The sequence below is a fragment of the Muntiacus reevesi genome, chromosome 2 (genome assembly GCF_963930625.1).
Source record: "Muntiacus reevesi chromosome 2, mMunRee1.1, whole genome shotgun sequence".
Taxonomy (NCBI): domain Eukaryota; kingdom Metazoa; phylum Chordata; class Mammalia; order Artiodactyla; family Cervidae; genus Muntiacus; species Muntiacus reevesi.
In genome coordinates, this window is record NC_089250.1 from 43,972,873 (window position 1) to 44,115,924 (window position 143,052).

Sequence of the window (143,052 nt, forward strand, 5' to 3'; positions counted from 1 at the left end):
TTCCCCAACCAGGGATCAAACCTTGCTCTTTCCTATGGAAGTCCAGGGTCCTAACTGGACCACCAGAGGGTCCCCTGAATTTTTTTTCTTACTAATTTGTGATAGGTAGGTAGGTAGATAGATAGACAGACAGATGTAGCTATTTATACAGATATGTGAAAGATGATGTATATCACTATTTTTAACTATCAAAAGGAGAAGGGGGTAGCAGAGAATGAGATAGAAAGATACTGTCACCGGCTCAGTGGACATGAATTTGAGCAAACTGAGGGAGACAGTGAAGGACAGAGGAGCCGAGTGAACTGCAGCCTATGGGGTCACAAAGAGTCAGACCCAACTTAGCAACTGAACAACAACAAATGTCTAGTTATATAAATGTGTTATAATTTATTTAAGAAAACTCCTCTTGGTAGACTTGTATGTTGTTTAGTATTTGTTGTAGTCAAAAAGTGCTGCAGGGAATATCTGTCTTTGTACGTCATTGTGCTCTTGAGAGAATATAGCTATAGGGTAATTTTCACAAACAGAAATTTCTGGTGAAAGAGTTGTCTTCCACCCTCTGTTGCCCCCTTCTCCTGCCCTCAAGCTTTTGCATCAGGGTCCTTTTCCAGTGAGTCAGCTCTTTGTATCAGGTGGCCATAGTACTGGCGTTTCAGCTTTAGTCCTTCCAATGAATATCCAGGGTTGATTTCTTTTAGGATTGAATGGTTTGATCTCCTTGCCGTCAAAGGGACTCTCAAGAGTCTTCTCCATCATGACAGTCTGAAGCAATTCTTTGGCGCTCAGCCTTCTTTATGGTCCAATTCTCACATCCATAGATGACTACTGGAAAAACCATAGCTTTGACTATATAGACTTTTGTGGGCAAAGTGATGTGCATTTAACATTTGTATAAATGATTCCAGAGTACTTTCCAAAAGGTAAAAAATATATATAGTACCACATAGCCCCCAGAACATACAAATACTTGATCCCTTTAAATTCACAGATCTCACTATCCTTGAGTTTTATCAAACTGTTACATTTGATAATGTCCCATTGTTATTTTAATATACCTTTTCTAAACCATTAATCCTGGTCCTTTTTCATAGTTATATCTATATTTGGAAAGTTTTTATAAGTATTATTATTATTAAAGACATTAGCCAAGAGGAATCTCAACAACATCTTGGGTTTTCTAAAACAACTACTTAAGACATCCAGAGTTAAACCAAGCTCAATAAAGAGGTGACATGCATCAGGATGAATGTCAGGGAACGTACCTGGAAGCAGAAATGAAATAAAATCTGCTAAATTAACCTGAATTTCTGAATGGGTCATTTTAAACAGACAAAAAGAACACAGCTGAAGTTAGCGTGTGACCAATGTCAAAATTAAGACCCACAATGATAAAACTATGGAACCTTAGGGTTGAAAGTCAACTGGGAGGAAATCAGGGCCTCTTTCTCTTTACAGATGGGCCCATTTTTACAAACCCAACAAAAGATGAAATGCTTGACACACTCTTTGGATGAAATGTTCAGTGACTGGCAAACAAGTGACATGGAATAAACATTTATTGAGTGAAAAAGTGAAAGACTGCTAGGATTGCCGTCCAGATTTAACTCTGAGGCTTTCCCCTGGTTGCGTGCTATCAGCACTGGACCCTGTTGACATTTTATCCCTTTCAGTCATGCCAACATCAGAGGCACTTTGCATTTCCAGCAGTCTCATTTGACTGCTGTTTATGATGGATTCAGAAATAAAGGATTTGCAAAAGAATGCATTTTGTCAATGACATGCAATCCTGGAAAACAACAAAGTCAGTTAAACCACTGCCTGTTTTTCTTCTGAAGGTAAAATAACTTTGACATCTTGGTATTCATTTGCTAGGACTTCATCACAAAGTACCACAAACTGGGTGGCTTAGCACAACAAAAACTTACTGTTTCATAGTCCTGGAGGGCAGAACTCAGGGCTCAGGGTATTGGCAGATTGGTTCATCCTGAGTTTGTGAGGGCCAATCTGTTCTATTACCTCTTCCCCCGCCTTCTGGTGTTGTCAAAATCCTTGGGCACCTTGGCTTGTAGAAGCATCACTGCCTTCATCTTCTTCATCATCACCCTGATCTTTGCCTTCATCTTCCTCAACACCCGTCTTTGCCATCATCTTCATTATCACCCCAATCTCAGTGTTCATCTTCATCATCATCACTTGCATCTTTGCCTTCATCTTCATCCATCACCCCCATCTTTGCCTTCAGTTTCATGTGATATTCTGTGTCTGTCTGTCTCAGTGTGGCCAACTGTCCCCTCATGATAAGGACACCAGTCATACTGGATTGTCATTTTAACTTGATTACCTCTGCACAGACAGTTTTTCTGAATGAGGTCACATTCTGAGGTTTTTTTTAGGACATCAGCATATCTTTATGGGGAGAATGCAGTTCTACACCTGACACTCCAGTGTTAACTTGATTGTCTTTTTAAGTCCCAGTCATACTTTCCTGAGAATGCTCACTAGTCTAACACAATGTTTCCTTGTAACAAAGGATATTGCATAGACAATTTTTGATCTTTCTTTTCTACATGGCAGTGATTTGTGTTAATGTAAATTGAGATTACATATGAATACTAACGTTGGTGCATCTCAAAGTAATGATTTATAAATTCTTAGTGTGTATGTGCAGGTCGGTTATCAATGAGGTTTATCCTGTGGGAACATTCTACTAAGTGGCAATTACTGGGTTTATGCAGCATTTATTCTTCAGAGATCAAAATACCAGAACCTTCAGTGCCTCGGTTTCCTGCACAATCACTACAGGGTTAACAATGCCCAGCTGTGTCCCCCAAGATCACAGAGAAATTGTGATGACTCAGGGACATTCATCAGTCAGATTCTCATCAGAGGGAAGGTATTTGCACAGAGAGTGTTCATGTCGCAGCGTCTCACAATCACCCTTGCTTGTCCTGGACCCACGGGTGTCCCCTCTGAACAAAGAGGTGCTGTGTTTAACTGCAGAATCCTCTGTGCTGCGGAGAGGTTTCTGTAGGCTTTGCTGGCTATTCTCTAGGATGCTGGAAAAGCATCATGTGTTCAGACCAACTGCACCTGTCTACTTAGAGTTCTTTCTTTAGAACCTAGAAGAAGAGGCCATGGGATTTGAGTCCCTTTGAAGTAGTGGGTGGGCAGGGGATGGGGTTGGGAGGAAAGAGGAAGTTGAGAGAAGGGAGGAAGCCAAAGCTTTGAGAAACTGAGGCCAGACCTGGGTCCTGCCTTCTTCCAAGTGCCCCCGGTTTCCCACCAGCCTGCAGCCACCTACCTGGCCCACCCACTCATGCTCTGCCCTCTTGGGGCCAGTCCCTGAGGTTCCAGAAGGCTACCTGTGCAGTCTCTACAGGCACAAATGCAGGTGGGGAGCTGCCCTGAAGTTTACTGGGACATTTTTTTTGTAGTTTTTTTAAAACCTTTTAATTTTATATTGGATAGCATGACACACCTGGATAGCATGTTAAAAAGTAGAGACATTACTTTACTGACAAGGTCTGTATAGTTAAAGCTATGGTCTTTCCAGTAGTTACGTATAGATATGAGAGTTGGATCATAAAGAAAGCTGAGCGCTGAATAATTGATTCTTTTGAACTGTGGTGATGGAGAAGACTCTTGAGAGTCCCATGGACTGCAAGGAGATCAAACCAGTCAATTCTAAAGTAAATCAGTCCTGAATATTCATTGGAAGGACTGGTGCTGAAGCTGAAGCTTCAATAGTTCGGCCTCCTGATGCAAACAGTCAACTCACTGGAAAAGACTCTGATGCTGAGAAAGATTGAGGGCAAGAGGAGAAGGGAATGACAGACGATAAGATGGTTTGATGGCATCACCAACTCAATGGACATGAATTTGAGCAAGCTCTGGAAGATGGTGAAGGACAGGGAAGCCTGGCATGCTGCAGTCCATGGTGTTGCAAACAGCTGGATACGACTGAGCGACTGAAAAACAACAATTTTATATTGGTGCTGATTAACAATGTTGTGATAGGTTTCAGGTGGACAGCAGAGGAACTCAGTCAAACATATACATGCATCCATTCTGGCTGGGGACATTCTTGTTGGGACCATTCCTAAAAGCGTGACATCATGGAATCCTGACCCTGGAAAGCAGGCAATGCCAGCCTCGGACCCCATCCACGAAGCCACACACCCGGGGGCTAAAGCACCCGACAGGTGAAGCCCTACTCGGTCCACTGCCCTAGAGCTGCTGATGGACGCCTGAGCTGGCAGAGGGCCGGCGTCCAAACGTCTGTCCCAAAGACCGGTGTTACCTGTGGCCTGAGGACCAGGCAAGTTACCTGGCTTAGGGTAAGTCCGCATCTCTCTCTCCCCGCCCAGGCCCCACCCACCGTGCGCAGGTCCCGCCCCCTCCGCCGCCAGCCTATCGGAGAGACCGTCTCTCCGCGCGTTGGCCAATTGGGAGGCGGCCGGCTAGTCCCGCCCCGCGGCGTGCGTTGGGTTGCACGGGGTCACGCCGGCGGCGAGCTAGTCTGGCAGCATGTGGCGCGGCGGCTGGAGGGCGCACAACGCGCTCCGGAGGCTGGGCAGCGGGTGAGGGGGCGGGCCTGGGGGCCGGGAGCGAGGGCAAGGTGATGCGGGGAGGAGGCGGGACGGCGGGGCTCCCCCACCGGGGACCCCTCGCGCGGGGCTCCGGCTCTGAGAGCCCGGCCCCCAGCCGGGGCGCCCTCGCAGGCCGCGGTGCGAGGAAGGCAGAGCGGGCCCCGTGGTGGCCTTCTTCCCGGAGGGAGGGAGCCCCTGTCCGGTTACCGAGGCTGGGAGCTGCGGCCAGCGAAGGCGGGGTGAAACCAGCCAAGACCCAGCGCGAATCGGTGGTCAGGCCTCCGAGGCGGAGACCCTCTGAAGTGGGCTGACACGAGCGACATGAGGGGGCGGCGCGCAGGGCTCTCGCTGGGCGTTTGCTCCTTTCCCTGCGGTTGTGGGCGGGGTCTTGAGCGCTTTTGCGGCCTTGAAAGTGGGGCCTCGGGGTAGAGGGCTGTTCGCTCTGGCGTGTCCGACTCTTCGCGGCCCTTGAACCGCAGCCCGCCGGGCTCCTCTGTCCACGGGATTCTACGGCGAGAACACTGGGGTGGGTTGCCATGCCCTCCTCCAGGGGATCTTCCCGACCCAGGGATCGAACCCGGGTTTTCTGCATTGGCAGGTGGATACTTCTGAGCCTCCAACTTCGTGTTTAATGAGTGGATTTATGGGAAAAGAATGCATTTAGTTTCAAACCGAATCAGCATCATTCCTTTTGACTTTGTAAAATGTAACTTTTTACTTTCTTTTTTTTTTCCATTTACTTTTATTAGTTGGAGGCTAATTACTTTACAATATTGTAGTGGTTTTTGCCATACATTGACATGCATCAGCCATGGATTTACATGTATTCCCCATCCCGATCCCCCTCCCACCTCCCTCTCCACATGATCCCTCTGGGTCTTCCCAGTGCACCAGCCCGGAGCACTTGTCTCATGCATCCAACCTGGGCTGGTGATCTGTTTCACCCTTGATAATATACATGTTTTGATGCTGTTCTCTCAAAACATCCCACCCTCGCCTTCTCCCACAGAGTCCAAAAGTCTGTTCTGTACATCTGTAACTTTTTACTTTCTAAAGAAACATAAATTCTTTAATTTCATGCTGATTCAGAGATTTACTTTATGGTGGAGTTTAGCTCCTGTTTGCCCAGGGTAGGAAACAGGGGTGTCTGTCTTTGGGCTGTCTTTAGTGGGTATTTGGGTTAAACTCTTCTATCCCATAATTCTAGAATTGGCTAAATCCAGGAAGGAAATATTGGTTGTTTATAGAATAGACCCATACTATTGCATGATGTTGAATGAGTCAGTGTTTTCAGCGCATACTTTCTATAAAGAATATTTTTGTGAGATTTAATGTTAATGTAGAAAATACTATAAATTGTGTCCCTGTTACCCAGGTTAAGCTTACCCTTTACCCATCTTAACTCTCCCTCTCTCTTAAATGAAATTGCTCTTCTGGTTTGCAGAAGTAACTTTGCTTTCCTCTGTATTTTTACCATCCCTGTATAGTCTTGCAGTACAGTGTTACCTGGTTGGATGCACCTTTTTTGGTTCAGCATCATGTGCCCACATCTTTGATACATGTAGTTGTCGTCCATTCATTCTTAAGGCTAAGTTTATCAACTGAATAGTTCAATTTATCTGTTCTCTGTTACTGGACATTTGGGCTGCTGGCTTTGGGGCCCTTGGGAATGGTGTACACGTTGTTGTGTGTTTGTGCACCAGGGAGTGAGTGCAGGTCACAGGGCACATATGTTGAGGGGAATGAACTGCTCATCTAATAAGGACAGGGCTGTTCTGAAGTCTTCCTTCAGTGTGCACACCCAGTGGCCATGTGAGCCCCTGACTACACTAGATTGTTAATTCTCACTAATTTGGCAGGTGTGGGATGAAACTTTATTGTAGTCTGAGCTCATTGGGATACCGTGATCTTGACATGAGAACTGTATTTTTTCCCCCAAATCAAGGGAAATTGGTGACATGATTGTATTACAGTTACTTATGGACATGTAGAAATAAAAGGTTTTCATCATTAAGTGTTTGATATTACGAGGCTTAGGTGAGTTGAGATACAATTGAAAGGACTTAAATGGAAACTGATTTTCTGAAATGTGTTTAGAAGATGCAGGTTTTTATTTTTCTTAGAATTCTTTGTCACATGGCAGTGTTTTTGTTATGTTGCTGAATTATGTTAGCCAGTCTTCCAGCAGATCATCTGACTCCATTCCTTAAATGTAACAGTGCCCACCTCAGAGCCTGGAGGTGGGGAAGCACCAAGGCCTGTGAGCGAGCGCTGCAGTACCGCGTTGGAGAGAGGATCCACGGCTTCACCGTCAGCCAGGTGGGCCTGGGGGGGCCTCCTGTGTCAGCTCAGAGCAGAGATGTGGTGGGTGGGCTTGTTCATGTGTGTCCCCAGCCCAGGCTTCCTTCAGTTTCACAGCAGATGCTCAAAGGAGCAGATTTTGCAAGTGAAAGGGTTTCCTGACTCTCAGATGAAAGCAGACCCCCTAGCCCCTTCCCAGAGTGCCTGAGGCCTCACTTCTTTGCACAGCTTAGGGAGCAAATAAACACAGTTTTGTTTCTGCATTGCTGATGACCTGTGTTAAGACTGAAGGCCCCACATCTACTCAGGTCAAGTTCCTACCATCAACCAAGTTTGCTTCAAAGTTGGGCAAAATCTTTCTGGTTTTGAGCCATTTGGGTTTCAAGATTATACAAAAGAGATTGTGTGGGCCTATAGGTACTTAGTTTATGTTAAAATATCTTGTTTTGTTTGGCTTAAACTTTTTTTTTCTTTAATGCTGTAATTGACAGCGATGTACATGATACAATCGACTGGATGTTGGTTTCACACTGTACTTTACACTAATAAAAACAGAGGCAGGCAGCTCACAGTCGGAAGGACTCGGGTGTGCAACAGGAAGATGCAGGAGGGTCTGCTGGCCACAAGCAGGGTGGGGATGGATTTGTGGAGAGGTAAAGGAGAGCCACCATCTGTCTCCAGGAACAGGGGCAGGGCGTATTCAGGGCAGGGTCTCTGAACTACTTAAAGGGATTCATGGTTGTGGGGCCCCTAAAGAAGTCTCAAGAGACTTGGGATTTCTGCATAGTTCTGGTTAATAATACCTTCTTCAGAGGCATGATTCTTTTCCTGTATGTTTCAAGTTTTGTGGAAACTTAGTTTATAATAAACCATGGTCCTTTTTGAGAAACAATTGCTGTGAGAGCCGTTTGTGAGGTAAACTGGTTTTATTTTATTTTATTTTTACTTTTAATTAACTTATTTTTGGCTGCACTGGATTTTTGCTGCTGTGTATGGGCTTTCTTCTGCCAATGCAGGTTGGACTTGAGAGACGCCGGTTCGATCCCTGGGTTGGTAAAATCCCCTGGAGGAGGGCACGGCAACCCACTCCAGTATTCTTGCCTGGAGAATCCCATGGATAGGGAGCCCGGCAGACTGCAGTTCATGGGAGTTGCAAAGAGTCGGACACCACTGAAGCGACTTAGCACACATGCACGGGCATTCGCTAGTTGTGGCGAGCATGGGCTACTCTAGTTGAAATGTACAGGCTTCTTATTTTGGTGGCTTCTCTTGTTGCAGAGGACAGGCTGAGGGTACGAGGGCTTCAGTTGTTGCAGCACTCAGACTCAGTGGCTGTGGCTTCCAGGCTGTAGAGCACAGGCTTCAGTAGTTGTGTCACATGCCCTTAGTTGCCCCGTGGAATCTGAACCACGGATCGAACCCATGTCCACTTTCTTGGCAGGCAGGTTCTAAACCACAGGACCAGTAGGGAAGCCCAGAGGTAGACTGGTTTTAAATATTAGGTTGGTGCAAACATAATTGCAGTTTTGGACCATGAAATTTAAATCATTATAACTAGGCTCAAATACATCTTTATATAGTAAAATAGGAACCATTACAATAAGCACATTTTTGCCAACAAGACATAAGTTTGTTTATTCCTGTCACATAAAAATCCGTGCTTCAGGATTCAGTGAACTCTTGGGAAGCATTTTCTGCATCCTGTTGGTTGTGGAAGCATTTTCCTTGGGAAAGATTTGTCGAGATGCTTGAAGAAGTGGTTATCAGTTGGCGAGAGGTCAGGTGAGTATGGCACAAGAAGCAGAACTTTGTAGCTCAGTGCGTTCGACTTTTGAAGCACTGGTTGTGCACCTTGCGGTCGGGCATTGTGACAGAGAAGGACTGGGCTTTCTGTTGACCACTGCCTGCTGCAGGCGTTTCAGTTTTCAGTGCATATCATTGATTTGCTGAGCTTGCTTCTCAGATGTCATGATTTTGCTGGGATTCAGAAAGCTGTAGTGGGTCAGATGCACAGCAGACCACTAAACAGTGACCATGACCTTTTTTTGGTGCAAGTTTGGCTTTGGGAAATGCTTTGGAGTTTCTTCTCCATCCAACCACTGAGCTGGTTGTCGTATAAAATCCACTTTTCATCACATGTCGCAATCTGATTGAGAAATGATTCGTCATGTAGACGAAGAGAAGATGACACTTCAAGGATTTTTTTTTTTATTTGCAGTCAGCTCATGAGGCACCCACTTATCAAGGTTTTTCACCTTTCTGATTTGCTTCAAGTGCTTAATGACTATAGAATGGTCAACGTTGAGTTCTTTGGCAACTTCTTGTGTAGTTGTAAAAGGATCAGCTTTGATGATTGCTCTCAGTTGGTCATTGTCAACTTCCAGTGACCGGCCACTATGCTCCTCATCTTCAAGGGTCTCATCTCCTTTGCAAAACTTCTTCAGCCTCCACTGCACTGTGTACATTCACTGGCGGTTCCTGGGCCAGATGCATTGTTCATGTTGTGAGTTGTCTTGGCTGCTTTACGCCCGTTTTGAACTAGAATAAGAAAATCGCTCAGATTTGCTTTTTGTCTAAATATAGTCTAAATATAAAATACCCAGTAAGTAATAAGTCATTAGCAAAAAACATGAAGCAAGAAATGCACATTAAAATGATGTGTGACATAACCACATTTAAGACTGTGTTCTAAAAAATGTTCTGATAACAAGTAGTGAAGTTCGACATTGCAAAACCACAATTATTTTTGCACCAACCTAATACACTGATCACATCTGACGGAAGTACAGTTGTAAACTACGAGGTGTAAACAGTTTCATTGCTGTAACTTATGTGGGCATCAGTAGGCCACTTGAAGCACATAGTTTTTGTAGCAGGGCCCCCAGAGCAGGCTGAGGACAGCAGAACTTTTACCTCTACCCTGCTAGGAAGTTGCATCAGTAAAGACAGGTCCCTGTCACACCCAGTGGTGGTCATGGTGACAAGGTGCTGAGGTTACAGCAGGGCCTTGACTCAGTTGCTTCAGTACCAAGGACAGTGCAAGTTACTCAGTGCCCACAGACAAGACCTCCCCCAGGGGGTGAGGAAAAGTTTGCTGTTTTTAAATAATAGAGTAGTTCTTTTCATTTATTTGACTGTCCTGAGTCTGCTCTGCATGGGCTTTCTCTATTTGTGTTGAACAGGGCTCCTCTTCATTGTGGTGCGTTCCAGGTGAGTCCACTCTCTTCCAGGGCAGCCCAGTGCGACACAAGGGGTCTGACTCCAGGCTCTGTGATCTTGGCAAATTGTCCCATTAGCCCCAGGCTCAGTTTTCATCTGTAAGTGGGGTGGGATACCTCCCTCCCGGGGACGCCTGTGGCACACTCGGGAGATGCTAGCAGACAGTGGACGCTCAGGAGGGATGGTGGTGCTATCCTCAGCCCCAGGTCTTGCCTTCCTGGTCTGTGGACTCTGGACTTGGAGGTTCCCGCCAGGTCCTCCAGGTCCCACAGATGCAGCGTCCCCGTGCTACACGCCTTTCCAGCCGAGTCGAGCTCCCCCATTTCCTTGTTTCAGGTGACACCTGTCCCCGAGCTGTCTCTGACAGCCGTGAAGCTCAGCCATGATGGCACAGGAGCACAGTACTTGCACCTGGCCCGCGAGGATGGAAACAACTTGTTCAGGTGTGTGTGCATCCTGGGCTCACAGTCTGGATGCTCTGCAGGGGCATCTGCCACACGTGCAGTGGTTCAGCAGGAATGGAGAGGAGGGGCATCTCCCCCTCGGCTCCCGCGGGTCAGGCGAGGATGCCGCTGGCCTGTACCCCGAGGGGCTCTGACCGTGCGGCTATGTCCCCAGTGTGCAGTTCCGCACCACCCCTACCGACAGCAGCGGCGCCCCCCACATCCTGGAGCACACGGTCCTGTGCGGCTCTCAGAGGTACCCCTGCCGCGACCCCTTCTTCAAGATGCTGAACCGGTCGCTGTCCACATTCATGAATGCCTTCACGGGTGAGACGTGGGCCCAGCCAGGGCTGCCTGGTCTCAGTTGCGGGGGTGGCAGTCCTGAGGTTGGGGTCGAGTTTCCAATCTCTGTTTGGAGGCCATTGATGCGTAATCCCTTAGGAAAACCACACTGGGGTTGATTATAAAACCTGGGGTTTTAGGGAAAATGCATCTGAATTATTTCTGGAAAAGGTGATGGCTGTTTTCTTTGGAGAATAATGCCATAAAGGTTGGTTAGCAGGGCTGGTGTCTGGGTTGTGGCTGCAGGAAGCAGGGGGTATGGGCTGGTGGCAGGCACCCTGTGGGTAGTCCCACCCCCCCACCCTGCAGCGGGTACTACTGTCTCTGTGCCTCTGACAGCGTGGACCTGCTGTGAGGCTGAAACAGACAGTGCTGGCGTGAACCTGGGGAAACCGCTGTGTTTAAAACCCTCCTCTTCTTTGTGTCTAGCTAGCGATTACACCCTGTACCCATTTTCCACACAAAACCCCAAGGACTTCCAGAACCTCCTGTCTGTGTATTTGGACGCAGCCTTTTTTCCGTGCTTGCGGGAACTGGACTTCTGGTATGTAGAGATTGGTTCATTGATCTTTAGTTCAGCGGTAGAGTCACTGTCACCATTTAATCGTCTGTCACTTTTCAGGCAGGAAGGATGGCGACTAGAACATGAGGACCCAAATGACCCCCAGACGCCCTTGGTCTTTAAAGGCGTCGTCTTCAATGAAATGAAGGGAGCATTTGTGAGTGTTTCCCTCTCTCGTGCTGTGTTAAATTATCCTACTGTATAAAATGTTGGAGTAGAAACAGTCTTTGCAGATGGCTGGCATCTTGTTATGTCACTTAATATCCTCACTGTGAGAACCTGCATTAGCGTGGACAGTGCAGTGAGCTGGCACTGCTGGGCGATGAGCTGGACGGCAGTTCTTGGGGGTGTGGGGACCATGGTGACCTCTGGTCTTTGGGGCTTGGCCAGATGAAAATCGTGTTGCTGACAATCCTGGGACCTTGGTTTTCCGCTCTTCCCTGCCCCGGTGTAGGGTGGGTTCACAGATACAGTGTCTCTCAGGTTATGGTAAAGATGACCACACGCAGTGAATGTTGTGGGAAGGCAGGTCACAGGGAGTTTTTGTTTCCCGACACTGTACTCTGGAGTTCAAGTGTGCTGTAGCACCATGTCTAAAAAAACAATGTTCACATCTTAATTAGAATTTCGTGGCTGAAAGCATCTGGGTGGGTACTTGGGGGTGTCAGCAGGGGGACTCCCAGAACGCGGCTACTTTGCTGAATCGTGTGAACAGTGTGTGTGCTGGTTTTCACATACATGTGTATTTTTACTTGAAGACAGATAACGAGAGGATATTCTCACAGCACCTTCAGAACCGCCTGCTTCCTGACCACACATACTCGGTGGTCTCCGGAGGGGACCCCCTGTGCATCCCTGACCTCACGTGGGAGCAGCTCAGACAGTTCCACGCCATGCACTACCACCCCAGCAACGCCAGGTGATGCTGCCTGGGAAGCCTGATGCTGGGTTGCTTTCCCCCAGTGTCCTGCTTCTCTTGAGTTGGGCTTGGGAGGTTTCCTTCACGACCACGGGCAGTGGATGGGAGCCCGCTGTGTGTGGACGTGCCCTCAGACCCACAAGGCAAGGCCCCTGCCTGCTGCCTCTGCAGCTCAGCCTTAGGCTAATGGTATAACAGGAGGCCGTGGTTTAGGGCTGATGCAGTCCTGGAGAGGTGCCCCCAGAGAGATAGCTGTGTCATTCAATCTCTGATCAATTACCGTTTCAGGTATGATTGATAATAAAACGCTGACAGTTTGCAAGGACTTTCCTGGTGGCTCAGTGGTAAAGAATCCGCCTGCAGTGCGGGAGATGTGGGTTTGTTCCCTGGGTCAGGAAGACTCCCTGAATAAGGAAATGGCAACCCACTCCAGTATGCTTTCTTGGGAAATCCCATGGATAGAGGAGCCCACAGTGGATAGGCGGGCTACAGTCCATGGGGTTGCAAAGAGTCAGACATGACTTAGTGACTAAACAACAGTAGTTTACAAATACTTTAAGCAGTCATATAAAGTTATTTGGAAAACTATTTTAAGTGTAAAATTTTAAAAAATTAATTATGAAACCTCCTAATCATTCAGGAGAGTGTAGGGAGTAGATCAGTGAACCCTATGTGCTCAGCCTGTAACTCCGTCCTCTGGGTGTGTACATAGACACGTATAGACACACATAGACACGTAGACATGTGTATAAACAGGCAACTAGACATGTATAGATACACACAGACATGTATATGTGTATAGACATACACGGATACACATAGATATTTACAAGGGTGTTCTCTTACATGAGATAACACCGTTTTCACATTTAACAGAATAAATGATTGAATAAAACCACTTATGCCTTAACCGAGATTGATTTCCAGTTGTCCCTGAGATGTTTGATCAGTCGAGGCCCACAGGCAGCCTTTCCTTGCTGTGTCCCTTAAGCACTCTTTCTGGTGGGACGGTGCCCCCTCATGGACCATAATGACCTCATGGAAATATTTTCATATGTGTATATATTTAAGACCATGGGATCACCAGATGAAGTTTAAAAATGTTTTAGTGCTCAAATTGTCCTCACAGTGGCCTCAGGAAGTTCTTTGACAGTCATCCTTGACATCTTCAGTGACTTCTGATTTCTGCCTTGGCCCCAGAGGCAGGCCTCCTCCTGCTCCAGGCCCGTGGTTCCTCCAGGGGTCCCGGGGCTGAACCAGCTGGGTGTGCGGGGACCAGTGTGCACAGCTAGGTACACCTCACTGCTGGCTTCACACTTTCTCAGCTCTGAGAGGGAGGCTGATGGGATCTCTAGGATACTAGCTCCCAGGCCCTCAATCGTAGCTCAGACTGTGTTCTGCTAAAAAGATATGTTATGCACTATGCTCTTTACCCCAGTGAGTAACGTGTTGTCCTAAAAACATGGGTGATCTGAGATTTGTGACCCAGATTTGACGTTTGTGACATTTAAAATTCTGTTGTTAGTCTTAGATGGATTTTTCTGGTGCTGTAGCTTAGATTTTAAGTATTTTAAGGTGTAGTTTATTTGGTTTTTGTAACACATTTATAGTAGATTCAAAATTAAGAGCAGTTTTTGCCCGATCTTATTTAATTAATCCTTTTTATACAATCTGTGCTTTGTTTGAACCACATCTTGAGAAGAGAGCAGAAGTCTCTCTATTCAGTGTTGTGGTTAAACAAGCGTTCCTGTGTGAAGTTGACATCAGCATGGGGACTGGCGTGTTCTGGCTGTTAGATCCTGCACACCCTCTGGTTCAGTCAAAGCCTGATGTAGACTAAGGTGCTCTCTCAAACTTCAGGTTCTTCACTTACGGTAACTTTCCACTGGAGCAGCATCTGAAGCAAATTCACGAAGAGGCCCTGAGTAAATTTCAGAGAATTGAGCCACGGACGTCAGTGCCAGCCCAGAAGCCCTGGGATGAGCCGGTGAGAGCTGGGTCCGAGTCACGGATCAGCAGGCCTGTGAGCATGTGACATGAAGGTGGGGTGCGTGTTCCTAGGGTTTCCAGCACCGCGGGCCTGCCGTGGGTGTGAGGGTTCTCCGGCTGGAAGAGTAGTGATCCGTGCAGAAGCACAGTTGCACTGATGAGAAGCACAGAGGATGTCCTGTATGTCGGGTGCCCTTGCCCATCTGCGTCCGTTGACGCATGCCTGTGCCCTTGCAGAGGGAGTTCCAGATCACATGCGCCCCGGACTCGCTGGCTGAGGGCCCCTCAGGGCAGACGACCATCAGTGTCAGCTTCCTCCTACCTGAGTGAGTGTGTGAGGATCACGCTGCCCACCCTGTGGGGACGCGCCCCTGGGAGCACGCAGCTGGGGGGATTTGGGCCTCCAGTGGTGTTATTAGATGTGGGGTGTCTTTAACAGTGTCGGGACGGTTTGGGTTTAGTATTGGGGTCACAGTGCCTCTGCACGTGAGAAGAGCCCTGTGAACTCTGACCTTGAGAAGCTTTGTTCACACAAGACTGACCCCAGTGGCCTGGCCTGAGGGGTGTGGGCAGGGAGGGCTCCTGACACGCTGTCACTATCTGCTGATGGTGTGAGACCCCCAAGGTCCCACAGTGTAAGAGCTTTGCAAGTCAAGAAATGCTCTTTTGCCCACCTAACTATTAAAATAGAGGTTGAAATGTAAGAATTTCTAGTAGAATTTCAGCTATTTTGGAAAATAAAAGTGTTGTGGTTTTAGTAGGTTTTTTTTCCCAGTTATTATAGTTTTATTTTTTTTCCCAATTATTTTTATTAGTTAGAGGCTAGTTACTTTATAATATTGTAGTGGTTTTTGCCATAGATTGACATTTTAGTAGTTTTGAAAACATTTCCACGGGCCAACCATTTCCCTCTCTTCCCCCCTCTTTATAAATCAAGCATCACCGACACGTTTGAAGCCTTCACGCTGAGTCTTCTGTCTTCACTCCTGATCAGTGGCCCCAACGCCCCCTTCTACAAAGCCCTCATTGAATCCGGACTTGGCACCGACTTCTCCCCTGATGTTGGGTGCGTGTCACTGTCAGATCAGATCATTACTCAGCAGTGAGGGGCCTTCTGACACCTAATAGTGTCTGGACACATTTTGGGCTGGTTCCTGCAGGGCAGGGGTTACTGGCCGCTCGTGGGGGAGCAGGGGTGGGGGGAGGGGAGGAGGGGTCACTGGTATAGGCGGCTCCACACCCTGTGGTTAGGGGAGGGCCATCTTCCTGCTCCAGCTGTGCTTCCAGCACAAGCTCTAGATGTCCTCTGCAGTGGGCAATTGACAAAAAAAACCCAACACTTCCAAGAGTGGCATGCTGCTGCCTGCTTGAAAAGTCAGGCCCTTAGAAGTCCTTGGAAATCATAGCATTGGGTAAAACTCTCTAGATTTGTTCTGCTCTGGAATTTTAATTGTGGTGGTTTTTGGAAAAACTAAAAGGACATGAGTGTAAGAGTGAGCCATCATATCTGAGCAGCGGGTACCTGAGGAGCTGCCCTCCTGGCTTCTCCTGGCCAAGTCCTGTAGAGGCTCTGATCTCAGTGAAGCGTCTCCTCAACCAGCGATGGAGGGGCGTGCAGATTCTGATGTGTCACTTGATTTCGTACCAGGTACAATGGCTGCACGCGGGAGGCCTACTTCAGCGTGGGCCTGCAGGGCATCGCAGAGAAGGACGTTCAGACGGTCCGGGACATCGTGGACCGGACGCTAGATGATGTCATCGAGTACGTGCAGCATCTGCAGGGCTGGACTGGGTCCTTGCTCCCACACACAGGCTCACATCACACGCACTCCTTCATGGCAGCTGTTTGAATGTCACCTTTGTGGCCTTGTTGTTCATACACATGGATTTTTCAGTGTCTGAGTTCTTGATGTTTCTGTAGGAAAGGATTTGAAGAGGATCGCATTGAAGCGTTACTTCATAAAATTGAAATACAGATGAAGCACCAGTCTGTCAGCTTTGGACTCACTCTGACGTCTGTGCGTATTTTTAAACTCCTCAGTCTCTTTTTTGTTAGTTCGTGTTTTTTTTTAATTTATTTATTTTTGGCTGTGCTGAGTCTTCATTGCCGTGCGGGTTTTTCTCTAGTTGTGGTGTGCAAGCTTCTCATTGTGGTCGCTTCTCTTGTTGCCGAGCATGGGCTCTAGGCGCTTGGGCTTCAGTAGCTGCAGCGTGTGGCTCAGTAATTGTGAGGCTCAGGCTTAGTTGCTTTCACGGCATGTGAGATCCTCTCTGATGGGGGAATCAAACCTGTGTCTCCTGCATTGGCAGGCAGATTCTTATCCGCTGAGTCACCAGGGAAGCCCAGTTAGTGGTTCTTGAAAATCCAGATTGTTACTCACAGCACCTTTCATTAGAACTGGGGAAGCTATGGTGTTTGGATCTGATATAAAATTACTGTTAATTTAGTTTTGTAATACATTGTTCGTGTTTTTATTTGCTTCTTTAGCTTTCTGATGTCTTATTTTTTAATAGATTTAGAGAGTGCTTTAAATGGATAGGGATTTATCATGACTTCATAATTATGTTTTCCATAAAGTAGTTTTTAAATCTGTGCTTTCTAATTTGTTAGGGGGAAAAAAATCATGAGTTTAGTTCTCCTAGCCAAAAAATGATTTAATTTTCTTCATGAGCAGTCATCTGTGGTATTCTTAAGTCTAGAAGCTGAGTCCTGATGAAAAGGCAGACTTGGATGTTTGCTGGGCAGACACAGGGTTTGCAGGTTACTGTGGCTCTTAGTGACTCCCCTACCTGCCCCCCCCCAATAGTACATTGCTTCCTGCTGGAACCACGACGGGGACCCCATAGAGCTCCTGAAGCTCGGAAGTCAGGTGGCTCAGTTCCGAAAGTGCCTGGAGGAAAATCCAAGGTTTTTGCAAGAAAAAGTAAAACAGTATTTTAAGGTAAGAAAGTTGAGAATTTATGTCTGTAATTTTAAAGTTGAATTTTATAATAATGAAGGGAACATTAGGAATATACTCTGCATTGTATAAGTTGATTTTTGACAATAGGGAATTTAATTTTTTAATTGTTGATTAAAAATGTAAATGGTCATATTAGCTTTAAAAATTGTGTTTTCCAGATATTCATGCAGGTGGGTTTTTGTGTATGAATGTGGGGGGGGTTGTTTAACGGAGCATCTGCCTGTATTGCTTTGGTGAGGAGGGCACTTCTTGGCTTGTGGGATATTGGCTCCCTGATAATGGATTGAACCTGGACCCCAGGGGGTCGCCCTGTATATTTGTTCTGTTTTGCTAATAGATTGTATAGATCATGAGAAGAGTGGCCCAAGTGTGTGAATGTTCTGGTTATTTTTACCAAGGACTCTCTGGTGCTCATTTGTCTCCACAGACTTGTGGGCTTTTGTGCTTTGTGTGTGTTCCCTGGTGGACCATCACTGATGGAGGGGAATGTCATCTCCCCTGTTGCCCTGGGCGGATGGGGGTGGGGAGGACTGTCCTTCGGTGATGAGGTCGTGGTCCTGGGCACCTGCGCTGGGAGTGGGGCCCATGCTGGGCCGTTCGTCCTGCATCTCTGATCACAAGCCATTTTGCACACGGTGCTTGATGTGCTGTGGTCCTCCCGCTCTGTGGTGTCGCACTTGAGCTTTCTGTGGGCGTGTGTGTCTAGTGGCTGCAGTAAGTCAAGGGGCCCGGTGTCACCTGAGTCATGTTAGATGTCCTCATGGTTTATAAAATACTGAGTGGAGAGTTTAGTTTTGGTTTGAGAAGTTAGTAGTACAATGAAGACTTGGTAAAAAATTATTTTATTCTGTTATCTTCAACTTAGACTAAAGCCAAAGGTTTACTATGGTATTAAAAGGTACAGGTGGTTTGTTTGTACAACCAAGGTGTAAAGGCACCATTGAATGTCAATGCGTTTGTAGTTAAGACATAGGAACTACAGTGACTGTGTTCCAGATAAGAGCTTGGCATGTAGACCACATGGTCCCTGCAGAGCAGGTGGCCTCAAGGATTGCTTGTGGCTCCCGGGCTCTGCGTGCACAGCCTCGTGGGGCAAGTTCTGTTGTCATCACCGTGAAAAATGGGAAAACAGAACTATGGGGCTAAGCGCACCCTGCTGGAGGCCGGCTCAATGCTGGCTTCCATAAGACCTTGTTTTTAATTGACTTTTCTCTTGCTCTGGTTGTTGCAGGATAATCAGCACAAGCTGACTTTATCCATGAAACCAGATGACAAGTATTCCGAGAAGCAAGCACAGATGGAAACAGAAAAACTGCAGCAAAAGGTCACTTCTCTTTCTCTGGAAGACAAGCAGCAGATCTATAAGAAAGGTCAGATCTGGCAGCTGCCCCACCCTCACCCAGCCCCACTGAGCTTCCCAGCACTAAGGAGGGAGATGGTTTCAGCCAACAGGTCTCTGTTGGCTGCCTACAGAGTTCTGTGTTAACCCCAGCAAGACTGACCTTCTCCTCAGAAACTACACTCTGTGATTCAGCAGGAAAGGCCAGATTTCTGGGAGAGAGGTGGCTTCACAGGGTTTATGCATTTATACACTTCACAGACGCCTTCTTCTTACCGAGGCTGCATAGGCCACTGGGTGCGTGCTGCGTGGCAGTCTGCAGCTGACTGCATACAGGTCCTGGGGACGGAGTGTGCTGTGAGCTCAGGGGTGGCAGGTCTCAGGGGGATGGAAGCCTTGCCTTCTTCACAGAGCCCCCGTGGGTGCCTGTGGTGCAGGCGCTGTGAACACAGAAACGGGTCTGTGGTTACTTAAGTGGTAAACCTGCACTGCCTGTAAAGCCCAGCGGTCCTACTCCTGAGTGTTCACCCAAGGGAAATGAAAGCATCTGTCCACACGGGACTTGACTTGCCCCACATGTGTCCACACAGAGAGGTAACTGAGATGTCCACATGGTGGGATTCTGCTCAGCCATAACGAGGCCAGAACACTGGGACATGCAGGGTCCGTGAGTCCCACAGGCCGTGAGCCCAGAGCGGGTGAGGCTGCCTTCTGGGGCGGTGGCACCTGCCGTCGATGGTGGTGTGCTGCTCACGTTGTGCGTTTGTCAGAGCCACTGGGTTCTGTACGGCAGTCGCAGGTTGTAGCGTATGACGTTTACATATGTACACAGTACACAGGAATACATACACATCCGCCACCCCCCCACCCCTGAGAAGTTGGCTGGGATTACACAAAGAATTTATCAGGCATGTCGGCAGGTGGAGTTGACTCTAGCGTGACTTGATCATGCTGAGTTTGAGGTGATTTGATTTAACCTGTTTAATCTCTGAATTCTTTACATATGCAGAGAGTTACTTTGAGTTCTTCCATAAATTTGTTTTTAATTAAAGTGTAAATGAAGCATAGTTGACTTACAATGTTGTATTAGTTTCTGGTGCACAACAGAGTGGTTCTGTTTCTTTTTCAGATTCTTTTCCATTGTAGTTTATCACAGGCTATTGAATATAGTTCCCTGTGCTATTAAAGTAGGTCCTTGTTGGTTATGTACTTTAGTAGTGTGTATATGTTCATTCCAATCTGTTAACTTATCCCTCCCCACCTCCCTTTGCCCTTTGGTAACCATAAGTTTATTATTTTTTTAAATAATTTTATTTATTTTTGACTCTGCTGGATCTTTGTCAACGCAAGGGCTTTTCTCCAGTTGCGGCGAGTAGGGGCTGCTGTCTAGTTGTGCTCAGACTTCTCATTGTGGTAGCGTCTCTTGTTGCAGAGCACGGGCTCTGGGGTGCATGGACTTAGTCATTGCTGCCCTCAGGCAGTGGAGCACAGGCTCAGTTGCTCTGTGGCATGTGGGATCTTCCCTCATCAGGGATCAAACCCATGTCTTCTGCATTGGCAGGCGGACTCTTTAACACTGAGCCACCAGGAAAGCCGCCTAATTTTTTTTTTTTTTAAACTGAGGAGTAACTGACATAACATCATATTAGTTCCAGATATATAACATAATGATTTGATGTATTTATATGTTGTGAGATGATTACCACAGTTCGTCCAGTTAATCTCTATTGTTGCTCAGTTGTTTCCAGCTCTTACCGAGCCCATAAACTGCGGCACACCAGGCTTCCCTGTCTCTCGCCATCTCCCCGAGTTTGCCCAAGTTCGTGTTCATTGAATTGGTGATGCCATCCAACCATCTCCTCATCTTCTGCCTCCTTCTTCTGCCTTCAGTGTTTCCCAGCATCAGGGTCTTTTTCAATGAGTTGGCTCTTCACATCAGGAGGCCAAACTGTTGGAGCTTCAGCTTCAACATCAGTCCTTCCAATGAATATTCAGTACTGATTTCCTTTAGGATTGACTGGTTGGATCTCCTTGCAGTCCAAGGGACTCTCAAGAGCCTTCTCCAACACCATAGTTCAAAAGCATCAATTCTTCAGTGCTCAGCCTTCTTTATGGTTCAACTCTCACATCCATATGTGACTACTGGAAAAACCATAGATTTGACTATATGGACCTTTGTTGGCATAGTGATGTTTTTGCTTTTTAATACACTGTTTAGGTTTATCATAGCTTTCTTTCCAAGAAGCAATCCTCTTCTGATTTCTTGGCTGCAGTCACCATCCACAGTGATTTTGGAGTCCAGGAAGAGGAAATCTGTCACTGTTTCCACCTTTTCCCCTTCTATTTGCCATGAAGTGATGGGACCAGATGCCATGATCTTAGCTTTTTTTTAATATTGCGTTTTAAGGCAGCTTTTTCACTCTACTCTTGCACCCTCAATCAAGAGGCTCTTTAGCTCCTCTTCCCTTTCTGCCATTAGAGTGGTATCATTTGCATATCTGAGGTTGTTGATATTTCTCCAAGCAGTCTTGATTCCAGCTTGTGCCTCATCCAGTCTGGCGTTAGGCATGATGTATTCTGCATAGAAGTTAAATAAACAGGGTGATGATATATAGCCTTGTCATGCTTGTTTCTCAATTTTGAACCAGTCATTTGTTCCATATAAGGTTCTAACTGTTGCTTCTTGACCTGCGTACAGGTTTCTTAGGAGACAGGTTAGGTGGTCTAGTATTCATATCTCTAAGAGTTTTCCAGTTTTTTATGATACACACAGTCCAAGGCTGTGGATCAGTGGATAGTGGGAGAAATGGATAAAAGGGGTCAAAGCTACCCCTCAATGAAACAGAAGTAGATGTTTTTCTGGAATTCCCTTGGTCTCTCTGTGATCCAGCGAATGCTAGCAATTTGATCTGTGGTTCCTCTGCCTTTTCTAAACTAGCTTGAATGTCTGAAAGTTCTCGGTTCATGTAGTGCTCAAGCCTAGCTTGAAGGATTTTGAGCATAACTTTACTAGGATGGGAAGTGAGTACAATTGTCCAGCAGTTGGAACATTCTTCAGTACTACCCTTCTTGGGAACTGGGTTGAAGATTGACCTTTTCGAGTCCTGTGGCCACTGCTGGGTTTTGCAAATTTGTGAGTGAGTGCAGCACTTTTATAAGCATCATCTTTTAGGATTTGAAACAGCTCAACTGGAATTCTATCACCTCCAATAGCTTTGTTCGTAGTGATACTTCCTCAGGCCCACTTGACTTCGCATTCCAGGATGTCTGGCTCTGGGTAAGTGATCACACCATTGTGGTTATCTGGGTCATGAAGATCTTCTTTTGTACAGTTCTTCTGTGTTTTGTTTCCACCTCTTCTTGATCTCTTCTGCTTCTACTAGTTCTTTACCGTTTCTGTCCTTTATTGTGGGCACAATAATAGACACACAGTAATCTCTATTATCATACCTAGAATTCTTGTGATGAGAACTTTTAAATTCCCTTAGCAATTTTCAAATCTAAATTCAGTATTATTAGCTTCAGTAACCATGCCATATATGACGTGCCTGGAACTTACAGCTGCAGGCTTGTAGCTCTGACCCCTTTCATCCGTTTCTCCCACCACCCACCCCTGACAGCCACAGTCTGTTCTCTGTTTATATGAGCTTGCTTTTTTGTGTTTTTATTGTTTAGATTCCACATCAGTGAGATCATAGTTATTTGTCTGACTTCACTGAGTATAATACTCTCAAGCTTCATCCACATTGTTGCAAATGGAAATTTTTCCTTCTGTCTTATGACTGAGTGTGGTATTCTGAGGTGTGTGGTGTGGAGTGGTGTAGTGGTGTGTGTGTGTGCATTTTGACCCATTCATCATTGGTGGGCATTTAGGTTGTCATTTCCACATCCTAACTATTGTAAATGGTGCTGTGCTGCCATGGACACGGGGGTGTGTGTCTCCTTTGCAGTTAGTGTTTTATTTTCTTCAGATAGGTAACCAGGAGCAGGGTTGCTGGGCCATAACCAGGAGCAGGTTCTGGTTTTACTACTGTGAGGAGCCACCACACTGTTTCCTGTAGTGGCTGCACCAGACCCCATTTCCACACACAGTGCACAAGGGTCCCTTTCCTCTACAGACTCGTCAGCAGTTGCTGCATCTCTTGTCTGCCCTTCTGACAGCTGTGAGGTGACGGCTCGTGCATTTTGATTTGCATTTCCCTGGTGAGTGGTTTTGGGCACTTTTTCCTGTACCTGTTGGCTATTTTGTCTTTGGAAAAATGCCTGTTCAGTCCTCAGCCCATTTTTAATTGGATGATTTTTGCTACTGAGTTCTTTGGATATTTTGGATATCTTACCAGGTAACATTAGATTTGTAAATTCTTTCCTGCTGTGTAGGTAGCCTCTTTATGTTTAGTTTGATGTGGTCCATCCATTTTCCAAGCTGTGGCTCAGAAGGTAATTCCATACCCAAGCACAGAGACGTGTGTTCCCTGAGTTATCAGGAGCTTGGTCTGGCCGTGGGGGTGTCTTGTGTTAAGAAAACTTGTATGTTCCAGCCCATGCCTGCCTGTGGAGGGATGGTGGCCCTGGTTACAGGATCACAGCAGAGTGATCTGGAGACATTGGATACAGCCTATTGCATTTACCATTGCATCAGGCCAGTAGTCTTGAGTGTGGACTCAGTGCAAAGAATCTGTGAATCGGGGTCCAGTCTGCAGATAAGCACCAGTGAGAAGTGGGAATGGAAGGTTAGTTTGTTGGAAAACTCAGTCTTCCAGTTTGGGGCTTGTGTCGTGTGTACCGTGTGCAGGGGCACAGCTGGGCCGCCGGGGCCTGTGGTGGAGCAGGTGACCGCGGCTTCTGCCCTGTGCTCTCCAGGACAGAGGGTGCGAGGGAGCTTTCTCAGGACACGAGGACATGTCTGAGGCATAGCGGTTGGGGTGCTTCACTTGATGGGGGAAACGGCCGGGTAGGGGCCTTGAAGGTGTGGGGGCTCCAAGAAGTACGTGGAGCTGGCTCCCTGGACCTGTGTGGGCCCAGGTAGGGACCCGGTGGGGGTGAGGTGACTCAGGCTGACAGGACTTCACCCTGTGACACCCCCTCCCCATGGGCTGCCTGGACTGAGCAGGGACTCAAGGAGAGGGTGTCCATCCGTCCCCTATCACCCCTCCATCACATCAGTGTAAGATCGGGCCCTGAAAGTGTGTTCACCCATTTCTTTATTTATGAACTTTATGTGATCACACAGCATATTGCCAAGATGAGTGAAAATGAAATACAAGTAAATGAGTACAGAGTTAGTGCACTTCAACCCACAAGCTCAGTCTGTGGTATAAAATGGGGGTGGGAACTACTTGCACAAACTCCCCTCCCCAGGCAAACATATCCTCTGAAATCACTGAGGATGAGCTGGGGAGACGACTGCTGCTGGGTGCTTACTGTGCTGCTGTCTCTGGTTCTGGCAACCTCTGACCCGAGAGTTGCGGGGCTCCCTGCACCCAGGGGAGACTACAGAAACTCATGGACAGGAGAGGGACTGAGCAGGGCCTTCTAAGGGCCGGCCTGGATGCTCACTGCCACTCCCCCTCCCATAGGTTTGGAACTACAGGCTCAGCAGAGTCAACCTCCGGACGTGTCGTGTCTACCAGCGCTCAGGGTGTCGGACATCGAGCCTCACATCCCGGTCACGGAGCTGGAGGTGGTGCAGGCAGGTCAGTGGCGGGTTCTGGTGTTCCTGAGAGGAGAGCCACTGGTGGACATCCTCAGAGGACGTCTGAGTCCCCGTTTCTAGTCCTGGGTCCCGCAGTGCTAAGCACCCTGCTTCTGGGTTCTACCATGTATGTTCACATGGCTCTCAAGGGCACGGTGTCTTTCAGGCCCCTCTGCCCTCTCCACAGCCCAGTCGGGCAGGGGTCCGGAGGCCCACAGCGCTGGGTGTTGCCTTATGGGATGCAGAGGGGTCGTTGCTGCTCCCTGTTGCTCGCTTCCCTTGGATGCAGGGCCCTCGCCCGTGGTGGTGATACTGCTCCCCATGGCCGTGACATGACAGCCCCTCCTGCCAGAGCAGGTCTGACCCCAGCGCTGGCCTTCATGGTGCCCATGTCTAGTCAGAGTTCTGGCTGTGCACTAGCACCCCTGACTCATGATGTGTCTGTTGTTACTCGTGTGTGAGTGTTGGCAAAGCCCCTCCTCTGGCTCAGGCTTCTGGGAAGCTGGGTCAGCGTCCCCCTCAAGTCTGGTTTATCAGTGAAGTTCATTGAGTCAGTGTCTTGATTCATCATCAGTAGTGCCCAGCTCCGCTGCAGGTCAGGCACTGCGCTCGGGATGTGAAAATGAGAACACAGGGTAGTGCCCGAGGGGTCTGGGGGGTGAGTGGCATGTGGGGTGGGCGGGGTGAGGTTATGTGAGCGTGTGTTGTGAGAGGGGCCGCCAGCGTCCTCCTATGCCCAGGATTTGAGTGCAAGCGGCGGTGCTGAACCGCAGGTGGTCAGACACCCCAAGAGTGTCCCTGCTCTGCTTTTGTTCCTCACAAAGCAGCTTAAAGACTTCCAGGTTTTGCCATAACAAAAGTATAGCGGGGAAAGTTGTCTGAATGATGTACAGCCAATGAATAGCATTTTTTTGCTAATATAAAATTTAAAACTCCATCCTTGAAAAGCTTTAGTGTTTTAAAAATATTACATGATGGTTACATGGTTAAAACTTTGCTGGTAAGAATATGAAGAAGTACCCTTGTTCCCACAGCTGGGGACACGCCAGTCCAGTATTGCACACAGCCCACCAACGGCGTGGTCTACTTCAGAGCCTTCTGCAGCCTCAACGCCCTGCCAGTGGAGCTGCGGCCCTACGTGCCGCTCTTCTGCAGTGTCCTCACCAAGTAAGGGGCTGGATGGGGCGAACGTGCGCCTCTAGAGCTCAGCATGTCTTCCCTGGTTACTCGGGGGTGTTCACTGTGTGTCCTGTTTCAGGGAATCAGTGTCACCTGTCAGTGAGTGGTTTTATTTTTCAAATCTCGTAGTGTTGTTACAGAAAGGTGGGTGATGTATTTGTTGAGAATTTTCTTTCTGGACATCATACTTTCTTACTATAATGTAGTACATTAAAATACATTTATAAACCGTGAACATAATACACAGCTATCTCAACTAAATTCTTTTTAAGATGATGAAGAGAATAATGCTTCTCATCAGAAGCTTTAAGCTTTAAACGTGACGTGTAGGGCTGGGGTCACCCGCAGAACCTGTCCACTGCTCCCCGCCCTTCATTAGTACGGCCCGCTCCCGCCGCCTGCCTTCCATGGCAGAGGGTTCCCGGAGAGCCCGGTCGTCACCTTGACTTCAGTTAGTTATTCATTTACTTGGGACAGTTAGTTATTGCACTCAGGGCGGCAATGAGGGTGTTCCCTCCCAAGGTGTCATCCATGTTGAAGTGACTTCTTGAGAGTACAGAGAAGCTTGCTTTTCAGGTCCCCCACCCCCAAGACTGCCTGTACCTGAGGGGCTACAGAGCTTGGGGTTGGAGAGCCCAGCTGCTGGGCAGGCATTGCTGTGGGCGGGGGGCCCAGTCGGGGGACTCCCTGCCCAGAGGACCCTCCGCCTTGTGACTCCATGCTCTTCCTGCACAGGCTGGGCTGCGGCAGCCTTGACTACCGGGAGCTGGCCCAGCAGGTGGAGCTGAAGACAGGTGGCCTGGCTGCCGCCCCCCAGGTGCTCCCCGACGACTCATACCTCAACACCTACGAGCAGGTGACTATTTCCTCAGGTGCAGGCTGGCGGGGGTTGGTTTTCCCTGTGTCTTTTTTTCTTTTTCAGAAGGTCAGAATTCTTTCTTCCCTCCTGGTTTAGGGTGTGCTCTTCTCCTCTTTCTGCCTCGATAGAAACCTAGCAGACATGATGCATCTGTGGAGTGAGATACTGAACAAGTAAGTGTTTGCAAAGACATGACCTCAGACATACCAGAGACCCAGTCCTGTGAGCACTTTGCCCTATTGTGATTGGTTGCAGGCCTGGTCCTGTGGTCCCTGGTGGAGTCTCAACACTTTCCTCCCCTGAGAACTTGCCCTCGGCAGGTTTCCCACTGGGGAAGGGGGCGTGGCTGGGTCCCGGGACTCATCTTGGCTTTCTCCGCTGCAGCCCCCGCCTTGAGGAGGAGGAGCACTTCCGTGTGCTGGTGAGGATGGCCGCGCAGGAGCTGTCCAATGGGGTCCCTGACTCGGGCCACCTCTATGCGTCCATCAGGGCAGGCAGGACGCTGGCACCTGCAGGCGACCTGCAGGAGACCTTCGGGGGGATGGACCAGGTGAGACTGCTCAGGCTGGCTGGCTCTCCAGGGCTCTTAACAGATTGGCCACCATGAACTGGCCAGGTTTCGGAGCTGGGGGGCGGAAAATGTTCTCTCTCACCTTATTTTCTCAAGCCCACAGCTCCCTGCCCTCAAGCTGGGCAAGTGCGAATCCCACGCATGCACAGAACCACACACACAGCCCCATGTCCCTGTGTCAGGACGTCTGGTCAGGCTCTCCCTGTGGGCTCTCTGACTCAGGTGCTGCTGATGAAGAGAATTGTGGAGATGACTGACCTGCAGCCCGTCCTGGGGAAGCTCTTGCGTATCTGGAAACACCTGCTGAACTGTGACAGCCTGAGGTAGGGCCGTGCTGGCCTCCAAACTGCAGTTACCTCCTTGTTGCTGAGTGTGGTGTGGAGAGGCTTTTCAGAGGGAGCGCTTGGGGGCAGCCACAGCGTGCATCCTAGAGCCCAGGTCTTCTCAGTGTTTGTCAGACGCTTTTTTATGATAGTGTCTGATTCAGTGGAGGTTCGAGGAACCACAGAGAAATGTTTTCTGAGAGGGTGGAGAACTACCACCACCTTCTGACTACTTAACAATGCTACTTGAATGAAGGTTTATCCTTCTCTGGACAGTGTGTGTTCTGAGACCATGGCCTTGAAGGCACTATGGGCTGGTCTGTTCTCTGCACCTCCTGTCCTCAGGGACACAGAGCTCTGAGCCGGCGGAGAGCAGGGTCAGGCTTTTCCATACCCGGAAAGCATGTGGCGAAAGAAGACGGCTGTGATGTTTGGCTTTTGGTTTATTCAGCTTTTATTTGTACATTTACATGTATATGTTTTTACAGTTTGGTAATCTTTTCACAGTAATGGTTCTGTGCACACGCTGTTTTAAACAGATGTTCTGTGAACGCAACTGCCCAGCAGATGTCGCAGGCGGCGGGCGCGGTGGAGGCCTTCCTGAGGAGCCTCAGCCGGAGTGAGAAGCAGCAGAGGCCTGTGTGCCCGCACGTGGTGGAGGTGAGGCTGGGGGCCCGCCTTGTGGCCCAAGACAAGGGGACTTCTGCTCCCCAAACTTCACGATGGAAGAATACTCGGGCTGCAGAGCCTATCCTGCCTGGACCCTAAGCGTCCAGGCTGTTTCCGGAATGTACCTATCCTGCTCACGTGCGTTTTAGGGTTTACTCATTTCTCTGGGAAATGTTTCACTTCCAGAAACCTGCACCCAAGGCATCCAGCGGGAGCTGCCCAGTCATAAGGAGGCTGGTGACGGTGAGTCCCTTCCTCTCGCACCCTGCCCCCTTTGCCGCCCCTTCCATGGCCAGCCTGACTGAGACCACCAGGTGCTGTGTGTGTGGATGCCTCGTGTTCAGTCCACCTCTGTTCAAACATCACTGCTGTATCAGGATCACGTCACCTCCCACCCCACACCCCACCCCCCACCCCCCTCACCGTTGACCCCAGGAAAGGCAAAGGCGCTTATCCCAGGAAAGTGACCAGACGGGGCCACATGCTCAGGGCCCTGGAAGGGAGTGGGGTGAGGTGACCCAGGGGGTCTGGGTGGGCTGGGATATATCACCTCCACCCTGCAGAGGTTGTGTGGGGCAAGGTTGGCAGTGCTGTTGTGTGTGGATGGGGTTGCTGCTGCTGCCCAGGGCATCATGGTCTGGGCTCTGGGTCCTCAAGGGTCTTGGCCACACGGTACTGACACAGCCTGGCCTCTGCCCCAGGACCCCACCTTCGAGCCCTGCCAGATGAAGACGCACTTCCTGCTCCCGTTCCCTGTGAACTACGTTGCTGAGTGCATCAGGACCGCCCCATATGCAGCCCCAGACCACGCCAGGTGCGTGGGGCTGGGCCCTCAGGAGCAGGACTGTGTGTGGCTCTGTTGAGTAGCAAGATGTGGGTTTAGAAACACATAGGGACCACTTTCCCTGGGTGTGGGGACTTAACTTCCCGTACATCACAGAAATAGAAGTTCCTGAAAAAAGATTTGTGGATGGGTGGATTCCTTATCCCCCCTCCCCACCCCCTGTCCCTGCCAGGGAGCAGAGCCGTCTGTGGGCCCCCACCTCTCCCAGGAGCTCTGGCAGACTTTCCCCGTTGGAGCATGTTTTCTAAGGGAGGGACGCGCTCATGGTGGAGGCCACTCACCTAAGACGCCTGAGTACTGCGGCAGGGCAGGAGGGAGTAGGCCCGCCCTGTCCCTCCCGTCACCCAGGCCTCACCTTGCTCACATTTTTCTTGCCCTCATGGATCACGTTGTTATGTTCATTCCTGCCCTACCAGCTCTGCTGTTGTTAATGTGCATCTTTTTATCTTTTCAGCCTCAAGATCCTGGCACGGTTGATGACTGCTAAATTCTTACACACGGAAATTCGAGAAAAAGGTGGCGCTTATGGCGGAGGCGCCCGGCTCAGCTATGGCGGGATGTTCACACTATACTCATACAGGTGAATCTGAGCGCGCTACGCACAGGGCCAGCTTCAGAAAGACGTTCCCCTGTTCTCACCACACCAGCAGTGGGGACAGACAATCCTGGGAACCCTGGGCCTGGAACCGCTCTGGGGTTAGAGACCAGGGTACATGGGAGACGACCTGGACACACTCGGGGCCGGGCTGGGTCCCCAGGGCCACAGACTCTCCTGCCTGCTCACGTCTCCCGTCCTGTGGCCCCACTGCCCCAGGGCAGGACTGACACCTCCAAAGCAGGGGCTTCCCTCTGCTCCTCACGGGCTGGACGTGGTCGTAGTCGTGCAGGGACTATGGATCTCCAGAGGGTCAGAAACAAGGTGTTTTTCACAGATGCTCTGGGGACCACATGCCTGTGTGAGTGAGGACCTTGGAGGATTCTGTGTTCAGGGAGGATGCCTGAGATCGGCCTCCACAGGGGCCACTGTTACGTCTGGGGTGTCTGACGTGTGTCTTCTGTTCCCTCTGGCCAGTCCCTGTCCTGGTGGCAGAGGTATAGTGAGCAGGGTGACAGGCTGGGTCTCCAGGGACAGCAGTGGTGCTTGTGCGGCCACTCGTCAGTGTCCAGAGCACTGGGCCGTCTGTACCATGTGAAACCAGCCTCTGATGACCCCAAAGTGTGGACCAGTGCGTCATACTTGGTTGTCCCTTGTTGGTAAACGTCAGTGTCTGACCCCTCGGGTCTCCAGGGATCCACATTCCACGGAAACGCTGCAGTCCTTCATGAAGGCCATTGACTGGGCCAAGGCCGGGAGGTTCACCCAGCAAGACATCGACGAGGCAAAGCTCTCGGTGTTCTCTGCCGTGGATGCTCCGGTGGCACCTTCAGATAAAGGTGCGTAGTGTAGCAGACACACCTGGAGCCACGGTGCTTGAGCTCATCCTCCCAAAATTGTGCTTCCCCCTTTGCCCAACGTTTCAGCCGAGTCAGGAGGAGTGGACATGAGGGGCAGTGCTGAGACCTGTGGTGGAAGCGGGGCGTGAAAGCTGGGAGGGGCTGCGTGTCCCAACAACCACCCCATCCCATCCCCTGTACTCGCTCTCAGGCCTGGACCACTTCCTGTATGGCCTCTCGGACGAGATGAAGCAGATACACCGTGAGCAGCTCTTCGCCGTCTGCCATGAAGACCTGGTCAATGTGAGCCACAGGTGAGTGGGAGCCGGGTGCTTAGTGTCCAGTCCCTGTGACCCCATGACACCCGAGTGACCGCTCCCCCCCTGCCTCCAGGTACCTGGACACCGGGAGAAGCACACACGGCGTGGCTCTGCTCGGGCCAGACAACTCGAGCATTGCTAAGGACCCGTCGTGGGTCATAAGACAGCGGTGACTAGATAACGTGAGCATCGCCAAGCAGCTGTCGTGGTCATAAGACATCAGTGACCCTGCCTCCTGATGCTGAGTGCCTTGCTTTCCTCAGCTTTTAAGTTATTTTTTTTAACAAAACTCTTGATCATGTGTATATATTATTTATATATCAAATATATATGATCGTATATACATGATATCACTTGATATCATTCTTAAAATTTTGCCTAAGGTCTTGTCTGGCAAGTCAAATGAAAACTCTTCTGTCTTGAAGAAGGAAATCGTGATCACAAAGAAGTTAACGGAAATCATCACTCACCAAATGCCAGAGACGGAGAGAGTATATAGTCTGAGGCTTTCTGAAGCTTTAAGTGCCGTTTTACCTTACTGTCCTAGTGCATGCCTTTTAAAATTAAAAGGTGACTCTGACCTACCTGTGCGTTAGCCATTATTTTAAATGACTATTTTCTGAAGTAGTTTTTAGGGACTTTATGGAGAAACCCATGAGGTGTCCCGAGGCTGCCCTCCACTCACTGGCTGCGGGGCAACCGTGTCCAGTCAGGCTCTGCTCCAAAGGGCACTGACTCTCCCCCATCCCCCTCCTCCTCCAGGCACACAGGGTATGGGCAGGGGCTCCTTCTCTGCAGACTCTGGGGCGCATGCCCCCACTCCCCCTTGGCAGCATCACCTTCCCTGGTCCAGGGCCATCTGTGCGCTGGGCATCACCCACGTGTTGCAGGTCAGAGCACTGCCTATTTCCTCCAGTGACTTTGCCTTGCCTGTGGTCAGGTCCGATTCCCTAGAAAACACCTGCCTGTTTCTGCCAACAGAACCCTAAGAGCTGCCCGCACACCCCGAGGTTCAACTCCCACGTAAAATAAAGACACTGGGCACGGTGGTTGGAGTTGTAGCAAACGTTTAATTCTGCGGGATCCGCAGGTTGTGAAGCAACAGACAGGACAGCACAGGCGGCCCGTGCACCAGGGCCTGGGGTCAGGCTTCACGTGGACGATGCTCGCGTAAAGTGCTCATAAATAACTGGACCACGACAGCAAGCGGGCAGCAGCTAGATAGCGGCCGGCTCCTCTGGGCCCCGGGGCTGCACAGGCTCCAGCTGGCTGGCATCCGACACCTCGAAGCTGACCTTGTACTTGGCCAGGATCTTCATGAGGGGCCGCAGCTTCAACCACCACTGCTCCTTGGGGATCCGGTGCCTGCGAGGGGGACCAGGCTGAGCGGGGGTGGGGCCCACCCAGCGGGCCTCCCCCCTGCCCTTGACCTCAGGTGCTTACTCAAAATCTGTCTCTTTCTTCAGCTCTGCCACAGGCTGGAAGAGCAGTTTTCTCTTGCTGATTCCCAGCACACACACAGAGTCGTCACTTAAAAATTTTTTTCCTATGAAAGGTAGAAAGATGATGTAAGAAAACGAGAGATGAGGTCTAGGTAGTGGCACAAATAACCAAGGTCTGGAGAGCAGGGGGCACGGAGAGCTGCAGGCACTGCAGAGAAGAGGGTAAACTGTGTATTTTCATACCCAGATTCAAACAAAAGCAGGTCTGTAAACATGAAAGACATGCAGCCATCAGCTCTCCCTACAGCAGAAGCACAGCCGGGACACAGGCAGAGGTTTACCAAACATCCAAAATCAGAACTCTTAGAAACGCTCTCCTCAGGGAACCCCCAGGCCTAATGGATGCTAGAACAAGCCTGTCCTCTACACAGAGGGGAACAGAGGGGATGCAGCCTACGAGTGTTGGGGGTACACCCCAAGGAGGCAAGGTGAATGTAACATGAGCATCAGTAAAGAAAATTCAAGGGACCATCCATCTCATTCAATGCAAAAGTGTGTCCTAGCTGTCACAACTGAAACAATCCTTAGTGAACATCAGAGCATCCAGTATCCACCAAAGACCATCAGCAAATAAGTTGCAGAAAGACTTCACTTAAATATTAGTGAGATTCTGAGTCATGAAGCACTGAAGTGTTCCCTGTGTTATCCAGGAGACAAGACAGGAGTTCTGTCACTATGTCTCTTGGGGTTTCTCTGGAGGAAACTCATCCACAAAAAGTCAAGAACAAAGATTTACATACAGGTGCTGTGTGTGTAAAAACCAAGAAAAGTCACATCATGCAGATGCTGTGTGTGAGAAAACCAAGAAAAGATGCATCCATGCAGATGCTGTGTGTGAGAAAACCAAGATAAGACACATCCATGCAGATGCTGTGAGAAAACCAAGAAAAGACGCATTTACGCATAATTACTACAGTTTACATCAGTGTATAAAAATAAGTTGTATTTCTGTATACCAGCAGTAAGAAATTATAATACCCTTTACAGTAATATATTTTTAAAATCACTAAGTCAGGAATAAACTTATAAGTCAATAGCTTTATGAAAAATAATGCTTTAGTAACAAAGGGTCTAAATATATGGAGATTAAATTGTTCATGAATTAGAAGATAAATATTTTTAAAAAGTCAGTTCTTCTTCCAAATTATTCGTTAATTATGTCATTTGTTATTTACATGTAATCCCCACCTCCAAAACTCCAACAGAACTGATAGACACAAAGAGTCAGGAAGAGCTGAAGCTGGAAGAAAGCCCAGGTAGGACTACCTGGTGACAGTAATCGCCAAGCTGGAATATTGGCAAGATTGCTAACTGCCAAAAAAGAACCAAACAATCCAGAAACAGTCCCTTAAGTTTCTGGGTTCCTGTTCTTGGATGGAAATTAATTGTACTGCATATTGGGGGGAATGGATTTTTCAGTGGCCCGCACCCAAGTAATTATTCACATGGAAAAAAATTAGACCTTACATGTTATACCAGTTCAAGTGGGCTAAAAACCAAATGTGAAAGGTGAATATTTTAGTAACAAAAAGTTCAAACCTTCAAGGACAAAGTTAAAAAAAACTGACTACATCACTAAATTGAGTTCTTCATTAAAAGATAACCTTAACAGAAAACGACAGGGTTTGCCAAATGGGAGATACATGTTTGCAACCTGTGACTCACAGAATATAAAACATGGCCTTCAACATACAATATCAAAAATTCTTAAAATGTTTTTAAATTCTAGGAAATAACAGCCCAAACAATCAGATGACATGAAGCGGTGACAGAATAAACAAGAGTGCTGGACCAGCAGGAGGGGCCTGGCATCTCCCTGCTGACCTGGAGGACCAGCCTCCGGCAGCCACAGGGGGATTGGACATCCACCATCACAGCAACAGCTCAGAGGTGACATGGATGGGTGACCCCAGGTAGGGCGGGGTCCCACCAGTGAGCATGTGGTAGGCAAGACTATTCTGGAGAACTGGCCTAGCTGGGCCTGGGCAGCGACTCTGACCCCGGGGCCACTCGCTCAGGGCCAGGTGGGTCCCAGGCCATATCAGAGACCAGCTCCCCTCATGTAAACCACAAAACCAGAGCCTTTGAAGGTTTAATCCTGCAAAGCCAGACCCTGAAGGAGCGATTGCAAGGCTGCTGCCCCGGGGAGGGGCTCAGAGGTGGAGGGAGGACCCGCCGGGGAGGAAGCCAGCCAGGAGCCTCTCCATCCCTTGCCGTCTTCCCCAAAAAGAGAGGCCATAAAGGAATAATGGAAGGTGCCAAGCGTCTTAGGTAAAAGCCAACACGCTGTCAGCACAGCAGAGAAACGGAAGGTCACAGCAGGTCTGAGGCCCCAAGAGCAGGCAGTTTCTTCCTACGGATGAGCGGAGCGCCTCCTGCAGTAATTAGCATTCTGTTTCCTTAAGTACATTTATTCCTAGTTATAACCTGAGTCACAGGCAGCAGTTGCAGAAGTCACGTGCAGCCCAAGGCCAGATGGACACAGGGCAGAAATGCACCCGCGCAGAGCACGGCCCTCCCAACCTACGCCGCCTGCCACCACTCGGTACCTTTCCCTGCGGACTCCCTCAGCTTCGAGCTGATCCACTGCATGGCTCTGGCGGAAATTTTGGTTCCAAAGTTTCTGTCAAACGGAGAAGGCGCCCCACCCTGTGGGTTGTCAGAGTTACATGAGAGTTAGACACCAGCACCTTCCTGGCTGTTAGCTTTTAAAATGGAACAGAAGTTACAATGACTAACAAAATTCACATCCTATTTCTAAGAAACTCTATAGTTTGTAAATACGAGTTTGGGGGTCTGTTTCTATCTCCTTGTATGTGGCTGGGACCAAACAAACCATAAGAAACACTCCTGCAGCCAAAACCCCCCGGTCAGGTGTCGCTGCTTCAAGAGGAGGCGGCTTTTAATCAGCTAGACCCCTTATGTCAGCATCTTCATCAGGACCCCTTCAGTTTGCCTTGGGGAGGCTGTGGGGAAGAGTCACAGTTCTCTTAAGAAGCTGGTCCACTCTCTGGGCTCACTTTCTGGGCTCGCTTTCAGAAAGACCTACACATGCCCACCATACACACCATCATGTAACTTCAGGATAGGCAGTGAGTTTATGGACCCTGAACTACAAGCTCCTGAGACAGGGACTGAGACGTGATGGGCAGGCCTGCTGTCAGGGGGACCGGGTCCCGTGACTCCACTCCCACCGCCTGCACTGTCTGGGGTGTGCTGACGTGCATACCCCAAGATTCTGTCCAAATCACTCTGATTTCATGCAGGTCTTGAAGAATTGTCATTTGTCTGACACTCCAGTTTAAATGGGTATGAAGGCCTGATACTGAAACTACTGAAAAAAAGTTATGACCAACCTAGACAGCGTATTAAAAAGCAGAGACATTACTTTGCCAACAAAGGTCCATCTAGTCAAAGCTATGATTCTTCCAGTTGTCATATATGGATGTGACAGTTGAACTCTAAAGAAAGCTGAGTGCCGAAGAATTGATGCTTTTGAACTGTGGTGTTGGAGAAGACTCTTGAGAGTCCCTTGGGCAGCAAGGAGATCCAACCAGTCCATCCTAAAGGAGATCAGTCCTGAATATTCATTGGAAGGTCTGATGCTGAAGCTAAAGCTCCAATACTTTGGCCACCTGATGTGAAGAACTGACTCATTGGAAAAGACCTTGATGCTGGGAAAGATTGAAGGCAGGAGGAGAAGGGGACGACAGAGGATGAGATGGTTGGATGGCATCACCGACTCAATGGACATGTGTTTGAGTAAGCTCCAGCAGTTGGTGATGGACTGGGAGGCCTGGCATACTGCAGTCCAAGGCGTGGCAAAGAGTCAGACATGACTGAGCGACTGAATTGACTGACTGAATCAAGTACTTAATTTGAACACATCTTTTCACTTAGCTGGTGTCACTATGTATATGGAATTGGACGGTTTTCTGACAAAGCCTATCTGCTCAACTGTCAGAACACAAAGTGCTCCTGAGGCTAATGATCGCCGGTATAATGACATAGTTCAGATGCTGATTTTAATCACTGTGGAACTGACTTAGGAATACACTTCCTTTTTACAAAACGGCTAACACAGGCCATCCAAGTGAGAAAAGGGGTGTGGCCATGCCCCGCCCACAGCCCACCTGCTGCATGTGGCCCAGCACGTTCTTCCTGCAGTCGAACACGCCTTTGCCCTCCTCGGAGTAGAGCTGGTAGATGAAGTCGGTGGTGTAGTTCTCGCTGCAGTTCTCATTCCTGCAACACACGAGCCCAGGATCGTCCTGCCCCAGCAACCATGCTACCCTTGCACCTTATCACTGTGACGGAATCATGACAGAAACCACTGAAAGAATCTTAGAAACTGACAACCAAGCAAAACTGGATCTCTAAAAATGGCCCTTGAGTCACTTAAACGCCAGCTAGTCTGAACACGGAGAAGAGCGAGCCTGTGCGGAGGAGGAGTAGCCACATTCAGGGGCCGCGGGCCGTTACCTGAGCACGAGCCCCCTCTGGATGCTGGTCTTCATCTTCTCCGTCAGGTGCTCCACGTTGGACTAGGAAAGTCAGGACACTGTGATTAGTCACCTGCTGTGTGCCAGGCACTGCCCCAAGTGTGGCTGGCGTGGCTGCTCTGAGCTGACCTCATGGCAGAGGGGACAGTGGACAGTGACGTGTCAGTTAGTGACACCCACCGGGGACAGCGGCCCATGGAGACTGCAGCCGCGGCAAGGGGAGGGGGTCATGGCGTCAGTGCACAGCTCGGTGTCCAGAAGTGACAGAGGTGAGCCGTCCCATGGACACGTCACTGTGTGCTCACCTGAGGCTGTTCCCCACGGCCCTGGCCAACACCTGCCCCTGCTATCTCAGAGGAACACGGCTGTCACCCGGCTTTACACAGAGACTCCTGACCCTGCCTAACAGGCACGTTCAGGCACGAGAATTTTCCAAGGAAGAACACAGCTTGAGAGAGGATGTGTGCAAGAAAAAGGGAGCGAGGACACACAAGCATAGGTTCCAAAGGAAGCCCGCTGCAGAAGAGCAGGCAGACTGAGTTTCCTGTCCTGATTTTGGGGGCGACACTTCCCTCGGCTGCATCCTGGCCAGGGCAAGCCTCCCCAGGGGCACTGGGCAGCCCTCCCCATGTCGTCCTCCCCGTGTCCTGGGCCACAGCGGACCAGGGGCTCCTCCGGGCGGGGGTCTGTCCTCCAGTGCTCAGGGGGTCTGTCCTCCTGGCTCAGACCCACAGGGATCCCGAGCTCTGGCTGCCTGCACACCCGAGGCCTGGACGTGGTGGCCATGAGCCGGCAAGGCCCCAGGCGCCTAGTGCGTCCATGTCCCTGCAGGTGTAGGGCCTCCAGGGAGGGCGTTAACTGCTTCCCAGGTGAGCGTGTAAGAGACAGTTACAAGCTTGGGGTACAAGCAGCAGGTACCCCAGAACCTGTTCCAGGGGTCGCCCTGTCCCCACCCATAGAACTCACAGTGCCTCCCTGGTGTCTTCGACGTCGGGGGGTGGGGTTTCCTGAGACCCTGGACCTGTCGGGCAGCGCCCCCCGGGGCCCCGCGTCCACGCACCTGCAGGTCCCGGATGTCGAAGGGCTCCTCGAAGATGTAGGCAGCATCTGCGCCAGCCGCCAGTCCCCCCATGTTGGCCAGGTAGCCGCAGAAGCCGCCCATGGTCTCGATGATGAACACGCGCCGCTTGGTCCCGCTGGCCGACTGCTTGATGCGGTCGCACGTCTGCACAAGGGAACACAGTCAGGAGACGGGGACACAGTCAGGAGACGCGGACACCGCCCCGTGGCCGGCCCTGACCTCGGGCGGTGTGCTGAGCCCTGGCCTCTCAGGGCTCGTCAGCAGGCATCTCCCTGCTCTGTTTTCTCCTGAAATGCTCCGGGACACGTCGGGGGAAGAAGGCTTTGTGCACCCAAGTGTACCACCACCAGCAGGGAGACCTTTGCTCGAAGACTTTGCTTTAAACGTGGACAAGCACTGTGATGACAGACGGGCCCCATTCCATCACCCCTGATGACCCCTCCAGTGTCTGTGATGGATCACCCCCCTCCCCCAAAACAGACTGATCTCATCCAAACCCAGGGTGCACTTCAGCAGCTGGGAAGCTCCACGTTCTCTAGGAGCCCAGACAGGAAAAGAAACCACGTCAACGCGCCCATCTTGTCCTTCTGGTGTTCAGGCCTGAGGGTGCCTGGCTGGGTGGGGAGACCCACAGGGCTGTGGTGTCCACGGGTCCTTCATGCGGCATTTGAGCACTAAGACCTGCCTGCCTGGCCTCTGTCTCAGGAATTCAGGGTGGGGGACACACAGGCCCCCTGGGCTGCAGGTCTCGTGGGCTCCCCTCCTGACCCAGAACAGCAGCTGTCCCCACCAGCCGGCAAAGCCGCTCCTGTGAGGCCCACGCACCCAAGTCTCGGCCCCACCCGGACGTGCCCGTTGGCCTCGACAGCAGAGGTCCCGGTGACAGCCTCCCTGTCTAAGCATCAGCTCAGAACCTGTGCTCAACGGCCGTTTACTGGGGCTCTGTGCCCAGCTGAGACGGGAACCCTCCAGCAGAGGGGGGTCTGCACCTGGTCCCCGCTGGGGGAGGACACAGGTCCCACTGCCCACGGCACAGGCCAGACAGCAGGGTGCTGATGGGCAAGGGTCAGTGCCGATGGATGCCAGGTGGGCAAGGATCGGAGATGCTGGTCTCTCGGGGCCTGGGTGACACCGGCCTGCTGAGGCCCCACTCAGAAGGGGCTGGAAGGGACTGTGGGTGAAGCCCCTCAGGAAGGGCGTCTCCTCCCCACCTCCCTGTGACCCGGGCTCCACTGGACTCTCATACCCCCAGCACTGGGTCCCTCTGCCCACCCCCTTGCTCTGTGTTCTGTCTCCTCCAACACCACGCTGCCGCTGGTCACCTGGGGGCACCTCGGGGCTTTTGTCCTGGTAGGCAGGAGCAGGCTCACTGAGAGCCCCCCAAGGGAACAGCCCACCAAGAGTTGGCACAGGTGGGCTCCCCGAGACAGGCCGGGCAGAAACTGTGTGCTAACCCGAGCTGATGAGAAACAGGGCTCATTCACCCTGGAACATCCAACAGGTCCCCATTCCGGTTCTCCTTGAGTGGGAAAGACAGACCCTATGGGACTCCTGAGGGGCCGTCTCCTTGAACAAACGCGAAGATCTTACCTCCACTATCACGTTCAGGCACGTGTCACAGCCTATGCTCAGGTCTGTGCCTGGGATGTTGTTGCTAATGGTGGCGGGCACCATACAAACGGGGATGCAAAACTCGGGGTGGCTGTCGCGTTTCTTCGACAGCTCCAGCAAGCTCCGGAAAGCCTGAGCGGAGCGGGGGGCAGGTCAGCAGGAAACCCACATCCATGACGGAGGAGGGTGGAAGCTGCAGGGGAGAGACCTTGGGGGGCTCGGGGTGCAGGGGAGACCAGCACTGGGGGACTCGGGGTGCAGGGGAGACCAGCACTGGGGGACTCGGGGTGCAGGGGAGACCAGCACTGGGCCTCAGGGTGCAGGGGAGACCAGCAGGGGGACTCGGGGTACAGGGGAGACCAGCACTGGGCCTCAGGGTGCAGGGGAGACCAGCAGGGGGACTCGGGGTGCAGGGGAGACCAGCAGGGGGACTCAGGGTGCAGGGGAGACCAGCACTGGGCCTCAGGGTGCAGGGGAGACGAGCAGGGGGACTCGGGGTGCAGGGGAGACCAGCACTGGGCCTCAGGGTGCAGGGGAGACCAGCAGGGGGACTCGGGGTGCAGGGGAGACCAGCACTGGGCCTCGGGGTGCAGGGGAGACCAGCAGGGGGACTCAGGGTGCAGAGAAGACCAGCAGGGGGACTCGTGGTGCAGGGGAGACCAGCACTGGGCCTCAGGGTGCAGGGGAGACCAGCAGCGGGACTCGGGGTGCAGGGGAGACCAGCACTGGGGGACTCGGGGTGCAGGGGAGACCAGCACTGGGCCTCAGGGTGCAGGGAAGACCAGCAGGGGGACTCGGGGTGCAGGGGAGACCAGCAGCGGGACTCAGGGTGCAGGGGAGACCAGCACTGGGGGACTCGGGGTGCAGGGGAGACCAGCAGGGGGACTCAGTGTTCAGGGGAGACCAGCAGGGGGACTCGGGGTGCAGGGGAGACCAGCAGGGGGGACTCAGGGTGCAGGGGAGACCAGAACTGGGCCTCGGGGTGCAGGGGAGACCAGCACGGGGACTCGGGGTACAGGGGAGACCAGCAGGGGGACTCGGGGTGCAGGGGAGACCAGCACTGGGGGACTCAGGGTGCAGGGGAGACCAGCAGGGGGGACTCGGGGTGCAAGGGAGACCAGAACTGGGACTCGGGGTGCAGGGGAGACCAGCAGGGGGGACTCGGGGTGCAGGGGAGACCAGCACTGGGGGACTCAGGGTGCAGGGGAGACCAGCAGGGGGGACTCGGGGTGCAAGGGAGACCAGAACTGGGACTCGGGGTGCAGGGGAGACCAGCAGGGGGGACTCGGGGTGCAGGGGAGACCAGCACTGGGGGACTCGGGGTGCAGGGGAGACCAGCAGGGGAACTCGGGGTGCAGGGGAGACCAGCACCGGGGGACTCGGGGTGCAGGGGAGACCAGCAGTGGGGACTCGGGGTGCAGGGGAGACCAGCAGGGGGGACTCAGATGCAGGCCCAGAGCACACAGGCTTGGGCAGGTGGGCAGCAGAGCAGGGCCAAGGTGGTACGGGGTTAGTGGTGGACGAGCAGCCAGGCCTTTCTGGCATCAGGAGGAGATGCAGGGGGCCACTTGGTGGGACCTTAGGGACCAGGCTGCCGGGACTGCTCGGAGAGGTAGTGGGGAGGCGGACGCCCGCAGAGCCCCCTCCGCCCCAGCTGTGTGACCCTCACAGAGAGCCCAGGGCGGGGTTCGGGATCCCGGGGAAACTGTTGGGCTCCGATGTCAGAAAAGCGGGCTGCTCTCAAACATACAACCAGGGCCCAGACCTCCCACCTCCACGTTAGTGCAAGTAGCTTGTTAGTGTCCCGGTCCACCACCCACCCCTGTGGCCACAATGCCCCATGGCCAGACGCTCACAGAACCCGGCCTCTGCCCCATCTTTATTCATCCCACTTGGAGCCACTTCCAACACCTTGTGCGGGGAAATTCCCGGCAGGATGACCCGGGCTTTCCAGAAAGCGTGGCTCTCTGCTGGCCCTGCCCCTTCCATCCGCAGACTCCCAGACAGACTGGGTTCTGGGGGCTATGGCCCTAGGAGGTGTGGACAGTGGGCCCACACTGGGTGAGTCCAGGGAGCGACCATGAGGAAGGTCGGGGGTTGCTCACCAGCCCCGTGTCCCACCACCGTCCTCAATCACCCCCAACGCGGTCCAGCCCAGATCCCCACGGGGAATCTCCCCAGACCCCATGCAGCTCAGGGCCACTGTGGGGCTGCCCGGATGCCCACTGGATGGAGGGGTTGTGAGCCCTGTGGTTAGACGGGCTCCCAGGCTGTCTGCACCCCCCAGGATGCTCTGGGTGGGGGGCACCCAGCATAGGAGGTGGGCAGGGCGCCGACACCTTGAAATCTGACGGCGGTTCTCCACCTATACGTTCTTCCCACCCTCTCTCTGACCCCCATCACTCCCTGCTTTTCCTCTGATCTCTGGAAAATGAGACAGACACTCAGAGCCAGGAGAACCCTGCCTAGGACATAAGCCCAGGGTCCTGGTGGCAATACTGGGTGAGCCAGCCGTCTGGGCAGCATTGAGCATTGAGCTCATGTCAACTGTGGCTCCGAAGGGGACCAGTGTGCGGCCCAGAGGAGGAGACACAGCCCCCGCTTTGGTTTCAGACTCTCTGAACCCGAGCCCTGAGGATCAGCGCTACCCCAGGACCCTGGGACCTCGTGATGGAGTAAGTCCCCTGGGATCTGTTTCCAGGAACGCATCCATAAGCTCAGCACACAGACTGACGAGGAGGGGACGTGAGGACAAGGGTTAAGTGTCCAGAGGATGTGCCACCTGACGACACCAGGTCACCTCAGGGTTCACCCCCTCAGTCCCCTGGGATATTCCAGCTGAGGACCCCAGGCTGCGGGGTTATCCTGACATCACGGGGTCAGCAGCATCCAGGCCAATACTCACCAGACACCATGCCCCACCTCCCCACCCCCTGCCGCCCAGTTCTGATGGCCAGGGTGTCCCCAAATATCGCAGACTTTGGGGACAAAGTCACCGCCAGACCACCCTGGCCTGTGAGTGGAAGAGAGCGGCTGGGACAGGAGGTGCCTGGGGCTGTCCCCGAGGCTGGGAGGTGGCAATGCCACCATCCAGACCCCAGATCCCAGGCCACAGAGGCCTGTCCTGAGAGCACGCCGGACCAGACAGACGAACAGACGCTGAGCTGGCTCTGGAAGCCCAAGAGCCTCCTGCCTCCCGGGGAGGCTCGGGAACGATGACCCTCGGGCCCTCCCCCAGCACGCTTCTGCCTGCTGCTCCTTTCTTGAATGTGCCTGGCCCAGCTGAGGGCCAACCAAACCCAGGCCTCCTGAGAGACTGAACTGCACTGCGGCTCAGCACACACAAGCTGAGGAGCCGGTTGGCCTCCCATCCCCCAGCTCCAGGACCCACTGATCAGGCCCAGCACAGGGTCATCCCAACCACCGCCTGACCACTGGGCACCAACTTAGCAGCAGAGCAGCAACCCCAATTTGTGGGGCAGCCCTGGCCCCTCACCAACAGTGACCCCGGCTCCGAGAAGCTCCAGTAAAGAGAAGCCTGAGTGTTAAGGGCCATGTAATAAATCTCAAAACCCCTTGAAGGGAAGCAGGATGGACCACCATGGGGAAGCAGGATTTCCCCAGACCAGTCCTAGTTTTCAGATTTTCAACAACCCACATGTAGGGACTCTCTATCACTTGGAAAAGTAACTCTTCGTAGCAGAGGAGCCTGGGATGAAGAAGTGGGATCACCCTGTCCTGCTGAGAGTGTGTGGAAGGTCACAGGGGACACACACCGACCCTGGTCAGGACCGACCAACAACCGCCCCCAGAGCTCCTGCCACCCCCGGGGTCTCGTTAGGCAACAATCAGGACACGAACTCCGGCTGCTTCTACTGCAAGCGTGGCGAGAGCACTCAGACCCAGCTACGCGGGAGCAGTAATGACACACGACCTTTCAACTCAGACCTTGAGCAGCGAGCGGTCAGAGGCTGAGTTAGTCCCACGGCAGCGGAAGCACAGACGGCATCCCCGGGGGCACAAGGGGCGGGCACACGGGTGAGGAGGTCCAGCACACGGACACGAGCCAAGGCCACGCCGGAAGGCTTTTTAGTACAGAAACTGCAGAAAGTTGAAGAGGTTCAGGAAAGCAAGGAACCAGCACCAAGCACCGCTTACCGCATACATCCTACTTTAAAAGCTTTTCTTTTATTTACCAGCACTGGAGACAGATTGATGCCCATTGGTTTAAGGGAAAAAAGCTAGAAACACAGCCACAAGGCCTGTGTCTCCCAAGGGAAATAAAACATGAGAATTTACCAGAATATTCTAGACACTTAATTGGAAAAAAAAAAAAAGCTATGCATTCTGATCCTCACTGATCTTCAAATGCCCAAGCCATTTCCCAAGTATGATTTAAATTTATGATAATTAAAATGTATTTCTATGCTTTCTATGGACTTTAGGGGGATAAAAAAACATTCAGGTACCATCAGTATTCTTTTACATATGGTTTATCATCCCCAGTCCACAAACAGGAGAAGGAGGACAATTATTTAAAAGGATCCAGGTCAGTGAATGAACTCACAAAACCTTCAGTCCAGCTCCTACCCTCAAACAACAAAGCACAGGCCCCTGGACCCAGGTTTCATCACAATAACACAATAACGTGTTATAGGCTTGGGGGAAATTTAGCTCAGCCAAAAAACAAATATCCATATCACTGTGACTCAAAACTAGCTGAACTACAGATGATGTCACCCCGACTGCAGCAAAGGGAAACAGAGGTGAAAATCCTTGGGGGCCGAATTGTATATTATCAGGCTTTTTTTTTCTCTTTTTTGGCCGTGTCAGCATGCAGAACCATAGTTCCCCAATCAGGGATGAAACCTGCACCCACTGCCTCAGGAGCGTGGAGTCTTAGCCACTGGGCCACCAGGAACATCCCTTTATTTTAAAAAAGAAAAACTTTTCAGCAGACCCCGGGACCAGCCTGTCTCGAGCACACGGTACATAAAAGCGGGCCAGCGCCCGGGTTAGTTCCACAGCCCCTGCCCTGCTGCCCACACTCACATCGGTGATGGTGTTGAGGGCGGTGTCCGCCCCGATGCTGAAGTCGGAGCCGGGCACGTTGTTGGAGACGGTGGCAGGGACCATGACCATGGGGACACAGAACTCCTCATGCTTCTCCCGGGCGGCCAACAGCTCCAGCAGCCCCAGGTAGGCCTGCGGGTGAGTGTGTGAGGTGGGGGGCGGGTGGGTGGTGGGTGGCCATGCATTGCTATCCGGGCGTCGGCCCAGGGCAAGAGTAAGCTGCTCACGGGCGAGCGTCTGACTGTTGAGGTTCTCATGTTTTCTTTAAAGGAAATGTCCAGGTCCTCATGAGGCTGATTTTAAAAATGAAGGGGGACAATCCAACAGGTAGTTAAAAGATCTGGCCCCATAACTGCCTTCCTCTCTGAGTAACCAATGGGCTGCCAGCTCGAGAGAGAGGGTCATCTCCACAGACCTGGCAGATGTGAGGACTCACTGAGCAGACAGCCCAGCCACGGGGTCGGGTGGGTGAGTGGCCCTGAGTCCTGCATCACCAGTGTTCAGTGGCATCTGGGCCCGCAGCTCCATGGCCCCCGGTCCTGATGAGGAGCCGAGGGCAGGGCGCTCACGGGAGCCGGCGCGGGATCCCCTCTCAAACCCGCAGCGCCGGCCAGCAGGGGAGTAGACGTACCTCGAATCCACCAATGATCAAAAGTGCGTTGATGCTGTGGGTTCGCATCTGCGCTGCGATGTCCTCCAGATACTTCCCAGGGAGGGTGCTGGGGAGGTTCAAGGGGGCGAGCTCAGGCAGGACCCCCTCTGCGCCCCACCCTCTGAGGTCAAGCGGCAAGACACTCAGGGGCAGGGGGCACCCCGGGCCACATGGCTGTGGGACAGCGTGGCTGGGGAGCCACCCACGGTGGGCGCGGCCAGGAGTCAGGTCTCAAAAGAGGGTCTTTTCAAAAGAAAATGGGAAGAAACTTTGCTGCTGCCTCACAGCTGGACCTCAGAAACCCCCACTGCCTGGTTAGGGACATGGTGAACCATGGAAGCTATCAAACGTTCACAGCGGTAATCGTCTGGATGGAAACATCCAGTTTTCGAGTCACGTACAGAGTACACACAATTCATCCAGAGTAATCTCACTCAAAGTCACCTGCATGCACACCTGCTCACCTTGTCCTGTTCCACCCTCTGTCTACACACGGCCGCAAGTGGAGGAGGCAAAGGATACTCGGCCATCATGAGAGCCCGCCCGGCGCCCACCCCGACCTTTCTGCTGTGCCCCCTGGGCATCATGGCTTCACTTGGGGTGGGCTTCGCTCGGGAAAGGTGTACAGAGGTCATAGGGCTGGGTGCTCAGGGCACATGAGTGGATGTAGAGTCGACTAGAGGGTCCCCCAGCATCTAAGCATCGTGAGAACATGCTGCCAGCCACGCCTCCAGCCCCGCCACCCCCAGAGCAGACCCTGGGATGGGGGGCTCATGAAACAGATGAGTTGGGGTATCACAGTCAGTCTGAAGAGGCCCAGGAGGCAGCCAGGGGGCCCCGTGCGTAGAGCTGCGTAGAGCTCCGCCGTCAGAACACCATCTCCAAGGGCGCTGGGGGACAGGACCACAAGAGCTCTGAACACCTAGGTCAGCTCCACAGAGCGCTGGTGGCAAGGTACCCAGCTTCAGAGCAGGGTAGAGGCTGGGATGATTCCCTTGGATGAAAGCCTACCACTTGTGTGGAATCCAACACCCCTTAGAGCCCAGGTACCCACTACCGTCCTTCCACATAACATGGGACATGCAGTGATGGCTGTGCCCAGAGACGAGAGAGCAAACAGCCTCGTGTTAAATCAGCACCTTGGTGGGAACACCTCTGGGCCTCACTGTGCCCACAACAGGAGCAGCCACAGTTCAGAAACCTATGGTTTTGTGTGGAGCCCCTCGGGTCCTCCCTCAGGCAGTGGGGACCTGGTGGCTGGGCTCCCTGGACACTGAACCATATCCAGCTCCTCTGCAGGGCGCGGTCACCACAGCTTATGCGCCCGCGTCTGCACTGCCCCATGCGGGATGAGGGCTTTCTGCCACCACTGGCTTCTACCGACGAGGGAAATAAGGGACCAGCGGGGAAGCCCTCCCAGGTCCTCTGCTTGGTGTCTCTTCAAGGCCGCGTCTCACTGGCTCCCCACACCTGGCCTGGGTCCCAACCAGAGTGTGGCCCAGACGTGAGCTGGTGCCAATCCCTTCCCTCCCGGATCCCAGATGGGACATGAATGACGCACAGTTCCTCTCCCCGGGATGCGGCACCCTGCTCCCTGAAAGCAGGTCAGTATCAAGACGGAAGAAGTACCGTTTTGTCCCAAGGATGGAGCCACCTTGGCCCGTCCAGCCTCCGACATCTCCCCAGCCAATTTCCTTTATCTAAGGCACAAACACATAGAGAAACAACTGAAGTGAACCAAAAAAGGGAAGGAGAAGGCTTTACAAACAGTTCAAAGTTTGCGCCTCTGACAGGTGGTGTGTCTATAAGAATTTGCGGAACATGAAGAACACCTCCCCACTACCTCACGTGCACCTGCTCCCCTTCCCACCTAATGTCCAGGTTCTGGGACCCCAGAGACGCAGTCCCCACTGCCTCTGAGAAATCCAGAACCTGCCTTTCACCGAAGCCCTTCCCCGCGGGCGCCCCCAGGACCCACCTGGCCTTTGGCGAAGCCCTCGAATCCATCATACACGGCGAACATCTTGTGTCCCTCAGAGATGCCCACGCGCACAGCGGCACGCACGGCTGCATTCATGCCGGCGGCGGGTGCACCCACGTTCACAACGCCCACATTGCAGTTGCTCTGCAAGTCGGAGGCCAGGGCCGGGGGGGGGTGGGTCACTGGCTAGGCGCACCCCCCTAACCCCCTGGCACTGCTGCATCCCAAGTGCATGTGCAAGTGATGAGCTGGAGCGGGGACTCCGGGGCTGCAAGGTCTGGCTGGGCGGGGGTGGGAATGATGCTCTGGAGCAGCAAGGGGTGGCCTCTGCAAAGTGGGAACCGAGCCAGGCAGGACGCAGGCCTCGCCCGAGGCAAAGGAGAGGATCAGGGTGGTGGGGGGTGGGTGCAGGGGGCAAGGTCTCCTACGTTTGGGATCTCGGAGTCCGGCAGCTTGATGGCCAGCCGCTTGTAGGTGTTGAGGTTGTTCTCGAAGCTCCTGGAAAAAAAGGCCAGAGTCAGACCACAGGCTAGAGAGCAGGACAGAGTAGATGGGCTCTCCTGGGGAGAAGGGGCCCCAGACGATGCCTGCGTGGGGCAGGGCTGACTGTGGTGCCAGCTTCGTGTCTGGAGAGGAGCCCCACACGGTCCCAGTGACTGGGATGGACGCTGTGTGAAGGGCTGAGGGTGTAGTGTCCAGGACGCAGCTAGTTTCTTTCCTGGAGTGCTAGCAGCCACATGTCAGGCTGTCTCTCATCTCAGCTTCTGAATGACCCCCACCTCACCAAAAAACAAACACATTTCCCTCTAATTAGTCACCCAGACCATCCACCAGCAGAAGCAATGCTCATTTCTGGCTTCTTATGTTGAGACAGAACCAACGCGACCTGGGCACACGCTAAGAAACAGAGGCTTCGGGGAAATAGTTTTCAGAATAGTCACCTTCCTCGGAGTTGCACGGCGTCCTTAAATCTCCTCTCATCCATTGCCTTTTGTACCTCCTGGGTCTGTAAGGAAGAAAGAATGTGTCAGGACTCAGTGTGTCCCCAGATCTGGGCCGGGGACACAGAACCAGCTGGGCCCTTCCATCCCGGGTTTGTTCGGGTCCAAACTTGCAGCCGGCAGCTGGGGTCAGCGAGTCCACACCACCTGGCCACCACCCAGCCTGCTTCATAGAAAAGGGTAAGAGGCACTGCCAGGGTAAGTAGGTCCTGAGATCTCAGAGATCCTGCCCCCTGAGAGCAAGGCCAGGAGGTGAGTCTTCCAGGCCAGGCTCTGAACGACCTCCTTTGACTCTGGTGAGGAAAGAGCAAACAGAAACCACCTCGGTCCTCGGGGAGCAGGGGCAGAGGGACGGGGTTGGGGGCAGGCGGTCTTGGAGCCAGAGCACTTGGGGTCCAGCACCAATTTCCCCCTTTCAGCCCTGGGATCCCAGGCGAGTCACCCCTCTCTCTGAACTTCAGTTTCCTCAGCCATGTGGTGGTGACCACACGCCCGGCCCTTAGGAAGAGACCCAGTGAGCAGCAGCTGGTCAGGGAGGGGCCGGCTATGGCCTTGCAACCATCAGGCTGAGATACCATGATGCATGGTCGTTCGAGGACAAGCCAGTGGTACCAGCCGCCTCTGTCTCCAAACTGACAGAGACTGGACAGAAGAAATGAATGTGCTCATGGTAAACCACTGCATGTTGTTCCATGTTCTGTTCTTCTGAGCCACAGCCTCACACTCCACACATGACACATGCACACACATGCATGACACGTGCACACACTCATACATGCACACATGACATGTGCACACTCACACACATGCATGGCATGTGTATACAGGCATGCACACACATGCATGACATGTGCACACACATAACATGTGCACTCATACACATGCATGAGGTGCACATCCACACATATGCATGACGTGTACACAGACACGTGTGCACACATTCCCACATGCACATGTGCACACGTCATGTGCACACTCATATACACAGGCATAGCGTGTGTACACAGACACATGCAGAACATGTGTACACAAGCATGCACACACATACATGACACATGCATGCACACATGAGCACTCATACACATGCATGGCATGTGCACACTCATACACACATATATGACATGTACACAGACACAAATGTGCACAAACATCCCCACGTGCACACACATGCATGACATGTGCATGCTCATAAGCACATATGACACGTGCACACTCATACACATGCATGGCATGTGCACACACACGCACATACATGCACAGCACGTGCACACACTCAGACACATTGCACGCACACTCACAGGCACACATGAATGATACATACTCAGACACAGATGCACACACGTGCACACACACAGGATTCACTTACTGCCACAGGCTTTTGGAAAGTACGTTTCTAAGGTTTCTTTCAACAAGTCCCTTGACTTAATCACCTCTCGGTACACATTATAAAATACACACACCTCAGAGCCACTGAGAAGACCAAATAAATTGAGTCATGAAGAGACTTTGAAAAATAAATGGTAACAGTTTCTAATGCAACTCCACGGCTGCCTCACCTAGTGGACAGTTCACTGGGAAATGGGCCTGAGGAGGTGCTGTACGTCGGGGTGTCACCTGAGGGAGGCCCCCCTACGTATCACATCACAGATGTGAGGGTCTCAGGGAAGGGAGGGCAGGAGGGGCCGACCCTGGAGAGGCTGGTGTCCCTCCTGCCCTGTGAAGACCCTGGTCCCTGCAGGGCTGTCTCTGGCCTCCCAGGAAGCACACGAGCGCCCAGAAGATGCCCTCCCATAGGACAGGCTAGACTTGCTGTGGAGGTGGCGTAGCGTGCTCATGTCACACGACCAAGACGGGAGACAACACCCCCATTCTGCCGTCCATCCCCCCAGGATGGGGGTTCCTCGGGAAGGTCATTCACTCCTGTGGTGAACCCAGTCCACGCCCGCACTCACCATCTGTACGCACTCCATCAGTGGCAGCCTCACTGCCTGGTTCCCGCTCAGTGACACCACGCAGGCTGGGGTCTCGGGGGTGGCCTCCAGGAGGGCAACAACAGCCTCCACCCCCATGCGGCTGGCCTAGAAATGACATCACGACAGTCAGAGCCAGCCCTCTGCCCGCCTGCAGCCCAGCTTGCTGCCCTGGGCTGAGGCCTGCCTGGTTCAGACAAGACCAGCTGCATCCTCAGCTTCCCTCTCACTTCTCCTGCCCCGAGTCTCTGTTAGTCACTCAGTCCTTCCCCCTTACTTCTAACCCCCCTCCAACAAAGAGCTCGATTCCAGTTAGAACCAGCCAGAGGGGTTGGGGGCTCAGAGGCATGCAAAGCAGGAAACAGAGACTGCACTCTGGGTCTCTGTGGTCCCTGGGTCCATTTCTAGAAACCTGCACAAGAAAACTGCCTTTCCACCTTCTCAGTGTTGTCCCCCATGTTTGGTGGGGTCTCCCAGTAGGTAGCTGGGGGCCAAGGAACCCTCCTGGTGAGGAGGTCTCCCAGGGACTTCAGGGAAAAAGTCACTCAGCACTGTGGGCAGATGCCTTCACTGATGGTTCCACCCAGTCTTCGTAGCAACCTGGTCCCTTTGCGATCCCAGAAGCTTTCCCTGCCTTGGGACATGCCTGGCCAGCTCCAGCCTCACTCACCAGAATCCGGTCAAAGGCTGACGGCGTCCCTCCTCTCTGCACGTGTCCAAGGATGGTCACTCGTGTGTCGTAGCCCAGCTGCGTGACCACAAGCTGAGGGGAAACAGGACATGGCTGGGCATGTCATCTCATCCAGGACAGGGGGCTGGGGACTGAGGAAGGGCTCCACTCTTTATGCACATCTATGTGCAAGAATGTCCTGGTTTCTAAATTTTACTTTCTCAAAGAATGTTCAACAGCTTGTCAAAATCATTTTTTTTTTTTAAAAGAGAATGCTTTAACTGCAGGTAAAACCATTGTCTCTCCTACTTTGCCAGTGAACATTACTAAAACAGGTTTTTAAAGATACTGTTTCTAATACTGTTTCTTGTATTTAAAAGCATGGGTACTTTATAAAAATGTAAGCTTTTCCATGAATCACCTTAAATTTGTAAGGCTGTATTTGAAAAGCACAACACAGTAACTCCAGGCATCACCTCAGGCCAGGGTCACAAAAACCCAGCCGGGTGGCCAGGCCAGGTCTCCTGTCCCCCGTGGCCCTCATTTACTCTATAAAAATGTTGGGGCTGGGGATTGGACTGCTATGGTCCACCCCCCACCCCTCCCCGGCCCTCATACTCCACAGTCCAATCTCAACTTCAGTTAGGTGGGAAAGAAGATCTTTGCTCTGATCGTACTCATAACTTCCGTAAATAACAGCAGACAACTGTCACAGATCTCTTGATATTTTAATCACCAGGTGACTAGCTGGTCAGGGGCACAGAAAAGGCCAAGATGCCAACTTGCAAAGCCATGCTGATAACATGTCTTCCCTGATGGGCAGCTTCTACCAGAGCCTGTGGGTGTCTCCCCAGCGCTACGTCCAGAACCTGCCTGGTTACCTGGGTGACTGGGAGCCCAGGCAATCCCTCCCAGGCCAGACAAGCCAGCACCAGATGAGCAGCCCTGCAGCCACAGGAGCATGGGGCTGGCCCCCCACAGGGTGCAGCGGCAGTCACTAAGGCCAGCAGAGCACTTCCTCCATGAGTAAGGCTCAGCTGATGCTCCAGCAGGAGAGAGGACGGCTGTGCTGACCCCCTGGCTCCTGGAACCTTCTAACCCCGTCCAATATCATGTCCTCTGTGTCTGTTAGGAAAGCCTGGGGACTTCAGGTATATTCCCAACAGTATTCCAGAGGCACGGGCTCCCTAGAAGTTAAGAGCTGTGAGATCCTCATGCCAGTGAAGCCACAGTCATCATGAAGGTGGTATTTTCAACCATCAAGAAGAACAGGAATAATTACCTAACGGCACCCTGCCCCAAACCTCACCCTGCCTGAGTGTTGGAACCGCCCACTGTCAGGCAGGCATGGCGTGGAACACACTCACCTCCTTGATCTGCTCCGAGGTGATAGGCTTGTTCTGGGTGTCGATGGCCCCTTCGGCCACAATGATGATGTTCAACCTTTTCTTCCGGGCACGGTTCTAGGAGATGGAAGAAGAAACCCTCTGATGCCTAAACCACTCTGAATGGGGGCCTCTGCCCAACTGACCGGGCTCTCTCCAGGGACACATGGTCACCCGGTTTCATCAGCAGCGCTTCCTAAGGACACAAGCAGGTCCAGGCGCCCAGGGTGAACAGGCGGGACAGGCGTGCAGACACAGGAGGTCAAAAGCTCCCAGTGTCTCTGACCCGGACCCCCAGATGGCGATGAGCCCCAAGGCTGGGCTCCCGGGTCTTTCCTGCAGACGAGGCCTGCCAGCTACCCCAGAAGACAGAGCTTCCTGTCGTCTCCCTGGGAACCGGGCCCCAGCCTGGTCTTCACGAAGCAGAGAACCGCCCACATCTCCAGGCCAGAAGCAAGGGACAGTGAGCTCACGAGTTACTTCAGTGCTCATGGTCACGCCGGGACCTGTGCAGCTGACTCCAGCCTCAAAGGGCTAATTCCTCCCAGCTGTACATGCATGCGTGCTAAGCTGCTCAGTCGTATCCAACTCTGCAACCCCATGGGCTAGAGCCTGCTAGGCTCCTCTGTCCATGGGATTCTCCAGGCAAGAATTCTGAAGTAGGTAGCTTATCCCTCCTCCAGGGGATCTTCGCAGCCAATACTATAATTCAAGAGCCAATGCAGACTTTAGAGTATTGCAAAAAATATATCTTCGGACTGTAGCCTCCCCTTCTGCAGGGGGTCTTCCCCACCTCGGGATCAACTTCCCAGCCGAGGGATGGCTTTACCAAGTCTCTTACACAGGATTTTGAGCCAAAGTGTATTGGATTAGTTGCTGGAAATGCACTCCTGGAACCCATCACCTTGAAGGCGAAGGCCATGTCTCATGGATCGTGGGTCCTGGTTGCATGCAGTGCTTATGTGCTTGCTGAATACAATGTTCACTGGCCTCTGCCATAGGTTTCCATTTTTTTGCCTACAGAACAGTAGTGAGATGGTCATGAAAATAAGAGGAGGGAAAGTCCACACATTGGCGTAGAGTTTCTATCCTGAAAGCCCCCTTGTTTTCTGCAACGCCTCGCAGAGGAAATCTGCCTGACACCAGGGACGGGATACGCATGTTGACAGTGATCCACGGTGTGAGACGAACACAGTCCACAGATAAAAGAAAGGAAAGGCCTGAGCCAAACCCACAGCAAGGCCAGCGTTGGGAGGGGGGATCCCTTCTGGGGAGCGAGTTGCCGGGGCCCAGCCTGCAGAGAGCTGGGGACTTTAACTCACAGGCCCTCTGCCCTTTTTCTGAGGGGACAGCAGCACCGTGTTCCCCAGACCCTGGCTCTCACGTGGCTTCCTCCAAGGATGGCTGAGCGCCCGCTTTGCATGAGTGGCTCAAAAGTTCAGCTGCTTCTCCTTCACCTGTTTCTGCCACAGCGGGAGGTGGATGGACGGGACACCCCCAGGTCACAGCCACAAGCCCGAAGCCACAGTAAGCAGAGATCCTCCAAGGGCTGAAAGCTCCGTCGACACGAAACATGCCCACGGCCACCACGCCGCAGGCCAGGCGGCGCGACCAGAGGCCGGCAGCCACAGGGGACAGAAAGCGAGTTACCTCTGAGAGCTTGACGCACATGTTTTCCTGCCAGCCTTCCTCCGGTGGGGACTCGGGAAGGAAGACCCAGTCGGCCCCGCAGGCCAGGGCGCTCACCAGGGCCAGGTACCTGCGGGCAGAGAGCGGGGGTTTCACAAGGGGGTGGGGCCGGGCGCCCCTGCCCAGAACAGCCCCACAGACGAGACATGCCCCTCCCAGGATGCTCACGCTGGGGTGTGGGGCTCCCCGGGGACCTCCCCACCCCGACTGCATCCGTGTGACCATACCCGCAGTGTCTCCCCATCACCTCCAGGACGAAGGTCCGCTGGTGGCTGGAGAGAAACAGAGAAGCGTCCACTTAGCACAGCTGGGCAGACAGCAGGGCCCCAGCTGTCCCCCTCAGACGACCCACTCTGCACACAAGCAAACACTATGGCGAGTGTGTTTCAGGCTCTTCTGAGCGAAGGGGCTGCAGCAGTGAGCGACCCTAGTTGTGTTCTCATGCCAGGCGTGCTCACGCCACCAGGACACGCATGTATGCTCTTCCCAGGACGAGGGCTCCACTGGGCAGAGTCAGGCTTCTCTGGCCAGAACCACATCAGTTCGGGAGACGAGAGCAACAGAGTCAGGTCTGCGCCCCGGACCACGGCCTTTCCACGAACGGGAAACTAACTGCCACCAGGAACCTTGGGACCCAAGCGGGGGCCGAGGTTTGTCTCCAGCCACGGTTCCCCGGGCGTGGCCCCGAGACGGTGGCAAGTGGCTGGTCCACGACAGAGGCATGTGTTCCACTGTCTCTCTCACTTGACTTTGGTGAAGGGGCTTTGGAAGCCTGAGGGAGCCAGGGAGGGCGTGATGGGAAAGGTTCAGCCCTGAGCCTACAACCCGGAACGTGGGGTCACTCCTCATCCATTGGCGGGAACCCCAGGTGAGGAAGGCGCAGGGCGGGGGCTCGCCCAGCTCTGACCAGGGCCGTGCAAACCCGGGGCTCTACAGTCCGCCACTCCTGCAGGGGAGCTTTGTGCAGGACTTGACGTAATGATGATATATTTTTTTTGTTTTTCTAAATTCTCTGCAATAAACGAGTTTCTTTTACAATCAGAATGCAGTGACTCTTAAAACTGAAAATAAAGAGTAAACCACGAAAACCACGGATGGCACCAATATAAAATTGTTTCTAATATCAAGCGACAAGGCTTGTGGAACTTTCCAGAGCTGGCACTGAGGTCTACACAGCCCCCATCTGCTGGTCCCCACGTCCCCCACCTCTGGGCGGTCGTCATGATGGCGTCCACCACCTCGATGATGCGGTGTAGGGCTGAGTCCGTGCCGATGGTCATGTCGGTGCCGCAGAAATCGTTGTCGATGGAGCCCACCATCCCCACCACGTTGAGGTGCCCATGCTTCTGCACCTGCTCTGTGCTGATCTTGCCTGTGTGGGGACAAGCCACAGGTCCCGGGATGACGCGGGGGAGTGAGTGCTCCTACATGCATCTCCTACCCACCGCGTCACGTCCACGGGACCTAACCCTGCATGCTGACGGACACAAAAGCCAGACGGAGGTGAAGGGGAGGACACAGAGGGGAGCAGTCACCCGACACCCAGACAGGGGCACCAACCCAGGAACAGAAGATGGAGGAGGGAAGAAGCACACACAGAGACGGGTGGAAAAGATGCAACTTTTGTCTGATGTCTGTCTGAATATGGCAGGTCACCATGCAAGAAGTCCATCCTCAAGGATATGGTACAACTGGTACCCTGACTCCTGACAGGCCTGTGGGGCCCCATTATTTGGTAGATGTACTTGGCGCTCTCAGGAAAGACCACTAGGGTTGGTAGAGCTGCTTAAATGGGACCACAAAGGTCAAGGTCAAGGCAGGGGCAGCGATGCTCCCCCCACCCAAGTCACCTCCATGCCCACCTGCCTCACAGCAGACGTGGTGCAGAAGCATCACGAGGCCCTTGGTGCTGGCGTGAGAGCCACCCTCCATTCCCCAGACAGACTTCACGGAACGTGTGGGTTGTCACTTTAGTTCAAGCTTACACCTTTCACAAGGTTGCTAGTATTACTTCAGTTGGCCTCCTCTGGTCATGTTTTAAATTAAATTAGAATTATATAAAAACACATTTAAAAGATAAAAATCACAGGATATACAGGATTCTCGAAAATCCTTTCCTACACAGCTTTGGAAGTGATAAAGGACCAAGTCTTATACCACCGGCTAGAGGGACCCCAAGGGAGCTGGCGGGGGCAGCCGCAGGCGTGTGATGGCTGGTGTGAGCGGGGCCACACTCATGCCCAGGTGGCTTCACCTTGAGCCCCTGACCCTCCTCTGTAAAGTAGGTATTGGCACAGAAGCTCTGGATGGTTGTCCTGAGCGGGCATAAAACCACCAGGGTCAAAGTGGAGCTATGCCTGGCACGTAGGATATTGGAATAAACGTTATTCTTATGATCACTTTTGTTATTATCTGAGCCACAAATCTGAGTCCTGAGGTGGCAGCTTTAAGGTCTGCAGCACCGCCAGCAACAAACACCTGTGGGACAGTTCATGGGGCAGGATGTCAGTGGTGGGAGCGCTCTGACGAGCAGGTGTGGGCAGCAGAGACGCACCGTCTCGGGCCAGCTCTTCCAGCAGCCCGCTCCACTCCGTCCGGAAGATGTGGGCCCCGGTGAGGCTGCCGTCCCCGCCGATCACACACAGGCTGGTGATGCCCAGCTGAACCAAGTTACACGCGGCCTTCAGGCGGCCTTCCCGAGAACGGAAGTCCTGGCAGCGGGCACTGCCAATGATGGTCCCTCCCTGGAAGAGAAAGAAAGTTGTGTATCTGTCTCCTCCCAACTGCAGAGACCCCTGAACACGTGCGTGCCGGGTATAAACACAGGACTTGGTGTAGATGTCCCGCCTTTCGTCTTTTCAGTTGATCGACCGTGGAAATTTGGAGTCTTTCCATTTTTAGCTCCGAACTGGAATTCAATGGCTAAAGACACAGGCCCACTCCCACAGGGGACAGAGTAGGGCAGGAAAACAAGAACGCAGCCATCAGCTAAACGCTTGGAGCAGGGAGAAGTCCATGAGAGGAAGATGGCCATCCCATGGGGAGGGGGACCCCGCATGCTCTCTGAGCCTAAGGCGGGCCAGGGCCAGTCACACGCCACGGCCAGAGAAACCCCGTGTCCAGCAGCCCCAGGTAACACGGCTGCCCTTCTTAGTCAGGCTCACCACAAGTGCCAGCAAAATAGAAATCTGAGTTCTGGCCATTCCCCACAGGAGCAACCAGAAAATTACTGCTTAGGGACACAATATGCACAAGGCAGGACTGCTGGGCTCTAAATAATACCTGCCCTCAAAAAATTCAGGGGTAACTTATCAAAAATAATTAAAAACAGGGCAAACTGTTAAAAAAAATATGAGCTACATACAGTCCACAATGTTAAAGCACATGAGGAATGGCTAAATACGGCAAATTATCAGAGATGAGAAGATCAAAATGACAATGAGGTATCACCTCAGAGAAATGGAAAAGGACACTATCAAAAATCCACAGAAGTACACTGTGGGGGTAAGAACAGCGGACCCTTTAATGATGCTGGTGGATGTAGCTGGTGACAGCAATATGGAAGTGCATTTAGAAGGCATTAATACAAACAAACAGAGCTGCCCTGTGATCTGGCTGTCCCACTCCTAAGAGTATTTGAGGAGAAAACCAGACTCGGAGAAAACCATGCACCCAGGTGGGCACGGCAGCAGCTTTACAACAGCGAAGACATGGGAGTAAACAAACTGTGCCCAGATGAATGGATAAAAACAAGTGATACATGGACACAATGGAATATGACTCTGTCATGAAAAAGAAAGAAAGCATGCCATTTGCAGGAGGATGTACAATCTCAGGATAATCATACTAAGTGAAGTAAGAATCAGAAAGACAAAACTCCAAGATACCATGACCTAGTGGAATCTAAAAATGGTGACAAATGAACTCCTTCAGAAAGCAGAACCAGCCTCACAGACTTAGAAACGTATGGTTATCAAGAGGGAATGGTGGTGGGCAGGGAGAAACTAGCAGGTTGAGGTTATTTGATAAATAGTGGTGTGTATATATTAATCAAAAAACCCAACTAGATAGCGCAGGAACCCTATAAAACACTCAGTAATAACTGATATGGGAAGAGAACCAGAAAAACATATATATATATGACTAAGTGCAAGTGAATCAAGTGGCTGTACACCTAAAAAACAAAACCACACAACATGGTAAATCACCTATATGTTCCCATTCAAAACAAACAGTAAAAGAAGAAAGAAATGCTGGCTCTGTCCCCCTCAGGCTGGGGTCACACTCCTGGAGCCCGAACACTTGGGTCCCCAAGCCAGACCGTCCTGGGCTGAGGGAGCAGGAGGATGTGCCGGCCCACGAGCCCTCCCTGATGGACCCTCTGCACGAGCCACAGTCTTGGATGTGGGGGGCGGTCCCTCCTGCAGAGTCCAGGCCTCCCGCCCCCACAGGAAGGGGCGGCCTCAGGGCTGCAGGAGCTCTGGACAGTGGCCTGGGCTCCATGGCGCTGCTGGTGGGGTTGCCACCTCCAGCCTCCTTCCTGAGGGCCCCCCCACCCACGGATGACAGCACCCTCCCCAGACTGCTGTTGCAGGAATGCGGAGGTGTTCAGGGGACAAAGGGTAAGCGGGAGAAGTCAGGAGACACGAGCCCTGGGTGTTTCCTCTGATACATCCACTCTAAGTGAGGACCAGGAACAGGACTTTCCCTAAGGTCAGCTTCCTGAGAAAACAGAGCTGGGCATGGAGAAATGCCGCCGCCTTGTGACCACTGTTTGTAACACCACCTTGAAAATAGGCGCTGCTGGGGTCTTCATGTTCAAGAGTCATCGGGGCTGGAAATGAGACCTTTGCTCAATATATTTCCTGGAGAATCATCAGGAAAGATCACAACAGGGCCAACTTCCAATAAACCTGCTGCTGCTAAGTTGCTTCAGTTGTGTCCGACTCTGTGCAACCCCATAGATAGTAGCCCACCAGGCTCCCCCGTCCCTGGGATTCCCAGGCAAGAACACTGGAGTGGGTTGCCATTTCCTTCTCCTGGAGAAGGAGAAGGAAGCCAGTGATACTTACCCAAATAAAAAGAGCATGGTAAGGTACTCCACATCACTGATTATTAGAGAAATGCAAATGAAAACTACTGAGGTACCATTCACACTTTTCAGGATTGCCATCATCAAAAAGATCTACAGAGAATAAGTGTTGCAGAGGGCCTGGGGGATGGGGGTCTGCCTACACTCTTGGTGGGGTGTAAGCGGGTGCAGCCACTATGGAGAGCATTGTGGACGTTCCTGAAGAAATGAAAAACAGAGTTCCCATGTGATATGGCCATCCCACACCTAGGCGTATTTGGGGAAAAAACAATAATTCACAAAGAGACACACGCCCGATTTTCATTGTGGCAACCTAAATGTCCATCTACAGAGGAATGGGTAAAGATGTGGTACATATATACAATGGAATATAGTCAGCCATAAGAAGCAATGAAATAATGTGATTTGCAGACAAGTGGATGGACTGAGAGATTGTATTACAGGGTGAGGTCAGGAAGAGAAAAACACATACAGTATTGCTTATACAAGGAATCTAGAAAAATGATACAGATGAACTTATTTGCAAGGCAGAAATAGTAAGAGGTGTGGTGAACAAACTTATGATTACGGTGAGGGAGGGGGAGATGAACTGGGAGACTGGGATTGACCCATATACACTACTGATACCATGTTTAAAATAACTGCTTAGAACCTCCCATATAACACAGAGAACTCTACTCAGGTGGCCTGAATGGGAAGGAAACCCAAAAAAGAGGGCGTCCATGCATACATATTATAACTGATTCACTTTGCACAGCAGAAACACAACATTGTAGAACAACTGTATGCCAATAAAAATTCTAAAAAACTCAAGACAAGTCACAGATTAATATTAACACATACATTTCAAAAGATCAAACCGCAAGTAAAACACTTTTCATGAAGTCCATTCTTTCCACGTAATCTCTTTATTTCTTAATTGACTTGGAGCCTTCACTGAGCTGCATTGTTCCTGGAATTTATTGGGCATGACATATTCGGGCAGGCTTCTTTTCAGTTCTGTGTAAGAGCTGTTTCGCCTTCAGTTGTAATTACCTCATCGTTGCACATGCCAAGGAAGTCAGCCCTGAGTCAGGGGAGATGTTGTGTCCCCACTAAAGCCACAGCCCTCGGAGGCTGCTGGTCGGGGGCTTTCCCAGGCCACAGTCACTGATGCCAAATGGTGCCCCAAACCCAACAGGCAAAGAGATGCACCACTAAACATGCAGCACCAACAAACCAAAACTGTCTCAACACTGATCTGCTCTAAAAAAAAAAAAGACCCCCCACAAGTACCACTAGCCATCAAACACAACTTGTTCTTGCAAGAATAACTCCTCAGTGTGCAAAGCTTTTTAAAAAAAAGAAATTAAATGGAAAATTAAGAATGTATTCTTTCCATGATGCCAGGCAGCACATTCACCTGTTTTAAGTGCTCCTGGAACACAAGCAGGAAAGGTTTCAGACCAGAGAGAACTCAAAGAACCGAGCAGGACGAGTGCAGCACGTACCACTTGCAGGATGCTGGAGACGCTCTCCCAGTCGGCTTCCACAATGTTGCTGCCGCCATCCACCATGCCCTGGTAGCCCTGAGGAGGGAAGGAAGACGTTAAGACCAGGTTCAACTGAGTTGACACATTAACCAACCCATGAGTGACGTAAAACAGAAACACCAGGGACAATGGAGCCGAATTTCTAGGAGCCCGAAGCTCAGGAGCCAGTGTGACACGAGTTAAAGGGATGGTGCTAATGCTCTTCCCAGGTGCAGAACTGTGAGAAAGCCCCTCAAATGTCATCTCCAGTAACAAGAATGTCTGCCCAGACTAATCCAGGGTGCTGTAGAGACAGAAGCATTCTGCCTGTGGTCCACTGGCTCCCAAGAGACTGAAAAGGGATGGAATGACCCCAACACCATTGGTGATTCCACACAAACTTGCTGAGAACAGTGGTGTCAACCACACCAAGTACAGGAACACATTCACTCGGTAACCTGGGAGGGTCTCCCATCCGCCGGGTGACCCGCAACTCTCCAGGCATGTGAACAGGGTTTGAAGGCATAGCTGATGCCACCCACCCCCATCCGCCTCACCTTGGGGCTGGTGCCAGCTCACAACCCCGAGCAAGACCCTGAGCGGGTCTGGACAGCCATGAACATTTGGCCGGAAGACCAGAGACAGTGACCTTTCAACTCTAAACACAGCCTATTTTCCCCACAGAACATGTAAGATCAACAATGACGGAAATGTTCACTTGCATCTCTGTCTATGTGACTCACTTTGCAGGGCATTTTACCCCTGAAAAGGTAAAGGTATTAGCTGTTTAGGAAAGTTTATAATAATTATTGTTGTGGATTTCTATCCCCTGGAGAAGGGAATGGCAACCCACCCCAATATTTGTGCCTGGAGAATTCCATGGACAGAGGAGCCTGTGGGCCACAGTCCATGGGGTCGCAAAGACTTGGACATGACTGAGCGACTAACACTTTCATTTCATTAGAGACGGTATAATTACATACATTATATATAGCACATTATACATCAATATTGCACATAAATACATATACACCTGCACGTATGTGTCTAGTCTAGGGTTACACACATGACGATGTTTCCTCAGCCTCAGGACAGGCTGGGACAGGGGTACCCACAGCCCTGCCTTCACACTGAAGAAGTGGCATTTACTCCAGACACATCTCGGGTCAACTCCAAGGATCATTTTTATCTTTTTGTCCCTATCTCCCTTCTTTCTTTCTGGAAACCACAGAGGGTGCACATTTTTAGCCTGCTCCATTGAAAGCCCTGAGTCCAGTGCGGCTGTCACCCTGGAAGGCGAGGGTGATAAGCTTGAGTGTGATGTGATCCAGGCCTCCTCGAGGAGAGGGAGTGCTTATCAGAGGTGCTATTTCAGTTGTATCCTGGTATGTCAGCTACCTGAGGCAGGCGCTGGCCTGCAGGGCACCCTGCTGCTCCAGGAGCGGATGAAAAACCAGGCCCTCTCCCCTTCTAAGGGACTCCAGGGAGCTTGTTTCCACAGAATATTAAAAACAGACTGGCAGCTAGCAGATGGTGGACAGATCATAGACGGCAGGTGATGGGAGAGCTAGGTAGGAGGTAATTGATATGTGATGGATGAAAGAGGTCGGTAAAAGGCTATGGTTTGGTTTTTCCAGTAGTCATGTACGGATGTGAGAGCTGGACCATAAAGAAGGCTAAGCACTGAAGAACTGATGCTTTCTAACTGTGGTGCTGGAGAAGACTCTTGAGAGTCCCTTGGACTGCAAGGAGATCTAACCAGTCAATCCTAAAGGAGATCAGTCCTGAATATTCATTGGAAGGACTGATGCCGCAGCTGAAGCTCCAACACTTTGGTGGTTGTACTGCTGAAAACTGCCCTGTTGGGAGCTGATGATTTCTGAGAATTTAAATACAGATTTAATTAAAAAAAAAAAATCTGCAAATCCTTCTGCTCCTAGAGTCAGAACATGGAAAACTGTTCTACAGACCATAACACTTACTCTGAGATGTAAAATGTTCTCCAGAAAGGGTTTGGTTATTTTGTGCAGCCTAGATACACACAATAACGAAAGTGACTAAGGAACAGGGGATGAGCTTGCCAGTGTTGCTCTCCAAACCTCTTATTGCGCCCATGGGCTGGGCCATAGGAAGTGACTCACCCTGTTAACTGCAAACTTGTTAGGCCCGTGGAACATCTGAAGAACTACCTACTGTGGTTTTAAATTATCCTTTGCTAACATGGAAGATGTTACTGAGACAGAAAGACTAGTTTTACACAGATGTTACTGTAATTTATCAGTTCTGATGAGCTTTTTCAAGTCTCCTTACAAGGTTGAATACTTATTCCAACGTAACCAAAGCCCAAAATATTTTCTAAAATTCTCTTTTGGAATCTGCCTTTCCGAGCCAGTTCTATGACTCACACAAGAAAAACAAACCATAAAACCTTTGAAGCTCCCTTAGTTTTGGACCAAAAGTAACACCATATTGTTGGTGCTGGTCATGATGACCCAGGAGACCCTCAGCTGTCTGATCCAGTCCAACACCAGTCATGTCCGAGGCTCTGAAGCCACCTTAACTCCCTGTCAGATCAGTTTGAACAAAATAGGCACAGTCTCCCAGCTGGTTATGGAGGAGATGGTGCCACACATAGGGGTATTTTTAAGCATCTGTTAAATCTGTTCTAATAGTGCAAGAGCTGATCACCTGGGTGGTTTTCTCTTAAATCTCATGAGTGCTGTTTAAAGACCCAGAGCGAAATTCCAATCTTGGGCTACGACAAAGTTGGCTTTTAAAAAAATTATTTTTTGGTCATGCCTGTATGCTTGCCAGATTTTGGTTCTCTGACCAGGGCTTGAACCTGTGCCCCCTGCAGTGGAAGTGCAGAGTCCTACCCACTGAACTGCTAGGGAAGTCCCTAAAAATGTATTTTTAATTTACCTTATTTTCTAGAAGGTATAATTTCTTTGGTGTGGGGATGGTATCACTTGTGTTTGCATAAGCCCAGATTCAAATTTTAGATATTTACTATATAGAGTCCTTTGTGTATCAACTGCACCTTAATAAAACTTAAAAAAAAAAGATATTTGCAATAATTATACAAATTGAAGACAAAGATGAAAGTGAAGGAAAGTTACTGGTATTTTAACTCTACCTAGTAGCAATTTGGCCTTCATTTTTCTGACTACTCTTAAAGAGAAGACGTCTAATAGTCTCTTCTACTTATTGTCCACTGAATTAGCTGACTTGTCTTATACAGAAGATTAGAGACCAATTCTGCACTGAAGCCAGGTAAGATACTCTGCTCCGTTCTGGCTAGGCTGTTTCTTTTCTAAAAGAAAAGTGTCGCATGGGTCCTCATGTCTTCTCAACTTGGCAGTGCTTTTCCTAAATCCTGGATTCTTTGGGGAGCAACACGGTTTGAATGGCAAGCCTTTCAAGGACCAGAGGAAACAACTGCTAAAAAGCTTACCGGGCTTCAGAAGTATTTCCCAGATACATTCAGAATGTGGAATGTATATTTCCACATACATTCAGAGGCTTCTCCAGAGGTCCCGAGCAAACACGCACATTTGTTTCCCACAGAATAAAGTTTTCCCAAGTCAATTCATCGTTAATAAAGCTTCTCGTGTATTGCATCTGAGAGCCAGCACACAGGTCGGCTCTGAACTGCTCAAGGGCCAGCAAGTCCATGGTGCTGGACCAGCTGTGGGTACCAGAGAGGCAGGCGGGGACAGCTCTCCACAAGGATGGCTTTCGAGGTGTAGGAACAATGGTTCTATTCATCCACAGGAGAGTCAGTGCCGAACCTGAGACCACACACTCCCCACACCCAGGTCCAGGGCCTGCGAGGCCCTACTAGGTCCTAAAGGCACGGACACTCCAGTCCAGAGGACCAGCCATCACTCCTGCTTGCTGACCTCACAGCTTCAGGGAAAACGCCCTTGGCTTTGTCCTCAGTGAGATGTGATCAACTCCAAAATTCTCAGCAGCTTGGAACACGACAGTCACGGCACAGCCCTGCACTTTGTGCTTTTGAAACCCGATAATAAACCGACATGATTTATTGAGCCCTCTGGCGTTATTAGATTTCTAAGCCAAAGCTCATAATACATAGTTCCTGGTAAACCAAAAGTCATAGCAAGATAAAGCCAGCCTTCTTAGCTCAGTGACTTATGTGATTAATTAGTGATATCAGTGGGTGGGGCAGAGGCAGGGGGAGACATGATCATTTTTGCAACTTGAGCACTAAAATGAGAGTTAGCCCTCAATGGTCTGAGGCTGTGGGAGTGATGCCAACAGCGTGGGGGTCAAGCCAGGTCACACACGAAGGATTCTGCTTGAGCCTGGCGGGGAGCAGCGTGTGGTTACAGAGGTGCCCCTCATGGCTCAGACAGTGAAGAATCTGTCTGCCGATGCAAAACACTTGAGTTCAATCCCTGGATCGGGAAGATCCCCTGGAGGAGGGCATGGCTACCCACTCCAGTATTCTTGCCTGGAGAATCCCATGGACAGAGGAGCCTGGTGGGCTACAGTCCAGGGGGTTGCAAAGAGTCAGACATGACCGAGCGACTAACACTTTCATGCTCAGGCTGTGATGGGTCTCAGGTGGGCACAAGTCAGCCTCCTGCCGAGAAGGTTTCCCGCTGCGTCCCCCAGGTCACCGGCCTGCTGGGAATTAACTTAAGGAGCTGGACCGGTCGACCTGGCGTGGGGCACGTTGGCCGAAGGGCCAGGCGGCACTGCCTCCCTCTCAGCCACCCGGCGAAGCTTCTGCCTACCTCCCAGCACCACTGGGGCTGTTTTTAGCTAGTGGTTAAGGAGTTCTGTCTTTAAGGAAGTTAAAATGCAGAAACAGGAAGTGTAAAAACCTCAAGGAGACGAGACAATGGGACTCTGGTCATCTCCTTGGCATTCACCAAACTGTTGAGGGGGCAGGCAGAGGCAGTGACCACGGGTGAGAGAAAAGGACAGGAGTGTCCCCAAAGTAGACCTTCTAACCTGCTCTCTGTGCGGGGGGCGGCATCACCATCTGCCATGCCCACACGGCCTGGGGCCACAGGACACCCGCGCAGCCATCTGTGTCCCCCTCCCTCCAGCTTCGAATCCCCTTTGGGGTGAGCCCCCCACTACAGAGCAGAGCCTGGGCTTCTGGGCAGGTCAGCCCACTCTGTCCCCCTGGGAAAGTGAGCTTTGTTGCTGTTTGGTCACAACATGACAATTGTCACTTGAGAAACTGTGAAAGTGAACAGTTCGTCATATCCAAGAAGAAAATAAAGTGTCAAATGAAGGTGAGGAAGGGAGACAGGGCTCCGCTAAAGCTTGTTCATGTTCCTACAACATCCGGCTGGAATGCTCAGGTCCCAGGTGAGTGCAGGTCAGACTCCAAGCTTGTCTGAGGGGCCCCAAGCTCCGGTGAGAAGGCCATTCACTGGACCTCCTCTGACAGCCGGCGAGAAGAAAACATTAACTCCTGATCTGGCTCCGATGTCACTGTTCTTTTATAGTTCAAAGTCCTGACTCACCTAATGCACTTAGAATGTATTGTCTGTAATAATAAGATCAGCCACTTAAAGTGAAGCTCCACTTCCAGCTTGTCTTCAATGTGTGGAGGATGATGGGTGAACCCTGATATCCACAAACGCTGGGCTTGAGCAGGGCAAGCCACTAAGAGTTCCTTTAAAGAGGAAGACTTTTGCGTTAGTCATAGTTAAAGAGATATAACCAGAATGGTGACTTTTTTTAATCTTCGGTAAAGTGTTAGTCCCTCAGTCATGTCTGACTCCTTGTGACCTTGTGGATTACAGCCCTCCAGGCTCCTCTGTCCATCTCCTCTGGGACTCTCCAGGCAAGAATACAGGAGGGGATAGCCATTCCCTTTTTCAGGGGATCTTCCTGACCCAGGGAGTGAAGCAGGGTCTCCTGAATTGCAGGCTGATTCTTTACCATCTGAGCCACCAGGAAATCTTTGGGAAAAGTGAAAGTCACTCAGTCATATCCTACTCTTTGCGACACCATGGATTATAGAGTCCATGGAATTCTCCAGGCCAGAATACTGCAGTGGGTAGCCTTTCCCTTCTCCAGGGGATCTTCCCAACCCAGGGATCGAACCCACCTGCATTGCAGGTGGATTCTTTACCAGCTGAGCCTCAAGGGAAGCCCAATTTTCGAGTGGGTAGCCTATCCCTTCTCTGGCAGGTTTTCCCGACTCAGGAATTGAACCAGGGTCTCCTGCATTGCAGGCAAATTCTTAACCAACTGAGCTATCAGGGAAGCCATCTTCGAGAAAACGAGCATCTCGTTTTGAGCTCGTGTATTAAATGAAACACAACTAGACCATTTCCACAGCCAAAACCAGAGCAGCAGGCAACATACGGACTCTCCCCACTCCACTTCTTATCCACCTAGACCTGGGACGGTCCACCCTGAGCAAAAGGCACGTGATGCACTTGCCCTCACTGCCTCCAAGAAGCTGAAGGCACCTGTACGCTTCTAAGGAAAAGTCCTATCTTAAGAGGGAAAAAACACAAACAAATCTACAGCGGGCTAGGTGGAGAGAATGGGTTAATCCACACCCCGCCCCATCCCTCCCGGAAGGCGCCCAAGGGCTGGCATGCACCACACGTAGACTCGTCCCAGATTTACAACAAGCCCAGTGTCAGCCAGACAGAACACGTCCGTGCCAGACCCTCAGCAGAAATACCAGTGTTTTCTGATCAATACACTTCCCACATGCTTTTTGCCCAAGAAAAAGCCAAAGCACCTTCATTTCAATAATTGTTCCAGACCTGTTTAACTGTTTTGATGTTGGCAACCTTCAAAGTTCCATCTAAACTTAGAAACTCAACTAGGGATGAAAAAATGTGTTGGATAGGTTACCAAATGATGTTTTAAAAAACAAACTCATTCTCTAAATTCTCTAAATTTGAGCCCCACTGGGTATAGGATGGTGGTCCCCAACCAGGAGACAACTGCTGACTTCTGGAGACATTTCTGGCTGTCACTACTGTGGACTGGGGGTGGTCCTGGCTTCTGGGGGGCTGAGGCAGGGATGCTCTAACCACTATACACAGCCCAGCTATGCTCCCCACACCTGGATCCTGCAGGTGCCAACAGTGCTACAGCCAGAAGGAGGCATGACTGTCAGGATGTGACCCAGACACATGGATGTCCACAGTCCTGAGATGGTCCACAGGGAGGCGAGTCGTCTGAGCCCCCGATTCTGCACCTGGCCACAACCAGCAGAGTCAACGGCACCCGGAACATGATGACCCCTGCCTGGTTTGTGCAGAAAGTCCTTCCAAGCACAGAAGGTGATGACGAGGAAACAGGTCCAGAAGGTGAGCATGTGGATCTCCCATCACTCAGCTACAGACGTGGGCCCTCAACTGCTCCCCCTGGCCTGCAGGTCAGAGACGTGTGGGACTCAGAAGCTGAGGTTTGCAGCAGCAGCACGAATGTCCAGGTCACCTGGCGCTGTGGACAGCGTGAACAGGCTTCACCTGCATCCTGGGACAGTCATGCTAGGCGGCGGGCACTGTCACAGGCAGCCCCATCAAGGACTGCTGCCCAAATGAACTCAGGCAAACTTGAGAGATTTTTGGATTTCAGAATTACAGGTGCAGGGTCCTCACACCTGCAGTGAGGGATGACTGAATTCAGGGGGATGGTACTGATACCATTCATGCCCAGGCCCTGGATCAAGGCCAAATGAGAACTCCCATCTCAAGTGGGCCCTGAGGGGAGGCTGACCCCAAGGACTCCCTTCCACAGGGGTGGAAAGAACAGGCCCCATTCACCAGAATCGCTCTCCTTTAGGGGTGGGGGAGGGGTGTCATGACAAGCATGGCATCACCTCCAAAGAGGTGACTTCGGTTCAACCGCACACTCCTATTTCTATTTCTTTTTCCTTCCGGGATGTGAGACCCTCAAGTTCTGGTCATTCGTAGCGCCGACTTCGCAAGGCGGCACTCAGCTAGACACCGAGATGCCCATAAAGTGATTATTGTGAGAATCAGAGTCGCCAGTGCAGCTCTGCCCGGGGTTCTCTCTGACTTCTTCCTGACCGAGGAACTGCAGAATGCCCTGCTCCTGTGAAGGGGGTCTGTTCAGACTCAGGAGGCCTTGTGGCCCTCCCAAGGGAGGGCAGGACGCCAACCTCCTGGGGGCCCACCATGCCCCCGCGCCCCCTCACCCCCACCCCTAGAGGTCATGAAGAGCTCGGCCCAATGGCGTCAGCAGGAGGACCCCGTTACTCATGAGGAACTCAGCTTCTGGGTGTTGAGACTCTTCCAGAGAGACCCCACACATTCTTTGAAGGAAGCCCAGGTGTGTGGAGGCCCAGGACACCTAATGTGCCTCAATTCCTTCATTAAGCAAAGTGCAAAGTCTCGTGGATGTACATCTGGATACACCAAAACATCCCCCGAATACAGACGCGGCCGCAGAACACGGTGCCAATTAGAAACAAACACACAAAGAAAACCCTCAGCCTGAGAAGGGCGACTTCAAGTTGACCAGTTACAGTGTGGGTTCCAGGATCCAGACACCCTTTCCCCACCATCCCACAGTCACACCAGACCCAGGTGCGGCCCCTGGCTGAAGGCAGGGCGTCACAGGCCCTCAGCATCCTGCGGACACGGGATATTGAGCAGCGTCCCTGGCTCATGAGATGCTCCTCATCCTAGGAGGACCCAAAACCGTCTCCAAGGCAACAAAGCCTGGGGGTGAGACACGCCCCCATCACTGCTTTGCTGTGCATGCCAGCTCCTGTCCCAGCCCGGCCAGTGACTGAGAAGTGACACAGAGGAAGTGTACCGCCCACAACACCTCAGGTTCTTCAATGAAGTAACTCAACTGACTTCCCTCACCTCCCGGCAAGGCGGTCTTAAAGGTCCCAGGAGGGACAGAACTGCACCCCCACCACCACCCCCACAAAGAGGGGAAACAAGGAGGGCAGCTGGTCAGGCAATCAAAGGCTTCCGGGGAACATGCTGGAACCGGAAGCTGGAGGACTGTTCACCTCCAGTGAGTCTGAAACAACACTACTATGCGTAACAGAAAAGCCAGATCTGAGGGGGCTGCATCCCTAGGACACCTTTAACCCAGGTATTCATGCATCAGGAACTCCTATCAGCCCAGGCTGCAGGGCCCACACTCAAGTTCTAAGGCACAGAACCCCGCCCCAAGGCAAAATAAAACAAAAGGGCAGTGGGTGGGAGCTGGAACAAAGGAACACTTTGGCAGGACCCATAAGAGAACCATCCCTTTTAACCTGGCCAGATGCTGTCTCTTGGGATCACAGCAATGATGCAAAGTATAGAGCAGCTTCAAATATTAATCTAGGGCTTGCTGTGTTGTGAAAGCTGAAAAATGGGTGGTGATCTATATGTATTTCAGTGGCATGAGAACATGAGGTAAATGATGAGATATCAGGTTGATGGAATTTTACAGACATAGAAAACTGTTACACATAGTGGCAGATAAAACATACAGTACACAAAATATATTTGCTATGATGTTAATAATGTAAATATTTCCTTCCAGTCTTTAACATATATAATACTAGGAGAAATCAGAATAAAATGCTAACAGTGATTTGGGAAGAATTAAGCAATTTTAAAAAACCATTTTCTAATTTTCATTTTTAGAAAGCTTTATTATATTTTATGAATTTAAAAACTAATGATAAGTTATTTTTTCTAATAGCTGTTGAAATAAACCATGTGGTCAAAGCTACACGGGTGCCTTCCCGACAAACACAACTTACTTCTAAGCTGCTGCTACTGCTGCTGCTGCTAAGTCGCTCCAGCCATGTCTGACTCCTAGCGACCCCATGGACTACATACAGCCCACCAGGCTCCTCCGTCCATGGGGTTTTCCAGGCAAGAGTACTGGAGTGGGTTGCCATTGCCTTCTCCGACTTATAAGCTTCCAGGACCTCAAAAGCAGGATAAGCAACCATCCCCGATGTTTGCTTTCAGGTGCTCCATTTTGAAGTTAAGGTATAAACTGACACTAGGGAGGTAGCCTGGGTTTTTCATTTATGATGAAAAGTTCAAAGAGGCTGCTTTCTCCCATTTACCTTAATGTTTATTCACATTCAGGCTGCATTTTCAGTGAATATATCTATAGGGATGGAAAGTACAAATAAATACGACCAGCTTGAGATCCTTAGTCTACTAAGTTGATGTCAAAATGGCATTTTGAGCCCTGTTTCATTTATTTGTTAGGAGCCTTGCTCCCTAAGACAAATCTCACAGACGGGCATCTAGACCAGGGGGTGTGACCCCAGCGTCCCCAGGAGGCTCTCCCGGTACCTGGGCTCCCCTGCTGGTACGCTGTGTGCCCGTCACCCCTTGCCTGTGGTCGGCAGCCCCGGGCAGGCATGAGGCCCGCAGAGAAAGTGGGAAGAGACGTTACACTGACCTCATAGATGAAGTACACCTTGGCGCCCACATATATCCCCATGCGCACGACGGCCCGGACAGCAGCGTTCATGCCTGCAGAGGAAGGCACAGTAGTTACTGATGAGGCCCTAGTTAACTAACCGTGAGGGTGGGAAAACCATGCACCCTCTCGGAAGCGTCCTCTTGTGAGCAACGGTCCCGACGTGAACCCCCCAGGACTAGTGCAGGGATCGGGGGACAGGAGTACAGAGACCAGTGAGTCACAGGCTAGACCGCAGGGAGCATCACAACAGAGCCGGGATGTTTGTTTAGAATTTTGCTGCAAACACACTCGGGACACACGCGACCTCATCTGGTATGAATCTGCAGGTGATTGCATACAATTGCAGAACAACAGAGAGGAGAGATGCTTTCTTACAGGTAGCCAAATTCAAAGAAAACGAGACTGAAGAGGCCCATTGGTCTGGGGAGGAGATGAAACACTGTCACCCACTGCCAATGTTAAAGAATAAAATTTTAATCAGGGGCCTTAAACACAAATCACACAATCCTATTAAAAGGAAAAAAAGTGAAGCCGCCCAGTCATGTCCAGTTCTTTGGGACCCCGTGGACTGTAGCCAACTAGGCTCCTCCATCCATGGGATTCTCCAGGCAAGAATACTGGAGTGGGTTGCCTTCTCCAGGGATTCTTCCTGACCCAGGGATCAAACCCAGGTCTCCCACATTGCAAGCAGACGCTTTAACCAATGAACCAAAGCTCAAGTTAAACCAATACACTATAAGTAATACCTAATCAAGATAAAATCTAGGCCATTTTCCGTATTTCCCCAGAGCCTTAAAGGAAATTAAAAGTGCAAAGTATCCTTGTATAAAACTGCTACACCCCATTTGGATGGCATCATCGACTCAATGGACATGAGTTTAAGCAAACTATGGGAGATAGTGAAGGACAGGGAAGTCTGGTTGTTGCAGTCCATGGGGTCACAAACAGTCAGACATGACTTAGCAACTGAACAACAAAACCACATTCTGCTTTCCACTGAAGCCCCGTTTCTGGGCAGCCATCTGTGAAATGGACCATAATCTAGACCTACATGAACAGGACAGGATTTAGTGTCTCCTCACCCCAGGTGATGAGTGAAGCCATCAGGATAGTGAGAAGGGAGGGCCATTCCTCTCTGAAAGGAGGGAGCCCTGAGTCTCGGAAAACTCATAGCCCCTGGGCCCCCAAAGGTCTCAATCTGTAGCCTTCATAAATTTAAATTTCAGGGACCGACATCCAGACTAAATGTGTTGGAGAAGGTGGACCATAAAGTAAGTGGTGCTATAGGTAAACAAAGCAACAAATGAAGGCACCTGGGATCCCAGGAACACACTCCACAGACAAGGAGACTAAGTTTGTATATATTTGGAGGGTAAACTGGCTCAGAAGATGATTACAAACTTTTAAATTTCTTTGAACCAGGTCTGGAAATGTGGGATTAAGACTGCTGCCTCTGAAAGGTGACAATTTTGAAAGGTTACCAGGTTTGTGGAGCTGAAAAAGCTGGAAATAAATCCACATTAAACAAATAAATGCATGTTAAACAAATAAATCCACATTAAATAAATAAATGCACGCTAAACGTGGCTGTCCCACTGCTCCCAGATGGGCGCTCACACCCGCCCATCTCACCACAGCCTCGGGCCTCGACCCCACGGACAAACGTGCCTCCTTGTGCCCTCCCCACAGACCCTGTGATTCCAGAACTTCATTCTGTGGCCCTGGAATCGAGAGCCTGACCGCCAAACACTGGGGCCCCACCAGCCCGTCATTACCAGGATGCCGGCACGAATGACACAGACTCCTGCCCGCCCCCCACTGCTGTCACTTCTGAAGACTTCTTGATGCTGGTGGTGGGTGTTCTAAAGGCAGGAATGAAGAGGACATACGAGATCTTAAAACATCCAAGTGGGGAAGATGGGGCAGCAGGAATGGCAAGCAGCAGACTGTCAGAGGTGACCCTAGGCGACCCCCAAGTGAAATAACAAGCTGGGGTGACCCCCACCCGAGAGGCCTGACCACCTTCCTGCTAGCCCCATGGCCTGAGTTCCTTCCCTGCCCCGTGGGGCTGACCCGGACTCACCTGGGAACCCGACCAGTCCTCTCAGGGCTGGTCCCCTCAGCCTGCAGCAGGCCCCATGAGGCAGGGTCTGGGGAGGGTCCTAAGCACCCATTTCTAGCAAGATCCTGGGAGAGGAAGTCCTGGCATCTGAGAGGCATCAGAGAGCCCAGCCCCCAGGGCTTTTATTCGAGGGCAGCTAGAGTAATCTGCTGCAAGGCAGGCTTTTCCGAGCAGCCCCGGTGGCCCCTTCTGACTGGGCCCTGAGCAGAGCCATCTGCTTGGGGCTCAGTGATGACCAGGGCTGAGTGCTCTGCAAACCTGGGCGGATGTGCCCACAAAGCCCTGGGGACCTGGTCCTCCTGGGAGCCCAGAGAGTCAGCCCGAGTGAATAAATTAATAGCCGAGGGAACAAAACGAGTAAAAGGCAAAGCTGGGGTGTAAGCCCTACTCTTCCCCTTATTGTAATTTAAAAACCATTGTACTAATAACTGCCTCGAGAAGGAAGGAAACTTAGAGGGAAAAACGCCCATCAGGCCTGGTTTCTTGTGTAAATGTTTGTGGAGAGGCCGGCTGTCCGCTTGAACTTGGGGCCCACAGGGCAGAGCTGCTGCCTGGCACTGGCCCTGCAGGTGGGTGCCTTCCAGAAAGTGTCCAGAGGACAGAAACAGAGGGCAACAGCAAAGGCCAGTTTCCACCGACTGTCTCTGTGACACACGAGTGGGGTCCAGGCTGGGTTTGGTGTCTGAGGTCTGCTGGGTGAGCAGCCCCAGGTTCCAGGGCACTCCAACAGCTGTTTTTAGTAAACCTTCAGACACAGTCAGTTTCCTTCCTTTTCCTTTTGGTTTTGTTTTGGCAGCCAGGCCCCATAATTCAACCAACCTCCATAACTGTTTCCATGGGAACCATCATCCTGCTACCAAGAAAGTGCCTTAGTCTTTGGAGAGTAACCTCTTCGTCTCTCGCAAAAATTAGAACCCTGGTCCTCAGGGAATGACTGGGCTTGTTACGGGAACCAAAAATAAACCTTGAAAAACCCAGGGAGCAGCTAAGAGGGAAATGTGAGCAAATTAGGTGTGATAGAAAGAAGGGACTGTTAGACTGTCTTCCTGCCGTGATGTATCCTCAAGTAGCTTCTTACTAAAAGCATGGTGCATGTAAGACAGTCATTAAGATAACTTTTTCCTTCTGACCGGGGAGGCCAGCAACCTCTAAGAGAGACTTCTAAGATTCTGTTCTGATAAAATTTAAACTTCGAGTAATTTGTAAGAAACGAGGATTGTGTTGCTTCTAATTAAACAATTGGGGCTGTTTTATTTCCCCATGGTCTGAAAAGCCTAATAAACATACTTGCTCAGCCCTTTTGGACCATGTTGAGCCGTTTCCCCTGCATATTTCTCAGGGCCCACAACCGCTCCCTGACTAATTTCAACATTTAAATTCTGTTTTGAAAAATAAGATCCAGTGCTTAATCTTACTGGCTTCTCCCTGATACCACGGGGTTTTCACCTTTGTACCAAAGGGAGGACGTCAGCACAGGTCAGAAAACAAACTTAAAACACAGTTTATCTTGCTCTTGCTACTGCAGCCCTCCACAAAGCTTCCCTGTTTTAGTGATTCAGGTGTGGGAAGGACAAACAGTCCACAGGAGAAGGTGTTCTGTGACCAATTACCAACCTCGCCTTCTCAGCACCCTGCCGTGTCCAATCACCGAGCGCTGTGTCAGACACCAGTGAGACAAATCCCTGAGGGGTGTCGACTGTCTGTCCATCCAGGACACACGGATGGGTGTCTTCTCTCTGCTGGCACTGCTGGGCAATCCACTGACACAATCGTGGCCTGGTAGCCTAGTGGGCTTCCCCCGTGGCTCAGCAGTAAAGAATCCACCTACAATGCAGGAGCTGCAGGAGACACCGGTTCGATCCCTGGGTCAGGAAGATCCCCTGGAGGAGGGCATGGCAACCCACTTGACTGGAGAATCCCATGGACAAAGGAACCTGGCGGGCTACAGTCCATGGAGTCACAAAGAGTCAGACACGACTGAAGTGACTTAGCACACACGCACTCACGCATGCACATGGTGGCCTAGTGGTTAGGATCCCAAGCTTTCACTGTGCAGGACCTGGGTTCAATCCCAGGTTGAACTGAGATCCCGCAAGCCATGTGGCAAGGCACCAAAAAAAAAAAAAAAAGAGTACATTTGATTAGTGAAGGCTTAATTCATCAAAATGACTTCATGAGAAGACAGCCAGAAGACAGATTAGTCACCTCCATCTTGCAGAAGGAAGGAGTCCATTCTAGGGGAGGTTCCAGGAGGGAGATTCAGCAAACATCTGGGTACCTGCCAGGTGCCCCCAATACTGCTCTGGGCTCCAGAAACACCCTGGTGAATGGACACATGTCCTGGGCCACCGCTTCCCACTGTAGCCACGTGGCCCATTCAGCTCATCTCAGAGCTCACTTGCTAGTGTGTGAAACACCTGATTTACTGCATGGAAGCATTGGTGGCTACTGCTAAGCAAATGATCACTAAATGTTACTCTTTTTTTTTTTTTTTAATTGGAGTAGAGTTGATTTACAGTGTTTTGTTTCAGGTGCACGCAAAGTGATTCAGTTACACATATACATATATCCACTCCTTTTCAGACTCTCTTTCCTTATAGATTATTACAGAATATTGAGTAAAGTTCCATGTGCTATAGAGTAAGTTCTTGTTGGTCATCTATTTTATACATAGTAGTGTGTGTATATTAATCCCAAACTCGTAATTTACTACCCGCCCCCCTCATTTCCCCTTTGGGCACCATAAATTTGTTTTTGAAATCTGTGGGTCTGTTTCTGTTTTGTAAATAAGCTCATTTATGCATTTTTTAAAAAATTAGATTCCACACGAGTAATATTGTGTATTTGTCTTTCTCTGTCTGACTTGTTCAGTCACAAAGCCGTGCTTAGCATGGTAATCTCTAGGTCCATCTGTTGCGCTGCAAATGGCATTATTTCGTTCTTTTTTTTTAATGGCTAACCCTTCCTATTAGTAGAAAGGCTTATACAGACTCCATCTACATATGTTGTTGTTCAGTCGCTAATCCTTTCCAACTCTTTTCCACCCCATGGACTGCAGCACACAGGCTTCCCTGTCCTTCACTATCTCAGAGTTTGCTCACACTCATGTCCATTGAGTCGGTGATGCCATCCAGCCATCTCATCCTGCTGCTCTCTTCTCCTCCTGCCCTCAATCTTTCCCACATCAGGGTTTTTTCCAGCAAATCAGCTCTTTGCATCAGGTGGTCAAAGTACTGGAGCTTCAGCTTCAGCATCAGTCCTTCCAATAAATATTCAGGGTTGATTTCCATCAGCTTTCTGTAAACACTAGCTTACTTTGCTATAGGTCAAAAGACTCAGTTTTTCTGTTCAGTCTACTCTGTAGGTCCATTTCTCTGCACTTTCATCTCTACTGGGCCCTCCAGAAGCCCTCAATTTGAGTCTAAGGCAAGGAAGGAGTCATTTTCGGCATATGACACAGTCTTGCTTCGGGGGTGGGTACCTTGTTATGGTAAGTCTGTGCACTGACCTGAATCTTTTTGTAGGTTAAAGTGAAAATCAGCTGAAATTTGCAGACATTCCTTGTGACAATGGAAGCAACCCAAAGAATGAAAATAATAATAATTAGCCTTATAAATAGTCTTCCTCTGTAGCCAGGGCTGGGGGAGTCAGGAATATAGCTGGAGGATTTTCGTTTTGTTCAACAATCATATAATATAAATTCCATTGGAAATAAGTGCTTCATCACTTTAGTCTCAGGTGTGACATAATGTAGCCACCCTGATGCTCTCAGGGTGTACAAATGCATTTTATTTTTACTTGCAAAGCTGCTTAAAAATCATCTGTATAATCTATGTAATATCTTCTTTCTCTTTTGACTGGTAAGTAGGGCAGTTTGTCTCATGTTTAAGTATCTATCTGAAATTTTAGGTTATTTCCTTTAGATGATTACAGTTTACTCCTTCATTAATTTCATGAGGAAATCATTAGGACATTTTATACCAATTAAGTAGTTTATATATTTTTAGTAAGAGAAATTTCACAGTGATCCTGTCTTCCAATGTACTTTGTTAAAGCACAATCTTAAACTCCATTTGAGTCCTTTAAAAGTTTTAACTTCTTTTGTTTCTAGTTTGAGGGAAAATGTTTTTACTTGTGGCAAATTAATTACTTCTTCATAGTCTGCAAAACAGAAAGAAAAATGCCACTTGCCTTACTAATGAAAAGTTTGGTGTCATGAAAAAAAAAAATTACCTGTATAATTTTGAGCAAACTTGACTTCTGAGTATTAATTAGATGTTATAAGAGCAGGGCTTACTGAAAAACATTTGGGATTAAGACTGAACTTGGTTTAAATCCTGCCAAGGGCCACCTAAGAGCCTGTCACCTTAACAAGGTTACTCCTCTCCCCACCTCCAAAACCAAGACAGTAATCAGGCCTGGAGACGAAAACCACAAAGCTCCTAGGACATGAACTGTGCACAGGAACCAGCAGCTATAGCCTTCTTCACGTGGAATTTTATCTTTGTTTCACATCTGAGTAGAAAACTATGCTGAAATTAAGACTTGTGGTTATTCTCCTTTGTCTTTAGCTGTGAGCAAACCTCTCTTATCTTAGGGAAAATCAAGCATGGCTATCACACAGTCAAGACAAAATGGCAGAGCATGGGGGAGCAACATCATCTCGAGGAATCACCTCCTCAAGGAGCTTAAGTCTGCTGCTGCGGAGACCAGCCCCCTGGTGCACATAGCGAGGCGAGCTTTCTCAGAAAGAAATGCATGCCCCTGTTCAGTCAGGTCCCAGATAGGATTGAACAGGAAGTAGCACTTGGCATGAAGTCCAAGAAGAAACAGACAACAGTCTCAGCTCTGCCCCAGGGAAGATGCCCAAACGCCGGGCCATTGGGGGGCTCTCCAGCAGGGACCACCCAGAGGAGCCCATTCCGAGCATCAGGACAACTCCCATCAACCTGACCATACACCGACCAAGCCATCTGACGTTATCATATAATTCTGATTCTCACAGTATCCTTTTCCACTGAGAAGAAGAAGTATGGACTTACTGACCTCTATTATTCACAACTGCTCACAGGTGACAGAGATAAGTAGCAGGTAAGTAGCAGAGAAAATGCTGATTCTGTCTATTGCATCATCACCTCAATTGCCTTTACACCAGCTACCAGGTAGCTGAGCAAATTTATGGAAAAGGACTCAAGTGAATGACCTACATTTTTTTTTTTTGAACAGACACAGCACTTTAATTCTAAATGACTTTGCAACTCTGACCTTGAAAGCTGGAGGATTAAGAGACCAGTTCCTTTTTCTGTGACAGCATTTTAATCTTTTTCCAAGCCCACAGTAAGAGTCACTCAGTATGCTTCCTAACTTGGGTAGCCTAGGTCTCGGGACGCAGGTGCTTTTTGAAGCGCGTTGATCGGGAAGCCCCTCTTAGCCCAGCAGCGACCAGGCCAGGACCCCATCCAGCACATCAGATAAGTAACGTGGGCTATGTCATCAATTTCACTGCCATTTCCCCCGAAGATACAGTCTTCGCTGTATCACGTTTTCTGTCTTCACTGGGGCCACTTTACTAGAATACCAAATTAGACCAGCCTGCTCGGGCTCAGCCGGCTTGTGGGGCGGGGGCGGTGACAGATGCAGCGCGCACCACCTTCAACAAGACAGGGAGGGGTTCTCCAGGGACCCAGGGTCCCCTGGCCTCTTGCCGGTCGCGCGCGGGGTGTCCGGGGTCCGGGGCGCACGGGCTGCGACGGGCCCGGCATCACGTACGCGCGCGGGGCAGGCGGGGCTGCGGCCACAGCTCCCCACCTGCAGTCCCCCCTCCCTGCCCGCCCCTCTCAAGGACGATGGGAAGGTCACCAGCAGCGTGCGCGGAGGCGAGGGCGCGGGCCAGCCGCTTAAGCATCCCTGCACCGCGTGTGGTGAGATGAGGTGAGAAAGAGGCATGGGGCCTTTCAGCTCATCTGGATAGGAGGAAGGGGGTAAAAGAAACGCCAGAAGCTGGCGCGGGAGGCGTCTCTGGCCTGCGGTCCTCCAGGTTCCGAGCGCATGGGCAGCGCCCCGCTTTCTAGCGGTTGGCTCGCCCCACCCGGGAATCTACGAGGATCAGGAATCCCCGGGCCCCCACGTGCGCCCGGTGCTAGGGGCGCGGCCGTGTCATCCCCGCTTCGGCTGTCTGCTGGCCCCAACCTTGGGGCCCCATTTCCCCCAAGACCAGCTTCCAGGCTCGCGGGTGGAGGGCGGCGCCCAAGTCCGCGCTCCCGGCGCTGGCGACACCCCGGAGTCCCCGCTTCCTGGTCCTTCCCATCCAGGGGAGGCTGGCGGGGAGGGCCTAGTGACCCGCTTCGGTTTTCGGTTTGGTGACGAGCCGGAAGGAGACAGGAGATGAGGGCGGCGGAAAACCGTTTTTAAAATCTCCCAGCGGAAACGCGAGGCGGTGCCGGGCGGCCCGGCTATCCAGGCGGGGACCCCGTGCGTTCGCCGCCGCACGCCGCGGGACAGCAGCGGGGACCCCGCCCGCGCCGCGCGGGCGTAGCGGGGCTGCAGACCCGTCGCGGGGACGCAGCGGTCTTCCCCGCGACCCCAGGTGTGGGGAGTCGGGGACAGAGCAGGGGCGGCAGCAGCGGCATCGGAAGTGGCCGCGCTGTAGCCAAGCCTCGGAGGGGCGTCCGGCTTCATCCCGCCTTGCGGAAGCGGAGGGACCTCCGAACGAGGTCCAGACGACCCCATCGCCAGTCGTAATTTAGGAAATAAACGTGGAGATGGAAAACTGACCTTCCGGGTAAGGGACACCTGCGCCCTCCGCGCCCTCCGCGCGGGTCCCGCAGTGACTCCTTCTGAGGCCGCACCGACTCCCGCCCCGGGAAGGCACCTCCGAGGTTCCCAGGAGCCGGGCTTCTTCCCACCGTGACTTACCCCTGGTACCCCTCTCCTTGCTCTTCTCGGGGCCCCCATCCCTTCTTCCTGGCACCTCATCCTTTCTCTGGGGTCCCTTCTTCACGGCACCCCCATCCTTTCTCCCCGGCACCCCCACATCCCTTCTCATTGGTCCCCTCCCTGCGCCCCCCGCCCGGGACCGGGAACCCGGTGGCGCACCTTGGGCATCCCCGCCGCTGGTCAGCACGCCGATGGCCTTGCCGGCTCCTGAGAGTTGCTCCAGGAACTTTCGGAGGGAGCCCTTGGGGGTCGGGGGGCTGTCGTGGCCGTCCATCGTGAACAGGCCGGAGACCGCGCTCTGGAGGGCGCTCGGTAGGCACTGCGCCCCGCCCGCGCCGCCGCCACGGGAACCGCTGGCCACGCCCGCGCGGCGCGCGCCAATGGGCGGCCTGGGGCGGGCGCGGGGACGCGGGGGCGGTGGCGCGGGCGGGGCTGGGGGCGCCTGATTGAGGGGAGCTCCGGGGGCTGCGGAGCCTGGTGGGCAGGAAGGACCCCTCCGGGGCTAGCCAACTGGTTCGGGGGCGCGGTATGCATCGCAGATGGGAGGAGCTTTACGAGCCGGAAGCGTCTCGGAGGGAGGGGACACCCAGCAGGTGGGAGGGGACAGCCCGGAGGTGGGAGGGGACAGCCCCACAGGTGGGCGGAGCATCCCTGGTAGGCCGCGGGGAGGGCACCGCCCGAGAGTTGGCCGCGAAGGTGGGCGGACGGGGAGGGGGTGTCCCGGCAACTGGAGGGTGCGGGGGCAAGGCGGAACCATAGGTGGGCGGGGTCACCGTGGTCGCGGGAACGCGGCAGGTGGGCGAGAGTATCCCGCTGGGGGAGCCCAGGAGGCCGGGTGGAGGTGCGGGGCGACACACGTGGGCCGCCGGGTCACTGGCGGTTGGGGGGTCCGAACCGTCGCCGAGGCGCGCGCCCGTTCCCGCAGGGTTCCTGCCCGGGTGGCTCTCGGGGCCCGGGCGCCCCAGCCTTCCCTCCGGCCTGCGGATCTTCGAGTCGGTGGGCGTCGCCTGCGAGCGAGGACGAAGCGCCGGCTTCGTCCCCACCGGGGCTCTGGCAGCACGACGAGGAGGCGGACTGGGGTCGTGGAGGACACGCGGGGACTCTGGCGACTGCTGGCGCCGGGCTGGGCGCTGGAAGGGAAGGGGCGGGGGAAGGGCAGGAAGGTCCTGGCGAGATGATAAGACCCTGGAAGCCGCGGTGTCCGGGATCGCCGGCCGAGGCGCTAGTGTCTGGTCCGCTGGGTGATGGATGAACAGGGAGCTTGGTCCCCGTCGGTTCCTGCCGCGGGTGCAGATGGATGCGCAGTCTTTCGGAGAGCACAGCGCTGAGCTTGGGGTACGGTCACCCCCAGAAAAAAGAGTTTCATAAGCGGCCGCATCAACAGCCCCTTGTGGGGACAGCACAGTATCCCCTTACTACTTGCGCAGCAAATGTTACCCGAGTGGACACAGGGAGAAGAGGTTAAGTCAAGGCCGTCCCGTCCACCCGTAGCAACCTGACAGTGGTTTACTCCTGGCTCTCCTGGACAGAGCGGTGTGTGCGCGCACTTTTATGTGGCACTTGCCTTATCCTCCTGCCCTTTCTCTGAGCATCACAATTGTTTTGCATAAAAGATACAAATACCTGCCATGGACAAGGCCAGAGGTCTGATCTCTACCCTGGAGTAGAAGTGATGGAGCAACTTCTAAACCCACCAACCACCCCACCCCGCCCCCCACCCCACCCCACCGTGGTCATTTGAATCACCTGGCCTGGTTTTTCCCGCTCCACCAGAACCGCAGAAGCCCTGTTTCTGGGAATGCTGCCTGGAAAGACGTATTTTCAACAAGTTGCAGCACATTCTTATGATTGCAGAGTCTGAGCGCACCTGCTCCACAGAGTGAAACTGAGCAGCGATGCTGAGAAGATATTGGGCATCAGGAGGCTGCCCTTCCCTGTCCTGGCCGGGAGAGTGGAGCCAGGTTCCCATTTCTCCAGCCAGAGGTGTCCCCAGTCCAGGATTTGGCCTCCAGAATCATCCATCCCTTTCTGCAGCATTCTGCACTTTGAATTTTAGCCCCAAAGTCTTTATCTTCTTATAAAATTGACATTTTTGTAATTTAGAGGATTGGCCATTTGTCATCGAGTGTCTGTAATATATTGAGTTGGTCAAACAGTTTGTAAGATGGTATGGAAAAACCTGAATGAACTTTTTGGCCAACCTAATAAAAAATAATAGATACCAACTAAGAGTCCAAACAATGGGTTAAGTACATTTTGATGCAAATATACACGTGGCCTTCTATTGCTGGTATTATTATGAAGACAAATCTCCATTTACATGGAAGTGTATTTAGGATGTGTTAATGTTAAATATGTTAAATGAAGGAGAGTCAGAAATACCATTAAACTGAATGTGTGCACACACATGCATATGTAAATTTAGATATTTTCCTTTCTTCTGCTTATTATGGGACTTCCCACACTGTGCAGTGGTAAAGAACCCCTCTGCCAATGCAGGAGATATAAGAGACTCTAGTTCCATCCCTGGGTTGGGAAGATGGCACCCTCTCCAGTATTTTTGCCTGAAGAATCCCACAGACAGGAGTCTGGTGGGCTACAGTCCACAGGGTTGCAAAGAATCAAACACGACTGAAGCGACCTAGCATGCACAGAGTCTGTGGAAAGATACAGCCATCTTTCCCTTCTTTTTCTTTTGCAGTGTGTTTATTTTAGTGTTTCTTCAGCTGGTTTTTTTTGTTTGTTTGGCCTTAGAAGAGGCTTCTCTGATACAAGAGGGAGAATCACATGCCATGTTGAGGTCACAGCTTACCTCCAGTGAGTTGGTTCTCCACTGCTTACCCGGAGCAGAATTACCCCGAGCTTCTGTGGCTTATATGACCACTTATATCACAGGTTTACCATCCCAGAGAGGGCGCTCAGGTGGGTTTTGCTGGGCCCTCTGTTCGGGGTCTCAGAGGCTGCAGAGGTGTCGCCGGGGTCCTGATTCTCCTCTGATCCCTCATCTTAGCAACTCCCTTCTGTCCCAGCCCCTGAACCAGTTTCGAGCTAACCTACAAACACAGCTCCACAACCATCTGCCGTTTTCCTGGTGCCTCATCTTCTCGCCCCTTCTTCCCTAGACTTGGGAAAGTCCAAGATTAAATGAACCGGCTTGCTAAACAAGGAAATGCTGCCTTCAGCCCCTGTCCCTCCCCCACCCTACAGTTGTTTTTCAGTGTCCTTGTCCAAACTTAAAAATAATTCTGCTTTATGTCCAGCAGATAAACTTTAAATTATATATGAAACAGTTGGATGCTTTCCAAGACCTTGACGCAGAACCATGTTGTCCTGGACCAATTAAAGTCAACATCCAGACACTGGGGGAAAAAAATGGAAAGAAAGCCAGACTCATTATTTCTGCAGAGTATGTGGCCATTAAGAGTTGAACCCCTCCGGGAAATGTCACTGGTGATGTGAACCGGACCCTCTCAGAGAACAACTATTTCCTTCTCCGTGCGATGTTGAAAGCTGGTTCACGGCAACTTCCTCATACTTCCAACACTTTTCCTGCAAAAGGAGAGCACAGGTGCTGATAAGATGGAATAAACTGATCTTCGTAATTGCTGAGTTACTTCAGGAAACAGAGGAAAGGAGAAATGGATGGTTCTTTTGAGAAATGAGTTACATAGGGATTTCCCAGTTAGGAAAGGAAATTATGATTCTGGCAGTGTTGCCATGTGATGGTTAATTTTATGTGTTAACTTGGCCGGATCATCGGTGCCCAGATAGTTGGCAAAACATTGTGTCTGGATGTGACTGTGAAGTCTTTCCAATGAGATTAACATTTGAATCTTTCCAGTGAGATTAACATTTGAATCAGTGAACTGAGCAAAGCATCCCTTCTCCACGTGGGGGTAGGGGGAGCCTCAGCCAGCCCATGAGGGTCTGAGTAAAGGTGAGCTTGTGGTTTTTCTCTCTCCCTAGATGTTATCAGATGTATCAATATACTTGTCCCGCTGGTTCTGCTTCACTGGAGAATCCTGGCAAGTCAGTCAGCTTAAATACATTCGTTCTGTGTTTTAGTTGTGAAATGCTGTTGTCCACACACAGGCCTGTGTCCCCAGCGGCATTTTACATGTTCAAGTTTGTAATAACGGATCTTAAAGCGCCCTTCCTCCCACCTCAGAACTGAAGCGGTTCAGGGCCAGCAGTCAAGGGCAAACATGCCGAAAAACCCAAAACCACAGCTCTGAACTGTAGTGCTTTTTCAGGTTGCAGACGGGCCCACATGGACCATGCGTGTGTGAAGCAGTGCTGGCTTGTAGCAGGGGTTTTGGGGTTTTTTGGCAAATAAAACATCTGAGATTCCCATATAAACTACACACCTCTTTCTCCACCCAGACATATACACATATGCACACAACCCCTGCGTGTTGCATACAGTTTAGGGAACTCCAGAGCCTGGTGACTCGGGTGGACAGAGGGCAGAGGATGGAGTCTGGCCCCAGGTCCCAGGAGCAGAAAGTTGAGTCCTCCTGAGCGGCCTCCCTCTGGCTGCTCCCTGTTCAGCCTTGGGACCTCATCTGATCTCAGAGCCTAAGCCAAACCCAAGCCAGATGGGGTCTGAGAGTCAGTTCCTGGGATCTCAGTCCTGCATCTGGGGGAGTCTCCCTGCTGGGGTCTCAGTCCTGCATCTGGGGGAGTCTCCCTGCACCCCCCCACCCTGCAATGCTGTTTGGAAAGCATTCAGAGCGCCAGCTCTCCTTCCACTGATGATGTAGTCCTGTGATCCTGCCTGGGGCAGACTATTTTTGAGTCTATAAAACATTTTTACCAGAATGGGCCATCCATTTAGGGCCATATTTCGGCAAATGAGGCACCTCTGCAGCAGACAGGGCTGATCATTTCTCACCTGACTTGTTCAGAGTCCCTTCTGCCCTGCGGTCTGCTTCTCTGTTCCTTCCTCCACTCCAGGGCCTGGTGGGAGCTCATCACAGGAGCTGCGCTCCAGGTCGTGGAGGGAGCTTGCCCCTTCCCTCTGTCCAGGCCACCGGGGGGCAGAGAACAGAGCCCAGGCCTCAAGACTCCCCCACTCCAGCCTTTAACCCCGGAGCCCATTGGAAGGACCGTTTCTGGGGTCATTGAGTCATCAGGGGCAGAGTTTGCACTGTGAAGACAAAGGAAGCTGAGAGATGTAGGCGGAGAGACAGAGACACACAAAGGAGAGACATATACAGAACGGCAGAGAGAGAAAGCAAAAACACAACATTCCTTATATTTGCTTGTGACAACCACCAAAAATGTTTAAAATTGCCACTGTTCCCTCAGGTTCCCCAGTTCCGCCTCTGAAACTTCTGAATGTCATCAACTGTCAGCCCAAACAACCAGCAAATAAAACAGCTTGTGAAACCAGTTACTCGACTTTTTCTTGATATTTTTCTGAACTCTACGGTGCTATTTCCTAACACCGCCTCCTAATGCCCTCTGTAATTTGGATTTTCTTGGTTGTGATTTTACATGAGTTAACAGAGAACACAAATAACGATGGTGAATGTAAATGAAGAGAAGATGAAGCCTTTCAGGAATGTTATGTTCCTAGAACTGATTTCTGTCCTCCCAGGCTCCTCCTCACGGAGAGTGTTGGGGCTCCTTTCCTCACAGTTACAATGAGGACCTTAGCATTTAGACTTGCTTTTGTGGCAGATAAAATGCCAGATAATAAGCATGAATTTCAAGGTTTCTCCTTGGATCCAAATGGTCCATTTTTCAAATTTTTATTACACTGGTTTGGTGCCTTCTATGTCCTATGTCCCAGAGATTCTGGAAGGAAGAAACTTTGGGACCTCTGGTTAGTCCAGCGCAATCTGTTCCATGCCCTTTAGCATATTCTGACTCGAAATTATTGACTCACAGGACTTGATGCCCCTCAAGGATACTCCTTGCCTTGCCAAGTTCTGAGGGGCTAAGAATACCTGCCAGCTCACAGGTTAGACCCAGTAGGAAGGGCAGAAAACAGCCTGAAGGTGGATTCCCTTAGCAAAGAAGGCAAAATTTTTCTAGTCACTAGAAACATGAAGATAGTTCGTCTAGCTGTGGGGGGTTGCTGAGGACTCGGTTTTAATTTTTTTTTAAACTCACTCAGTTGTGTCCAACTCTTTGCAACTCCATGGACTGTACTGTCCGTGGAATTCTCCAGGCCAGAAACTGCAGTGGGTACCTTTCTCTTCTTCAGGGGATCTTCCCCACTCAAGGATCGAACCCAGATTTTCCACATTGTGGGTGGATTCTTTACCAGCTGAGCCATAAGGGAAGCCCAAGAATACTGGAGTGGGTAGCCTATCCCTTCTTCAGCAGATCTTCCCAATCCAGGAATTGAACCGGGGTCTTCTGCATTGCAGGTTGCTGAGGACTTGGTTAAGTACCAATATTCAAAATAGCATCTTCTGGGAGGAAGGGACAGTTAGGTAGGGCGTCTAGGGAGAGCATGTACACCCTGCCATTTTTAAAATAGATAACCAACAAGGGCCTACTGTGTAGCACAGAGAACTCTGATCAATGTCAGATGGCAGCCTGGTGGGAACGGGGAGAATGGATGTGTGTATATGTATGGCTGAGTCCCCTTGCTGTTCACTTGAAACTATCACAACAGTCTTTATTAATCGGCTGTACCCCAGTACAAAATAAAAAGTTAAAAGAACCCCAGCACTCACGGAACAGACGTGAAGGGCAGGGTCCTCCCGGCTCCGTGTGTCAAGAGCCTCAGATCCTCCCAGGAAGGAGATAGTGGGGATCCCAGCTCTCACTTCCGGGCCTGAGGGCCCCACGCCCAGGCTGGTGGGGAGTGAGCCTCACCTGACCCGGCCTCCCAGGCTGGAACACACTCACTTCCTGAGGTTCCTTCACCGGAGCCGCACACAGAAACCTTTGTTCCCGCGGCTGTCGCTTCTGGGGCAGGAGGTGCCCGGCTTCGGTCTCCCACTCTGCCTCCAAGATTCCGACCTCAGTGGAGGGTACAGAAACTTATTTTTTAAAACTTATTCTCAGATTTTTTTTTTTTTTTAAGTCAGGCAACTAGAAAAAAAAGGACACATCTAAAGTAAGGTGAATCAGATGCAAGTGGGAATTTCAGGTGATGAAATATTCACGTGGATAAGTACACCATGCTCGGGGCATGTTAGGCAGTGAGCTTCCCCGCTCGACAAGAACCACGGAAACAAAATAAATGTAAACAGCAAGGAAATGCTAGGATTCTCTGTCAGCTCCTACTTTTTGATAAATGCCTTTTACAGACCTTTTTTAATTTTTATTTTTAATTGGAGGATAATTGTTTTACAATGTTGTGTTGGTTTCTGCCATAGAACAGTGTATAGACTTTCTTCTAGAGACTAGGAGTCATAGAAGTAAGAGAACAGGACCTCTTTCGAGCAGTGTGGGCTTTCCCAGGTGGGCAGGAGAAATAGGAGCCTATTTGGAAATGAAATGAGTACGAAGGATGATGGATTACCTGAGCAGAATTTTCTACCAAAATATGAAATGGAAAAGGAGCAGGTAGGATGGGAAAAGAGAGACACAGCAATTTATCACTTCCCCTCAGAGACCCTGGCCAATTGTCCAGACCCCCCCAGCGTCCCCCACCCCTCCCCATCCCCTCCCCACCACCAGCATTCTGGGGAGAGGCTGGTGCAGCTGGTGCTGAAGCTCTTTTTCTAGAACATTCCACCCTCAGGCTGTTCTTGATCCACTCTTCGCTCTCCATTTTGAAAGCGAGGCCCTGTGATGGGAGCTTGTTTTTGTTATCTTGTTAGCTCTGCCCTGGTGACGTTCCAGGAATGACTCCAGTCTTGTTAGCAAGGGGGCCCTCAGATCTTTTTCCCTGAGACAGGCTCCTGGAAGTCTTCCCTTGAGGAGGCTGGCTCTAGGCTGTGTTTATGAGTTCCTGAGAGCTCCTCAGGTTCACTGTTCCCTGACTCCTGTCTCTTCAGTACTGTGTAAGCGTGTGCAGACACACACCCCCCCCCCCAGGAGGGTCGACAAGCCTCCTGTGTCCCCAGCTTTCAGGGGCGGAAGCGGGGGGAGCTGTCGCCCCTTGTTCTGCCCCCAGCCACGTGCCAGCCTCTTTTCCCGGATCGGGGGACCTTGTTCAAGGGCTTGGCCTCAGGCCTCTACCTGGGCCTTGGCCTCCTCCGCCTCCTGCTGGCCTGCAGTGTCTGTGTTGCTGGGTCTCTGCCGCCGCCTCTGGATCTGCAGCTCAGGAAGAGGACCATGCTGAGTGGCAGTGAGTTTGGGGGTCCAGCCAGGGCCTTGGGGCTTCAAGCCAGCTACCAGGAGGGTGATGTGACCTGTGACTAGGGGACAGGTAAGGGCTGGGGGCACTCTGGCCAGACGGAGTCCACGGGAAGGAAGGATGTGACTGCGGACAAAGCGAGTGAGGTTTGTGTGGGTGCTGTGCTGGAGGGTGGCCCAGAGGGATGTCGGGGAGCTGGGGGAAAGGCAGCCAGCAGGTTGTGGGGGGAGATGGAGGAGGGCAAACGGAGAGTGGCTGGCAGCTGGGCAGGTGCTGGCCCTGGAGGGACCCTGAGCATCTAGACTGCAGGGAGCTGCCCCCGGGGTTCCCTTGGAGACAGGAGGGACTGTCCTTGTGCTAGGCTGGGTGCCCTGGAGTCAGGGCTTCTTGGCAAGGCTGAAACTGTCCCCACACCCCACTGCTGGTCACCCTCGGGGCCAGGACAGACCTGGGCTGTCAGGTCTGCAGTACTGGACGTGAGGTGCTGAAATTAATACACCTCATCCTCCTTCCAGACCTTGGAGCTCCTGTACTCTTTTCAGGACAGATAGTACTCTTTTCACTCAGTGAGGGCCTGTGACTTTCCACCAAAAAGCACATCAGAGAGAAATGCAGAGTGCTGCCAAGGAGGCTGTGTCTGCCGCTTCCTCCCAGCCCCCCTCCCCAGGGGACCCTGACTTCCTTGTACCAGGGCCAAACCCAGAACTGTGAGCCAGCACCCTGGACCCCTTCAGAGGAGTCCATCTGGGGTGGGGTTGGTAGATTCCAGGGCCAGGATGGGCGGGAGGAGAACACTTAGACAGGCGGGGCTGCAGTCTCTGGTCACAAGGCCTGATCATTCAGGCCTCTCTTAGGCAGTGAGGAGGGGCTGCAGGTGGCAGGGCCAGGCGTCAGGGGTGGGGTGGGGGGGGATGGTGGAATCAACTTGAGGGAGGCAGCGGGAGCGAGAGTGGTGGCGACCAGAGTATTTCCTTTAATGCAAAGGACAGACGATATGTGAACGCCCCGCCTTTAGTAAGAGTAGCTGCTACTTTGTGAAAACCTTCCAGAGGTGTGTTGGTCAGATGAGACTCCTATCTTGGCGTGACTCATGGTTTGCAAACGTGGCTTTGTTGTACTACAAGCAGAAATGCAGTTTTCCTCTCCTGAGAACAAGGGAAGTAAAGGGAACAGTGAACTGGCCAGAGAAGAAACGTGAGCGGGCTTGAAAGAGTTAATCGCTCCTACTTTTGCTTTAGCTGTTGCTGATCTGCAGTGTCAGTTAGGAGGAGCCAACCTAGCTCCCCCTAATACTATGTAAATAACATCCTGTCTTGGTATTTGCTCTCCCGAACTCTCCCAGCAAATCACCCCTAGTAGCTGTCTGTGTTGCAGAAAGAAGATAACCCCCCAGAGACAAATGGGCCCAATTACTGGCTGCCTGACGCTGAGAAAAATGCAAGAGTTTCTTTACTTTGAGCCTTATCATTTACCCTAAGACCGTGAGACCCCGGTTCCCCTAGGTGGGAGGAGGGCACAGTTCTTGAGGTGCTAGCTTGCCCCTCTTCCAACCTAGGATTAAAGCCATCTTTCTATTTTTTCCAGACCCTGTCTCCATATGTTTTATTCCGGCAGCGGTGTGCAGAGAAAGCCAAGATTTTGGCGGTCGTGGTTTGAGCGTGTTCTGGGTCAGTGGGTCAGTGGATTTGTTAAAAAGATCATTTGAACACCAGGCACAGTGCAGGTCTTCTCGTTCTCCCTCCCCACCCGCCCTTATCTTCCGCTCCGAGTCTTGTTCCTCCCTGAAGGCTGGGGCCAGGCCCCAAAGGGCCACTTAGTAGGACAAGGAGCAGGACGACAGGACATCCATGTCCACAGGGGAAATGTCCCTTCATCCTCACAGCCTCCACCCAGCCTGGGGACAGGGAGTTTGAGGATGGGGATGAAGTGCTCAGTGTCCTAGGGACCTGGTCCCCACGTATGCTGGACTTGGACCATCCTTCCCGAGTGTGAGCTGAGCTCCGTGTGCATTTCCATCTTTACTGTTGAGAATAACGGGAATCTAGACATGCCATCTTTGCTCCGTCCCCTAGCTCACGTTGGAATTTAGAGAATATATATGTACCTGAAAAGCAATTTCAAACAAGCTTTGTGTAAGTGTTACCATGCTGGAATATTGAGAAGGTAAAATCCTGACCAAGCAGATGGGATTTCATTGGCAAGAGTCCTTCTCCTCCTCCAGCTCAGCCTGTCTGGGAACCCTGAGATCTAAACTTAGCCAAAGCTGTTCACTGAAGTCAGAGAAACTCTGTGTGTGTGTGTGTGCACGTGTGATGTAATGCAATACTACATTCTTCTTCGGATTTGTCTCAAGATATTAAAAACAACCCTTTGGGATTTGTCTCCATCTCTCTTCACTGCCTCTGCACCCCTGCTCAAAGCATAGACTGTGCCCCAGGAATCCACACCCCGGGGCCTGATAGAGATGCAGGTTCTAAGACCTCATTCTCCAAGTGATTTTATGCATCTTGAAATGTAAGAGGCGCTCTCATCACTAAGCTTTTATTTATTTATTTTTTGTGTGTGCATGCTCAGTCATGCCCGACTCTTTGCAATTGTATGGACTGTTGCCCACCAGGCTCCTCTGTCCATGGGATTCTCCAGGCAAGGATACTGGAGTGGGTTGTCATGCCCTCCTCCAGGGGAGCTACCCGGCCCAAGGATTGAACCTGCATCTCTTTGGTCTGCTGCACCTGCAGGCAGGTTCTTTGCCACTGCGCCATCTGGGAAGCCCCCCAGTCTTACAGAAGACCCCCAAGCTTTGGATGTCCACCATTCCCCACAGCGTTCTCTGTCTTTATCCTGCTCTTCCTGGAACACGAGCCTCTGACATCTCCTCACCCTCCTTGCCACATGATGGCCCCAGAGCCCTGGATGCAGAGACCTAAGCCACCCTTCCTAACTCATACTGATTCCCTGAGTAAAACATTAGGAGAACACGTGAATTCTCCTCAATAAATTTCAAGCAGCAACCATGCGCTACACTAGGTCCCCAGAATGTATTCTTCTTATTGCTGTGCATCAGTTATACCTCGATAAAAGTTTAGAAAAGAATGAATAATTCCCCTAAAGAATAGACTTGAAATCGATGTACTTCCTGGGATTTTTTTCTCCCATGTAGTCAGGGATTGATAGATTCCCATTAGATCACATGGCCTTTCTCCATTCAATAAAAAGGCTTTCTTAGACGTCGTGTAGATTTGAAATAAATTTTTTCTTTTTTTTTAGGACACCAAAATTTACAGAAGTACCTCTGAGCTCAGTATTTCAAATGACTCTACCTTCAAATTTGAATGTTGTAATGCTTTATCGTAAATGTTTAAGGCTTAAATAGAACAAAGTATGTTTGATTTTTTGCCATTCTGTTAGCACTCTCTTTTTTTTCTTTCTTAAGCCTTATTGAGGCGTAATTGAAGCACAGCAAATTGCACTTATTGATACTATGTACTGATGAGTTCTGATCTGTGTGCAGCAAGAATTCAGTGGGGTGTGCATCACCCCAAGACTTTTCCTGAGCCCTCTCTCCTTCCCTCCTCGCCCCGCCAACCCAACAGAAAGAGTGGCCTTCTCTTGTTTACATTTCCTAAAATTTTATACAAATGAAGTAATGCGGTATGTACACTATTTTTGCTGGATTTTCTTACTGAGCATTCTGATTTTGAGATTCAACCATGTCTTAGCATGTATTGAAAATTCTCCTTTTTATTACTGAGCAATTTTCCATTGTATGGGCATCACTTGTTGATAGGTGTTGGGTTGTTTCCAGGTTTTGGTTAGCACAAATAAAGCTGCCATAGGCACTGGTGTACAAGCCTCTGTGTAGGAGTCTGCTATCATTTCTTTTGGGTCATTACCAGGGAGGGGGAATGACTGGGTGATGTGGACATGCGTGTTTAATTTTAAAATAGACTACCAAATTATTTGCCAAACTGTTGTACTACAGACCCTACTTGGACATAGTAAGATGTTAAATAATGAGCTTCACGGTACTAAGGGAAAAGGGTAATTGTTAGAAAGATAACAAAGAAGGATGGTTCACGGTGGCCGCACAGTCCCCAGAACGGCAGAAGTTATCTCGACCTCATGAACAAGCAGAATTTCTTCCCCCGAAACTGACTGCTTCTACTTCTCTATGAAAACTAGGAAATGTGCCTTTACATGCCAGATCCATAGACGGCCCCTGGGACCAACTTCCACTTTTTTCTTTTCTTACTTATTCCTGGAGATACTCAGCTTCTCTCAGTGGGAAGGAACCATTGGAGGAGATCCTGTGTGCTCTGCTGGGCTGGTGGGCAAGGACTTGCTGGACTCTCCCCTCTTTCTGGTTCAGATTCCACAGCACTCTTCCCTCTGACATTGTGAAGTTCACTAACCTTCACCGTGGCCCCTTCCTCATTAGTTAATCTGCTCATCACAGGACAGAATCACCAGATGGACAGCTAGAGAGACACAGGCAATCTCCTCAGGGTTTTAGAATTATGTTATTGCCGTACAAAGGGAGCTGAAGCTTATTTAGCATATGATGTGTGAGAGACACTGGTTTCAGCAATGCATGTGTATGATTTTATTTAACCCTCATCACCAACTTATAAAGCAGGGCTCTCAGGACCCATATTTCATCGCTGTGGAAGCTGAAGGTCAAAGCTGCTCCCAACTTTCAGGTGGCCACGCAGTTGTTCAGGAGCCAGAACTATAGTCCACGCGGCCTGATAGCAGAGCTGGGCCTCACCAACCAGGCGTCCCCCAGCCTCCATCCCGCCCAGGCCCATCCTCCTGGACGCTGGTTACTGGGCCACAGGAGTCTAGCTGCAATTCTAGAAAAGTCCTTCCCCACTATTTGGTTTCTGATGAAGAAAGCTTTAAAATTAATTTGAAAGTTATTTGTATTTGAACAGACGGTATTTGATCACCAGTCCTTCCCTCCGTAGCTCGGTGGTAAAGAATCCTCCTGCCAAGCAGGAGATGTAGATTCAATCCCTGGATTAAGAATTTCCCCTGGAGAAGGAAATGGCAGCCCACTCCAGTATTCTTGCCTGGAGAATCCCATGGACAAAGAACCCTGGTGGGCTGCAGTCCATGGGGTTGCAAAGAGTTGGACATGTCTTTGCAACTAAACAATGACAACAGCAAGTTGGATAACCGTCTTTTATTCATGATCCATCTTTACTTCTTTTATTGTTATGAGACAGTGATAGAAAATGAAATTTAAAAAAAAAAGAAAATGAAATTTTTTATTCCCCAGTATTTGATATTTTTGTGGCTTCTGATGCACTGACCTTTGGTATGAATCTACATGAATGTTCTTGAGTCTAAGAGATTCTAGACCGTCCCATTATAGGGACACTTAATGGCAACCCACTCCAGTATTCTTGCCTGGGAAATCCCATGGACAGAGGAGCCTGGTGGGCTATAGTCTTTGGGTTTGCAAAGAGTCAGACACGACTGAAGTGTCTAAGCATGCATGCATGCATACTGTCCTGAATTGCCAGTTTGTTCTGTGTTCCTCCTCCAGTACCTCCCTGGCTGTGGGCTTGTATTCTGTTTCCATTTGCTTTTCACTAAAATCCCTGGAAGCCTTGTTCTCCAAGGCTCTGAAATGATGCAATCCTTACAGGCATTGGTTCAGACACTCATGCTTCCACAGTGTGTTAAACAAGCCTTTTTTTCCTGATGCGTTGACATCTGGGGCCTTAGGGTCCTGGAGGACTTGACCACTACCCCTGGCCCGGCCAGAGGGTAGCTGTTCCTAGACACTTTGAACTTGTCTGAGGGTGTGCCTTTTTGTATGCAAACCAATCAAGTCAGAGCCCACCCTGCAGACCGCCTCTTTCTTGAGCTTTTACATGCCTGGTCTCTCTCCCCCTGCCTTAATTACGGGGCCAGGCACCTGACAACCAGCCTCTTCTCCCCTGAACCCACAGAAATTACTCAAAGTACCAATCCTAAATCTACTTGCCCTTCCACTGCAGGCTCTTACCCACGCACCGCTACTCCCTCTGCCTCCCCAGTCCCCGCTCCTGGCCCCTCTGTGGCCAGCCCCCGGAGCCCTGCATGGTGTGGCAGGGGGCCCCTCCTCTTGGAGCCATGAGGAGCAAACCATCTTGTCAAGGGCAATGCCTCCTGACCTGTTGGCCCACCATCGCTGAATAATAATAAAACCTGCATTTTAAAACAGTTCTCCAGAAATTATCTTTCTCCCCAAGGGAAATATGTGCAAACGAGCCTAGAGAGAAGTGAGGGATATGTTCTGTATGATGTGAAAATATGGATTCTGTGTTATATTCAAACAGAAACAGTTTAGGCTAAAGCTATGGAATTCTGTATCTTACGCTCCAACAGATTTGCTCTGAGGATGAAATGGCTCCTTATTGCTTCAGTGTTTATAAGATAATGTATCTGTACAAAATATTTTCCCTTAGCAGCATATAATGTACATAGCCATGCATTTATTATAGTAAATGCAGAGCATTAGTCACTTGTAAATGTAGACAAACAGTATTTTATTTCAGATTCTTAAATTTCAAATTTGCTGAAAAATCTCCCTGACTCAGAAGTCAACTGCTTTTCAGCACAGATGGTGTTGTCCTGTTTAAAAAAAGTAGTTATTCATCATGGTTAGGTTGCAGCTCTCTTTTGTAATGCTGAAGCAATAATGTTGCATGGATTCCTCTAGTGAATGGTTCTCATTATACATCTGGTCAGCCAAAATGTAAATATAATCATCAAGTCTCTGATGCTTTATAATTGTGTTTAACCCACATGACATTGAGCTCGAAATAAACAACGTTTTCGAATAGTACTGGTGTGTGTGTGTGTGAGAGAGAGAGAGAAAGAGTCTAGTGTTAGTCTTACACGTAGGACTTGTCATGTGTGTGTGTTCTGTTGCTCAGTCATGCCCAACTCTTTGCGGCCCCATGGGCTGTAGCCTGCCAGGCTCCTCTGCCCATGGATTTCCCAGGCAAGAATACTGGAGTGGTTGCCATTTCCTTCTCCATGGGATCTTCCCACCCCAGGGATTGAACCCACATCTCTTGGTGTTTCCTGCATTAGCGTGCAGTTTTTAATCACTGTACCACTTGGGAAGCCAGGACATGTCACAGTGCTACTCAAACAAAGGACTCATTCTCAATCCCTTTTCTAAGTAAAAAGTGGTTTCCTAATAAAATTAGCTTAAAACCCCACCCCCGTTGCCATAGCGGAAAGAAGAAAACAAATCCTCCTACAGGGAGAGAAGACTCACTCGGATGAGAGCTGCATCATTCCTGTAAGCCATGAGCCAAGTCTGCCAGAACGTGCCAGAGAGAAGCACAGTTAAGCATAAATCAACTGGATACACAAACTGTAATTTGGACAAGTTTATAGGCACAGACTACACTTTGGAATAGAAGCCTTGGAAGGAGAAGGAGACATCTCAGTGTAATGGGGTCTGAGAATTAAGTGGGATCCAGGTCCTTGACCAGGAGAGAATGTTCCTGAATAATGGAAGATAAAGGTGATCATCAATTATTAAGAAGCTGTGAGTGACTAGAACTAAAGTCCCTTTCATGTCTCTCTGTTCATATTCCACTGAGTACTATGAATAATTTGCTGCTTTTTGTTTTCAGGAACTTCCACTTAAACTGCTCTAGATGTCCTGGGTTGACACTGGCTGTTGGCAATGAAGAATCTGGTGCTAAGAAATGTTAGAACATGTGCTAACATCCCCCTGCGCAGAATCTGGGCTTTAGGAAGGTGGTTTCAGACTGAGACTGTTGTGTTATATAAATATACTGTGTTCTTCTGTTGTTTTTTTTTTTTTCTAAAGAAAACTTTCTATTTTGTATTTGGGTATAGCCAATTAACAATGTTGTGATAGTTTCAGGTGAACAGGAAGGGACTCAGCCATACATACACATGTATCTGTTCTCTCCCAAACTCCCCTCCCATCCAGGCTGCCACATAACACCGAGCAGGGTTCCCTGTGGTACACGGCAGGTCCTTGTTGGTTACCCATTTAAAATACAGCAGTGTGTACATGCTGCATCATTACTCAGCCCTAAGTGTTTCTCTGGGCCTAATGAAGGCAGTATTTGCCTTGGAGAGACATGAATTAATTATGGCTCTGAGTCTTCTGAGCAGTCTCTTTTAAGATGATGCTGAGTCATGATGAATGCCTCTTGGAGCTGAGCTCTCCCTCTGGACGTGAAGTTCCCATGTTTATAGAAAAATTGATTCATTAAATATTATAATGGGAAGAGGGGAAAGATTCCTAAAAGAAAGACTTGACTTAAAACTACACACAGAGAACACCCCAAGGCTTAGGAACAATTAGTCTAATGGTTACAGGAGTGATTGGGTTCTGATGTGATCATTGAAAACATTGGGAATTTTGTGATTTATTAATTTCAAGTTTTTAAACTTTTTTAGAAGGGGAAGCTGAGAATGTCCACACTGAAAGGTCTCGTTCTCAGGTTCACCTCTTTTAGTCACAGTGACCGAATGGAATTCCGAGTTATACACAAAGGACTGGTTTTCGTAATCCTTGGAGGAAAGGATCATTTTGACTCACTTGTTGCCTCCGGGTTCCTCAAACTCTCTTATCAAAACAAACAAAGCCATTTTAAAATTATCCAGTAACAAAGAGGAACTTACAACTACAACTCTTTACTGTGTCTTATTTTTTTCTACTCTGTGGAACAAGAATTAATGCCTCATATATTTGATCTTGGGATCTTTGAGATTTTTTTCCTAAGTACCTGTTCTACTTATTTGACCCAGGAGAGTATTTGTACGCTTAAAAGTGTCTTCACAAGGGCTCCACGTTGTGCTGGTGTTGCTGTGCCCTATCTTAGCTTTCTTTGCCCACTGAAGCCAAACAAAAAAATTATTGAAACAGAGTTCGGAGGAAAGAAAAAGGTGATTTTAATACTCAGCTGACAGAGGGGAGACATGCAGCAAGCTCGTGCCTCAACTGCCCCCCCTTCCCTCCTCCACCCCTCACCCCTTACCATGAGGAATCTGGGGGATTATATAAGATGAGGGCTCACAGTCAGGGGGAGGGGATGAGGAAGAAAGGTGTAAGGACCTTATATTCTTCTCTTGTGTTGTTTCAAAAAAAAATGATCATGGACTGATGTCAGGTAACCCCAGTAATTGGGTCCGTTACACTGCTTCCCTCTTTCTGTAATGCAAATAGAGAAGAACTACCACTGGTGGTCTTTGTTTGTTTGTTTTTTTTTTCAGTGGGTTTTGTCATAGATTGATATGAATCAGCCATAGAGTTACACGTATTCCCCATCTCGGTCCCCCATCCCACCTCCCTCTCCACCCGATTCCTCTGGGTCTTTCCAGTGCACCAGGCCCGAGCACTTGACTCATGCCTCCCACCTGGGCTGGTGGTCTGTTTCACCACAGATAATATACATGCTGTTCTTTCGAAACATCCCACCCTCACCTTCTCCCACAGAGTTCAAAAGTCTGTTCTGTACTTCTGCGTCTCTTCTTCTGCCCTGCATATAGGGCCATCATTACCATCTTTCTAAATTCCGTATATATGTGTTAGTATACTGTAATGTTCTTTATCTTTCTGGCTTATTTCACTCTGTATAATGGGCTCCAGTTTCATCCATCTCATTAGAACTGATTCAAATGAATTCTTTTTAACAGCTGAGTAATATTCCATGGTGTATATGTACCACAGCTTCCTTATCCATTCATCTGCTGATGGGCATCTAGGTTGCTTCCATGTCCTGGCTATTATAAACAGTGCTGCGATGAACATTGGGGTGCACGTGTCTCTTTCAGATCTGGATTCCTCAGTGTGTATGCCCAGGAGTGGTATTGCTGGGTCATATGGTAGTTCTATTTCCAGTTTTTTAAGAAATCTCCACACTGTTTTCCACAGTGGCTGTACTAGTTTGCATTCCCACCAACAGTGTAAGAGGGTTCCCTTTTCTCCACACCCTCTCCAGCATTTATTGCTTGTAGACTTTTGGATCGCAGCCATCCTGATCAAGTTACCAACGGTATTTTTCACAGAACTAGAACAAATAATTTCACAATTTGTATGGAAACACAAAAAACCTCGAATAGCCAAAGTAATCTTGAGAAAGAAGAATGGAACTGGAGGAATCAACCTGCCTGACTTCAGACTGTACTACAAAGCCACAGTCATCAAGACAGTATGGTACTGGCACAAAGACAGAAATATAGATCAATGGAACAGAATAGAAAGCCCAGAGATAAATCCACGAACCTATGGACACCTTATCTTTGACAAAGGAGGCAAGGATATACAATGGAAAAAAGACAATCTCTTTTACAAGTGGTGCTGGGAAAACTGGTCAACTACTTGTAAAAGAATGAAACTAGAACACTTTCTAACACCATACACAAAAATAAACTCAAAATGGATTAAAGATCTAAATGTAAGACCAGAAACTATAAAACTCCTAGAGGAGAACATAAGCAAAACACTCTCCGACATAAATCACAGCAGGATCCTCTATGACCCACCTCCCAGAGAACTGGAAGTAAAAGCAAAACTAAACAAATGGGACCTAATGAAACTTAAAAACTTTTGCACAACAAAGGAAACTATAAGCAAGGTAAAAAGACAGCCCTCAGGTTGGGAGAAAATAATAGCAAATGAAGAAACAGACAAAGGATTAATCTCAAAAATATACAAGCAACTCCTGAAGCTCAATTCCAGAAAAATAAATGACCCAATCAAAAAATGGGCCATAGAACTAAACAGACATTTCTCCAAAGAAGACCTACAGATAGCTAACAAACACATGAAAAGATGCTCCACTGGTGGTCTTTGAAGAGAGCTGTAAAGGTGAGCACCAGATACAGGATGTAATTAACATAGAGCTAAAGGATGGTAGCAAACTTAGTTACAGACAACAGATGAGGATCAGTTAAATTAAAACGTAGGACTGATCAGCCCTGCTCACTGTCCTCTTTATTTTCTTTGTTTTCAGGAAAGAAAGACTCATTCCTCTTTTTTCCTTTTCACTGCAACCCTGTGAGACATGGGCTGCATCCATCATTGAGGGTAGACAACAAACTCATGGATTTAGTCTTTGGCAACCTTTCTTCCCCCTCCCGTGTTGGTTATGCTTATAAATCACAGCCAACAAATACTGTGCAGATACTAATACGATACAAGTCAGATTAGCATTGCCCCCATTGGGGAGCTTTTGTTGAAGAAGCTCAGCACAGCAGGGCTGGGTCTGTCACAGGCTGTCAACTTGAGTGTGTCTTTGGCAATGGGTGCATCAAGCTGAACAGTTTCCCAGTGATCCTGGGGCTCGGCGCCAAGTGCTAACCAAGTCCTTTAGGCATGTCTGATTCCTGTGACCATCCTCATAACCTTGCGAGCAATGTCCTGTTCGTTCCCTTTAACCAGGCAAGGGCACTGACTGACACCTTGCTCAAGACCACCTCGGGGACAGGCAGGTGCGGGCAGTGTGGCCCGAGCACCAGCCACACGCTCTGCCGCTGCTCTTGAGTCCCTCCTCACACAGTGACGCACCTTTAAATATAACAATAATTCACAGATAACGAGCTTGGGCTTTGGAGTCAGACTTTGGTTGGCATCTAGCTGAGCCGCTTGCTAGCAAGGTGACCCTTTGCTCGGTGTCTTCTTATCTATGAGGCAAGAATAAGCCAACTCACTGGGCTACTGACTTGATTAGAGATAGGGCCCTAACCAGTTAGCCTGGCACTTGGGCTTTTGTAGTCTTTTAGAAGGAGCTATTAATAACAATTGATTAAATATTAACAGCAAGACATAAAAGCATAGAGAAAAGTACAGCTAATAACAAAGAATTCTGGAAACCACCTCCGTGCACGCAAATAATTAAGCCACAAAATCTCCATTCTTCTAGTCCACCAGCCTCTGTATATTACAAAGGCAGCATCACTGGGCACCAGGCCTCTCGGATGTGGGTGAGCAGGAGTGGTACCACATTGATGGTCTCTTCTTCCACCACAGATACATCCTTTTTTTTTTTTTTTTTTTTTTAAGTTCAGTCCCTTTACTTTTTTATTTATGTATATATTTATTTATTTCTGGTTACACTGGGTCTTCTTTTCTGCACGTGGGTTTTATCTAGTTGCAGAGAACAGGGTCTCCTTTCTAGTTGCAGTGCGCGGGCCTCTCCTTGCAGAGGCTTTTTTTGCTGTGGAGCACGTGTCTAGGCATGCAGGCTTCAGTAGCTGCAGCACATGGGCTGTGGTGCACAGGCTTAGTTGCTCCGCGGCACATGGGACCTTCCTGGACCAGGGATTGAACCTGCGGCCTCTGCACTGGCAGGAAGATGTTCACCCACTGTACCATCAGGGAAGTCCCGTATTCTTGATCAGGTTCAAAGTACATTCCAAGGTATTTGTGGAATAGCACACTATTGATGCAGAAAATTTATCTTTTCACAGGTTCAAAGGAAAGTACACTGCATCATGAGTCCTAGAAGTTAACATAAGTCTAATAACTCCCCCCTTAACCTCCATTTTTTTCCTCCTGAACTACATTCACATCTATGCAGCATTTTCAGTGTTATATTTTATATTCTACTTTGTAACATGTACATGTCATACTTGGTACTAGTTTGTAAGTTGCTTTCCAAGGTCAGGGCCATTGCAAACTTGATTTTCTACTGTCACCCAGCACAGAGTTTTAGGTACTAATGGTTTATCAGTTGTGTCTTAAGCTTTTTGGTACAAACCACAAGATGTGCGCTCAGTAATTTGAATTGTCCCTCTAAACTAATCAGTAAGGTAAGTGTCCTTGTTTCTTCTCAAACAAAGTTGATGGTTAAGACGCCAAGGGAGTCAAAGCAGTAGATTATGTTTTAAGTCAAGAAGCAGTTCTTTCATGTCTATAAAGAATCGATACCATTATCCCTTCTGTAAGCAATCCCTTAGGTTTTAAATTATTTAAATGTTGGTGTTCTGAGTCACTGTTGTTCACTGGTATTATCTGATGTTCTAATGTGACAGTGAAGCCCGTTAAACCTTACGTGTCTGGCTTAATGGCAAGCATGTGAAGGGAGTTCTTTTTGGATCAACTCTAACAATTTACCATTTTTATACTTTAAATGTAATACAGTGGCAGTGTAGAGCCAACTAAGATCTGATAGCAAGAACAAAATCTTTGTTTCCTTTATTGCAATTATTTTTGACCCCAGCCCCTCCTGGGTCCTTGTGGGGGGTGGGATGGTGGGATGGTGTAGTTTGGACATGGGGAGCTCGTAACTGGGGTCATAGATGCTCCTTTGAGAGAAGCCACTGCTCTGAGGAGTGTCACATTCACTCTGCATTTTGTTTCCAGTGCCTGGGAGGTAGAAGCTTCCAGGATGCCTTTGGCCACATCCCCAGTCCTGGAGGACTGATAGAAAAGGAAACTTGTCTTTACATCTTCAGTAAATCTGTTCCTGGGAAGAGAGATTTGGAAGCAACCGGATGCCTGGTAAGTTTCTTCTTGAGATTGTTTAACTGAGTCACACACACATACAAAATAGGTCATGCGGTAAATCATGCTCTTTATCAGAAATGAAACCAGAATGTTAGGCTCTAATCACAAAAAAGAGTGAACTTTGGTTTTGAAAATAGAGAAGTTGTCCTTTGATTTCATTCAATGCCCACAGCAGATCCTAAATCAATACAGCACTGCTTTTCTTTGAAACATTTCTGTCATCATCTCAGTCATCATAAAACCCAGCTCCCACGGGTCTTCTGTCTTGTACTTGCAGGTACTTGGCTAAGAACTGGACCCTACAACAGATCACACTGATTTCCTCATTTTGCAGAAGGTGAAATCATGGCACAGAGAGGTTATGTAACAAGCCTCTAGGTTGCACAGCTAGAAGAACTGCATCTGGGGTTCAGATCTGGCCCCAGATTGGTCATGTCAACTGCAGTACAATATTGCCTCTCAGGCGGGAGTGAGGCAGGTAAACACAGGTATTACAGGTACTGTGACATCACAGCTGGTGGAGCTAGGACTGTGTCCAGTTTACTCCCAGCCCGAGGTCACTCCAGCACTTGCTGTGGTTGGAGGTCCCCACCAGGTTTGCTCCAAGGTGCTCATAGTCCTCGCTCTGGTCTAGTTTTTTGCCCAGATGATTGTGGGAATCTATTTAACTCCTCCCTGGTCTCAGGTGAGTGAGTGAGCATGCTACCTTTGGAGGAGGGCATGACCACCCACTCTAGGATTCTTGCCTGGAGAACCCCATGAACAGAGGAGCCTCAGTTTCCTATTTGCTAGTGTAACAAATGACCACAAACTCAGTGGCTCAAAACAGCACACAAGGACTTCCTGGTGGTCCAGTGGCTAAAACTCTGCACTTCCAATGCAGGGGGCCTGATCCCTGGTCAGGGAACTAGATCCCACGTGCCGCAACTAAGTCCCGGCACAACCAAATAAATAAAAATAAACAAATATTAAAAAGCCCAAACAGCACACATTTCAGTCTTGCAGTTCTGGGATTAGACATCCAGAGCGGGTCTCTTGGGGCTAAAACCAAGGGCTTGGCAGGGCTGGTTCCTGCTGAGGGTCCTGGAGAACCTGGTCCTTCTGTTCCCCTCTGCTCTGGCCCCCTCTCTCTCCAAAGCCGGGATGTAGCCCCTTCTCTCTGGTTTCTCTCCCACGAGGGCTCCTGTGGTCACACTGCTTCTCAGGACAACCTCGCCTTCTCACCACCCTTAATACGATCATGCTGATGGAGTCCTTTCTGCCATCAGGTTCTCATTCACAGGTTCCAGGGATCAGGGCAGGGGTGTAACTCTGCTCATTGTAAGGTGTGTAGGAGTGAGTGTGCTGAGTCGCTTCAGTCGTGTCTGACTCTGTGCGACCCCATGGACTGTAGCGCGCCAGGCTCCTCTGTCCGTGGGATTCTTCAAGCAAGAATCCTGGAGTGGGCTGCCACGCCTTCCTCCAGGAGATCTTCTCGACCTAGGAATCGAACCTGCATCTCATGTCTTCTGCGCTGGCAGGCGTGTTCTTTACCATAACGCCACCTGGGAAGCCCATGTAGGTAACTTAGATCCACACAAAATCTACAAGGCTCTGAAAGGTTGGTTCATACCCAATTTCCTTGCTTTTTTTTTTTTGCTTTACGTTTTTGACTTTAAGTTCTTATTTTCCTCCCCTGCTAGAGCAGCTGATGGAGAATGAAAGAAATTTAAAAAGTAAATATTCAAGTGAGATATATTAATAGCTGAGCTTGGGTGTCTTTGCACCCAAGATATGCTCCCAGAGGAATAGCCTGGCCAGCTCTGGGCAGCCCCACCCCATAGAGGGGCAGGGTATTACTTTCTCTCATTTCCAGGTTTTACACAGGTGAGATGTGGGTTTACTGTGTGGATTCTGTGGCTGAGGTGAGTCATGTGAGCAGTGCCCCCTTGCTCCCTGCCCTGCCTGCACCCCACCTGCTCCGTCAGTGATGCCACACAGAGAACAAGCACTAAGTCAGATGGGCATCCTCGCCTCGCGCTGGGGGAACATCTCCTTCAGTCCTGGACCACTCAGTTCCTCCTCTCCTCACACAGCTTCTCACTGCACTCAGGAACAGAGCTGAGTTTCTCTCCTGTCTCCTCCCACACGACTGGAATGAGGGGCCAGGGCTGTCTTCTCTTCCTCATTCTGCCTTCCTGAGTCTATGGAAAATTACACTAGAAGTGGGTGGGGGGAAGACACATTTCCGAGATGGAAAAACAACTTGGTTCACACTTTGGAGGATGTGGCTCTGGGTGGTTCTCAACCCCGAGTCTTTCTTTCCTTCCAAATGCCTGCCTCCTTGTTTCCTTGTGGTCATTCAGTCCATCTAAGAAAACCAGAGGCCACAGAAATAGGTGAATAAATAAAGACAACTCGGCGTGTCCGTGTTTGTATGGCTATTGCTTTTGCATTCCATTTTCCCCTTCTTGCAGGTGATTTCTCTCATGGAACTGTTCTCTTAGCCAGCTGTGATGATTTATTCCATCTGTCACAGTTTCTGTGACAGATGGAATAAATGTGCCCCAGAAACGTGCTCAAACACTGTTCTCGATGTTTCTGTGAAACTGTTTATGGGTGAGGGTATTGTTGAAATGGTCAGACCCTGAGTAAAGCAGGTGCCCCCCACCCAAATGTGGTGGGCCTCGTCCAATCAGTTGAAGGCCTGGATAGAGCAGTGACTGAGCTCCCTGGACCAATAGGGAATTGGCCAGCAGACATCCTTGAGCTCCAGCTGCCCTGGCCTTCAGCGCACTGGCCTCCCCCATCCTGAGGGGGTTTACCAAGTTTCCACAATCACATGAGCTTCACATGAGCCAATTTCTTGAAATAAATCTCTCTCTCTCTCTCTCTCTCTCTCTCTCTCTCTCTCTCTCTATATATATATATATATATATATATATATATATATATATATATATTTTATTCTGTTGGTTCTCTTTGGTTCTGCTTCTCTGGAAAACCCTGGCATTTTTCTCAAACATTTAACCTGCTTTTGAAGACAGGACGGGGTGGCCCTTCCTGAGCTGGGAGGGGCAGGAATGACAAGCGCAGCGTCAGTACTGGGCTCTGCACTGCGATGAGGTGGGGGTGGAGCAGAGGACCTCCTCCCAGGTGGCCAGGTTCCGTGCCCATCCTGTCGCTTCACACCTGGGTGGGCGTGTGTGGCTCATGTGACAGACTCCATGAAGCGGCGTGAGCTGTCTCCAGCATGGTGCCATGGGTCTGACTGGGTAGACGCACCGTGATGAGGATAATTAGGAAGAAATCAGTCAGGTTTTGCTCTAGAAAGTGTGCTAGAATTCCTTTGTGAGTTCCTCTGTGAATTGTGAACTCCTTCCTCACAATTCCTTTGTGAGGAATCAGGAGAGACCTCTGTAGAAATGTCCCTGTCTTGACTGTATTGCAAAAAGGAGCATTTATGGTCACAAAAATATTATTTAATAGGTTTGACCTTATACACAGGGAATTAAGCATTTAATGGACTGAATGTTACATTACCTCATGTGAACTTGTTTGAGGTTTCATAATTCTCCCTGGATAAAGGTAAGCTTTCATAATTCACAGCTGAGATTTTTTTTGGAGACATTTTTATTTTATTAAAATTTTATTTATTTAATTTTGGGCCATGCTGTGTGGCATGTAGGATCTTGCCTTTCCAACCAGCGATCCAATCCAGGACTCTGTGGTGGGAGCACTGAGTCCTAACCACTGGACTCCCAGGGAATCCCCTTAGAGACATCTTTAAATAAAAATCTTTCATGAGTGAATATTTGGAATGTTACCATAGGGTCTTGACGTACGTTAAGAGATTAACATTACTAACTCAACACAAAAAATAAATCCAAATAAAAAGTGGGAGAAGGAGCTGATGGCATTTCTCTAAAAAAGATACACAAGTGGCCAAAAAGACCATGAAGAGATGCTGGACATCGCTAATCACTGGGGAAATGCAAATCAAACCCACAGTGAGATACCACTTACACATGTCAGAATGGTTATTACCAAAAACAAAACAAAACAAAAAACAAAAAAACTTACAACAGAAAATAACAAGTGTTGTGAAGATGTGGAGATTGGAACAGTCGTACTCTTCTGGTGGGCGTGAAAACAGTACAGTCACCAAAAAAACAGAATGATAGCTTCTCAAAAATTAAATATACAATTGCTATGTGATCCAGCAAGTCCTCTTATGGGTATTTATCCAAAACAATGTTAAGCAGAGACTCAAGCAGATATTTGCACACCCATGTTCTCACAATAGCTAAAACATGGTACTGGTGGTGGTTTAGTGGCTAAGCCGTGTCCAACTCTTCCAATCCCATGGACTGTAGCCCATCAGGCTCCTCTGTCCATGGGATTTCCCAAACAAGAATATTGCAATGGGTTGCCATTCCCTTCTCCAGGGGATCTTTCCAACCCAGGGATTGAACTCGAGTCTCTTGTGTCTCCTGAATTGCAGGCAGATTCTTTACTGACTGAGCCACAAGGGAAGCCTGCTAAAACATGGAAGCCACCCAATGTCTACTAGCAGATGAATAGAGAAGCAAAACTGGATAGATACACACAGTGGAATATTATTTGACTTTGAAAAAGAAGGAAATTCTGACACATGTTACAACACAGATGAAGACTTTATGTTAAGTGAAAAAAGCCTGTCACAAAAAGACAAATACCGTATGAATCCATGAGGAATCATTACATAACGTCCCTAGAGGAATCAAGCAATAGAGACAGAAAGTAGCATGGTAGGGGCCAGGGTCTGGGGATAAGGGGAAACATGGAGTTGTTGAATAATAGGGACAGACTTTCAGTTTGGGAAGCTGAGAAAGTTCTAGTGATGACAGTGGTGATGGTTTACAACAATGTGAATTAACTTAACGCCACTGACTGCACACTTAAAATTGATTAAAATGATAAAGTTTATGTTATGTATATTTTACCAAGATAATAAAGACATTATTTCTTTCAGTGTTAGCCTCCTTGTCCTGATGTTGTATTTTTTTTTTTTTTTTTTTTTTTAGACTCTGACAGCATCATACTTTTAGTTCCTGAAAGCAGTTTCTTCATAAATTGACTATACAGGACAATTTACCAATGTGTTAATCATCTCTGCTAAAAATACAGCTGTGCACTGGGAACGTTTTCCAGGAAGTCTAAGAATCCTAGATCGAAGTTGCGTTTTATGGTCCCTGAGAAATAATGGCCTTGTTCACAGTTTCAGGGAGGCAGCATTGGTCGTTTAGCCCTGTGTGCATGGCTTTAGGGTTTCGAACCATGAGCCCTGGCTGCTACGCTGCCCACATGACCCTAGACATGAGGGCACAAGCCTCCCTAATTTACTCTCCTGTAGCTTCGGAAGCCTAAAATCAATTTTTGGTGGATAAATTATTGAATGTTCTTTCCACGTCACTTCTGGGTGGATTAATCTTGGAGACATTAAATTCTTTCTTTTGGATACTGAATCTGTGTTCTGGGTCCTCACTGATATCCGTGTTCAGATACTGAATCTGTGTTCTGATACGGTTCTGGGCTGTATGCTGGGGCCTGGTGACTCCAGCCTCACCCCAGAGGCAGCTTAGCCCTTGAGGCTCCAGGTGGAGCCTTGATCTTGGAGTCCAGCCTCCAGAGCTGGAGTCTGTGTCGGTAGTTTGTAAACCTCCCAGTCTGTGTTCTATCACAGCAGGCTGCGCGGAACCCAGGCATTGCTATGTCTTCCACCGCCCAACCTCCCTCAGCCTGTTGGTAAGAGGGACGAACACTAGAGACTGCTCCTTTGGGAGCCTCTCGCTTCATCAAATGAGGTGATTTCCAGGAGCACCTGCCCTGTGCAACCCTGGACACACCTGAGCTCCCTTTGGGTCCCCAGCTCCGTGCACTGTGACCTCTTGTATCGATGTAGATGAAACTCTGTAACATTGGTGGTTATAACTGGTTCATACGATCCACACTGACTTTTGAAAGTCTCACACTAATGCAAACCAGTAGTCATGTATGAATGTGAGAGTTGGACCATAAAGAAAGCTGAGTCGAAGAATTGATGCTTTTGAACTGTGGTGTTGGAGAAGATTCTTGAGAGTTGCTTGGACTGCAAGGAGTCCATCCTAAAGGAAATCAGTCCTGAATATCCATTGGAAGGACTGATGCTGAAGCTGAAACTCCAATACTCTGGTCACCTGATATGAAGAACTGACTCATTGGAAAAGACCCTGATGCTGGGAAAGATCAAAGGTGGGAGAAGAAGGGGACGACAGAGAATGAGATGGTTGGATGGCATCACTGACTCAGTGGACAGGAGTTTGAGTGAGCTCTGGGAGTTGGTGATGGACAGAGAAGCCTGGTGTGCTGCAGTCCATGGGGTCGCAAAGAGTCGGACCTGACTGAGCAACCAAAACTGAACTGAGCTGAATGCAAACCTTGCCCTTTCATGCTAGAGGGCAGGCAGCTCTGGAGGCAAACTATGACCCCTTCAATCCTTTTATTCTAAGTCACTCCTGTAGCACAAGGAATCATGTGCTGTGGTGAAGGCCTCCTCATGCCCAGTGTTGTTGGATAAATAATACACCTTGGGCACTTTTGCTTGTGTCACCCTGTTTCCTGGATGTGCAGCCTTGCATGAGACCTCCAGAGGGAGCACGACGCTGGACCACGCACACACGTACAGCCTGGTCCCATTCATTCCGTCCTCTGCAGGAGGATGCCCACAGCTCAGCCTCTGATCCCGCCGGCTGTGTCCAGCATGAAGAGCTAATCAGGAAAATGCAAATGAATGAGGGACAGAATCGGGCAGGTTCCTGTGCTGACAACATCCCTCTGGCCGGCACAAACCAGGAGCACCAGCAACAGATTGTTCTTTTCTCCAGGAAGCAAGAGACCAACACCATGAATTGTCATGGAAATGCAAACCTTTCCCTCCTGGGAGCAGTGGTTGATGCTGCCCCAGATGGACAACAGCAGACCCAGTGCCCACTGTTGGGAATTGCAGGGTTCGGCTGGGTCACCATACCTCCTTTGACCTGTTACCACCCCTTGACCTGGTCCAGTGAGACCGTGGCTCCCCTGATCCTGAACCTGGGTACTCTGGTCTGGCCGGGTCTCAGCTGATTGGGTCCATCATGGCCCTGAGGGTCACCCAACCTTGGCTGGGTGACCCGCGGGACATATGTGCTATGCGGAGTGAATCCTGCTGAGAGCTGAGCAGGCAGGCCATCCCTTCCCACATGCCAGCAGGGCTCCCAGGCTTGGCACCCACAGCCCACTGGCCTCACACAGCCACACGGGAGGGCGCAGACAGAGCCCAGACTGAGCAGGTCAGGGCCTCGCCGGGAGCAGGGCATAGAGCTGGGCTGAGAGTACCATGGGACCGAAACCCTGGCTGGGTCATCCTCCCAAGTTTCTTACTCCTTCTGGGACTCAGTTTAGTTATCAGCTAGGAAGAAACCCCCTTCCACAAGCAGGATGCTGAGCTGGGCAGCCCTGGACCTGCCCTGTCTTCATAACCCTGAACGGCATCTTTCTGACCACCCTTCGTTCACAACCACTTGCTCTCTCGGTCCAAGTGTAACTATTTGTCTTCCAAATTTTACTCATTTATTTATTTTTGATAGATAAAAATTGTGCCTATTTAAGGTGTATGATGTGGTGATTTGATACATGTACATTGTGAAATAATTGCCACAATTGAGCTACAACACACATTAACACATCCATCACCTTCCATAATTATGTTTTTATTTTCTTTTTGTAGTGAGAACACTTAAAATTCACTATTCCACTCTTTTAGCAAACTTCAAGTATACAGTGCACTACTGCTAACATACTATTGACCATGGGATTTTTGCAGAAACCAAAACCTGTGAGCTAATATGTCTCCGATCAATAGTGTGTTAACTAGAGTCTCAACTGTGGTTCGACCCCAGGGCTTATGAACCTGATGATGGAAGTGTGTACCCTTTGACCACCACCCCCCTGACCCCCAGCCCCGGCCCCTGGAGACCACCCCTCCCCTCTCTACTCTTGGAGTTTAATGGGTTTTTTTAGATCCCACACGTTAAACCACACTCTCTGAAAGGTGATTATCTGCTTTAAAAAGAGAAGAACACAAAATAAGGATATCATGTGTCAGAAAACCTATACAAACAAGGGGCTGGGATCAAGTGGACTCCTGGACTCTGGAGGACACACTTGGGTCTGCGCCAGGACCGTCTGGCAGGAGGGTGGCTCTTTCCTTGCCCACGTGGGTTCTCCTGGCATCTCCTCCGGAAAGCTTCGAGCCTTTCCTGAGGGACACAGGGCAGGCTGGGGACTCAAATCCACGTGGTTGGTAACACTGATTTCCTGGGATTGCCTGTGTCCTTCTGTGTCCAATAGATGGCGGGGAGCTGCCTGACGCTGACCCTCAGAGAAATGATGTAGCACCCAGGTAACTCCCAGAAAGCTGGAGGAGCACGAACCCTGCAGTGCCAGAGAGCAGAAGCTTCACCCGTGAGAGGGCGGGGTGGGGGGAGCAAAGGCTGGATGGAGTGAATGACACGGAGCCGGGCCCAGCGGAGCTCCTGGCACAAGGCCTCTGTGTTCCCCCTTTCTGTGATTACAGGGAACAGCCTTCATTCAGCCTCCATGACCTTCCCTGAGTCCCAGCGGGGAGATTCTAGCAGTGGTTAACTAGGGAAAGGAGGGGAGGTGAGACCAGGGAGAAGCAGTCAAGAGCAGCCTTGGGGCAGGGTCCTGGTTTCCCATCAATGGATACATACAGCCATGTCTTTGAGCTCTTTTGCTCAAGACTGAAAACCTTCTAGGTGGGAGAAGTTAGCGATTAATGATGGTATGGCTGCCTGCAAGCTTGGAGACCCCAGACCAGCTGACCTGAAGGTTGACGAGGCTGACCCCTACTTACCTCACCACTCACCCATCAGAAGAATGTCCGTGGACTGGCCATGCCCTGTTTAAACGATTACTGTAAAACTTCTTGCTATCTCCCCGAGTTGGGATATTTGGTTTTGGGGGCCTGAGCCCACCGTGTCTCCCTGTGCCTGGCAAAGCAGTAAAGCTATCCTTTCCTACTTCACCCAAAACTCTGTCCCTGAGATTTGATTTGGCACCAGTGCACAGATAAGCCGAGCTTTCGGCATCATGACCGCAGGGAGTGGGGGCTGTGTGCTGCCGGGTGAGCACAGGGCGGACGGAGGGCAGGGTGAGCTGGGAATGACCGTCACGGTCCCTGCCCAGATCTCAGATGGCCGGGGGATCATGTCCCCAGCTGCCAAGGGGGCTAGAAACCGTCCCGCCTCAGAGGCTGTTCCGAGGATTAGGTGAGTTCATATTTGCAGAGAGCTTAAAACAGTGGCTGGCAAGCAGTGTACACACTAGAAAGGTTTACTCAATGCAGAAAATAATGAAAATCAATGACCTGTATATTGAAAATCCCAAGGAATCCACTAAAAATTGTGAGAAGTAATAAATGGGTTCAGCCAGGTTGCAGGATAGAAGATCAATATTTAAAAATCAATTGTGTTTCTATGAACTTGCAATGAACATCCTCAAAATGAAATTAGGGAAACGACTCCACTCACAATAGCCTGAAAAAGAATAAAATATTAGGAATAAATTTAACAAAAGATGTAAAAGGCAGTTGCTTTGAAAACTACCAATGTTGAAAGAAACTTGAGAAAATCTAAGTAGAGACATACCTCATTTTATCCAGCTTTGCTTCATTGTGTTTTTCACAAACTGAAGGTTGTGTCAGCTCTGCATCCAGCAAGTCTAACGGCAGCATTTTCCCAACAGCATTTGCTCACTTCATGTTTCTGTGTCACATTTTGGTGGTTCTCACAATGTTTCAACTGTTTTTGTTATTATTACATTTGCGATGGGTTCTGTGATCTGTGGTCTTTGATGTTACTCCTATGACTTGCTGAAGTCTCAGATGATAGTTAGCATTTTTTGAGTAATAGCGTATTATTTAAGGCATGTATGTTATTTTTTTTGACATAATGCTATTGCACGCTTAATAGAGTACAGTATAAACTAGACTTTTATATGCACTAGGAAGCCCCAAATTTTTTATGACTTACTTTACTGGGCTTCCCTGATGACTCAGATGGTAAAGAAACTACTTATAATGCAGGAGACCTGGGTTCATTCCCTGTGTCAGGAAGATCCCCTGGAGTAAGCGCATGGCAACACTCCAGTATTCTTGCCTGGAGGACTCCATGGACAGAGGAGTCTGGTGGGCTGCAGTCCATGGTATCGAAAAGAGTCAGATAAGACCAAGCAGCTAATACTTTCACTTTCACCATGCTTTCAAGAAACAGTCAATAGATGGAAATATAATTTTCATATTTTTATGAAACTGCAATACTCTCCCAAATGATCTACAGATTCAATGCAATCCCTATCAGAACCCCAGCTCTCTGCCCTGTAGAAATCGACAGGCTGATTCTAAGATTTATATGAAAATTGCGAAGGACCCAGAATAGCCAAAAGAATCCTGAAGAAGATCAAATTTAGGGGATTCACATTTCCCGATTTTGAAACATACTTAAAAGCAATGGTGACCGAGCACTATAGTATTGATGCGAGGGTTGATCAGTGGAACAGAACTGAGATTCTCGAAGCGGATTCTCACATACACAGGGAGCTGATTTTTGCAAACGTGACACTGACTCAGTTCTGCAACTTGGGAAAACAGAGCTATTGGGGTCTCAGTGAACACAGAGAGGAAGATGGGGACCGATTCAAGTCCAGACGACCAGAGTCCCAGTCTGACCACTTCCAGTTTTCATGAGAAATTGGGATTTTTTAAAATGTGGCAAAACAACTATTCTCCAATAATTTTTTTTAATGTGAAATCTCAAGGCAACATTTAACTGATAAGTAGATAAAAATGTAAGCTTTCAGAAGAGTGTTCTGTACCACTATTTTTATTTTAACAGAACAGAGAAGAGAGGGCAGAACCACTCAAAAGATTTAACAAATAAAACTCACAGCATACAAAGGAGCCTCTCTTTGGCAAATGATAAAATGACAAGTCTATCAGAACAGACTCTAAAGAGCTTCTCATGATTTTCGATGAATTTCAGAAGTGGAAACCTGTTTTGGGATAGAAACAGCTCTGTTCTGTGCTAGAATCAACATTTGCAAGCCATATTGGACCCTGGAGAGCCTCACGCTTATGAGGAAAATTCAGGACTGGCCCTCTCCTCTCTCTGAAATGCACCTACCAGATGTAGGAAATAGTCCCCCACAACCCCACAAGGCAGCGTGTTTGACTTGGAGGCCCACGCGCTTCAGATGGCACTCAAGGACGCATTCTGTGTAAGCACTCATCCTGGCAGCTACAAGACTGGTGGCCCTGGGCAAACCTGAGGGTTTTCTAAAATGTGATTTCTAGAATGAGATCACACTCCCCAGACTGTGTCTGATTTCTTCTGGGAAATCAGCAAGCTAGTGGAAAGGAGCACCTGACCACATTCTCTTAGCTCATAGGAAAGTGAGAGAGGGCTATTCTCCCAAACAGAGATGTGTTTGGGTGACCTGCATACAGATGGGCTAATTTAAAATTATATTGAGGGTCTCATTTTTAAGTTTGATATTGTCACTCAGTACATATTATGTTTTCCTCACAGTCCATATGTCCCATATATGTTCACTGTAATGAAAACTATTAAAACACTTACCCTCTGTACAGATACACATTTCTCAGTGACATGGTTTGTCTGTCTGTTTCTGTTCCAAATTCTCTTTTTCTTTCTGTCTCCCTCAGATGTATATCAAGGCATATTAAGTTTTCCTGGCTCAGTGGTAAAGAATCTGCCTACCAATGCAGGAGGTGTAGGAGATGTGGGTTCGATCTCTCAGTTGGTAAGATCGCCTGGAGGAGGGCATGGCAACCACTCCAGTATTCTTGCCAGGAGAATTCCATGGACAGAGAAGCCTGGTGGGCTATAGTCCATGGGGTCACAAAGAGTCAGATATGACTGAATGGTTGATCTTACATGCACATGTTAAGATTAGACAATTTGGCAATGGAATTCTAAAGAAATATGATACTCTTCTAAAAATCCTCTGATATTGATGATAAGTTTAGACATTTTTTTTTCTTTTTTTTTTTTTTAATATTATTTTATTAGTTGGAGGCCAATCACTTCACAACATTTCAGTGGGTTTTGTCATACATTGACATGAATCAGCCATATAGTTACACGTATTCCCCATCCCGATCCCCCCTCCCACCTCCCTCTCCACCCGACTCCTCAGGGTCCTCCCAGTGCACCAGGCCCGAGCACTTGACTCATGCATCCCACCTGGGCTGGTGGTCTGTTTCACCATAGATAATATACATGCTGTTCTTTCAAAACATCCCACCCTCACGTTCTTCCCCAGAGTTCAAAAGTCTGTTCTGTACTTCTGTGTCTCTTTTTCTGTTTTGCATATAGGGTTATCGCCACCATCTATCTAAATTCCGTATATATGTGTTAGTATACTGTAATGTTCTTTATCTTTCTGGCTCACCTCACTCTGTATAATGGGCTCCAGTTTCATCCATCTCTTTAGAACTGATTCAAATGAATTCTTTTTAATGGCTGAGTAATATTCCATGGTGTATATGTACCACGGCTTCCTTATCCATTCATCTGCTGATGGGCATCTGGGTTGCTTCCATGTCCTGGCTATTATAAACAGTGCTGCGATGAACATTGGGGTGCACGTGTCTCTTTCAGATCTGGATTCCTCAGTGTGTATGCCCAGAAGTGGTATTGCTGGGTCATATGGCAGTTCTATTTCCAGTTTTTTAAGAAATCTCCACACTGTTCTCCATAGTGGCTGTACTAGTTTGCATTCCCACCAACAGTGTAAGAGGGTTCCCTTTTCTCCACACCCTCTCCAGCATTTATTGCTTGTAGACTTTTGGATAGCAGCCATCCTGACTGGCGTGTAATGGTACCTCATTGTGGTTTTGATTTGCATTTCTCTGATGATGAGTGATGTTGAGCATCTTTTCATGTGTTTGTTAGCCATCTGTATGTCTTCTTTGGAGAAATGTCTGTTTAGTTCTTTGGCCCATTTTTTGATTGGGTCGTTTATTTTTCTGGAATTGAGCTTCAGGAGTTGCTTGTATATTTTTGAGATTAATCCTTTGTTTATTTCCTCATTTGTTATTATTTTCTCCCAATCTGAGGGCTGTCTTTTCACCTTACTTATAGTTTCCTTTGTTGTGCAAAAGCTTTTAATTTTCATTAGGTCCCATTTGTTTATTTTTGCTTTTATTTCCAATATTCTGGGAGGTGGGTCATAGAAGATCTTGCTGTGACATTTTTTTAAGATATATTCTTAATGACTTGAAATCACATAGTTTTTAAATAAAACATTACACATAGTCTATTCTTTAGGTTATGTACATAGCATTTAGAGTCAGCAAGCTAATTCAATATGTAAATATATTTAAGATATTTTAATACAGCATCTGCTGTCCTCTGTAATACAGGTTGAAATCTTCATCAGTATTTTATTTATAAAGGATGATATAAAGTATCATGATGAGAAGTGTTGTTGTGTTCTGACTTAGTTTTGTGTGCAATCGATTGATTTCTTGGTTGCGTAAAACACACATAGCCTGTTCCCATCTGAAATGTGGCAGGAAGGAAATGAGGAAGGATGAGGAGGCTGTGCCACTTTATTAGTAAAGGCTCTTTATTGAGCATCACTGAAACGCAATGTGAACTAGGTCGATGAACACACAGTAGTGGTTGATTATTTTTTTTGACTCCCACCCGGAAGCCCAGGGTGGCTCCGATGCAGCTCAGCTGATCCGGGCTGATGCTATAAGAGCTCCTGCCCCTTCCGTCTCCGGATTCTGCCTCATCCTTAGGTGTTTGGGCTTCACTTGGTGGGAAAGATAGGGGACGGGAAAGGTAGTGATCCCAAAGGGAAACAACTGTCCTCGACTTGTGCATGTCTCAGAATGATGGGGCCTGGGACGGCGGCCCCCTGCTCTGTGTCCCGATGAGTCGTGGAAGAATCTGAAGTTAGTCATGCTGGGGGTCTTCCTGCAGAGAGAAAACCTGAGTTCCATTTAACCAACTGTGTGTCTTTCTGATACAAAGGGATTTACCCTTGAAAGTAAAGGTGAACTTTACAGGAGAGGATAAATGACACCAGACAAGGAAGGAGAAAATAAAATCACAGGAGAGTGAGGACCAGCAGGGAAAATAGAGGAAAGGCAACACTGCGACCAGGAAGACACAGGAACACAAGGCTTCCAGGGATGGCTGATACTCCCCATGCGCAGACAGAGAGGAGTCGTCCGCTTCACGACTGAGGGCTGGAGATAGAGGCAAGGGGGTCTGGGGGTGATTCACATTACAAGGTCCGCTGGGCTCCTCCTCTTCTGTTACACTTTCCCTATTTCAGTTCCCTTTCGGAGAACACGAGAAGTCTTTAAACACTGGAAACCAGCTCTTTGTCAATATTTAAAGTGAAAATTTCATCTTGGCGAAGACTTAAAAACCTGTAATAATGTGTTTTCTGTTTCCTGAATTCAGTTACCGTTAAGGCCTAGCAAGAATGAGTGATAATGTAGAGATTTCATGATCAAGGTCATTTTATTTTAATTGTCACTACTGGTTTTATTTTTTATTATTGTGACATGACTCGTTTTTACAGGGAGGTGGGAAAAGTGAAAGTGAAAGTCTCTCAGTCAAGTCTAACTCTTTGTGACCCCATGGACCATAGAGTCCATGGAATTCCAGGGAAGTGGGTAGCCCTTCCCTTCTCTGGGGGATCTTCCCAACCCAGGGATGGAACCCAGGTCTCCTACATTGCAGGCAGATTCTTTACCAACTGAACTTTCAGGGAAGCCCCACAGGGAGGTGAGAACAGTGCAAATTAAATACTAGATATGAAACCAGTCATAGGAGAGAAAAGAGAAGGTGGACATTTAGAGAAGGGCTCAATTTTCCAACATTAGGGGCTCTGAGAGCTTCTTACTCCAAGAAGGGACTGGGGTGGGAGGCGGGGTTCTGGGAGGAGGAAGGGGCAGGAGAAACAGACCAACAGGAGGTGGATACAGGTTTATTGTGAGTGGCTGGCAGGCCGTCATAGAGGCTGGGCAGGCCCTGAGCTGACCTGACCTGCCCTGACCTGCCATCTGCGAGTTGGGGGCCCAGGAAGGGCAGTGGGTGGTGTGGCAAAAGGCCTGGAGCTGGAACACAGGACAAGTCACCAGGAGACCTGCCTCCTCACCCAGCAGGCCACCCACAAAGGGAAGAGCCTGTACCCCCAAAGGGAAGGCCAGGACTTCATAGGTGTCCTTGGCCAGGGCCCCTCCTCCTGATGAAAAGGCAATCAGTGAAAAGGAATTCCTTCATCCCACACCTAAGTCCCGTTGCAAGCATTGCCTCGGGCTGGCGGCCTGACAGCAGATGTAGTGAGATGACACAGCAACAAGTAATAAAGGATTAAAATCTCCCATCCTTATTCCCAAGTTGATTTAAAAAATAATAAGAGTTATTATTTATATAATGACAGGGCAAAACCTGAAGTTCATTAAATGTGTCTCAGAGTCCTTTTTCAACTGGATGCTCAAATACTTGAAAACAGTCTTCAACCTAAAAATGTGTAGATATAGGGTGATTAAGCTAAGGACCTTGTGAAGATATAACCTCGTGCAGACCAAAAGCCCGTAGAATGATTGGTACTGTGAACTGGCAAAAGCTGGTTATTTTGTGTGGCTTCTGCCTCCGGAAATTCAGGAAATCTATCATCTTTGTTTTTTTCTAAAGCAGAGTTCAATATTTTGTGGATTCCCCTGATACTCTGACAAGTTCAGTGGACATGAGACACAATGAGTAACAATGCTATTTCTATCTCGAAAAAGAAAGCATTCATCTAATGGGCTGCCCATTACTCAGGAAGAGGTTCAGGGTTATTAACATTATTATTCATAACACTATTATTCAAATGGCCATTTCCTGAACATTCACCCCGGGTAAGGTCATGAGAAATTGTAGGTTAACATGACTATAATAGCCAGGTTCCCATTAGGCCCTTTGAACTGCAGGGTTTGCGGAGGGGTGAGGCAGTACCAATAGACCCTGGGGGACCTTGTCTTCTCAGATTCTGCCTATGTGATGGGCTGCACTCATCAGGGGCTTCCCTGGTGGCGCAGTGGTAAAGAACCGCCTGCCAATGCAGGAGACATAGGAGATGTGGGTTTGATCCCTGAGTTGGGAAGATCCCTGGAGGAGGGCGTGTCAACCCACTCAAGTATTCTTACTGGGAAATCCTATGGGTAGAGGAGCCTGGTGGGCTACGGTCCACGGGGTTGCAAAGAGTCGGAACACGACTGAAGCAACTTAGCACAGATGCACCAACCAGGGCTCAAGGTCCGCTGACCGATGCTCATGGCTCACTGGGCACCCATGGATGCTGCCTTGACCAATGTATTCATTACTACTTGGTCCCAAGTTGGAGTCTTCTGTTTTGATATCATTTCAAAATTTAGCTAAGGATTAGGTAGTCCACAATTTCATGATTTTACTAAATATTAGATAAGGCCTAGTTTCTAAATAGTAGAAAATGCCATCATCTCACTAAATAGTAGGTAAACCCGTGAAAGATGAGATCAGAAAGAATGGGTGAGACGTCTTCTCTCCAGGAAGCTTTGCTTGAATATATTTTAAAAAAGAGCAACTAAAACACAAGGTTGAATCTGATGCATGGAGATGACCATATATGACTGAGAAATTTTTAAAAATCTGGAAGGATTCTGCATTCAAGGATCTTTGTGATAGTTTGTTTTGAGGAGTTTCAGAAGCAATGGGGAGTCTTTGGTTCAGGGAAGGAGCAGAACCTGGCCTGGCTGTCCAGGGGCTGAACTCCGAGCACAGGATAAAGGAAGAATCCACTTCTGTGCAAGTCAGGTGGAAGGGTCTGAGTTTATGACTTTCGAATCTTTTTCAGAGCATGAGGACTGCATTCTGACTTTCGGTCACGAGAGGGAAGCACCGGACTGAACTAAGCCTCCTCAGGTCTTCAGCAAGAGGGAAAAGAGCAAACACAAAACCGAAAGCTTCTCTGTGATCCTGTTCTTTTTTGATTCCTTCGATTTTTTTCTCCCTTTCCCCCCCTCTTCCTTCCTCCTTGTCTACGTCTCTCTGGTGCATCATCTTCCCTCATCTTGGCAATCTTCCTACATGCTCCCAAGAGAATTCCTGCTTTGTGCATCCAGGGAACAAAGAGATTCAGGGAACAAGCCCACTTTCACCATGATGGACCCAAATTACGTATTCTAATCGCAGTGACTGGTTTTGGTTCCTGAATACCTGAATACCACTTGAAACATTTAATACACTGATCCAAAGTAATTCTTAGGAGCTTTGCTTCCTTTCCACGTTTCTTGTATTCTTTGTTCTGCCAGAAAATGCTTCCCTCTGAGGTCATGAGGATGCACAGGCAACATGGAATCACATCCCAGGCAACAGCACGGCCTCGGAGACGTTGGAGGGAGGGGTTGTGGCCACCAGTGTGTCGGGGCATCGCCCTAGAGGTGGCCTGGGCCCCCTATGTGCCCACTGAGGTGGTCAAGGGGCTGCAGGTTCCACCTGGCTCCTACTCTGTGACCGTAAGCAGGGTATTTATTTCTCTAAGGGTCAATTAAAAAATATTAAAATGAGGTTAGTAATAGTACTCATTCCATAGACTTTTGAGGACTGTACGACCATGGATTTAACATCTAGGGTCTGCTCTATGCTGTTATTATTTTTTTAGATCTTACTATTTGTTGTGGTGTAGTTGATGTACAGTATTATATGTATCAGGTGTATACCACAGTGATTCCCAATTTTTAAAGGTTACACTCTAAAGTCATCATGAAACGTTGGTTGTATTCCCTGTGCTGTATAATAGATCCTTGTAGCTCATTTGTTTTAAACATAGTAGTTTGTACCCCCTACCTTTATCTTGTCCTTCTCTAATGGAAACTACTAGTCTGTTCTCCATATCTGTGAGTCTGTTTTTATTTTATTGTATTCATTAGATTATTGCTGTTGTTATTAATACTATGAATTTCAGCTTTTTAAAAACCTCTATTTCTTGTTAAAAGCAGATTGGAACTATTGCACTAATAATCCTTCAGCTCCTCCCAAACTCCTAAATGATGAAAACTACGACTCACTTCATCTGTAGGAGGTCATCCAGTCAAGACATGTAGGAACACAAAATGTCTCTTTAAATATGGTTATATTTGACTTAATGCCCACAGCCTTATTCTCTTTTCAAAACTGTCTTAATTGCCAAGAAAATAATGTAGCATCGAATACGTTTTATAACAAAATTCTATTTAGAATTCTATTTAGAGCATCCAATTTCTAGAACCTGGTTAAGCCAGATATCCAGAGTCTTTGCTGTCCAGCAGGGCAGCTCCTGGCCACATAAAGCCATAGGAGGCTTGGAATGTGGCCCATCCACCGTGTGGTGGAACACACACTGGATTTGAGGACTCTGTGTCACAAAAAGAGTGTGATGACCTCATCAACATCATTTTTGTATCAATGGCTTGTTGAATTAAAACTCTAGTTGTATCGGGCCACATAAAATCAGTTCAGTTCAGTTCAGACACTCAGTCGTGTCTGACTCTTTTTGACCCCATGGACTGCAGCACGCCAGGCCTCCCTGTCCATCACCAACTCCCGGAGTTTACCCAAACTAAAATACCCACATAAAATATGTTATCAAAAAGCATATTTGTATGTTACCCACATAAAATATGTTATCAAAATTACTTTCATTGTTTTCTTTTACCTTTGCAAAGTGCTTTAGAAAATTAAAAATTCCCAATGTGCTTGCTTGTATTTCTAGTTGAAAGCATTCTCTTAAGGAATTCTGCATTTGTTACAATATTTTCAAAAGGAAGACAAATGAATGGGGGATAAATTGAGAACACATTCTCAATTTAACACAGTTAAAAAGGTACTTAAAAGAGGTCCCCCAGTAATTCACAGAGCAGCTTTCTCATTTTCCATTTCTGCCAGTTTTTTGACCTCCGAATCATTTATCTTTATTGAAATGTGACAAAGCCTTTTTCCTTTTCTTTTCTGCTTTCTTGGGAAGCCCAGGTCTTAATGTGAGTTATCAGTAAATCCATCAAACGCGAACAGAAGTGAGTCCCGGGTACTACCTGCAAGGCTCCTCTTTCTGAACTCACTGCCACCGGGTGATGGGTGCTCAGGTTGTGGACACCCAGCTGCTTGTCATATTAATGGCCCGCTTGCTCCAGGCTTCGCTCATTCAGCTCCATCTCACTGAAAAATTCAGACATTTACTCCTAAAATAAATACGTTGCCTCTCACGGCACATCTTTTTCTCCCCTTAAAATGTCAGGAAAAGTACATATTTCATAAAAACTCACCGTCATGTAAGAAAGTCACCCCCCACCATACACAGTGTGATGAAATCAGCGGTGAGAGATGGCATGGTACTAATTTTTGTCCTGCTGCACAGATTATATCCTAACTGGGTTTACTACCACGCTATTTATTAAGGATCACAGGCTGCCACAAGGCCAAGAGCCTGGTTGTTTCCAGTGGCCACACGGTCCCCACGTCCCCCTGATGCTGATTACTCTCCTCCTCATTACATTCCAGCCAGGCTGTACTTTCTAAGGTTTCAGGAAGCTTTTTATGACACACAGGGAAGGAAAGGCATCATTTATAACACGTGCTAGTTACTTGTCTTTTATTTATACACTGTTTTGCTCGAAAGGCTTTTATTTCCATGCAGGTAGTGGATCCTCAATTCTATTTCCACAAATTCACTGCCTCCACCTGTCTTCCTATTGTTTTTTTACATGACTGCCATGTTTCCATAATAAACAACAAGAGAGAATTAATTTTGTTTTTGGCCGTGGGTGTAAGCAAAACCTACAAACACACTCTCAGACTGGATCTGTGTTACACCCACTCATATGTGGTCAATCAGCCCCGGAGGCCTGTTAACTGCTGATTATTATATTATTAACTAAACCTAAACCTGTATTGGCTCTAATGAGGACTCAAATACTGGAATGACTGTGCCATCCCACAGGTTCTTCAGCTGTGGGATGTGATTGGATCTAAAAAAGACGATTCTTTTTTTTTATCCTTCTTTTCATTTTAGTTGCAATATTGGTGATGTTACTTTAGTTACCTGGAGCAAACATTCTTTTAATTTTTTTTTAGATTTGAACTAAATTTTACTTTAATTAGTAATACTATATTACATGTTAATTTCTTGTTTTTTTTAAACATAATATTTATTTGTATTCCAGAATTGGATTAGAAATGTCAAGGCTCATTCAAATTGTTTTTACTTACAAAGATAATAAATTTTGTAGAATTTTAACAGTAATCTTAGATGCCAAAATACATTGAACTATATCACAATTTTGAGTGATTATAGATTAGAAATCTAGCATTCTATTCATACTAAGTCAAACAAGTGGAATTAAAATGTCACAATTTTTTTAGCTATTTAAAAATGCATAAGCTTTCTAAAATATATGTTATATTATACATGCTATTTATATATATATGTATACAAATGCTTTCCTACTACAAACAAGACAATTCTTGTTTTCAAACAGTCGGAGCTCCTAAACAGAAGAGAGTGGCCAGGGGTGCTCTTAGGGCCAAAGAAAGGCCCCGGGGTTCGAATCCGAGGCCCCCACCTTCCCCTCCCCCATATCCCTGTGACCTCAAGTGTTGCTCAGCTTTTCTGAGCCTTTGTCTCCTCGTATATAAAGGAGGTAATAGCACTGCTTATGGGGCAGGGTGGTTGATGCAGCGATCCTGGAAAACCATGTTGTAAATGAAACAGCAGGATGCGATGTCACCTTCCTTTAATTATTTTCACCGACAAATAATTAAGGTCTCAAATCCTCCAGGCTTTGGCTTTGTGGAAAGACGTCAACACTGTTAATCCAGGAACGAATGAGAGGGGGTGGGCCAAGTGCCTGGACCGGTAAACAGACCCTGATATTTCTCTCTCCAGCTCCCAGGAAGGCGTGGCTTTGACATATTTCAAAATACCATCTGAGAGCTCCAGGATCAGCGAAGTCCTGATTCGATGCCTGTGCTAGTCAGCATCCAGATGGCCGTGTGGCTGAGTGTGGTCCTTGACCCCAGAAGTCCTCCACCACCAAGGTTTGATCATGGTGACCTGGTGGAGGATAGGGTGGGGAAGCCAGGGGAAACTGGGACCTGGGAATGGGTCCCAGTGGCCCCGGGGTGGGAGGTGGCAGGAAGTCTGCTTCCCACTCTGTAAGGGCTGGACATGCAGTCTGGGCAGACTCAGACTTCCTCTACCTCTTCCTCTTAAACTCTCTCCTGACGGCAGGGACTTGCACGTCCTTTATCCTTCTCCGCTAAACACACAAGCTCTTCCAGTTTAAAGCAATTCACAGTCACATTGGAAAAAAAAAGAATGTCTCAGTTTGATTCGGAATGAAGTTTAATAGCCTTGATCAATAATTTGCTATAGATTTTTTAAAATAGACTTTACTTTTTAGGATGAGATGGTTGGATGGCATCACCGACTCCATGGACATGAGTTTGAGTAAGCTCCAGGAGCTGGTGATGGACAGGGAAGCCTGGCATGCCACAGTCCACCAGGTCACAGAGTCAGACATGACTTAGCGACTGAGCAACAACCACAATAATTTATTAGAGCTGATTGGATTCACAGCAAAATTGAGCAGAAGGAGGAGAGGTTTCCATCTACCCCTTCTCCTTACTTTCTTCCCCACCATCAACATCCCCATCAGGTGATCCATGTGCTACAACTGATGAACCTACATGGATGCGTCATCATCAGAGTCCATATTGACATCAGGGATCATTTTTGGTGTTGTACATTCTATGGGATTGGACAAATGTTTAGTGGCATGTATTCATCATTATAGTGTCACACAGGGTGTTTTTACCACCCTAAAAATTCTCTATGCTCCATCTAGTCATCCCTCAATAATTTGCTCTCAGTTTCCAGCCTAAACTTTATATCTCAGTTTGACATTTTTCTTGTTAAAACCCTAAGGGGATTCAGCGCAGCGAGTTTGCTGTGATAATTATTATCGGCACATGGATCAAAGCTCTGCATTTACATTTCCTAACATTTTATTTGAATACGACTGTTTTGGGAAGAAGTCAGCAGCGCACTGGCAGCAAACGTGTTCTGGCGACACGTCCCCTGTGATGCCACACCGTCTCTGTCAGTTGGTTGTTGGAAGTTAAGAGGTAATTTCCAGGCACAGTGAGTGATGTAATTTGATACTGTATTAAATTCTATATTTGAGAAAAAACAGAAGTGTCATGAAGCCACAAGTGACATCTGGAGGTGCTGAAGAAACCAGCATGTAAGCGTACGCTTGCAGGTCCCACAGGCCTGCAGAGAAGGTGGGGGTGTCTCACCTCCACTCCTTCTGGGAACTGCTGCCCCCCACCCCTTGTCCCATCCTGCAACCTCCCCTCCCTCAGCCCAAGTGCTACCCCGGGTCTTTAGATTAGAAGAGATGGTACGTAAACGATCAGCACTTCCATCGTCTGGGAGACTTGTTTCTAGCTGGCTTTCGATTGTGTTCTCGTCTTCACTTCTCTCAGTCGCACCTTTCAGATAAAACTCGGATCTCCCTTTTATCCTTGAGCACTGCCCCTCTTTTTTCTCCATGTCTTCAAATGAATTAAAAGTTCTGATTTATTTCCAGCGCTTTAAAAAAATAAAAACTCCCCGAAAACACAAGAATTATTAGTAGTGATGACAGGCAATTAGCAAACTGTTTAGACTTCTTATGAACCCCAGTGAAAATGGTATTTTGTTTTTCTTTGGTTTCTTAAACACTCACCTGCAGGTAATGGGCTGAGATGGAGCCTTTCCCACGGGCCAGTTCTGGGTCCAGAGGGTGGCCTTTGCCTCCCTGTGATGTCTCAGTGGGACTCACCCACCTTCTTACGTCAGCTTTCTTTCTCTACTTCTTTTTTGGGGCTCATGTGTTCCTCCTGAAACTTCCTCCAGTATAAAGTTGATTCAAACAATAGTTACTGTGTTGGTCTCAGCCCTGAGGGTGTTGCAGTGGCTTGAGTCTCACTGAATAAGGCTTTGTGAGGATGCTTAGATGGTAGAATTCTCTTCCTTCTGGAGGCAGGGAGGCAGATGCTCAGCCTGAGGAGGTGAGGGAAGGATCTCCAGACCTGGTGACCTGTGGCTGAGACCTTGTCCCTCCAGAGAAACCCTCTCTCTGTTTCCTGCCAACAAAATAAACTTCCTCGGGCTCCCTTCCAGGATCTGGCCCTCCTAGTTGATACCTCCTCCCAAGCCCTCTTTGCCATCTTCCATTCCCAGATCACCCAGGACCAAAACCATCCCCTCTACTCTGAGATCTTTCCTGCAATTGCTGTCCCAACCTGGATAGCCAATTTTGGTTATCAACATTTAGGAAAAAACCCATCCTTACTTTTCCCAAATCATCGTCTCTTGAGTTAAAAATTCTCCAATGTCCTTTCAAAGCTAGTTTTTTCCCCTTATAGAGTCTAGTTTATACACCCACATATCTAATATCTAATACACATATATGCACAAGTATATATGTAACACACATATGAAAATGAACAGGTGTAATCATATCTTTAGAATATCAATGCCATTTTGTTTCCTGTACAGCACCATTGACAAGAAATGTTACTAACTAAACTCCAATACTTTGGCCACCTTATGCGAAGAACTGACACATTTGAAAAGCCCCTGATGCTCAGAAAGACCGAAGGCAGGAGAAGGGGACAACAGAGCATGAGACGGTTGGATGGCATCACTGACCCAATGAACATGAGTTTACAAGCTCCGGGAGCTGGTGATGGACAGGGAAGCTTGGTGTGCTGCAGTTCATGGGGTCACAAAGAGTCAGACACGACTGAACAACTGAACTGAACTGAATATTAACATAGTGTGCTATGTATCGGGCTTCCCCTCGACAGTTCAGCGGTAAAGAATCTGCCAGCAATACAGGAGACGTAAGAGATGTGTGTTCAGTCCCTGGGTTAGGAAGAGCCCCTGGAGGAGGCCTTGGCAACTCACTCCAGTATTTCTGCCTGGAAAATCCCATGGACAGAGGAGCCTGGTGGGCTATAGTTCACAGGGCTGCAAAGAGTCAGACACAACTGAATGACTCAGCAGTGGCATATTATGTATTATAGTATACTATTGATAGCTATGTTATAATATTGACATTATTATTAGCATTGTATCACTAATAACTATACTATTGTAATAACTATATTTTTAGCAGCACCCATGCCATCATTAACTATCTTATTATAACAAATACATTGCACTGTGGTGAATAGGTACTAGGCTTGTTATTGGCAGCTGTAACCACAGCAGCAGGATGGTCCCGAGCACCTCCTGTGATGAGCAAGATACTCAGCCTTTGAGTGGTCCCTGCGGCCCTTTAAAACCCCCAGTCACTGAAGACGATGTAAGGGGCCAATCCTGCACCTTACAGCAGCTCCTACCCCCTGCTGCTGCTGCTGCTAAGTCGTTTCAGTCGTGTCTGACTCTGTGCATCCCCATAGACGGCTGCCCACCAGGCTCCCCTGTCCCTGGGATTCTCCAGGCAAGAACACTGGAGTGGGTTGCCATTTCCTTCTCCAATGCATGAAAGTGAAAAGTGAAAGTGAAGTCGCTCAGTAGTGTCAGACTCTTATCGACCCCATGGACTGCAGCCTACCAGGCTCCTCTGTCCATGGGATTTTCCAGGCAAGAGTACTGGAGTGGGTTCCCATTGCCTTCTCCGACCCCCTACTCAAGAGCAGTCTCCAGGATCCTAACACACGTGAAGCCTTTCCCTGCCTTTGTCACAGAAGGTGTCTTCCTTTTCACAGGTACAACACATTACATAAGTGATCTATTAAAATCCCTAGGAATGTGCTATATTAAAAGTGGTCAAACCTTCCCAAATAGCTTGAAAAGACAATTTCTTTCCTTACATTAAAAAAAAATTACAGTGTATTTGATTTAACAACAAGGACCTACTATATAGTACAGGGAACTATATTCAAAATTTTGTGATAACCTATAATGGATAAGAGTCTGAAAAAGAAGATATATATTCTGAATCACGTTGCTGCACACCTGAAACTAAGACTTAATTCCTGGTGTTCGACCCCTACCTTCCTCCGGAGATGTTGAAAATTTCTATCCCTTCCAGTATTTTGACTTCTAAGTAACAGCTACCAAACTACCTCTGATCTTAAAAAAAAGAATACAAACTCTTTAATCAATGTGTTCCCATATTCTGGCCTGGAGAATCCCCATGGACAGAGGATCCTGGTGGGCTACAGTCTTTGGTGTCACAAAAAGTTGGACACAACTAAGTGACTAACTTTCACTTTCACGTTTTGTTAAATTAGTGCTAGGTATTTGGTGGTAGAGAAGGGAAATTACAAATGCAATCATGAAAGCGTGGCACCCGTGGAGGTGGTGTACACTGTGGACAGTCATGTGTTGTTATGGTTTTACAAAGGATTTTATGAAGAGTCTTTAACGGCATTGGAAAATGTGGAGCCTATGAAATTAAGTGAGAAGGAGCAGACTACACTGACGAGGAGCACAATCTCAAATACTTTAGATGAGGAAGGTATTTTTTTTTTAAAAAAGGACTAGAAAGTATGAAGCTGGTAACAACTACTCACAGCTTGTACCTCTGGGTCTTGGGATTTTATTAATATATCTCTATTTTTTATCTTTTCTTCTATACTTTTGTGCGTTTTCAAAAATGTCTGCAGTGGGCACGTGTTTCTTTTGTAATTTAAAAAGAGGTGGTTTTAGACTGAGCAAGACTGCATAGATGGTTTAGGAACGTTTTCACCACATGCAATGTATCAGGAGGCATGATCTAGAAGGGACGTGCCCTCAATTAAAGCCGTTTTATGTCGGTGTTTGGGCTGATTGCCTCACAAAGCTCTGCAGATCTGGTTGCGGCCTTATCAGAAAATCTCCACTCTCTCTTGTCAATTCTGGCTGAAAACTATTGTTAGGAAAGACATTTGCAGGGAGTTTTTTTTTTTTTTTTCTGGAGGTGTTTTTTTCCTGACCATTAATTTTCCACTTGCCTCGCATTTTCCTTCGACTTCAGGAAATTTGGTTTTTATTGTCCTCCTAGGAGGCCTGAGGGCACAGGGCGTTCATACACCGGCTTTTTCCCCCCAAAGACTCTTATTTAAATTTCGATTATGACCACATGAAAAATTTGTTGGGAAAAGTAATCAGTAGGGGCCATATGTTAGAGTTTCAAAAATCACCCTAATTTCCATTTAACTCACATCATAAAAATCACCCTCCCATTCAATCAGACTATTATAAGGTGTTTTAGATGAGTGATGTGGTGGCTCGGGCGCAGGCGAGCTAATAGCGGGGCCTTGATCTGCAGGAGAGCCATTAATCTCTGTCTTCACACACTCCAGTCTCACACGTGTGCACACACACACACACACACTGATGGAAGCAAAACCGTAAAAAGAAAGCTCTTAAGAGTACATAAAAGTGGGAGTAGGACTTTACATTTTATTTTTATTTACTGAAAACTGATGGCTGGGAGCTGAGGCACTCCTGTGATTCCCAGTCCAGATCCCATTTCAGCCTCCTGTCCGTCCTGCCCTGGGCTCTGGACCACTCGCAGCCCAGGTGGACCAGCCCTGGCCCAGGAGGAACCAGAGCCGGGGGAGGGAGCGCAGGGTCCTCACTCATGTGTCCCATAACTATAGACCTGCACCTGTTTTGATGCTCCTCCTCCTAACGTGTCCTTACCTTTAACCCCTAATTCTGTGTGACACACCAGCCACCAAAAGGAATGCTGCCTTGCTAGCAGGGTGGTGATGAGAGGCAGTCCATTTAGCACGCCTGACAATTCAGGCTTCATTCCATGTCCTAGGACTGAATGACCCGCATATGGTGTTTCTGTGTTTTTAAAAGGGCAGCTCGTGACCCAACAGTTGCTTTTGGAAAGAGGTCAGCTGAAGCTAAAGCTCCAAGACTCTGGCCACCTGATGTGAAGAACTGACTCATTGGAAAAGACCCTGATGCTGGGAAAGATTGAAGGCGGGAGGAGAAGGGGACGACAGAGTATGAGATGGCTGGATGGCATCACTGACTCAACGGACAAGAGTTTGAGCAAACTCCAGGAGATAGTGAAGGACAGGGAAGCTTGGCGTGCTGCAGTCTATGGGTTTGCAACGAGTTGGACATGACTGAGCGACTGAACAACAACGCCAGCACCAGTGGGTTTGGTTAAAAACCCAGGTTGCTCTCCATCTTGCTGTTAGTCTAGGGGTGCTTGGGCCTCCATGTCTGCTGGGTGTGCAGGCCTCTGTTCATCAGACCACTGATGCTCACTTGGGGAGAGAGCTCTGGTTTCCCCCACGCATGTTGTCAGGACGGTGATCAAGGCATGGCCTGCCTGTTTCACTCGTTGGTCCTCCAACAGGCACCAGGAGAGCAAGTGAAGTGGTCTGTTCGTTGCCAGAGGCTACAAATGACATACACATACTCTCGGACAACTCAGCAACATCCCCAAGTGGGTGCTGAATCTGTTTTGCCTGTTGTGGAAATTGGCCTGATGAAAAATGATCACATTTTGAAAACCCATCCGACAGGAGGAATGTGTTCCAAAGGAAAGAGCTGATTCTTCTCAGTTTCATTTTCTGACTCTGCTGGTTAAACGTTCTTCACTGACTCCATGCAGCTGGCATCAACCTGGTTGAGGTGTCTGCATTACCTGCCGGAAGGGAATTTCTGACTGCTTTAAAAAGGAATTTGCTAGAAGTTTTCAATAGGTATTTGCCAGAAGTTTTCAATAGGAATTCTCCAGAAGTTTGAAATCAGACTGTGCCAGGAGTTATACCACAAGGCCCTCTTTTCAGTGGTTTGGCAGTCAGTTCCATTAACAAATAAAGCCCCCAGAGCATAGAGGGAGCCCTGTCCCACAGAGAGGCCGAGTCCGGAGACTGGGGAGCTGGCCTGGGGGGCAGAGCCCACCGTGAATAGGACAGTGGCCTGGATCAGCACGGGAGTGATCAATTCTGAGCTCTTCACCAACTGCAGTGATGTTACCAGCAATTACTACTCCCCACGCAAACAAGACAGGCACTGCAGGTCCATGTCTGGACGTGGCGACAGATCAAAGAAGAGTCACCAGCTAGGTGTGGAGGGTGGGGAAGGGTGGGGCGGGGGGGAAAAAGGGCTGTGTCTGCCAGAGTCTTTGGTGTTACCTCCTCAGTTGGAATATCATTGCAGTTGCCTCTGCTTGGACAGGCTCTAGCTAGAGTTTTCATTTTTCTTCCAGATGCAATGTTGCCATACAAAGAACATTTACATCTAGACAACCACCTAACTGGTAAACTTTGGCTTTGGTCAAACACAGGGATATGTGTATACATATATTCCCACTGTGGGGTTTTTACTGGTTTAATTATGACTTGGAGACTGCTTGGGAAATCTTCTGTTCACTAAGACAGAAAGACAAAACTGTTTCATTTCCTTTCATGAGAAACCCTACTGAGTTCTAAAGTGAAAATTTATTACTGAGAAGAGACTTTGATTTTAAAGAAAAATATCTCTTCTTTTTATTTCCTTTTAGAGTATTAGAAAACATTAAAAAAAAACCCCACATATATGAATGAGAGGTTTGGGGAAAATATGAGCATCCCTAACTGCAAACCTCATTTGTACACGTACTACTTAGAAACATTAAAATAATTTTCATGCTCACAGCTCCATGTGAAACTTTAGGACTCTGACTTCCCTTTCAGATTGCCAAAATGATGGTGTGTTCAGGGAAAGGGCCAAGTGTTCCAGGATTTACATATAGTGCTGCTTTTTTATTCTTGGAGTTCTGAATAAAACACAAATGAAGATGAACAAATATCCCTGGAACATCTTTCAGCCAAAGTAGCCAGTTGCTCATGAGCCTGCCATTAACACACTTCAAAATCCTCCACGTGTGTTCTGTGGCCACCTAATGTTTTACTAATATTTAGAGATATCCTCACAGTGGGAATTTGCAAATGCTCTCCCTCCAACTTGGGCAAACTGTATTAACATAATTCCAAATCCGATTGCTTTTATGTGGTGAGAGATAGAAAACAGGCTGGCTATTTCCAGTCATGAATTTCAGATAAAAAAAAAGAACAGTGAGAGGATCCATGAAGATATTGATAAAAAGCACTAGTTTAGCAAATACATTTATGCTCAGTGTGGATCCTCTAACCACAGGGTCCAAATAACACTTCAAATCACCTTCTGAAAATGTATTATGTGAATTTGCAAGGATACCCAAATCAGAGAGGAGGGTGTAATGCAGCTTCACAGACCATCACGGAATCTCAACACATTTCCAGGTTTTGCTACATGCATGCGTGCTAGGTTGCTCAGTCATGTCTGACTCCTTGTGACCCCACCGACTGTAGTCGCCCCAGGTTTCTCTGTCCATGGAATTCTCCAGGCATGAATACTGGAGTGAGTTGCCATGCCCTCCTTCAGGGGATCTTCCCCACCCAGGCATTGAGCTTGCATCTTTTATGTCTCCTGCCTTGGCGGGTGGGTTCTTTACTGTTAGCACCACTTGGAAAGCCTTTTTGCTGTATTTGCTTCATTTTTTCCTTATAGGATTATTTTAATGAGATTCTGGTGGAAGATCATTACAACACGTCCTGCTTTACTCTGCATCTTTAAACAATACGGACATTCTCTGCTGATGCTATTACACACTTAACACAATTGAGGATGCTTCTTGTTGTTATTTAATGCCCAAGCCACAATCCAGTTTCCTCCACTGTCCCAGCAGTATCTTTTTGCAGTGGACCTCTTTGATCAGGATCTGACCTGGCCCATGTATCCACCAGAGTTCTCTGAATCCAGAATTGTACCTGCCCAGTTCTGCCTTTTCCTCCCTGCTGCTGGCCTGAAGAAGACCCCAGGGGTGGTTAATTTCATGTATAAACTTGACTGGGCTATGGGGGACCCAGATAGTTGGTCAAATACTATTCTAGGTAGTCTGTGAGGGAGTTTTTTAAGGCTTTTATTCAATTTTATTGTTTTATTTTTCCTCAGTAGACTCAAACATTTGCTTTTCTATTTAGCTTATTAAGAATATTCTAAGATAAATTATACTCCTGGATATTTAGTCCCACTTAAATTATTTGCCAGCTTCATATCTGTACGATGTCTACTGAATTGCCAAATCACTCTCACTTGGTTCTATCTCTGTTGATGCTACAAGAGCAAAAGGACAACAGATAGAAGGACTATTAACTAAAATTCTAAACTAATTGTTAGCTCCACTCTTACCAATGCAAATGACTCTTGACATGTACTAAAATCAAGACACTATTGTGAAGGTGCTTTTAGGATTAGACTAACATTTAAATCTAAACTGGTTAGGCCTCATCTAATCAGCTGAAGGCCTGAGTGGAAGAAAAAGATAGGCCTTCCTGGGCTTCCCTCAGATGGTAAGGAATCCACCTGCAATGCAGGAGACCTGGGCTCGATCCCTGGGTTGGGAAGATCCCCTGGAGAATGGAATGGCAACCCACTCCAGTATTCTTGCCTGGAGAATCCCATGGACAGAGGAACCTGGCCAGCTACAGTCCATGGGGTCTCAAAGAGTTGAATGCAACTAAATGCCAAACACTTTCACCTTCTGGAACAAAAGGACACTCTGCCAGCAGGTGGCCTTCAGTTGTGAGCTGCAGTGTGGCTCTTCCCTGGTTCTCCAGCCAGCTTACCCTGCAGGTTTCAGAAGTCCTAGCCCTCTTATTCACATGGGCCAATCTCTTAACATGCATCTGTCTCCTAGAGAGGTGCATCCTCTGGGTTCTGTCTTTCTGGAGAGCCTTGGTGCACCTGCAGTCTGGATGTGTCTTCTTGCTTCCTTGCTGTGCCCTTTGATGGCTCCTGTGTCCCCACACTTCCCAGCAGTGGGAGTTTGCTTGAGGGCTGCCAGCCATGGGTAGCTATCTGAATTTAAATGAACTAAAAGTAGATACCATTAAGAATTCTGTTCTTCAGCCACATTTCAAGTGCTTTAACACACAGTCCAGTGACTGCTCCACTGGCACACAGATGTGGACCGTTTCCCTCTCTGCAGAAAGCGCCATTGGATGGTGCTTCATAGCATCTTGGGCATATTCAGGTCCAACATTTTAACAAGAGTATTTCATAGATGGTGCATGAACTGGCCTTTAATGCTTCCTTTTTTTTAAACAATAAGATTTTTTAAAACTTTAAATTTATTTTTGGCTGTACGGAGTGTTTGTTGCTACACATGAACTTTACTTGTGGAGAGCAGGGCTATTCTCTAACTGTGGCGCACGGGCTTCTCATTGCAGTGGCTTCTCTTGTGGAGCAGGAGCCCTTGGGTGCTTGACCTTCAGTAGCTGGGGCTCCTGGACCCTAGGGCGCAGGCTCAGTAGTTGCAGCACATAGGATTAGCTGCTCCGTGACATGTGATCTTCCCAGATCAGGGATCAAACCCATATCTCCTGCATTGGCAGGCGGATTCTTAACCACTGGACCCCTTTAATACTTATTTTCTTTCTTCTTCTCATCATTTCCCAAAGTAATGCACTGATTTTGCCCAGAAGTGGACACCTCTCCTTACCTTCCAACTCAGTGGGACACCATAGATCCTAGCCCTGCATAGATAGCCTTTTAACTACAATGTAAAACTCTTCCCAGTGCCATCTTTCCTAAGGGCTTGCTAGTGACAGGTGTTCTCAAAAGAGACAGAAAAGCAGACACACAGACACATGAGGAAAAGTCATGTGAAGGCAGAGGCAGAAATAGAGGGATTTATCTGTAAGCCAAAAGATGTCTGGAGCTGCCAGAAGCTGAAAGAGGCAAGAAGCCTCCCCGAGAGCCTCTAGAAGCAGCCAGCGCTGCGGACAGTGGGATTTAGGGCTTCTGGTTTGTGGACCTGTGACAGCATCAGTGTCTGGTGTTATAAGCTACTACTGGTCTGTGTAGTTTGTTACAGCAGCCCTAGGGAACTGATACAGTGGTGTAAATTAATGCTCCTTCCAGTCCTTGCCCCAGCAAGACCTCTCTAGGTCACTGAGCACTTTTCCCCTTCATTATTTAGAATAAAGAATTGGATTCGAGGAATGTCCCAGGAAACACTCTCTTCCACTTGGGGGACAGTGGGGGAAGGGTCATGGGGCATGAAATTACACCATTAGAGATTCATTCCTTAGGATGTAAAAGTACATCACTTACATTTAGGTGGGATAATAGGTTAAGCCTGAAATATTCAGGGAGAGTTGGATTAGAATATGCTGTATTCATCAAGAAGAGAAACTTACATCATGTGGGAGTTATATATTTTTTAAAGATTAATTTTTCCCCCAAATAATAAGGTAGGTGAAAATATATTGAAAATTAAGAACACTAAGACTCGCATCATTAATTTAATTTACGTATTTTATTTATACCCAAACCAGAATTTATTGTAACTTCCCTTGTCGGTGTGAATCTCATAAACAGAGGAGCCTGGCAGGCTTCAGTCCACGGGGTTGCAAGAGTCGGACACAGCTTAGCAACTAAACCACCACCATCACTTGGTGTTTATGACAGCAAAGCCATCAATAATACTTCCAAAATCGACTTCTTTTCGGACCTCATTTTCAGTGAGTCTTGTGAATAACACCAAATGAGACTTTGAAAGTATGTTTGATGAATCGAAAACTTTAGTAAAAGACATGAATATTCTTCCTGCATTTGGAAATAAATGCAAAGGAAAGAAATTGGAAATGTATGATTCATCAGACGAGGGCATCAATTATTATAGGAAACATGGTTATCAAATCGAAATTTGGGAGATTATAAAGTGTCCTCATTTCACATTGAAATGGAGAAATGCAAAATTAAACCAACTATCTTCAGATTTTGAATTTTTAACTATAAGTAAGTTGTTCTGCTTGAATACATTTGATTTTCAAAAAGCAGACACTGTCTCACCTCTGAACATCTTGACAGGCTAAATCCTGGACAGATTTCATCAGAAATCATTGGTTTTCAGCAGCTTGCCTTGCCAATAATTTGTAATATAAAACCATCATCATGCTTGGATCTTCTAAAACTCATTTGTGAATCCTGCCCAGTAAAATCTGATCTAAATTTGGAAGAGGTATTCAGAAAAAAAAATTTCTTTTTCACAAAACGAGTCACGGTGGAACCCTAACTCAAGAAATGGTAAAAGAAGTTTAATAAATGAAAGTCAGCTTAAGGAAATGTGTAATTATTACGTGGTCCAGAGAAATTGGCAACAAGGTAATTCTCTCAATTGAGAATGAGAGAAGCAAAGAAGCAGATTTTGAAAATATGATTTAAAAAGATGAAAATATGATTGATGCACTTGCTTCCACTTGTGTGTGTTAGTTGGTCAGTTGTATCTGACTCTTTGTGACCCTATGGACTGTAGCCAGTCAGGCACCTCTTTCATGGACTTTTCCAGGCAAGAAAACTGAAATGAGTTGCCTTCTCTTCTACAGGAGATCTTCCTGACCCAGGGATCGAACCTGGGTCTCCTGCATTGGCAGCCCTCCATTCATGGCAGGAAGGTAAAACATTCTACTACATCATTTTCTTATGTAAATGAAACATTTGAACTTCACATAATGTTGTGAGATTTAACATACCCACTTTTCAATTTTTCAATAGCTTTCAATTACCTTAAGGTTCTGGAAAAAAATCAACCACTGAAAAAATTCCTGACAACACACATACACATGCACGCACACACACACACACACTCACACACTTACACACGGGGGTTCATGTCTTGTTGCCTCCAGCTTTAGTTTGGCTCAGAACAGCACTGTTAAATCCTGTTTTTACTTACAGTTTTGATTTTTTTTGTTTATCATGGACATTTTTGCTTGAATTTTGAAATATTTTAAAAACATTGCATGAAATGTTACCCATCCTGATGACCCAAGTCTTGGGGCACCCATGAGAGAGCCTCATCCCACGGGGCCAGGGGCTGCAGGGGAGGGGAGTGGAGGTCCCTTTCTGTCCTCTATCATCAGGGCCCTGAAGATTGAGAGAGGCTCCTGCTCGTGGCTCCCCCATTTCCTCCCTTGCCCAGAGCTGAAACTGAAATTGAACCCCAAATTAATACCATTTCCAAGTGTTCAGGATCATGGGAACTTGCTCTCTGCATCTAAAACCCAAAATGCCATCTATTTTATGTGGGGGATAGAGCTTCCATAGGGGACCCAGCTTATTTCTTCTTCATATGATTAAATTATCATAAACAGGATATAAAGTAAACATAACTTACAAATTCTTTAGCTTTCTAATGAGTTTGAGTGGGAAACACAGCTACTTTCAGGGCCTTAGTTCAGTAACACTCTGCTTAAGTAAGCTGGTGCTCTGTTAGTGAAAAACAATCAGGACACAGTTTCTCTGAGTTTTTCTGGAGCAGACCAGCACAGCACAGGCAGGGGACTTAGATTTAAGGGTCAAATGTGTATGTAGCACGGGATCTCTACTCGACTCTCTGCCCTGCTCTCTGCATTGCTGGGCTTGTTGACAGATGCTGAGCCGAAGTTCCTGGAATCTGGTTTAGGACACTGGCTTCCTTTTGCTCCTGGGATTTATCAGTCATTTTCTGTAATAGGGAACGTGGATCCCTGTGGGTGAGAAACAGGTCTGATCTCGTCTGAATGCACAAATAAGGTGACACTGGGAGGAATCCCTGGGACAGATAGGGGCGCATTTGAGAAGCAGTCACTTCCCAAAAAAGGTTATGTTCACAGAGACGATCTCAAAAGCACTGTCTGCAGATCTTGCCCTTCACAAACATGCTAAGTATTTATAACCAAATCTCAGCGGAGCGTCAGAGACATGGGATTAGCTGTGTGTCCTCATTAGATGGAGGCTCCTCTTTTCTCAGTGTAGGTTGTGAAGCTCCTTCTGAAACGACTCTGGCCGCTCTTCCCCAAGTGAACTTTGTTGTCATTGTTAGAATTTTAATGAGCGTCTGGCCTTGTTTCTCATTGTCTGGAAGGAAATGTGGGAAACCGATGAGGGAGGGTTCATGCTGTTACCCTGGCTTTTTAAAAAAAAAAAGATGATTTTTTTTTTCTATAGTCATTTGCTTTCTTCTTAGAAGGGCAGAAAGATTCTGACTAATAAATGATGTGGTCCAGCATGGCTGAGCTGCTCACATCATGTGTCTAACTGACAGTTCCTTTCATTCTTGTGTGTGTGCTCAGCTGCTTCAGTTGTGTCCAACTCTTTGCGACCCTATGGACTGTAGCCCTCCAGGCTCCTCTGTCCTTGGCATTCTCCAGCCAAGAATACTGGAGTGGGTTGCCATGCCCTCCTCCAGGGGAGCTTCCCTACCCAGGGATCGAACCCAGTTCTCTTATGACTCCTCCATTACAGGCAGATTCTTTACCACTAGCACCACCTGGGAAGCCCTTCTTTCACTCTTACTTAGGAGATATTTGTGGATGCTAACAGTTTGCAGTGTCACCTTCATGTATATTTACTTGATCCTCACAGAAACCCTAAGAGGCAGACAAATGACACTGTGGCAGCTTTGACAAAAGCCTGAAGATATTAACTTGTCTGCTCCAGCTTATACAGGTCATAGACTGTATGGACTGCAGCTTCGTGTCCCACCCCTCCCTTCCCCTACCACCTCAGTTCATATACTGAAGCCCTAATCCTGTGGCTATATCTGGAGTTGAGGCCTCTAAGGTTAAATGAAGTCACAAGGGTGGGGCCCCAGCCCAATTGGGTTACTGTCCTTATAAGAGGAGATACTGATAGCTGGTTTTCTCTCTCATCCTTCTGAAGACTCAGCAAAGAGGAGGCCAGTTATACCAGGAAGAGTGATCTTATCAGGAGCCAGCCCTGCTGACACCAGCCTCAGACTTCTGTTGTTTGAGCCCCCAGACTGTGGCATCTTGTTACAGCAGCCCCAGATGCCTGAGATACACACCAACACAGCTAGTACACTGTTGCCTAATCCCATACACACCACTGTACACAATCCTGCTATTTAGCAAGTTTCTGTGGAAACAGAGGCATAGGATGACATATGCTTTTTTAAAAAAATTTAAATATTTATTTTTATTTATTTGCCATGCCAGGTCTTGTTGTGGCATGTGGGATCTTCAGTTGCAGCATGTGGGATCTAGTTTCCTGAGCAGGAATGGAATCCAAGTCCCCTGCATTGGGAGCATGGAGTCTTAGCCACTGGACTGCCAGCGAAGTCCCCAGGATGACATATATTTAATCTTGTAAGACCTGCAAAATCCTACTCAAGTCACCCACATAATCAGGTGGATTGTCTGTATGTAATCTAATTTCTCTTTTGGTGACTCCCACAGGTGTGTGGAGCACAGGGGTCTTGACCCATGTTGGGCTCCAGGTGACTCACTCTCAATACCTGATGAAGCATGTGGACTTGGTTAAGGACTGTCTTCACACCTCACCTGTGCAATTGTTGCCGTCAAGTTAGTGATGCTCGGCTGCTGTGGGTGGCTGGTGCTTGAACAGTGCCTGGCCAGCAAGTGCACACCAAATTACTAGGCTCGACCCAGGGCTTCCTGGGTGTGGCTGGGTGCTCTGTCACCTGATGGAGGCTCCTCCAGGACACTGTGACCTGCGGGAAAGGTCATTGCTAAGGCTGCCTGCTGACCCTACTTTTTCTAGTGGGGTATAGAATCCTCCCTGAAAAGGATCTGGAGGGCAAATCTTCATGGCAACCAGTGGGAAACAAGGTGCTGTTGCCTAGGCCCCTGGTGTCTCCTCCACCCACTACAGCTCCCACCTGGGTGGGTCTTTGGGTGCAGGACATAATCAGAACCAACAGCAATGGCCACTGACCTTCCTCCCAGCCCGGGCCCACCATTGTCGGGTGCTAGCTTGTGATGGGAGGTGCTGGCCAGTGGCCCATGATGTTACTCCTCCTTCTGGCATCTTGTTTGCCTGGTGGTGGCTCCTGAAGGTACTGAAGTTTCCTGAAGGTACTGGTGGTTCCTGAAGGTGGTGCCAATTGAGCACAAACACCATAGTACCCCAAAGTTACTGCCTCTGCAACAGACCAAAAGGAAGACTGGACTTCGGTGTCCTCAACAGCAGAGGAGTTGGGGAGGACTGAGAACTTATTATTGATCTTTTGACTAGTATGTTCATAAATGAACTTAATTTTCACAAAGGACAAGGATTGTAATTAATATTTGCTGAGGATCAACCACCCACACTTTGTTTCGGATCTGTGGTAGGACCTCATTTAATCCTTTTTATTCTCCACATCAAACTGAGATGAGACCGCCCAGGTGAACAAGGCAGGAGGTGACAGAGCAGGGTTGGAATCCAGGTCTGCCGGGTGTGGACACTTGGGGTCTCCATCACACCCTGTCATGCAGCAGGTGGCAGTTCCTAGAGAGTCTGTGTCGCTGGGTGGATGAGATGCTTTTCCGGTGGGTCCTTCGTTCTGTCTAGTCAGGACTCACTCCGTGTGCTGAGCTGTGGGGACTTCCCGCTTCTTGATCCATGGGGCTGGTGTGGTTTTCCTTTCAAAACGTGCAAAAGGTTGGTCCTTTGTCATTTCCTTTCACTCCTTGCTTCTTCGATGCCTGACGGTAGGTGCAATCAGACTCACAATTAGACAGTGATTCACATTATGTAAAAGACTCATCATGCCGATTGACGCCGCGTGGGCATGATTGCCGAATCCTGCCGTCTACCTGGCTCGGTTGCAATCACTTTTAGGCGAAGGCCCTTCCGAGGTGTCATTATAGGCAATCTGACGAGACGTGTGCGTGTCTCTGCACATGCGGATTTGTGAGGGAGTTTAAATTCCTTCCCGCACTGATACCTGTGTAGAATTACCTGTCTGCCTGCTGCCTTGATTTGATTTGAGAGTTTTAGCCAATTTTAATACATGGCTCTGGGACACATGAGATTGGTCCATGGTCCTAAGGACCAGCTTATCCCAGAAAAGCATTGCAGGCGCTGACTCCTCACTCCACACCCTGCCCCCCACCCCATCCTCAGAACTCCTGCCAGGATGTCACCTCCCACCGGGCTCAGTCTCCGCTGATGAGGCAGAAAGTCTTGGTCTGGTAGCTGCACAAATGGCTTTATAACTTGCTGTTAAAAGTACACGGGGCCAGCGGTCATGCACAGACTCCAACTGCAGAACGAGACTGTCATTTCAGCTACTAGAATGTGTCGCTGCATTTGCTATAAATCTAGCAGCTGTGCTTCAGAACTTGGGGCTGTGTTCTTTCTTTATTTCCTTCTCACCTTCTCCTTTCTTTCTCTCTGTTTCTCATCCCTCCCCCCTCCCTTTCTTCTTTTCTTTCTTTTATTCATATGAATTACAGCTTGAGTGTCTTCATTTCCGAGGAAAGGTCCGTTTTTGCTGCTTTAGAAAAAGTATTATATGCTCAACAGTATGAACAAAGAAATTATTTTCATCAGAGAAAAGAAACCCTGTCTTGTGTGTTCTGAGATTTGATTTAGTGAGATATTTTCAGCTGAAATAGATTTCAGTCTTAGAATCAAATGAAAATTCAGCTATATAAATATAAATATACATATACATAGAGTTTTCCTCTCTTTTCTCCTCCTAAGATTTCAATGCTAAAATGGCTTTGCATTTCTGTATGTCTGGTCGGGAAAGATGACTTTCGTAAAAATGCTGTGTTTCTAAGCGAGACACAGAAGGCTGGGTCCCCAGGGTGGAAGATCCTCCTGGAGCAAAACGGAGGGCCCGTTCTGAAAAGACAAAATGTGGCTTTGCTTCCTCTCAGTGAGCTTATGGGTCCCAAGTGCGGAGTTAACGCAAATGAACAATTTAGCTTTCTTCTGGAATATGAATCTTACTAATTGTGGGTGTGAAATTAAGCCTGAGCTCTGAGCCATTGGGTGCAGGAGGGAGAAGGCAGAAGTGTTCAGAAACCGAGGCAGAAGCTCAAGCCAGAACCCATCTTCAGGTCAGGGAGGCCATGCCAGGAGGACGGACTTGCTGAAGGGAGGTGGACTTGCGTGATGTGTAAACCTCAGGGCTTTCTTTCCTCACGGGGGAGAAGAGCTAGTAAGATCTGGGTTCAGCTCAGATATCTGGAACATTAGGCCACTCACTGTTTAATGTGGCTTTCATCTGTCTATGTGTCCATCTGAAAAATAATGGCTACACATCCATTGCATGGTGGGCATGGAGCCAGGTCCTGGGCGATACTGGTGAGCTGGTTAGTTGTGCCTCTGCTTCACAGGGTCACAGTCCAGTGGGAGACGTGTGCTAGACAAACAACACATGTGTTAAGTTTTTGGATTGTTATCTTAGTTCATTCTGCCTGCTGTGACTGAAAACTGCAGTCGGGGGAGCTTATAAACAAAAGACATCTATTCTCTCCCAGTCCTGGAGGCTGAGATAGAGGTGTGGGCAGGGCTGGGTCCACCTGAGGCCTCCTGAGGCCACAAACCAGAGGGCTAGGTAGTTGCAGGTGGCTTGAATGCTCCTCTAGTCAAACCTTCCATTCACGGAAGAGGAGACCAGCTTGGAGACATGAAGTAACCTGCTCTTCGCTCCACAGAAGCCATGGCAGAGTGAGACCTGACCCAGGTGGCCTGCAGGGGCATCTCACTCCTCCTTGGGATGGGGGTTCCAGCCTCAGCTCTCCGTCTCCCCCACCCCGACCCCATCCCTCCAAAGACTCTCCCAGCAGTGCTCCTCTGCAGCAGTCACAAGGCCACTCCAGGTGCCCTGGAAGTGTGGCTCCCAGCTCTCACTGTGGTCGACGACTCCCTTCCACGGTTCCTGGAAGTCAGATAGAAATGTGGTTCAAGCTCCCCGGGCATCCGAGGGCTGTTTACACACCACAGAACATTCGCTCGCTGTTTGACTTTGATGGATGCAAATTTATTCTAAATGAGCCCGGCGTTCATTAGCATGGAAACATATGTTGTCGGTGTGGCACACGGGGTGCAGAGCCGGCTCCCACAGTCAGTCCCCACCAGACCTCGCCCATTGCCTGGCCTGCCTTGCCCCCGGCTAAAGCTCCAGATGTTGTTTTTCTTGCAGTGCAAAGTCTGCATTTCAGCTACAGGGTCATTTTCCTTCACAAGAGAAACAGACGAATCCATGGAAAGAACTCGGGTTTACAGGCTGATCTACTGAAGAGAGCCTCCTGGAGTGTCGCCTGCTTGGCCATCTGCATTGACTTGCAGGCAGTTCATTCTGTCTTGTGGCTTGGAGACTCCCAGGGCTCATCGTATACTTGATTCTACTTCTGCTCAGGGTTTCTCTACAAGTGACACTGTTACTGCTTCTGATGCCTTTAGAAATACCTGCGGTGAGAATAGCATTGTTCTGACAATAGGGCTCCATTTTGTGGGCACCTGACAATGTACTAACACAAATGTGTGCACACACACACGTGTGCACATCCAGCCGCACATACATGCACACACATGCACACACAAATGCAATGAACACACACATGTGTGCACACCCATCCACCCACATGTGCACACCCCCACACATATGTACACATATGCAATGAACACACACACACCTATCTGCACACACACATGCACACACCCATCTCTACACACATGTGCACAGACACGTGCATGTGTACACCCACATGCACGCACATACAACAAACATACCTGCACATACATGCGCACACCCATTCACACGTGCACACACATGCACACATAAGCAATGCACACACGTGCACACACATAGTGATATAGCAAGAACATATGGAGTATTCTGATGAATTTTTAGGTCATAACTGTTCTTTTCATACTTACAGAGCCATAAACTTATTGGAAAATGGTCTTCAAACATCAGTTTTTTTCCCATCTATGTTTTTGTTTTGGGGAGTTTTTTTCTACTGAGATACTTATTTCTAACTTCTTTCTTCTGCACTTCCTTGCAAGTCCAAACGACTGCTGCTGGTTAATAGCGTGTGAAAGTGCACTGCCTGGTTTTGTGTGTCTATAGAAGCGTGGCTGCACAGAGGGCTCAGGGGAGTCACACGTACTCGGGAAAGAAACAGATCCTCAGGAATAAATGAAAACGCCGGATCATCCTGTGTCTCTGGAGCCCCACCCCCAACATGATTCTCCGGTAATAACATTCAGCTGCAGCTCCCTCTCTGTCCCCTTTCCCTTCTTTTTTCACACTACGTGGTCTATTTAGAAATGTTACCTCTTTTCACTTTTTACATTCAGTTTTCTAGCTTTGGTTGGAACTGCAGAATCATTAATTCAACAAACATTTTCCAAGCACAGGTGCACATGACACAATCTTTCCTGTAGAAAGTCTGCTAGAGTGTGTGTGAAGTTGTTCCAGCCATGCCCAACTCTTTGCGACCCTACGGACTGTAGCCCATCAGGCTCCTCTGTCCATGGGATTCTCTAGGCAAGAATACTGGAGTGGGTTGCCA

At 48.9% G+C, this 143,052-nt stretch overlaps 2 protein-coding genes and 1 long non-coding RNA gene across 5 annotated transcripts; 2 read left to right on the forward strand and 1 right to left on the reverse strand.

The window, feature by feature from the left end:
- Positions 1-4,477: 4,477 nt before the first annotated feature.
- Positions 4,478-31,141, forward strand: PITRM1 (pitrilysin metallopeptidase 1). Of its 2 annotated transcripts, XM_065921409.1 has the most exons (27): positions 4,478-4,580; positions 6,809-6,908; positions 10,446-10,552; positions 10,728-10,879; positions 11,324-11,438; positions 11,517-11,613; positions 12,215-12,375; positions 14,236-14,362; positions 14,602-14,690; positions 15,302-15,430; positions 16,013-16,126; positions 16,286-16,382; positions 17,172-17,306; positions 18,559-18,697; positions 24,243-24,359; positions 25,393-25,525; positions 26,273-26,393; positions 26,493-26,569; positions 26,781-26,946; positions 27,190-27,290; positions 27,830-27,950; positions 28,146-28,202; positions 28,661-28,773; positions 29,258-29,383; positions 30,092-30,237; positions 30,449-30,551; positions 30,631-31,141. In XM_065921409.1, the coding sequence occupies exons 1-27, from the start codon at positions 4,528-4,530 to the stop codon at positions 30,728-30,730; spliced, it is 3,096 nt and encodes a 1,031-aa protein (XP_065777481.1). In that variant the 5' UTR covers positions 4,478-4,527; the 3' UTR covers positions 30,731-31,141. The 2 variants fall into 2 exon arrangements, with proteins under 2 accessions (XP_065777481.1, XP_065777482.1); XM_065921410.1 differs by lacking the exon at positions 6,809-6,908 and having other exon boundaries at positions 4,510-4,580.
- Positions 31,142-31,607: 466 nt separating this feature from the next.
- Positions 31,608-80,263, reverse strand: PFKP (phosphofructokinase, platelet). 2 transcript variants are annotated; one of them, XM_065921412.1, is made up of 23 exons: positions 79,929-80,263; positions 70,688-70,761; positions 60,257-60,334; positions 56,229-56,418; positions 54,881-55,046; positions 53,902-53,946; positions 53,636-53,744; positions 51,968-52,063; positions 50,601-50,693; positions 49,913-50,038; positions 47,901-47,965; positions 47,388-47,457; positions 46,957-47,103; positions 46,608-46,678; positions 44,958-45,045; positions 44,306-44,458; positions 39,233-39,385; positions 37,622-37,786; positions 36,542-36,603; positions 36,193-36,304; positions 34,609-34,708; positions 32,001-32,103; positions 31,608-31,922 (listed from the first exon to the last, which is right to left on the reverse strand). In XM_065921412.1, exons 1-23 carry the CDS (start codon positions 80,041-80,043, stop codon positions 31,775-31,777), a joined length of 2,529 nt encoding a protein of 842 aa, XP_065777484.1. In that variant the 5' UTR covers positions 80,044-80,263; the 3' UTR covers positions 31,608-31,774. The 2 variants fall into 2 exon arrangements, with proteins under 2 accessions (XP_065777484.1, XP_065777483.1); XM_065921411.1 differs by lacking the exon at positions 39,233-39,385 and having other exon boundaries at positions 79,929-80,255.
- On the forward strand, positions 78,693-106,900 carry LOC136159332 (uncharacterized). Its single transcript, XR_010661453.1, has 3 exons — positions 78,693-79,614; positions 101,390-101,527; positions 106,579-106,900. It is a non-coding gene; the product is annotated as an uncharacterized lncRNA (long non-coding RNA).
- Positions 106,901-143,052: the final 36,152 nt, after the last annotated feature.

Excerpts from the sequence above, each read along its gene's own strand:
- PITRM1 (XM_065921409.1), top strand. The coding sequence starts at position 4,528 with ATGTGGCGCGGCGGCTGGAGGGCGCACAACGCGCTCCGGAGGCTGGGC. Across the intron at positions 12,376-14,235 it reads TACCACCCCAGCAACGCCAG|GTTCTTCACTTACGGTAACT; the intron begins GTGATGCTGCCT and ends CTCAAACTTCAG. Across the intron at positions 16,127-16,285 it reads ACGCTAGATGATGTCATCGA|GAAAGGATTTGAAGAGGATC; the intron begins GTACGTGCAGCA and ends ATGTTTCTGTAG.
- PFKP (XM_065921412.1), bottom strand. The coding sequence starts at position 80,043 with ATGGACGGCCACGACAGCCCCCCGACCCCCAAGGGCTCCCTCCGAAAG. Across the intron at positions 70,762-79,928 it reads CAGCGGCGGGGATGCCCAAG|GCATGAACGCTGCTGTCCGG; the intron begins GTGCGCCACCGG and ends CTTCCTCTGCAG. Across the intron at positions 31,923-32,000 it reads AAGAAAGAGACAGATTTTGA|GCACCGGATCCCCAAGGAGC; the intron begins GTAAGCACCTGA and ends TCCCCCTCGCAG.